The 144179-nt window shown below is 38.1% G+C and overlaps 6 protein-coding genes and 1 long non-coding RNA gene across 8 annotated transcripts; 4 read left to right on the forward strand and 3 right to left on the reverse strand.

Annotated features, from left to right (window-relative positions):
- Positions 1–24856: 24856 nt before the first annotated feature.
- Positions 24857–27851, reverse strand: LOC145786890 (uncharacterized). Its single transcript, XR_014291323.1, has 3 exons — positions 27733–27851; positions 26909–27021; positions 24857–24876 (listed from the first exon to the last, which is right to left on the reverse strand). It is a non-coding gene; the product is annotated as an uncharacterized LOC145786890 (long non-coding RNA).
- Positions 27852–36582: 8731 nt separating this feature from the next.
- Positions 36583–57687, reverse strand: LOC145786525 (uncharacterized). Of its 2 annotated transcripts, XM_082598194.1 has the most exons (16): positions 57536–57687; positions 54325–54554; positions 53879–53905; positions 50141–50340; positions 49836–49974; positions 48315–48468; positions 47587–47692; positions 44576–44655; positions 43822–43885; positions 42731–42837; positions 42001–42150; positions 41172–41288; positions 39641–39751; positions 39150–39290; positions 38381–38504; positions 36583–36907 (listed from the first exon to the last, which is right to left on the reverse strand). In XM_082598194.1, the coding sequence occupies exons 1-16, from the start codon at positions 57640–57642 to the stop codon at positions 36704–36706; spliced, it is 2061 nt and encodes a 686-aa protein (XP_082454320.1). In that variant the 5' UTR covers positions 57643–57687; the 3' UTR covers positions 36583–36703. The 2 variants fall into 2 exon arrangements, with proteins under 2 accessions (XP_082454320.1, XP_082454319.1); XM_082598193.1 differs by lacking the exon at positions 53879–53905 and having other exon boundaries at positions 50141–50368; positions 54332–54558; positions 57540–57687.
- Positions 57688–62928: 5241 nt separating this feature from the next.
- On the forward strand, positions 62929–64761 carry LOC145786891 (uncharacterized). Its single transcript, XM_082598630.1, has 2 exons — positions 62929–63466; positions 63680–64761. Exons 1-2 carry the CDS (start codon positions 62929–62931, stop codon positions 64759–64761), a joined length of 1620 nt encoding a protein of 539 aa, XP_082454756.1.
- Positions 64762–64763: 2 nt separating this feature from the next.
- On the forward strand, positions 64764–65372 carry LOC145786892 (uncharacterized). The gene has a single exon (XM_082598632.1). The coding sequence runs from the start codon at positions 64764–64766 to the stop codon at positions 65370–65372; it is 609 nt and encodes a 202-aa protein (XP_082454758.1).
- Positions 65373–73825: 8453 nt separating this feature from the next.
- Positions 73826–81791, reverse strand: LOC145786391 (guanine nucleotide-binding protein subunit alpha-13-like). Its single transcript, XM_082598037.1, has 7 exons — positions 81650–81791; positions 80042–80242; positions 77624–77674; positions 77169–77300; positions 76555–76659; positions 74348–74538; positions 73826–74036 (listed from the first exon to the last, which is right to left on the reverse strand). Exons 1-7 carry the CDS (start codon positions 81737–81739, stop codon positions 73892–73894), a joined length of 915 nt encoding a protein of 304 aa, XP_082454163.1. The 5' UTR covers positions 81740–81791; the 3' UTR covers positions 73826–73891.
- A 12909-nt stretch (positions 81792–94700) lies between these two features.
- LOC145786347 (guanine nucleotide-binding protein subunit alpha-13-like) lies at positions 94701–108452 on the forward strand. The gene is made up of 8 exons (XM_082597990.1): positions 94701–94829; positions 95263–95409; positions 98925–99125; positions 99650–99700; positions 99848–99979; positions 101204–101308; positions 103208–103398; positions 104170–108452. The coding sequence occupies exons 1-8, from the start codon at positions 94701–94703 to the stop codon at positions 104312–104314; spliced, it is 1101 nt and encodes a 366-aa protein (XP_082454116.1). The 3' UTR covers positions 104315–108452.
- Positions 108453–123143: 14691 nt separating this feature from the next.
- Positions 123144–128333, forward strand: LOC145786587 (ribosomal protein S6 kinase beta-2-like). Its single transcript, XM_082598270.1, has one exon. It carries the CDS (start codon positions 123144–123146, stop codon positions 124692–124694), a length of 1551 nt encoding a protein of 516 aa, XP_082454396.1. The 3' UTR covers positions 124695–128333.
- The last annotated feature ends 15846 nt before the right edge of the window (positions 128334–144179 follow it).

The following is a 144179-nucleotide window of genomic DNA, read 5'->3' on the forward strand; positions in this document are numbered from 1 at the left end:
AGAGAACATTGAATCGACATAAAAACGACAATATATTGCCACTGATGTAAATTAGCACTTTGGATTAACACTTTGTTAAAATAAACGTCGGGAATTACAAACAAGACTTGTAGCTGGTAATCGCAGCTGGAGATATTCCATTATATATAATAACAAATGTTCCCACATAATACAACAGTTGTGATTATGACACGCTGACCTAATTCTGCGTCACTCTTTGATACTACATATTTGGACAGTTAATCTACGATCATTCGAAAAAATAACATAAATAAAACGCGAAATTAAATAATTGGCTAGAAGAAACCAGCAGCCAAACTTGGCCGACTGAGGTAATACTATGGCCATAGCCTCCTGCTGCTTTAAGGCTTGTACTCAATCGTTAGGCTACTGCATTTTTACTGCATTTCTGAGGTGAATTTTTAATTTGAGTAGCTTACAGCCCAATCTTTTATGTCTTTTCAAATGTGAGTAATAAAGTTAGAGTTTTTTTAATTTGCTGGAATTTGAGAATCTCTCTGGGTAAGTTTCCATTCGTCATAAGAGGATGTGACCGTGTTTGCCGAATGACGCATTATATATTTGCTTTTAACAAGTTAGTTTGGCGGCTGCAAAAAGTTACAATATGTATACTTCTTTAAAAAAAATGGTTTCATCATTGTTCAGTTCACTTTCACGCAGCTAAATTAAATCATCACTTTGCCATCGGTTGACTTGGCGCAGAGGGTTAGGGCGGTGGTAGTCATTTCATTGATGTGGGTTTGACTCCCACCTATGCTATAACTCTTTTTTCTGTTTTTCTGTAATTACCAAACAAGCTCAAAGTAATAATCAATTCTCTGGCTGAATGCTGGAATGGTCACAATTGGACACTTGGACAGACAACGTAGCATCTGATTGGTTCGTGGTTGGATTGGATATCTGCATGTTAAAGTGCCTACCCTTCCATGTAGTATCGAACTCAGGATGCAACCTAATTTGTACCATGAACAATTCGTACCCTCAGTTCGTACCTTGAAAAAATCGAGAGAAAAAATTAAAAAAAGCCGAAGTCGCTGATCGCAGTTTCTGCAAACATTTTAAAATTTCCCGCAAACAAACAAAAACTCTTAGGATCATTATATACCAGAAATTTTAAAATGTTTGCGGAAACTCCGATCAACCCTAACCCTATTAAAATGTTTGCGGAGTTTCCTTTTAAAATGTTTGTGGAAACTGCAATCAGCGAAACAGCGACTTCGACAATCTCTTAGGATCATTACCGAAAATTTTAAAATAGATAAAATGTTTGCGTAAACTGCGGAAAAACAGAAACTGCGATCAGCGACTTGGGCTTTGTTCTATTTTTTTCTCTCGATCTTTTCAGTTTGTTTGTTTGCAGAAACATCGCAACCCTTCTAAAATGTTTGCGGAAGCTCTGATCAACCCTAACCCTTTTAAAATGTTTGTGGAAACTGCGATCAGCAACCTTGGCAAACTCTTAGGATCATTACCAGAAATTTTAAAATGTTTGCGGAAACTGCGGAAAAACGGAAACTGCAATTAGCGATGTTCTACTTTTTTCACTCGATCTTTTCAGTTTGTTTGTTTGCGGATACCGATACCTAACCAGTACTCCGATACCCTAACCCTAACTACCGATACTTAACCGATACCCTAACGTTGCGGAAACTTCGATCAGCGACTTCGGCTTTTTTAATTTTTTCTTTTGATCTTTTCAAGGTACGAATTAGGTTGCACCCTTGAACTCACATCCTTGGGAATACCAGCCAGACAAATATCCCACGCGCCACTGATTCAGTTGAAAAAAACTCTTGAATTTAGAATATATATATGCACTTTTTTCATTTGCTCTTCTCTCGCCTTTTGCTTAGAAAGAGAAGGTAAGAGTAAAAAGTTAGGTCATGCCGATCAAATAGTGTTTTAGATTAAAAGACTGGCGCCGGTCAAATTACGTATTCTTTTTTCTTTTTTTCTTTCAAAGCAAAAGACAAGAGAAGAAAAAAAGTGCCTATATAAGTTGTAAATTCAACAATTTTATTCAACTGAGTCCGTGGCGCGTGCGATTTTTCTCGGGCTGGTGTTCGCGAGTGAATGAGTTCGATACTATCCCGAAGCGCTTTTTTTCAGTTTAGTTTAGTTGTTTTTTATTTCTGACCACCATATCAAAAACAATACACATCAACATAGCAAAAATCGAGAAAAAGGTAGAAGCAACAAAACGTGAAACGTTAAAGCGTGCTTGTGACCGAAGTAAGTTACCGTATTGAGTTGAAAAAAAATTGGCACGGTCGGTCGCAACACCTTCAGAAAAATTCAAGATACAGACGAAATCGTTTAATAGTATACCGCTTAAACGTATCAATCGTTTATTTGAATCAAAACCTGAAATCCCAAACCAAATCCAATCTAATGTTAAGTAAAAACATCGGTTAAACGTATACCGCTTAAAAGAATAAGTCGGATAAAAGCATCAGGACTTGCTTCTCGTTTGCATACTTCATTCATTTAATCGTATAACTGTACCGGTAAGCGAAAAGAGAATGTCTCTTTTTAGCTTCGCATAATTGTCTGCAATGTTCAAAGGCGAAATGAAACAAAGTTAGACAGACGCATGCGATCAAAACAAAGACCAAGTGTCTGTAGTCCCAGGCCATAATCTCATGTGCTAGACAGCGCACTACAAACAACCAATTTTCGCACAGCTGGGCTTCATTAAAACAAAAGAGCAGACAAAAGGAATAATCACACTTCCCAAAAAAGAAGTTTAAATGCTTTTGATGTCATCCGTCGGCGACTAGCCTTCCAAGGACGGAATGGCTTGTTTCGGTTAGTCTGATTCGGTGAGTCCGATTCCTTAACGGGGGATTTTTTCAATTTTTCTTTTAAATTATCGGGTACCGTAGCCTAATTATCATTGCTGTTTTAGGGTTAGGGGTTTCGGGTTAGGGGTTAGAAACTCACCAAATCGGACTCACCGAATAGTAGCAGACCCTTCCAAGGAATGGATGCGGACAAATTACTTCAGCTTGAGAGGGAAGTGTTGAAAAGCATGTCCAAAGTTTAAACTAGAAAACTTTGGAGAATTTTTTTTAAATTGCTGAAAAAAAGTAGCCTACTGTTGTGAAACGCAGTGCGTAATTTCATTTGTGCAGTTTCGTTCAGTTGAAGAACATTGCAAATTAATTATTTTACCCGACAGCACAAAAGACATGAAAAAAAATCTTTGCGATTTCGAAACAAACAATGAGTGTGAGACGTGTTTTTCAACCATACCACTAATTTCGTAAGCCACGTTCCATACTCAAAACTACACAGCTGGTACGAGCTAAAAATAGCACACTTCAATCAAAAACTTCAACCGTCAAAGTTCGCGTTGTGACGTCACAGAGATCGGTGAGATTAAAAGAAGTCCGATTGCCGCATTTTGCAGAAAAATGCTTTGATCTTACAATATGCTCTCCCAGTCAGCAAAGCTGGTCTTTTTTACATTGAGTCAACGTCTGCAGACAATAAATTAATGTAAAAAGGACCAGTTTTGCTGGTTGGAACATACTGCATAGTGTTATGTAACACAGAACTAGTAACAGGGTTGATCTCTAAGTGGTCAAAACTGGGTTTTGACTAAGCGGTTTAAACCTGGTTTTAACCAGTCAAAACTAGGTTTAAACCGGTCAAAACCCTGACCTGACTGGTCAAAACCCTGACCTGACTGGTCAAAACCCTGTAATGAGTTGCTTGATCGTGTTCGCCAGAAAATCATTGAAAATGTGAGGGAGATGGTAGAAGGTGAGGGAGAAAGAAAAGATGAAATTGACTGGTGAATGAAGCATTTGAATATACTGGAGAGACTTGTTAATTCCAATTGTTCAATTGAGGTGTTCTACATAAAGTAGATAGGCATAAGGCATCACAACTTGTTCCTTTTCCAATAATCCTTTCTTGGCTTGACGTATACTTTGCTTCAAAGAACAAATCATAAACTATCCTGTCTTTAATTTTTAAAGCATCTTAGAATATGCATTCGCATTGTTTTATTTTAACTGGATAAAATTTGATGGCAAATGTTTTTCATAAAAAAAAATTGTTGGAATAAATTCTTGCAGTTCAGTTGGCTGTGCAAATTGTTCATCGTTCTACCAAGCATTTTTTGGTTCATCAGAAACTTATTTTTAGAATTTGACTTTTCTCAGTAATTAAAATAACCAACTGATTGAAATATCAAAAACAAACAGAGAAGTTGAATATTTTTTGTTCCAAATCCAGCATTTAGGTTATGTTGATCAAAACAAAATATAGTTGAACATCATTACTAATAACATGGAGGGTAATACTTTTAATTCAATTGAAAAGCAACTTGATGCATACACTAAAAGGGTTTTGACCAGCAATAGGTGGTCAAAACTGCCCAGTTTAAACCAGGTTTTAACCGATCAACCCTGACTAGTAAACTCTTGAAAGTTTAACCACAATTGTAAACAGTTGTAGGAAGTAGGGATGGGCAAAATAGAATAATTAGCTATTCTAGAATTATTCTAGAATAATTTTTCTAATTTAGAATATATACCTATTCTAGAATAATTTTGTTTAATTTCAGAAAATGTCAAAAAGCTTTGTTTTTATTCTAGTTTTATTGAGGACACATAATGGAAAAGCGGCAACAAAACGAAAAACAACAGTAACTGCCCAGGAGAGCAAGTCTTTGTTAATTGTTACAGTGAAGAATGTTTAAAGCTTCTAAATGCTCTCCAGCTATCTGAGCCGTAATCGCAGTTTTGATGCTGTTAATCCCGCACTCGCAAAGGATCTTTCTGAGGATGCAGGAGTGGCTAAATACTTCCTCTCAAGATCAAACAACAGCGGGAACTTTTCTTAATTTTTGTTCCACCATTCAATTGCATCTCTGTTTTTCACTTTTGCCTAAAGATACGATCGTATTTCTTCGGCAGCTGAAAGCTGTTCGTTGTCGTCATTACTTGATGCTGAAGTATTTGTCACTTCAACACCGGAGCTCCATAGATCAATCTATATTGGATTGCTGCATTGTTGTGGAACTTCCGACGCTAGGTGTAGCGGTAGCCTCACCCAGAGTTGAATTGCGTTTTATGTTTAGTACGATGAAAATAGATGCAAATCCACAGCACAACGGTCTTCCGACGTCCACAAACCGCACTGGTAATGGGAGCTGGCTAGCCGTTTTCGCTAGAGCGAATAGCTATCGCTGAGCCGAAAGTAATTGATCGGCGAAAAATCGATAAAAAATTTTGGTGAGTTGGAAAAGGGGATAGTTTCATTTCGGTTTGGAAAATTCGATTCGAAATGTGATTTCAATTCGAATAATTAGATATTCGGATTGCAACTATTCGAAATTCTATATTGCCCATCCCTAGTAGGAAGTATCAGTTGTAACGTGCGTTGCAGCCTAGACAGCACAGACACTGAACTGAGGGTACGAACTGTTCAGGGTACGAACTAGGTTGCACCCGTTCGATACTACACGGAAGCTTTTTTTTTTTTAATTTTTAACTAAATTTTGACCCGAAGTGACTCAATCGTTAGGCTTCTGCATTTGAACAGTTCGGACCCTGAACAGTTCGGACCCTCAGTTCGTACCCTGAAAAGATCGAGAGAAAAAATTAAAAAAGCCGAAGTCGCTGATCGCAGTTTAATAGCACAAAGCCGAAGTCGCTGATCGGAGTTTCCGCAAACAAACTCAAGGGTTAGGTTAGCGGAAACTGAGGAAAAATATTTGCAGAAACTGCGATCAGCGAGGGTTAGGGTTAGAGAGCATAGATTACTCGATAGTTAGGGTAAGCCGAAACTGCGGTTAGCGGAAACTGCGGAAAAATGTTTGCGGAAACTGCGATCAACGAGGGTTAGTTAGAGCATAGATTGCTCTATAGTTAGGGCTAGGGTAAAGGTTAACGGAAACTGCTGGAAAATGTTTGCGGAAATTGCAATCAGCGAGGGTTACGGTTAGAGCATAGATTAATCTATGGTTAGAATTAGGGTAAAGGTTAGCGGAAACTACGGGAAAATGTTTGCGGAAACTGCGATCAGCGAGGGTTAGAGCATAGATTAGTCTATGGTTAGGGTTAGCGAAAACTGCGATCAGCGACTTCGGCTTTGTGCTATCTTTCTCTCAATCTTTTGAGGGGGGAAATTTTAAAATGTTTGCGGAAACTGCGATCAGTGACTTCCGCTTTTTTAAATTTTTTTTCTCGATCTTTTTAGGGTACGAACTGAGGGTCCGAACTGTTCAGGGTACGAACTAGGTTGCATCCATCAAACTCATTCCCTCTGGAGCACCAGCCCGATACGTATCCTACGCGCCACAAAATCAGTTGAACATTGATGTTGAATTTAGAACTTAAATAGGCACTCTTCTTGTCTTTTGCTTTGAAAGAAAAAAAGAAAAAAATGCCTATATAGTGACGTCATGACCGGTCAAATAGTGTTTCAGATTCAAAGACCGGCGCCGGTCAAATAGCCACTACCTATTCATAATCACTCTCCAGGGACGACATGGGCATTGACGCTCGACTTGAAATTCAACAGCCCACCGCATACGAAGCTTTTTCTGGCGACATAAATGATTGCGCGTCCCGATGTATGAGAGGACGGCATCGGCAGGGGACGACATCGTCACCACCCATGTGTGCATATGACCTCAGAGGCTAGGCTACCGGTATATGATACAGTATTTACAATATCTTTATTACCGTAACTACGTACGTACCCTATTAGTATTCCAATACTACATACGGTACCGTATTTTTTAAAACAAAGAACACCATTATTATTCTAGAAAGTAGAAACAATCAATATTTTGATTAGTATGATCCCTTGTATGTCATTTGTTATATTCGCGCGTTTTTGTGTGCTGTTGTACTGAAAAAAAAATTACATAATTTTATTGGGAAAAACTGCCCTAGTATAACAAGCCTAACAGTTGAGGTTATAATTTCACTTACCAGACCTGTTTGTGTAAAATAACATACTTTCAAGAGAACATGACAATATCCATAAAACAAAGTCAGTTGAAGATTCATTTTACGTAACACAGCTGCCCTTGAAATGATAACCTTCAACAAACGTCCAAACACATAAACCCAAAACGTGCACATCCCATGCCGAGTGATGCAATATGAGAACAATGCTTCGAGAAAACACCGCTGCTCGAGAGGGCGCACTTTTTACATAACTGAAAGGGCTTGGCCACTGAAAGCGAAAATTTAAAAATGGATCTTCACATGATTGCTTTGAAAAAATTCTAGGCTCAATTAGAAAAATATTTTTAAATTTTAATTTTCACGTTACTTTCTAAAAGTTAAAAGAAAATTGTGCATATATTGGCATAATATATCCACAGTCTCTACGATTTTCTTCTAATAACATTTTAACTAGTCTAGATAGGCTAATGTAGATTTTAACTAATCTAGATAGGCTAATAAAAATAAAGCTTATTTTATTTTTCTTTATTCATCCAAAACTTTCGATACATGTTAGGTTTGTGAATCTTAGGTAAACCATAAATTCTGGGAGTAACGCCTTTAACTTTCGATACAGTTGATCACACTATTTTCATATAAAAACTGCTAACATATGGTTTTTGAGGCCTTCTATCAGCTCTGCTTCTATTACAGTTGCTCAAATGCATTATCGCTAATCGTTAACAGAACACGGTCGTTCGCTTGTCAAGGGAATCTTCAAACTCCAGACAGGTTACGTGCGGGCTGGGCCGACGGGCTGTGTTAACCGCCCCTGCGCCCCCCGGCCGAGAGGGCCCAAGGTTGTTTAAAGTTTAATGATTTTATCCCGTTTAATGTTTTTTGAACGTTTAAAAAAGAAAAATCTAATACAAAAGCTCGATAATCAATAACCTAAATCATTTAAGGCCAGGCTATTTATAGGCCTACTGCTTCCCAAAGCTCCCGGCTGGAGGCCCACCTCGGTATTTAGTCTGTGCAGCGTTTTTTGGCTTGTAATTATAAACATTTAATATGAAATTTTATTTCCATTTTTTTTTTAATTTTTGTATTTCTCGCTTATTGATCACATTTTATTCACCTAACTGGCAATGTTTGGCATGCATAGTTTTAGAAAGTGCATGAAGGAAGTAAAAAGTTGTTTTAACGTAATTACAAAAACTAACAAATGAATTAAAGGTTCCAACTTTGCATCGGGACTGATAAATCACAACATTTAAAAATTGGTTATGGTTTATTTGTGTATTAGCTTATAGCGATTCTCAAACTGTCCTGTCCAACTCAAACAGTCCTGGTGCAGCGTGTGAATTTTCAAAGGGTGTCACACAAAGGATCGGTTTCTTAAAACCAAAATAAACAATTCATACAAAAAGTTAAATCTTTTTGTTAGACTATAAATGTTCAACTTCATTCTTTTGAAACAGCAAGTTGTTCATCAATGCTTAATTTAGAAATGCAAACGCTAGTTAGCAGCCTATTAGCACTCACAGTTTTGTCATGACCATGACTGTGATTAGGGTACCGTACAACTATTATATTGATTACAAATTTTTAAAAATGAAAAGTTTTTTGTAAAGGTTGCAAATGGGTATTAGTTTTAGATAAAATTTATAGAAAAACATCAAATCAGCATAATTATAGTTCACTGATTTTTGATGCTGTATGCCAACATATAACCAAGCAGCTCATAACATAAGTTCATTTATCACCAATCGTAACTAAGTGCATAGTGAGTTCAGCAAATTTTTCTAAGCGTGTCGCTTTGAAACTTTATGAAACATTTGTTTCCGTTAGGAAACTCTATAGAACAAAATTTCAGATAAATTTTTGTGAAGGAGTCCGCGACAAAAAGTTGGGAACCACTGAGCTTTGAGATAAAGTAAAATTAAAAAAAAATTAAAAGATATCTGTTTTACCACACTAGGTGTTTACCACTAGGTGTTTGCAACACTAAGCTATCGATCAGTTTGACAAAAATGCTTCAACTAGTCTCCAATCAGGTAGCGTAAAACACACGAGCTAACTGCACCAGATAACTAGGCCATAACTTCTGAGGCTGATTTTTTTGTCGGCAAATGATGGCTGTGCAAATTGATGATAGGCTACTAAATTTTTAAGAAAGTATTTTATCTATCTTATAGCCTATTTTAAATTTTTGCTTTTGCAATCTTATCCTTTTGTTGCTGCCAAATTGGTTGGTGTGTTTTACAATGTTTATGGGGCATGTGCAAAGTAAATCATAGTAAAAAGAATTTAGGTAGGCTAGTCGCTTGAGCATGGGCGCCGATCGCTCTCAAAAATTGGTGGGGACATTACTAGAAAAGGTGGGGAGGGGCGACGAGCGAAGCGAGCTAGAAAGATCGGGGGTCTGTTCTGACAAACAAACAAATAGGCTACAGTAGGTACAACCGTGCAAGTCTAATGCGATGTGTATTTATTTTAATTGTCAGTGTCAGCATTGGACAGCAGACGTCTCAACACTCAGCAACGAGTCTCCGGCAAATTAAAAACGAAGTCCTTGGAGAGGTCATGGAGGTTGATCTAATTCAAAACTTTGCTTTGCACATGGAAGACCATTGCATGATTTAGCAGTTTCTGTTTCATGGTAGATCGTAACCAAGTTTTGACATGTCGCAAAGTTGAAAATGACTCTTCAGTTGAACACTAGCTGGCTGGTGATGTGAGCAAAAGTCGCACAAAAAGTTCTACTTGCGGAAACATTTACCCAACAGCGGATGGCATCTTCTTGAATATCATTCGAAAATTGTCCACCGACTTTCCATTATACATTGTCGGCAGCAGTGGCCGAGTGGTTAGCGCGTTGGGCTCGCAGTCGAGAGCCTGCATGTTCGAACCCTGCCACCCGCACTTGCTGTTGTTTCTCTGGGCAAGAAACTTTACGATAATTGCCTCTACCCAGTGATCGATTACGAGTAGTGGGTAGCTTAGTACCAAATTTAAGTCATAAGTAGAGTAGACAACCGGAAACAGACATTACAGTCGGCCGCAGCGTGGGTCAGGAGTACGTCGGAAGGCGTACACCCAGAGGTGGGCAGTAACTAGTTAAAAAAGTAACTAGTTACATAACTAGTTACTTTTTGAGTAACTGTAACTGTAACTTCGTTACTTTTTTGAAAAAGTAACGATAAGCGGTAACTAGCTACTATTTTATCGTTTTTCAACAGTTACTAGTTACAGTTACTTGATTTCCCAAACAAAAATTGGTCGTTTGTTTTTCAGTTTATGGCAGTTTTTTTGTAGTGGTCAAATTATTTGTTTGGAAGAGATTATAGGCATTTGGCGACAAGAAGCGAGGTTGTGTACAGAAAGGAGCTGTGTAAACTGCGAGATAGGATTTTGCGGTGTACCAGCGACAGAAAGGAGGCCGCGTAAACTGCGAGGTAGGATTTTACAGTGTTCTATACGGATTGATGTCTGTGACGCCACAATCCGTTGTTTGTTCCCCCACTAAGCTGTCTGTTTTTAGAAATTTCAGCTTCTCCTTTTTTGTAAAGCGATTCTTTTTTTGTAGATTTTGGTTATATAGCTTTGAACACAGGTAGACGCGGTAGTCAGTAGCAGGGTTGTCAGATTGGAATAATTGATTCCAGATCTGGAATCAAAACGAACTGTCTAGTAGGAAAAAAAATGTCTGGAATCTGGAATAATTTTTAGAAGCAAATTGGGATTGTTTAGACAAGTCTAGATTGTTTCGGTAATTGTCTTTTTTTCATTGCATTTAGTAGCTGCAACGCGTGCGCGTAACTTTCTGCCCTAGTTCCGTCTCTTTGATTGAAACTGTGTTGCTAAATTGCACGCTCTCTGGCACGAAAGCCTGTCTGTGAGAAGTGTGACGCAACCTAGTTAGCTGACAGGACTTTCCGCTCACCTAACACTGGGTTGTATTTCCATGTATGTTAAGTTTACTTTTAATCTGTTATGTTTTTAGGTTGTTACAGAATGCAGTACCGTAGTTATTGTTAAGTACCGGTACGATATTTATTGATTTTCATCTTTTGTTGCATCGAAGCAGTTAAATAAGAAGTTCAAAAATCCAAGCGTATGTGAAGTTTATTGTAGGAAGAATATGGCTCTACGCAGTGGCGTATCCTGGTGGGTTGAGCAAGGGATTGAAGGGAAGCAATGAAACTCGTGGGGGTAAGAACGTTCCGAAGGCACGCGTATTCTAGGGGGTCCGAGGGCATGCCCCCTGGAAAAATTTTGCAAAATTACACTCAAATAATAGATTATATGTAGTGCTTTCTGGAAACACTTTTAGGGTAGGCTAATATTTGTATGTACGTATGGTATGAAATTTTTTAGCAGATATACAGCGATTAACTTATTAAAGGTAGCTCTTACACAAACGGGCAAAAACTGGGCAAGGCTTCTCAGCAGGAAGCAACCCTACTTACATTTTTCAAGAATTCTAATGATATAAAGAAAAAACAGTTGCTCTTTCGCTTGCTGTGTTCATTTGTCAGCATACATCGTTTACACTGCCAATCATTTGACAAACTTTTTCAACAAGCACGCAGGCACAGACATAAAATTGGGGTGAACAAAGGCTACAAAACTTGATAAAAAATGTGCTGGCATCATCTTATCTTAGGGATATTTTCATTTCAACATGAAGATTCTCACCACTACTTATTGTAAGTTATATCATATTTACAATATACACTGCGTATTTAATGGTATTTTGTTTTAGACTTGAAATGAAATGTCTAGAATAAATTTAGAATAATTTAGAATCAAACTGGCATGCAATCTGGAAGGGAAGGCTACAACTAATCTGACAACCCTGGTCAGTAGTGGAAAATCAATATGGATTAGTTTTTGTCTAAAGTATCAGAGACTGAAACAAACCCCACTGGTAATGCCACCAATATGCCAATATCTGGACATTCTGCAATCAGAAGAGAAGGCATATATGGGCATGACGAGGAAAAGACTACAAGAACTTCGAAACAGCGACAAGGTGGCTGTCTGCCTGCCATTACAACCCGATTGTTGAAATCTTTGGAAAACAGATTTGGCCATGTTTTTGATGATAGTGACTGCCAGTTAGCTGCTGCTTTTCACCCACAATTCCGACTTTCTTGGCTTTACAAGGGTGAAGAAATTAAGACGCCTCTACATCCCTAAATTGTTAACCTATTGCAGAACCACAGCAATTTCAACATCGACGATGCAGCAAGCAACAGCGACACTGATGTTGACAGGCATGCAACAGATGACTTTTTTGCTCTGTTATTTGAAAACACAAAATAAAAGGAAGTTAGTGCCGCAAAAATTTTAAATGAATTTTTTGAACGTAACCCAACAAAGGCAGTTGCGTCTGATGCATTCCCCAATGAAGCCATGAGGCGTTTGTTCTTGCGTCCGCCCCGTTAGCTCAGTGGTTACGCGTCGGGCTCAAGATCACGCGGCGCTGGTTCGACTCTCGGGGTGTGCGCTTGAGCAACGCATTTCAGGACTGCTCTCCATTCAGCGGCACCTAGTGAATGGAATAATTTCTCCGCAACAACACTTCAACAATCGGAAAACTTCACTCTGCCAATCTCGGTAACCGGCCCTGCGTCAAGAGCCTCTACAAGTATGCGAACAAGTACCAGGAATAACCTATCAAGGCTTTGTCAGTCCGAGGATAAAGATTCAAAAACCATTCAAAAACCAAACCATACAATACCCCTATCCCCTCCAGTGCTGCTGTTGCAAGACTGCTCTCCCTTGGAAAGGATATTTTGGAGCCAAAGCAAGCTGGACTTAGCGATCAACATTAATTTTGAAAAAGATCTTTCTGAAAAGAAATTGATGTTGTGACTCTTCGTTCATTTTAGATACCCGTATAAAAATATTGACACGCTCTATTGCTTATCACGGAGTGTCCTGTGCATGTCGTTTTTTTCAATTTTTTATTGTTTTCAATTCGGTTGACGGACGTTTTGGTTTTGGGGTTAGATTATGGATTCTTAGAAGCATTATAGTATGTGGACAGCTAGCAGAGTGGTCGCTGTTTTGCAGTTAGGCAACAGCTACGAACAAAGTATCATCTTGCCCTTTATCATGTATTTTTTATCTTGTACTTCATAGAAAGAAGAATAGTTCTAGATCAGTACTCATATACATCCATTTTCTTTGAAAAGTAACTGTAACTAGTACCTGTAACCGTAACTAGTTACTTTTTAAAAAACGGTAACTGTAACTGAAACTAGTTACTTTTTGAGCGAAGTAACTGTAACTGTAACTCAGTTACTTTCAAAGTAACTAGTGCCCACCACTGCGTACACCGATGCATAGCGCTCAAGTACGCTTTCCCGCAATGCAGGATAAAGATAATAAAACAAACACAAACAAAACTGCTATCGCAAGAAGCATAGTTCTTGTGCAAGGGACTCTGTGTCAGATCAGAGAACTCCGGATAATCGTTTACCACATGTGATTGTAGCTTTCCACTAAAGAGTGATTCTTGTAGAATTTTGTAGTGCTCAAAATCGGTCGACTTGAAATAACTTAGTAGGCTAAGATTTTGTTGCCGCGCTGTCATGAGTGCAAAATACTCTGACCGATGTTTGGTCTCCGGTATTTGAAGTAGAGGAGGTTGGCGATAGCCATGTCCATGCTGAAGACGATTTGGGATATTTTTTGGACGTGGCAGTTGCAATGACTCAAGGTTGCATTCCTCCATTAGTCTCTCAGCATTTACAAAGACACGATGAAATTCTTCTTCACTGCATAGATGTTGGAGTTTGCAGTGGAGCACTACAAAGTTCAACACCTTCAAGAATACCAGCCACAGTCACCGTGTAACCTTGCAAGGTTTTGTTAAAACGTTCCATACACTAAATGACAGACAATGCCTCTAACAACCCAAGCACACTCGACTCACGAGAAAAAGATTTCAAAAGTCAATTAGCAGTTGTTGGTACATTTAAATCAAATTGACTCACAGCTGCTTCCAAGGCTTCCTATAGGCTGCTGACTTATAACTATCAAGCACTGCTTTTACAGCAGCTGCACTTATGAGCCATCGTTTTGGAAAAATTGGTTTCAGTTTTGATGCAGCGTGAGGCAAAGACTCTTCAGAATAAAGATTCAGGTACAGATGCTTGAATTTCCCAGAAACCTTTAGTTTAACTAAACTAATAGCTTTCCAAGTTTTAAACGTTTGACTAATAAAATTGTGACATTCGGTTAATATTTTCCCTTTTACGTTATAAAAATAATGTAAAAAGATGGCGGGGACATGTAAAAAAGATGGTGGGGACATGTAAAAAGATGGTGGGGACATGTTCCCCCTGTCCTATAGGGATCGGCGCCCATGCGCTTGAGGGCCTATGGTAGGCTACCTAACGTTTCATGCTCGAATGACGAGAAAGAATAGCTACTTCCAAAAGCTATGGTTATTGTAAATCTGCCTTAAAACAGTCATTTGACATAATAAAGCTGTGATAGGATAGGCTTTTGATCTAAAAATAAAGAGACAAAATGTCGATGCTAAACTCATGTTCAGCAAATGTTTTGAAAACGAAGGTTATATGCGCAAGGGCTGTTGAAAGGATAATTTGGGTCTGGTAGGCGGTAGGTAGGTTACCAAAGAGATTCTGGGGTCTTAAATCAAGACACTTTTAAGTGCAACGCAATATATATCTAAACAATACGCGGTAATTTCTTCAAGTTCCATGGCCTCTTCAAAAGGTAGCCTACGAATTAGGCTACGGACCCTCAAATCATGGGTCGGATCCAAAAGTACCTCATGAACCCTTTCCTGTCAACGCTACTAAGCCATAAGGTTATAATTTCAAACTAATGAAATATATAATGAATAATTCCTGAAACATTTTGAAGCCCAAAGTTGACGTAAAAAAACAATCCAACATTAGGAATTATGGCTAGAGCTCTCATGGTTGCCGAGCTGGAGTTAATTTTGCCGGATTTACAAAATTTAAATTCTTGGAAATTGGTTAGAAAAACAATTCATCTTGGATTTAACTTTTTATTTGCATCTGGTTTTATTCGTCTTATTGTGATAAATGTAATTGGGTTAGTATTGAGGTCGTTGGGCAATGTTTCTGTGATTGTGGACCCCATTTGTAATTTAGCTCGGTTAAGTTATCTTTCCTTAAAATTATTTTTTCTACAAATTTTTTTATAAAAAGTACAAAAAAAAAGATAGATTAAAATACGGGAAATCTCTTCGACCAGTGAACTCTTTAACTTCTCTATGAACTTTCTATAGGAGAAAATCAAAATGTAAAAACCAGCGCTTTCAAAGAAAAACGTTAGCTTCGATGAGTTTATGCATGACCCAAAAAGGTGTTGAAAATGTTGTTTTAATTACTAACTCAGCCTTAATTTGCACAAAAAGGACAAAATTTAGCTGTGATGAAAAGATAGAAATTCCTTTTCATTAAGCTACTCGTCACGAATGAAAAACTATCCCTGCAAAGAGACACAAATGGAGTTTAAATAGGCCGATAAAATATATTTCAAAGAAAAAAATTTCTTTGCCTTTCAAAGTTATGTCGTTAGCAGCCATTTCATAATGCAAATTTTTACATTTTTTATTTCCTGATTGTAATGTTCATCAGCAACTGTTATTCAATAAAGTATTTATAGAAAAAGTGGAACATGAAAGCTCGTTTTCTCTGAAAAGTTACAATTTCAAATCTGGTATAGCTTATACCTATCTCAGATGTGGATTCAAATCTTCGATTTTAGCTAAATCCTGATAAATTCCTACGTTGCATTAAACAAAAATCTACATTGGGTATTCTAACTAGCGGACTAAACTACACTTGTAGATAAACTGCCAGCAAAAGATACTATTTTTGCCATAAATAATTTTTGGAAATATTTGGCCTTGCATGCGATGAAATCGCTCTTTTCAAATATAATGGTCAGTAGGTTGTTGCTCAATCAGCAAACAATGAGACATCGGCATCTGTTTCTTTAATATATTTGCTCCTCCCCAACAGTTGCTTTTACCTCTCTAAAATAACCTTCCCTATAAAACTATTGCTGAATCCAATCTGGATACAATAGTGATGCAGTGTAAAGTGTGCCTGGTAACCTGCAACCAATGTCGTTGAGAGGATAATGTGGACCCCCCACCAATGAGATCCTCAGGCTCCAAATCAAGGTAGTTTTTCGAAAAGCGCACCATATCCAAACAATACGATGTGATTTCTTCAAGTTCCCGGCCCCCTTAGAAAGGTTCAGGGCCCCTCAAGTCATCACGAGCCTGGGTTTAAAAGTATCCCTGGCTTCCACTCTCCACCCCTGCGTGTAGCCTACAGTACTGAAGGAAGGCTTGAAAATGAAGACATTTCGGACAGATTTACAAGGTTTCGATGAAAGACTTGCAACAGGCTACTGTAGGCCTAACTGTTGTAAGATATAAGCTAGACTACAGGCTTCACCAAAAAAGTTATTAAAATCTTTATATTGTTAGGAGATAGAAAATGAGTTGAGAGTTAAAATAAAGTGCAACCAGCCTCATGTTTAAAAAGAATATATATTTCGCTACATAGTAATGAGCATTTTCAGTTCTTATTCAAATAGAATAGAAAATGATTTGAAACTTAGACCTCGTCACTGCAACTTCTGTAGAAATTTGTAAAAGTTGTGCAGAAGTGTATAAAGATTGTAAAACGTTCTAAGGGGACAAGCACACCCAGACTCCCTACTTCACTATTTGAATTCCGTACTTTAAATTTTCCATTTTCTATTCTCTCTTCAATTTTTTACTTGATTAAAACTCTAGTGCTTCTACCAAAAATGTTTTTTCTAGGCTGTGATTTAAACAATTCTGAACAAAAATAACTTTTTATTAAAAAGTTTCAACGTTTAAAAAGAACTCGTGCAATTGTTTTAGCTTTTGAAATCAATAAAAAGTTTTTTTGCTTACTAGCCTGCATTGGCGTTTTTACTCTAAGAAAGGTTTTGCGTACCTAAAAGGCCACTCTTGAATTGCACCGTAAATTTATTTTTTTATTGTTTGTAAGTGTTAACCTTACGTCCATACAAATCTTTACCTAACACCTATACATTAGGTATGCACTGTGCGAAAGCTGTTAGTTGCAAGCTTTAAGGGCTTTAAGTAAAATTACCTTGTTAACAAAGGTTTTGAGCTGAAAATTATAAAAATTGGCGTACTTGTAAGTTGTAAGTATCCTATAGACTAAGTTATTAATATGCAAAATTCTTTTAAAAAGGAAAAACAGCAAAACATGTTTTCATGCAACCGATACGAAATACTTTGCCGTCTCGAAGTCGCTTCTCATATTCGCTTTCCTGGAAATCAAAAATTACCTTGTTAACAAAGGTTTTGAGCTGAAAATTATAAAAATTGGCGTACTTGTAAGTTGTAAGTATCCTATAGACTAAGTTATTAATATGCAAACTTCTTTTAAAAAGGAAAAACAGCAAAACATGTTTTCATGCAACCGATACGAAATACTTTGCCGTCGCGAAATCGCTTCTCATATTCGCTTTCCTGGAAATTAAAAGTGTCACGAAAAGGGTTTCTTCAAAAATTCTAATCTTTTGACTGCAAGCAACAACTGAGATGCAATCTCTCCTATTGTTGCACGTTTTGGACTTCCGTTTGTTATGACTCTGCGACTTCCTTATTAGGAGGAACTTTCTTTCGGTAGCGACAGACAGCTTTTAACGTCGCAGAAACACTTCAAGACTTTTTCAATAGCGTTGCAGTATAAAAAGATAATTATGTTCACAAAATTAACAAATAAAAACAAATTTTTATTTAGAAAATGGGAGGGTTTAACGTCGGCAGGCTATAAAAGTTGAAAGGAACGAATGACGGGATGACGATAAAATGTCCTGCTGTCATTTTCAACCATATCAAGTGGATTTGTTTAGACCTACAACAACATTGTTGTTTACAGTAAACGACATGCTACTCAATGCATATTTCTTCTTGCTTTTTATTTTAAAAAAACGTTACACGAACGGAAAGGATATTCGATTAATATGCATTTCTCACAACTTGGTTTTTAGTTCTGATTTCATAAAAGAAAGAAGAGATTCTTTTTTCTACTTTATTCTTTGATATAATCGTGATTGAGTCTTTTCACGTTTAGCTTTTCAAATAGCCATTAATTCACAAACCTCCACTCCCTCTTACCAATCTTACCACAATTTGGCATTAAGACAAAGTGGATGACGGATTGTTGAGCAAACGCTCCTCTTCCTGGTGGATTAATCAATGACGTAGTATATGCTTCTCATATTCCATTATACTTTATTAACGGTTGGCCACCAAGTTTTGTGAAAATATTTCGCCATTGTTGAGTAGCTGCAAATCCTGTCACGCCGAAGACATTGAAACGCGTAACTGTTAAACCTAAGAGATTATTTGAATGACTAAATGGAGGTGATTCATGGTTTTTGGTTAGCAACGAGTCATTTTCTATTTACAGCCATTTTGTAAGAAATAGGCATGGGCCTTGATAAACCGAGTTGCGGCATAAGCCTACAGATCTTCTCAAAACTTCGGTTCTAAAAATAATGCTGGGGAAAAAAAAATTGTTAAGAAAGTTGAGAAAATACAAAATAGTAGGCCTAAATTTTAAAAACACCTGTTGCTTTTTATTTGAAATTTATGGAGTCAGTTATTATTTACATTTTGCAGCAGGGGTTCCCAACCTTTTTTACACCGTGCGGCCCCCTTTAAAAATTTTGAAAAATCAATGGCCCCCTATTTTTTATTAATGTATTATTTTTGAAACAACCGGGAGTTAAAAACCATTTCATGAAGATTTGGGCAAAATGTAGCCTACCAATATTTTTATTAAATTTTAACTTATTTCTTTTGTTATATAGTGTTGTAGTGGACTTGATGATAAATTTAAAAAATGACTAGGCTATTTTTCAAATTTTGCCATGTCCCCCTTGAAAAAGGCTCATAGCCCACTAGTGGGCCATGGCCCAGGCTGGCAACCCTTGACTTACCGTAACATTTTTTCAGTGCAAGCGATTTGAAGCAAAATCATGGTCACTATCCAGTGGCGTAGCCAGGGATTTTGTAGAGGGAGGTTTTGACGGCTGGCTGGCGAAGCCCGACGGCGTATTCGCCTAAGACAGAGGTGACGAACCTCCGGCCCGTCAAAGAATTTTGTGCGGGCCGCAAAACAATTTGACAATTGCTCATGCATAGGGACAAAAGACATCTCAAAGCTGTTTTATGCCTTCACTGGTACACCTTTCCTTTGCTATTTTCTTGCCCTTTCAGGGCACAGCACAACTTTCAAGGTTTAAAGTTTGAAATTAGGAAAGCTATAAGGTAAAGTTGTGAAAACACTATTCACCAACTTCACCTTGTATTTTTGGTCGATTCCAACCTATGACGTCATGGTAGGTTACAATTAAAAAGTTTGTGTGGCCCGATAACTTATGTGTAATTGACAAAGTGGCCCTCGACCGCAAATAGGTTCGTTACCCCTGGCATCAGACGACACCCAGCGGCGGGGGGTCTGGCTGTCGCCTTATTTTTTTTTTCAATTTTGAAAAATTATTTTGAATTTGCTGCATTCTGAGAGCATTTTCAACAAAAATGTGGGTATGAACATTCCTGTAAAATGGTGCTGTCCGGTGGCACAGCAAAAGGATAAGATCATGTTTTCTTCCGTATTTTTCGGAAATAACGCTAAGTATCTATGTTTTCTTGTTGCTAACCCCTGGCTTAGATACTTCAATGTTTAGTATTGGCAAAACTCGCTCTTTTAATGTAGTTTTGTTTAAAATTAGGCAAACTTTGTTTTAGAGACAAAAAGAGACTGAAAGCATCGTTCTCAATCGTGACGTCACATGCGTGCCAAAGGAAGGGTTGGAACACCCAACCCCCCCCCCCCCCCCTGGCTACGCCACTTCCACTATTCATTTACTTAATCCTCTATCCAGTGGCGTTAGCAATGGAGTCAACTTTTGAACACGAGCTTAAGATGATTCTAGATGTTCAGGACTTTCCAAAGGGCCCATGGGCTTAGAAAAAACACCCGGTATGCCTTTAGATGTTTAGAATGTCGTGCGTTGACATCCAATCCATTTTTTTTCCACGAAACCTTCTGCATTTAGCGAGGGAACCACAACTGCCACCAACTATTTTTTCAATGATTTTACTAACATTTTCCGTTTAGATTTCTCTTATTTGAAGAGATGGCTTATGTTTAGCGGTGTCTAGATTTGGGGGCACTAGATTGTATTGTTTCGAGACTGCAAATTTGTATTTTATGCTAAAAAGTACATGATTACCGTTACAAACAAACTTAAAATGTTTTAAGAACTTTAAGATTTTCTGAAAATCGCTAAAAAAATAAAAAGTAGATTAACCATTTTCTCATCCACTCAAAATATTATCAATGTCAAGTGTACTAACTGTAAAATGTAAAAGCTGGTGTACGCTGATTCAAAGTTGTTCTAGCAAATGCTAAAAACATTTTTAATTTAAAGCCAAAATTGACTGTGACTGACACAAATACAGAAATACTTTTCTAAGACACAATTGTCATGACCGTATGTCCGCCTCTGAGCTTTCTTCGCAGTTCAGTCAGGTTTGTAACATATCAATCTGTATGCGTCACAAAAACCACCAGAAGTTAATTTATCGGTGTAACACATGTACAAAGGAGAGTATTTCGTAGGTTTCTTAACATAACTTAGATGTGTATAAAATATTAAATTGCGAACTAACCGATTGCTAAAACATAAGCCGATTCAGTTTAAATGTAAAGCGAAGCGTTTTCAACTTTGATTTGCTCACATTACTGTAGTCTGCTGAACTATAGCCTATTGTAAGTCATTTTGAATTAGTGCATTTTATTTCATATAAAACCATTTTTTATAACTCATATCCTAGTATTGTATGTATTTTGAAGTATTTTTAACCGTTTCGCCGGTTTTCTTGCTTGCTTTTTTTAACTATGAGATTCTAACCGACCTTCGGCTTATACATAAATCAACATAAAGCAGATAAAAATGAATTGGTTTCTTTAATAACACAACTGTTTACATAGCATCAATAACGTTGTCATTCCTAATGACAAAAGTACAGTCTTGGAAATTGTCTGCAAAACATTTTAAATTTGCATTAGTAAAGTTCCTGAACTTTCATATTTACATAAAAGTCAAGAAAACGATTTACGGACGGAAAAGGCGTGCGGCTATCAAGAATACAACCACTGCATTCTTCGGCAAGGTGTATCATTTTGGTTGATGTTTTCACAGCGACATGTTGACATGATGCTGTAGCGTAAACATATCACGCCCAAACTTAACCAACAACGTATGGATTTTGCTTGTTATGGAATCAAACATGTTTATGCAAGAGCGTTAAGTGCAAGAGCGTCTGCAACAACCAAAAACAAACCATTAAGAAAGATTAAAATCCAGGACATTTGAACAAACTAGATGAAAATCACTGAGTTGAACTTTTGATTAACTGAAGAGATGGAGCACAAAGTTGTTTCTTTACTAAACCAGGCAAAAAAGTTTATTTTTAACGAGCCAAACCAAATACAACTTCATTTCACTAATTGGTCGACCTTTGCCTGTCCGCTGTTGATGCTGAAACTAAAAAAGGTGAGCCCTGACTATCTTTGTTTGTTTAATTTAAGATATAAACATTTTAACATAACTTCAACTTTATTTGGCATTAAGATTTTCACTCAATCCACACCTCCGCAAACTATTCACAACTAAATTTATTTATAGTAAACGAGCAAGACTTTTATTTAGCTCATTTGTCCAAACCAGGCTTATGCCTGGTATCTTTAAATATGTCATTACTTCTCTTTCTTCTTGCCACTCATCTAATGATGCTGAGCTGAATTGAAATTGTCCAATAAAGACTTAAAATTCAATTAAAGTTTTGGTGGCACGATAAAATATTTAGCAAGTTTTCACGACTCTTTTTTCGCACTCGCTGTGATGAGATGAAATTTCTATTTCGATGACACATTTCTGTGCAATAATCACAAAATGATGTTTGATATTGTATTCTATAAGTAATAAGCATATCGAATCTCAGCATTGATTACAATTCGCAAGCATTCAGGTGGAAAATTTAACTTTTTTATAATTTGCAAACATAAACACAACAAGTGTACAAGCAAATTAACATAATATAATTCGCTTTGATTAATTTGTTTGCAAATAATACACTACACAGTACACACTACACAGTCTTTCCATTAAATAAATCACTTGAAAGCATCATACAGATAATTCAAAGCTAATGCTTTTCCAAAACAATAATGCAAAAAATCGTAGTTAAGACATCATCATAATGTTTTCAAAGACAATAGTGAAACAAATGGTAGTTAAGACATCATCATTAAATTGTTGCTACTTTTTTGACCAAGCACAGTAGAATTACTTGCAAATTCAGAATTAAAGTTTGGATTGTAACTTGGACTGAACGTTTGCGACAAAGGCGAGTATGACGACTCCACACATGAAGAAGCGTAAGAGACACTTGAAGTCTCGGTGGATGTTGCAGCATTGGCAGAAGAGTTATTGTATTGGAAGATGGAAGACGAGGAATCAGATGGAGATAAAGGGGCGTTTGATAATGGTGGGATAGGATTAGCTTGCAGCAACTCAATCATGGAATGCTCATTGTCACCAATTAGACTTGAAACATGAACTTGCGAGTTTGATTCCAGCTCAGGTTGAAATGGGGAACTGATGTTTGTTGCCGATTGGTTATTGAAAAGTTGATCTGGTTGAATCCTGTACTCTGTTGATTGAAAGTTTGCAATGTTGGGTTGAACGTTCTGAAAATATTTTGGCGCTGACATTGGAAGCAATGGTGCTTCTGCAGGAGTTTTAAAAGTCGGATTAAACTGTTTGTATTGCATCAATTGGTTTGGTTTTCTCTGGTGATGATAATCGACTTGATAAGCTTCACAGGAGTTCGCCATATATCCTCTGTCATTGACCACATTATGATAATGACGCATTGTGGCTGGCAATTCGTTATCTGCATTCGATGTGCTGAAGCTGTTGACATTTGCTGGCCAGTTCAATCGGTTGTTGTCTGTGGGAACTGAGCGGGAACAATGAAAATCTCTCATTCCCACAGAAGCATCAAACGATAAGTTGTTGCCATAGTCACCAATGCCACTCCCTTGGTGTTTATTTGGGTACACATCAATATGCGCAGTTTGTTGATGCGCAGCAGCAGTTTCGAGATGATAAGTGTTGCCATAATCATTGAAAGACGATGTGGGATAAGTGTTTGAGTCAAGTAGCATTTCTGGTTTTGAAATTGAACTTTGTCTGTATGCTGAAAACATGGATAAATCTTGGCTGGTTTGTGTTGTATCCAGTCCAAACCTTGAGAGGTGTCGACCATCAGTGTCAATTGAACCAGTTTCTGTACACAAAAGTATTTTGAGTTTAAAAACGTTAACCATTTAAATTTTCACTTCCACTTGTTTTTTCAACAACGTAAGCGCTGAATATTAATCAGTTGGAAATGGAGAGGCCTAAGCTTGTTCAAACCGTAAAGTTTTTGCAATGTTAACAACTGAACTAAAGGGATGTTTGTCCATGTCAAGTAGCTACGTTTAAAACTCGCTGAAACTTCTGTTGCTTTGGCTAAAACTGCCTCTGGCGTTTCGTTTTTGCGAAGCGTATATTAATTATTATCAAAAAAAAAACGTGGTTATGATACTGTTAATTGAATTATATTCAAACAACTTAGGCTTATATCTCTTTGAACACATCTGAAAACGATCATCATTGGCCTAATCATAAAATCATTTTGCATTACAAACCATTTCGATCATGAAGAAATGATTTTGAGATGTACAAATATAAAACCATTATTGTTAACAGTAATGCTCTTGAAATGGTTTTTAACTAAAGATTAGCCACTGACCAATATTTAATTTTTGATCTGAACTTATATCTTCTTCCAAACTGTTCTTCTCCTGTGATTGGCTCTGAATTTCACTTGTTTTGTTTTTCGGATGCCAAGTCATCTTGTTTTCCTTTTTGAGGCGACGCCGAGCGTTTGCGAACCACGTAGAAACCTGAAGAGAAATGGCGCGATCAAAAATAGCAACAAACAAGCGATAAACTGACGACAATCAAGCTCGGACAAGTTTGAAGCTTTGCACCATTGCATAGCTCAGAGTGCAAACTACATATTTGATGCAATGAATGATAGCAACGCCCTGAATTGACCAGCAGATATGTAACTTTTACAATTATTCACATTTAGTTTTTATGTCAAACGCGAGAGGTAAGCTACTTTTGTATATATAGAGTCTACTGAATGTCAATGTTTTATCCATCAATTTACATGTTAAAGCATATAGGTGTTCAGTGCTTTATTTTTTTCGCTAGAACAAACCACAAAAAAATCTGTTTAAAATTAACAATATAATTTGTGGCCCAAATTTTCCTTGAGAACAATTATGAATACAAGAATTGAAATTTTTTGAAGATGCTAAAGATGTTCTAAACCTGTAAAATTTGTATAGATTGATTGATGGTCGGATATTTAAAAATGATTATTATTCACCTTTCTTTTGTATTTACATATTTATCAAGTGAGATTTGAAAACAAAAGTTTTTACATTGAAACTATAAATACTTCAAACATTTAAATGTTTTTAAAATTAATGATAGATAAAATATTTTGCAGATATTTAGTGGTTCAGCTTAACTTTTTTTGAATACCTGCGTTAATGTCATTTTTGTTTTGATAGCTAGCGATATCTTCTCTCCTTTTGTAGGATAGGGATTTTTCTTGTGATTTTCAATCCATTCCTTCAAAATGCTCGTGGATTCCCTGATGGTTGCCTTGCAATTACGCGGAGTAGGGTCCACTGTCACAGATTGATGAGAGCTACTGAAGATTTAAATAACAATCTATTTTAGCACTTCATTGAGCTGTTTGTTGTGCAACTGTGAAGTATCACAGATAACAGGATTAAAGATGCATTTTAGTCGTTAGCGTTTCCAAACTTGAAAAGAGAATTTGCCTAAAATTTGTAACGTGGCCATGGACATACGTCGTTTAAACAAACTTTTTTTTCTTGGGAATTTGCAAAGAAAGCACTTTACCAAGAAGGGCCGTTAATTAAAAACCGTGTCGAATTAAAATAACCGCTTTTTGTTTAAAAATAAATGGGTTTTTTATAAAATGCACAATCGCTGTAAAAATAACCATGCAACGGAAAACATGATATAGTTAAAATTAAAACCAATTTATGATCTGAAAGAAATATTCAGATATTGCCTACGCTAGATCATGCTACATATAGACGGCGGTGTTTTCAATTATGTTAGCTTGCCAGCTTTTTAGAATAACGTGCAAAATTTGACGCTACGTTTCATCAGTTGAAGCAATGTGAAATGTGGTATCTATTACAAGTCACCATTTGATTCTTGTTGTTAATTTTTGTTTCATTCAACATAATGTAAGAATATTCGTGTAAGTATAGGCACAACAAAGCAAAGGTACTTTTGAAACCATTCCAATGTGTTATTTGTCGATGAACGACGTATGACAGCAATACTAAAGTTGTCTGTGAACTATACAATGAAGAGGGAAAACTAAAAACATAATGGAACATAAACAAAGAATCAAGCTATCAAGAAAAAAGCTTTTATAATATTCTACGTCTTCAGACGTTGAACTAATGCAAAAAAGAAGAACTTCTCTAAGTAGAGCCATGTTATGGTATTTGAGACCGATAAGCTCTGCGTGTTCGACTTGTGAAGTAACTGTATTAATTACTTATTAATATTATAATATTAATTATTGTACATTGAATATTTCGAAATCATTTGTGACTGGAAACAAATTTTGGACGGTAGGCTATATCGTTTTGTGCAGCATTACATTTCGATACATAAGTAGCCTATTCCAAACACGATAAATGGAGTCAAATGCGTGGTCTTACTGACATTCTAATCAGAAAAATTTTCACTTTTTTATTTTATGGTATACGAAGTTGCTTGCATTACTCAGACCACGTGTGACATTTCTCTTAGACCTATTGTTTATAAATATGGCGGCAGTATGAGTCTACTAAGTCGTTTGATGAAGAATTAAAGAAGCTGCTTTAAGTTTGACAATGTTCGTCAGACAGCTAACGAAAAAATGACACACACTTGTGCGGTCAACAACGCGTTTTAATCCTCATGACAATTTTGCTGACACAGGACTAAGTCTAGCAAATGGCGTCTTGAAGACTGCTTAGGCGAAAGCGGCCAACGATCCGTCACCGTTGATGCTATACTGGTGATACTTGACTTTTTTACCATATTGCCCACTTCTGCTGTCAAATTTACTTGGAGGCTACTGTGAGATATCGAGGCAAAATCACAATCAATAAAAATGTGAAAGCAAACGACATGATGACAACACAAACAGTGATTTTTGTTAAAAAGAACTTGAGATTAATTTGGTTATTGCCCTATTCCAGGGCTTCCCAAACTATGGGTCGCAGTCTAAAACGGGGTCGCACCAGTATCCGCGGCCTGCTGGTTGAGAATGCCCAGAAAAGAATCAAAGCATTCCATGAAATCAAAACCTACTAGATGCTTTATCAATGAAATGTTGGCTGTTTTATTCAAATGAGTTTTAGTCGGCTACTTTTTATTATTATAAGGACCCCATGATCCCTTGTCTCTTCGTCGTTTCACAGTAGCCTAAACATCTAACTAAAATGTTTTGAATATGTGTAAAACCGTGGGAAGAAATAATTGAAGTACGGTAAAATACATTTTTTGTAATGAAATAATTTCTTTTTTTAAATTTTTACACGTGAACCGCGTCAGAATTTGTGTAAAACATGCCACAAAACAGATGAAAAAAAAAAAAAATTGAATTTCTCCCCTGTAAAAATATAATAAAGTTATGAATGATTACTCACCGTTGATAGGGAGAGTGTCGACACATGAAGGTTGGGCATCTTGAGCAATAACTAGAGGCGGCATAATCTCTCGGCCAGCTCTTTTCATTATTGACAGTTGCGTATAGATTGTTCTGCGAATAAGAAAGAAGGTTTGTAAAAATATGAATCATCATCCCTGTTATTTTTTACAACTTCAAATATTCATTCGTTCTTCCATGCAACATTTCCTTTGGCAATTTAAAATTTAGTGGTCTGTGATAGAAAAAATATGTTTTTGAAATTGCAAGTTCAATCTATTGAGTAAACAATTTTCTGTACAGGTAGCTACAGTTGAAAGATTTTTTTTATTTGCAAATGAAACAGCTAACCTTTTAATTTAGTGCTGAACAAAACTTTCCGCTACTACATACTTAGATGTGGGCTCGATATCTTATCGCACCCTACTCCTTATATGAATGGCACTTCCGACTTTTGTTTTTATTATTTCCATTAAAATTATATTGTCAACAAAGCATTGACCAATGTAAACCACTCCAACGACAAACAAGCAAACCCTACAATGATTTAATCAGTGTTTAAAAGCAAATGAACTGTCACTAATTCCTCAGTACATTGTTCATTCCCTGCATTACATCTGTTTAAAATTTCGTTTCGACTCGAAATTTGCTTACGCCAGTTCTTTTGTTTTCAAAGGTGGTTTTTTATCAAAGAGCGCTGTTTGATTTCGTCACAAAAATATACTTCTACTATTTGTTAGTTACAAGTAAGACCATGTCAAGAATTATGAGGGAAAAATAACTTAGCAGTTGGACAATAACGACTGAATAAAATTAATTACAAACCGGTAAAAAACGGCTTTGCTGACTGGAGTCTGTGTTTCCTTGACTGCCTGGAAGAAAATCATTAGATGATAAATGACATTGTTGAGCTGAGAAATTTCCAACTGCTTGCGAAATGTTGTGCTGATGTGATGGCCGCATCTGCCGATAGATCGAAGAATCGACTGGCGTTTGTGGGAAATGAAAGCTTTCTGCTGCGGGCGAGGCCATCGTCTTTTTCCGATCGCAAATTTCTGGCTCGCTCACAAAGTGAGTTGTAGCGTCTTCGATGGTCATCACTAGTATCAATTGTACAATGCAATTTTATGCAATAAAAGTTTTTAAAAAAAAAGACCTTTTATGTATGCAAAAATCTACAAAACACAGATTGAGTGATTATTTGAAATTGTAAAATCTGTAACAGAATTTGCTATTGTGCTACGCACGCTGAAGATTAAATTCTGGTTCTGATTCTAGATCAGCAAAAAAATCGTTTTTATCGCAACTTGCTTTGACGCTGTCTGTGAATTGCTTTTTTTGCCACGGCCGTTTTTTCCTCTTTCTGTCTTCCTCAGTTTGACAAGTTATCTCCCGAAATCACAGAAAAGTAGGTTTATTTATGTTCAGTGGCGACTCGTAGCTACTTTTAATGGATAGGCTGCAAAGTTTGTTTTACATTACATTTACATTCACCAATTTCACTAGGGTAGGCTGCAGGCATGCAGCCTATTAGGACGAGCCACCAATATTTATAGTGTACAGTATTTACAAGATCGGATTAATATAGACCTACACATCATTGTGTTTTGTTTAAACGGCTTCTCCTAAAACTACTTGTTGGACCCGTCTCTGTGTCACTGACCGGACCTGCGCCAGTAGTTCAAAGTCTTTGCAAGTACACAAAACTGTGTCAGGCCCAAGATCAGGCAGTCAAGAGGCTTTGGGCTTTTTTAATCCAAAGATACAAAATTGAAAAATTGATCGAAAATTTTTTTTTTTGTGTGAACTTTTTCTAACTAATATTATTCATGCAGCTTTCTTCAGATTGTTAGTATTTGATTTAAATTCAACATTTATCACATTTTTATAACGTTTATTGTCATTAATAATTTTCAGATGTACTTAGTGTTTTATTTCGTTCTGATGAGAACACGCTGCGTCACTGAACAAGCTCAAGTAACTTAGGTTCAGCTCAGATTCGTTACCGGTTGACGAACTATTGCTTTCGGTGGTTCCTTTCATTATGTTTATTGTTCGTGGATTCTGCATGAACTTTAAAAATTAAAACAACAAAAACTGGAATCGAACGAAAACTTAGCTAGCTAAAAAACCAATGCTGTAACTTGCTTTGCATACCCAATCCAAACATATTAATTGAAATAAGTTTTTGATATTAAACTAATTTACAGAAAGTATATTTTCTATTTCTTTGCTTATAAAGCTTCAACTTTTCATGAACAAAGAGTTGCGAGTGCATGCCAAGCAAAAAATATGCAAATTAGTTTTACGCAAAATGTACCACAGATTTACTGCTGACTCCATAAGTAATTCGTGGTAAAGCCGATACCATGAATGTATGTTATTTGCATAAAACAAATCACCTATTGCAGCTTATTGATTCAATTAGGCTAAGATATTCAGCCAAAGCTGCATACGTTACCAAATCAGTTGACTTAAACGTAATAGGCTATTCCTTGTAAATTTTGCAGAGTAAAAGCAATACTGGTACCTACCACAATTCTTAACAAACAAGCTTTTAGTTTTACTATCTTGAACGTTACTAAATTAAACCATGATAAAATAATGCAATAAAGGATTACTTATGGTCCACCCATGGCCACCTGGAGATGCGGCCTGATTTGTCACATTTTGCAGATTTTGATTACAGCTACTGGTAGTGCTTGACTGACATTTTGTGAGATGTTTTTACTTTTTGCAGTGTCCTAATGACATAAAACTTTTTTGTTGCCTTGGGGAAGCAATAGCAAATGAGAAAAAGTAAGTTGAAAAACGCAAAATCAGACTGTTATTGAAAATTAACAGTCTGACTAAAATCTTCGAAATCAAATTTTCTTTGTTTTTCAACATGTGAGGATGTTAAAACCTATTGTGTCATCTGGGGAAAAGAATAAAGAAAGCGTAAATATCTAATTTTTAGAAAAAATTATTTAAACGTTCGCCCAAACTTAGAAAAACCTGGAAATTTCTGCAAAATGTGACAAATCAGGCCATATCTTTAGGTGGCCATGCTCCACCTAATGTGTTAAATTTATTCAAAACTTAAACTGTTTTTTTTTTCTATGGAAACAAACGGTTGGCCAAAATTTGAATTTTTCCCATCGCTTAGTGCAAGTTTTTTAAACCAGAAAAAAAGTTGCCAATTTTTGTCACTGCTTTGTCGGTCAGTTGTGTAATTTGTATAAGGTTACGGTAGAGGAGAAATTTCCCACAACTGCGATTTTCAAAAGGGGTTTTATGATTTTGTTGATCAGGTTTTCAATTTAGCCGAGCAAATCAGCAAAGCTTATATGCTTAGCTGTATGTAGTCAAAAATTTCATGCATTCTTCATCAAACTATAATCCCTCAGTCGCATGCATACCTCAGATCGTTCTACTTTCTCGCGTGACTTTCATACAGCGGAATTTTTGCAAAATATTTAGCAGCTGCCTTCACAAAGAATTACTTAGTGCGGTTGTTTTATCCAGCCCCGTTCTCCACACCAGATTGTCTTATTAAGACCTAGAAAGATCTTGTCGAAACTGAGCAACTAGAAAACTATTTTATAAAATGGAGATAGCATTGTTTTGAAAATACGAGAACGCTTGATCAGGCTAGCACCAGTTATCTCACTTGCGCATGTCGTGAATGTTTACCACTGACATGAGGAATGTTGGAGAATAGGCTACAGGACTCAAAATATTGCAAACCTGATTTGAATCTTAAGTTACGGGAAATATTTTGACTGTTTTCTTGCAAGTCATCTATGGTTTCGATGGAAATCAGCTTGCATCAGAAACCAGTTCTTTTATACATTGATTCAACATTTACAGATGTTTAATCTATGCATTAAAAGACTGGTTTACTCGCTGACTACGATTAATTCTCATACTTCTCAGAGAAGTTTGAAATCCAATCTTCAAAATTGCGTGTTTATCTCTGTTAAAGTGGAAACATTGTTGTAGTCAAATAGAGTGAATTTCCGATATCGAAATTTGCACCTTGAAATTGAAAGCCGTCAATTGAGGCTATGTTAACTGTCGTGCAACGATGGTCGATATGCACAAGACAGTTACGTAAGCAAACATATTGCTAAAACTGTACACACTTAGTGACACAAGCATATTAATATTTCACGTTTTAAGTAGTTAGACTTGTTTGTTTTCTCAACAATTCTAACAAGAGTGAAAATGCACGATATAACTTTCAAAAATGATCAGACGTATTTGCCCCAATCTGTTTGAATCAAGATAAAAACTAAGAAAAGGTATGGAAAAGTATAATATGAAATGATCAAAACAACATTTTTTTAAGTAACCTATTTTTGTTGTTAAACAGTTTGATCGTTTGAACTAAAAAGAAACTGATAAAAAACCGAGGTTGCTGAAGCTCGGCAATGAGCTTTACCTAAAAGCAGTGTTTTACTCTGGCAGGTTCTTGTCGTACTTCTCAAAGTGAGCAAAATCGAACGCCTTGGGGGATTTTAAAATTGATGAGGGCAAAAAGTCGAAAAGGGCGACTGGGGGAGCGAAACTATTAAACCAGTAACTAAGTATATTTGATGCTATATTCGCTGCAAAAGATTTATCTTACTAAGATTACACCAAATCTCTCAAATCTTTTGTAAAGGCCGCCAAACTCATGTATCACAGTGAACCGCAAATTATGCAATCTTCTATTGATTTCGTGGAATGGCCCACATTCTTCTAAAGAGGGCGGAACAATGTTTTCATAATAAGAAGGGTGCTATAGAGCAAAACGTTTTAGAACCGCTAGTATATGTTACCTATGTGTCATATAACAAATGTTTCCTATATTGCGCTCCTTTTTTCCAAAAAATATATATAAAAACGCAAGAAAAAGTAAAGTTCAAATTGTGACGTAATTCCGTTTTTCCACAACATTTATCTCTGCATAAAAACTTCACATCATGAATAAAAAGATCAATATACAGTAAAAAGTTTCATTCTTGCTCAGAATGGAAACGGAGGCCGTTATTGGTTGACGGCAGTCAGAGTTTTTGACTTGCCGGCCATTGACACGGCTTGCTTCCGTTACGTTCTGACAGGGTCTGGCCTAACAGACCGAGAATCAACAAAATAGATGGCCATTTCTTATAGTTGAAGTTATCCGTTGTTCTATTAACCAAAAGCTAATTCTCCTAAACATCAAACCTGCATTAGTTTATTAATTGGTTGCCAATTAGCCTTTTAACAGTAGCGCAAGACGCTTTTCAATCAGTTTGTTTCCGATTATATTTGCACAAGATTATTGCTATCTCTGAAGAGACTTTTGAAGATTGAAACAACTTCCAAAACGCTGTTAAAACATGGCGGAACACTCGGTCAATAAAAAGCCGTCAAAATTGTCGTACAGCCGTGAGGAGAAACACCTGCCAGCGATATCCGCCTGAAGCCAATGCAAACATTAAAACAGCTGTAAGATTGTTTCCAACGTATTGGTCACATTAAAATGTCCAGCCAGCAAACCAGCCATTCTCTACATTGGAACGCTGAATCGATTTAAACCAGCGAAGCACAGATTAGGCCAGCGCTGGCTGATCATTCAGTTTCTCCCATCGGTGTGCACAAAGAAATGGTGATCAACCAGCGCTGGTTTGGGTCTCGGGGCATGCGCTTGACTTGTCCGCCCCGTAAGCTCAGTTGTTTAGCGCGTGACTTCGTGAACGAAGAAGCTTCAAGATCACGCGTCGCAGGTTCGACTCTCGGGGTGTGCGCTTGGGTAACGCATTCCAAGGACTGCTCTCCATTCAGCGGCAACTAATGAATGCAATAATTTAACAGCAACAACACTTCAACAATGGGAAACTTTACTCTGGCAATCTCGGTAACCGGCCTTGCGTCAAAAGCATGTAGCCTACAAGTGTGCGAAACAACCAGGAATAACCTATCAAGGCTTTGTTAGTCCGAGGATAAACATTCAAAACCAACCAACATAAAGGAGACTGCTCTTCATTTAGCGGCACCTCATGGATGAAATAATTCCCAAACAGCAACACTTTAACAACAATTAGAAACATCACTGTCAATTTTGGTGACCAGGCCAGCGTCAGTGGTTCAAAGCCTCTACAAGTATGCGAAACGTCATGATTAAGCTCTCAAAGAAGCTTTCTTAGTTCGAGCATCAAGAGTTTGGTGGTGGGACTATCTTTAGTTCTGTTTACGATTCAGTATCAGCTATTGCATTATATATATAGAAAAAGAACGTAGATCATTACTAAAACAACATAACATCGTAGGCTACTCACGCAAACTAGTATCTATTCCTTCTTCTCACTTGATTACCAATTATCTCGAAATCTTAATTTAAAATTAAAACACTTCTGATCATCGCAAAAAAACAAGTCTTTGCTTGAAGAATTTTTTTCGTTTCGTTTTGATCAATTCAGTCACCTCTGAAACAAGTCCGTTTACTGTTTTTCAAAGCCTCAATAGATGTCAGTCTGCAATTAATCGGAAAGCATTCATTTATGGCTGTAACTCATAGATATATCTGCTGGACCGCAGATGGAAAAGTTTCGATTTTAGTAAATAATGTTTGCAAATTAAAACTAAGCAGATCGCAAACGATGTTTTTCAAGTTTCTTCAAAATTGCGATTGAACAAAAATTTCAAAGCTACAGTAAATGGCGAATGTCTGTCTGTAGCAGTGGCGTAGCCAAGGGGAGGGGGGGGGTTTTGGGGGTTACAACCCCCCCTTTGGCACGAGTATGACGTCACGACATTGAGAATGATGCTTTCAGTCTAAAAAAATTGACTAATTTTAAACAAAATTGCATTAAAAGAGCGAGTTTTGCCAATACCAAACATTCAAACATCTCAGCCAGGAATTAGCAACAAGAAAACACAGAGACTTAGCTATTTTTCCGAAAAATGCAGAAGAAAACATGATCTTATCCTTTTGCTATGCTACCGGACAGCACCATTTTACAGGAATATTCGTACCCACATTTTTGTTGAAAATGCCCTCAAAATGCACCAAATTCAAAGTAATTTTTCAAATTTTTCTGGGGGAGGCCCCCCAGACCCCCCGCCGTTGGGTGGCCAAAACCCCCCCCTTTCAAAATTTCTGGCTATGCTACTGGTCTGTAGATAGATAGACCTTTACGAGACACCGCAGGTGGACAAAACATTTATTTGGAAGGGCATTTGAGATTGAACAACATATCACAAAATTCAAATGCTGCAGCGAATAAAATTGGGCAGTTGGGTTGAAATCTTTCGAAGCTGGCTGTGTAATTAGACTATGGTTAAAACAAACACATATAGCTACGAACCTACGATGTATTGTGTAAGCTTTAGCCTATTATTTAGCTTTAGCCACAGACCACATCATCAATTTTAATTGCACTATTTTCAACCCACAAAACAGAGTGGAGGGTCTACGTGTCCTTGATGACGAAACCAAAGACTGGCTGCTCTCTCTACTGCAGTGACTTTCCAGAGTAGCCCGGAAGCATCGTAAACCTGGGGTGGTAAATAGATAACTTAGATTTTCGACCCCAAGAAGCTTTATCCAAAAAAAAGCTTATTTTGTTTGTTTTAGCTATGTTGCCAATTAGTAAGAGCCCTGGCACGACACTTAAAAGGTGCCGGTTCGACACTGCCCAAAAGCGTGTGGCTGTGTCTTTGGCAGGACACTTAAGTGTATTTGAAGGATTGGTTTTCTCGTGTTCCCGTTCACTTAATCTAAATCTTCAACTACCGGGTTGAAAACTAGATATGAGATAGATTAGCTTTGATCTTGAACACATGCTTTCAGAAAGCCGCAAATGAAAAACCAATCATTGTACGACACCTAGTGGTAATCTAAACGTGCGGCACTCGGCAATTTCCGGGATAGATCGTTTGCCTTGTCACTTATCGTGACGCATTGAAGGTCATTTATAAACAAGAAGTTGGAATGAAAACATTAAATACAACAAACGTGAGCCCGACATGGGTTGGGTTTTGTTTTTATATTAACTTAATACGGCTTGAAACCGGATAAATCCGGTGTCAACTGGTTTAAGTGTACTCTATCTATATTATGGTCTGAAATCGTCAATAAAATTGCGGTTTAGCTTCACTTTTATCGGTTTCGCAAATCAAAGTATCGAAAAGAACTTACAACGTGACCAGGCTCAACTCTATTCATTCACACTTTTTGTACACTTTGAACCCACACCTCTTCTTTGGATAAATTTAGGGTAATGCGTGTTCGCACAAAATAAGACTAATTCTATATTTAAAAGGACATGTTATGATAAAGCATGAAAAATTAAAAACATCAAGCATTTTAATGTAACCATATCAAAAGGTGTAAAACCTTTAACGCACACTCTTTTAAATAGAAACGTGATCACTTTATGCAGAAATTGTAGGATCACCCGCAGCCTACAAACCACAGATATACGCTATAGCCTACCAGACGTTAAACGGTGCTATCACAGTGCCAAACAGACTTTAAGTAGTGGCTCCAAGACGGTAGAAGTCGGAAAACTTTTCCTTTCACCCCAATATAGTAAAAGGCAATTTTTTTTTTCGCTTTATTACATGTGAGGTATATGTCCAATCGTGAGAGGAACCATATATTTTACATAGGCCTAAGTGAAAAATTATTGCCTTTGTTTTCTTGTTAAATTAGCTGTGGCTTTAGTGACATTGATTTTACAAACTGAAAAATAAGAAAAACGCGCCTTCACAAAGTAAAAGCCGTATCTGCCGCTTAATGTGAAAAAGTTTAAAAATTTTACTGAAAAAGGTATTTTAAAGTCTTATTGCGAAATATGCTCTTTCATAAGAGACGATAATGTGAGGTTGGCTGTGCTAGATACAGTAAAGCAAAAACATCATTCTGTTACTTGCCTTGTTCAATTGTGTTAACTGCCTGGTAATTAAAGATATTTTTGATAATTAACTATTGGTTCACAAGAACGTGTTGTGTCTTGCAAAGAGCTTTAGGTTACAAGAAAACTTTGGGACAATTTTCCAGCCAAGGTAGGAAATTGTGAAGAAGCCGTGGAAAAACATTCGATTGCAGCCTATTGCATTTAAGTCTATCGGAAAAAATGGTGCATCTTTTCTCACCACGTCACACGAACTTGAAAAATGTGGCACATTACCAAGAGATGTTAAAAAGCTAACGCCATTCTGTGGTTATTGGGTTAAAATTAGTCCCTGCAAGACGTCTATGATGAATTACTAGTCCGATTCGTAACGGTTTTCTAAGAGCATAGGTGCAATGATGCATCTTAGTCACAAGTGGAATGTGATACAAGAACATACATAACGTTTGTAACGTTTTGATATTGTTAAAAAAATTAGGGCTTATAGTTCTGTTTTAGGCTTATGCTATTCCTTTTTCTTGATCTTCGCAGGCTTGGAAGAGTAGAGTCCCGGCATGTTGAAGTGTACGTTGTCTGAAAAATATTCCATCCACTTAGTGCCGTTAAAATCCAATCAACCGTTCACTGAAGAACTGTCCTAGATTCTCTTTGCTTCTGCATATCCTGATAGTTGAACCATAGTTTTTCAATCTTCCCATTTTTCTGTTTCCCTAAACTGAGCGTTTTTCCAACTGCACCATTGGAACAAACTTTACATCTTGGGAGCTTGCTAGAATACAAAATGTAAATAACCAATATGCATTTTTAATTGTTTATTAAAGCACATTTACACTTGACCTGATCAGAAAAGAACTTGTCTGAACAAACATTTACACAATTGTTGCTTTTAGCAAAGTAAAAATAACGATATCGGCCTACATGACTTTCAGTCATTTATTTGGCATTGTTTTTGGTCGATGCTGGTACTTGAGCATTGTACTAATTTTATCTAATTTTCTTCCTGCGAGCCAGTGTTGCAGTAACTCCGAAGGCGCCTGCAGAACTTTGTCGAGAATCAGTGATATCCCATCAGTCATCCCAACGGTCAATATGATATGAGCTGGGATTGACATCACAAGAAGGCAGAGCTTTTCCTGTGAAGTCAATGGTTGATTAGTCAGGCCGAGTTTTGCTGATGCGGTTACGTGGGACTAAACGCCAATATTAAGTTTTTAGAAGTCCCGGTCAATATCTATGGTGGATATTAGACTCAATAAATGCTCATGATGCTTTTGTGTTAAATTGCGCAACTCCTGAAGCATTTTGAAAGTATGTTTTCTCTACACATTTAGGTCTGTTTAGTATAACACTACAGTGATAAGAAACCTAACATGATATATATAGGCAACCCATCAACCATATATTTCCACACCGGCAATCAATGCGATCTTGTTTTATATAGAGAGTTTCATTGCAACCGCATTGCAACCAAGTTTAAATCATCCATTTGCATTGCAATTGCATTGCAACCAAGTTTAAATCATCCATACGTTGCTTGCAGTGAAAGGTACATATGTCAATTTGATATCAGTTGGCAGTGTTGACAAGCAAGACAGGCTATTAACATATAATTACTTTAAAAAATTAAAAACTGAAATAGTAGGGCCCTTTAGACAACTTGCTTTTCTTAAGCTGTTGTCAACATGAATACAGCAGAAGCTGAGACTACAGTACTGGCACTGTTGATTTCTCAACCACTTTAGTTATTGAAACTCCATCAGTTAGGCTGTGAGTTTTTAGCCTATTGCAAAGTGACCATCTTATTGACAAATTAGTGATTTCCCTTGAAATCGCAGATCAAAAACTAAATCAAATTCTATTGTTAATTAATATTACTGTGTGTGTTACCCTGTCTACCTTGGTTTATCTTAAATTATACTAACTTCTACAAGGCTTACTCCTGTGTGGTAATAAACAGTGCACTCTAGAAGAGATAAGGTTAGAACATCGCCCCTTCTGAGCTATAGGAGTGGTACATCGGTAGTGCTTAGCGAACACTATCCGACCACAAGAACCCCCCCTACGCCAAAAGTGCATTTGCAAAAATTACCGTAGAGCCATTGGTAGCTGGTAGGATACAATAGGCCTTTACTCAGTGGATCATCACTACACGTTGCGCCTATACCATGCACTTCGTACTGCACCAAGGCCAAACTATAAGTAGCAGTTGTCTTATTTTTATTCTTTTTTAATCAAGCAAATTTTGAAAATTAGACTTTATTTCTCTTTCTTCTGCTTGTTTGCTATATTTTAAAATTGTTGTAAAGATATTGCGAAAGTGCCAAATTTTAAAACAGATTATCGCATTGTGATTTTACGTTTGCGTTTTGTTACTTCTACTTTCTTCCAAACCTCTGCTACCCTTGCTTTCGTTGTGATGGTCAGAAACAATCAATCAATCAAACCGAAGATTTTTGATGAGCAATAAGTATAAAATACCTTGTTCTAGGGCACAGCGGACAAAACCGCAGCCTACAAAAAATAAAAGAAATTTTTGTTTTCAACCCAGATTATCAACTTTCTTGTTATTTGGTATGGATCAAATAGTATCAATCTAATTTTTTCACCTTCACTAGTGGTATAGATCGTTCATCTTCATATTGAAACCTGGCCACCTTTTGCAATAGGTTTGTAACCTCTTCGTTTTGTCCTTCTGTCTCATTGTTAGCTTCCGTCCTGAGGTCCACATACCTGAGTAAACAGCTTTCACGTTGGTATGCTCCATCAATATGAACGAGTGAATTTTCTGCTTTACTTAAATATAAATCATCCAGTGCCAATTGAGCTTGTTTTCATGAAATAGGCTACTGCATATTCTACTCAAGGAATAAACGCGTTACCATTGACCAAAACAAGAGATGAAGGCGACGGATATGAAATTGCTGAGATGTTTATTTTTGTAGCTGAAAAAAACTAAACGGAATCAGACATAAGCAAGGTGGTTAAGAACCTATTGCAAGCTGTCTAATTGCAAAGAAGAAATTGAGGTGAGAACATGAAATGAAGAAAAACACGGGGAAAGGATCAACATCCACCAGTTAACATATTGCTGAAGACGACATTGTAATCGATAGAAATCTATGAATTTGACCATTAAGAAGCTAAAACTTGTGACTACTTCGTAAACTCGATTAAACTCCACCGACTTTGCAGTCTTGGCTCTGCTATCAAACTTAGATAACTAACGAAATGAGATGACACTATATAAACTACTTCACGTAACTCTACCTCAGTAAACTAAAGCAATTGTATATTATAGCTATGGCTCTTATGATAGGTCTACACTGAGAATGTAACTTTTAATTAATTAGAACATTAAAACTTTTCGGCAATTACCACTTGAGAGGTTTAGCTGAGCTGTCTTTTCTGTCTCTTGCTTTTAGTTTAGCCTCCATTCTCATTTTTTCTAAAGAAACTCCTTGGATTGGTCCAAGGTTGATCGTTTGAAACTTGTACTTGATCAACTTGTATTGTTCCCTGATGAACGTACAATCAATTTGATTCTCCCTCTTACTTTGTTTAAGTCTATTCAATGAATCAGCAATGCGTGCTTTCGTATAATGCCGCATCGGATCTCTGTCACAGATGGCCCTATGCGTTGCTCAGTACTTTTTACAATAATGCTGCAATGGTTAATTTCGGAATTGCGGGAAAATGTCGTTTACAGATAACTTCTTTATTCATTCTAATATTAACCATAAACGTTTATTCACCTCTCAGAAAACTGCAAAAACTCTTTTTTGACAAATTAAATTACCAAAAACTTTTCAAATTACAGATTACGTATAATTTTACAAAAAACTATGGAATGTGTTGTGAGGTCTTACATTCGTTGTCTGTTGCATTCGTCGCTTGCGTCTTTCGACAACTTCTTTTGAAGCTTTATAAAGTCAGTTCGCATGTCTTCTAGAATATCCTCTGCCGTTCTTTTAGCGGCACTACAAACAATAGAATATTATTACCTCAATTTTCAAAATTTACTTTTAAAAAATAGTAAAATAACAACGCTATTTTACTACTAGGGTTGTTCAAAAAGATCCTATTGGTTAAAATGAAAGGAACATATGCCTCATCAAAGCTGGTCCAAGTGAAACAAAGTATAGGCTAAAGCTATTTCAAAAATAATTCCTAACAAAAACAAGGAAAAAAAATCTGTATCAAAACAAAATGAAATATTTCCAGTTGTTCAATACTTTTAACGTACCAGCCTACAAGAAGGACTGACGAGTCTATATGCAAAAAAAAAAAAAAACTTTAAACTACTTTCATTCAAAATTAGATAAATTTGTAATTTATATTTTAATTGAATGTAACTTATTACATTTTTTCATGTAATTGTAATTAAAGCATTTCTGTTTTGTGTAATTGTTGTGTAATTGAGACAGGCATGACATTACATAATGACGTCATTCCTCCATCACAATTGCTTGGCTAACTAAAGAAGAACGAGATGATATGAGGTATGACGTGATATGACGCAATGATACGACGTATGACGAGATGATATGAGCAAGAGAAAATGTAAATACAAACAAAATTTTGGAATGGCACAAAGGGCTCGAAATCTTTCCAGGAAGCATGTAGTGGAACTAGAAGAAAGCATCGCATACTTTTTTGGAGTCCGCTAACCAAAAAAGCTTGGGTGAGGCTCAATCGCATGCGCGCTGCCGTCACAATGTTCCGTTCTAGCATGCACAAATGGAGGATGGCACCATTAGCGATCTGTGAGTGCGGTAAGGAGGAACAAACCGCAGACTACAAGATCAACTGCACCATCCATCGCATCACAAATAGTGTGCACGATCTGAGTGAAGTGGATGACCAATCAGTATAATTCCCCACATCTGTCACGACGTTCATCCATTCCGTTAGCTCAGTGGTTACGCTTCCGCCTCAAGATCACGCGGCGCTGGTTTGATTTTCGGGGTGTGCGCTTGAGCAACGCATTTCAGGACTGCTCTCCATTCAGCGGCACCGAGTGAATGAAATAATTCCCCGCAACAACACTTCAACAATCGGAAACTTCACTCTGCCAATCTCGGTAACCGGCCCTGCGCCAAGAGCCTCCACAAGTCTGCGAAAGTATCAGAAATAACCTATCAAGGCTTTGTCAGTCCGAGGATAAAGTTTCAAAACCAACCAACCAAAGTCAAACTCGAGTCACCGTAAGGTTAATAATCAAGGCTATGTGGTCAGTCAATGAACAATACGCGATAGTGAAAAGCGCACTTTACACTATCACAAAATGAAAAGTGAAAGGCGCATTTTACACTATATCACAAAATGAATAAATGGCGTAGTTTGCATGAAATCAGTAATCACATCTACTGTACACGTTTTTTGCATTTAAGAACTTACATCCCTTTGATGTTAATTCTTCTTTTTTCGAACAGAATTTTTTCAGCTTGGGGAACAAACATCCACGGAGGTTGCATCCCTTCTGGTACCGTCACTTGAGTTAATGTATCACGTCTCCTGAATAACGACAGCTTTCAAGTGCACATATAAAATAAATTAAAATTATCGCTGAAAAAAAAGCAGGTAACCAGTGAAAGTCTATACAAGAGAAAAGTGTAGCTTTTAAATTGAAGGACTGTGTTGAATTCTCCTTTCGTAAGAAAAAAAATATCGGAAACAGAAGTATGTTATTCGCATATAAACACACAAACCTAAGCAGCAACACGGTATTTATCATGTTACAAAAAAAAAACTCCTATGGTTTTTATGGTCAACTCATTCATATTATGTCGCTTTTATCTAGCCTATACTTGTAAACTGTTTTTTCATGAAGCTAAAATCAAAGATTATCACAATCTAAAAAACAAAAAAATTCGCTTTTATCCTGGGCAACATACAAAAACGAGGCTTAGTTCTGGATGCAAATCATTTGTCAAGGAGAAAAGATACGGCCAATACATTGCTCGAGTCCAACGACGTTCCATCAGCACTTTGAAGTACTTATTGATACACAATCTGTAGTTCTATCTTCAAGCTACCGAATGGAGTGGAGGGTCTGCGTCTTACATGATGAAACCAAAGATCGGCTGCTCTCTAGTAGCTTTACAGGGTAGTCCGAGAGCATTGTGATCTGGGGTGGTAAAAGAAAAGACCTCGGCCGCAGAGGCTTAGACAATGAAAAATCTGTACTTTACATATTACTAAAAATAACTATGTAGTTTTCGTTTACCTTATCTTAATTCTTTGACTGCCCAGCGAATGTCTGTTGTGTCGTTCTCCTGCCGTCAGCAAGTCTTCCCAAGTTTCAATCTTTGGTCCATATGTATCAAAAGTATGCTTTATGTACTTTGAAATTTGAGCGCCGAATTTTGACCTGTGGCTATATTCGAAACAATATAAATCTCTAACTGCTTTCCCATGCATGCAAAGCAATTAATAAAAGCTTACGACGTTGCAAAGAGACGCTCTGTAAACGAGTAGAAGTAGCAAGCTCATTATCAAATATTGTCGCTGCATCACCTTTGTGAACAAAGCAACGGCAAGTGAAATATCAATACAAAAACACTGGGTTCAACTCTCGGCTGTGCGTTAATATGTCGGTAGCAAGGACGTAGCGATGGGCTTGGAGAAGCAATTGTCTTCGTAAAATTTTATCTTGCCTCCCGCCAAAAAGAGTAAACGAGTTTTTAACGCTATTGCAATGTTTTAATGACGTTGTACTACATGTTGAATGACGTTTTGTAAATTTTTGGATGCATTTAGTAGCTACATCGTTAAACAAACTCCTAATTTCAAATAAAAAAATTTAGTTGCGTCACTGGTCGGAAGGATAACTCAATGAAAGGCCAATTTTCTGAAGAAACTCGCTTTTTACAGTTCAACAAATGTGTGTTTATTACTTTAGTTTGTGTAACAAAAGTAGCCCACAACCGGTGACCACGTAGAATCCAAGAGCTTACACTCTGCTGCTGTTAGTAGTCGGTACGAAAGTGCTTGAGTTTCTCTTTCTTGTCGCCGATGCTGATGAAGGACTCGATCCGGCTTTAGAAGCATCTGCGTTACCTTCCTATGCAAGAATAGTTGTTGAGGCAATAACACATAGAAGTTAAATGCCCCCCTCGGGACTGTTTTTTGTAAACACCCAACAAATTTAAACAAAAAATTATTTGGTCGTTTAATAAGTTGTTTGAAGTTGTTACAACGCTATAATTTCCAATACTGAAAACGAGTACACCCTAAAATTGTTTTAAAAGTTTTGTTCATGCATCAATCGTCATAAGAAACAGACTTTGTTAAATTTTCCATTGACTGGGTGGGATATTGGACAATGGACTACCCCAAAATAGTTCGGTTCATTTAAAGTCTCAATGAAGCTTTGAAATTGAGAATCTCTACTACCCCTAACGTCAGTGTGGTGTTAAGAACCAGACAACAGATTATAAAATCTTTATCTGTCCCGTACTTCCTTCACAACTGATCAAACAGCATTTTCTACAATATTCGAATGAGAGAGTGCAGACTCGACGACCTCCTACGCCTTCAGGGCTACGGTCTTTAGCACTCTCTCATTGGATGCACACTGTCAGTTTTTGTTTTATGTATGTTTCGGCGTTTCGCATCCAAACAAAAATAAAATTACCATCCATCTAAAAAAAAAAAATGACCATTCCCATCAGAATAAAGTAGGCTACAAGACAAATAGTTCAAGTATATGTCCTGTACTTCTCCTAATCTCTTACTTCATACAACGATCATATGTTTTTAAGATTACCTTATTTAACTTTTTATAAGCTAGTTATACGCTGGTTTAATTTGCTGGAGCTACCTACAATTTTTGGCGTGATCCACTAGCACTATTAATATAACATCTAAGAGCACTTTTTACAACATAGTAAAGAGTTTAGGGTTAGGCTTATACGTGAATAACATGGCAGTTTTGCAGCATTGTCTATGTACTGTAGTTACAAAAAGATCACAAAAGGTATGTGGATTGAAATTTATAGCTACAAGAGTACAATGTGTTTGTATTTAAAATTAGAATTCATCTCACCAGTTGAACTCCGACTTCAGACTGTATCCCTGTTTCATCACTGGCAGGATGCTGTGGCGGCTTCCTGCATTCGACGTAAACGCAATGACATTGATTACGCAACAATAGGCTATTAAAAGTTTTGAAGCTTATTGAATCCCTTAAGCAAAAATGAAAGGTCTTTTTCTTTCTGGAAGACATCTCCTTTTAAATCACAATAATTTAAGGACTAAGCGAATAAAGAAACAGTTTTAAAGAAAAGTTGTATGAGTTACCGAGCTGATGTTTTTCTTCAACAGCATTTATGTGAACATTTTAAAAATTAACAAAGTTTGGAAAAAGCTGGGGCAGAATTTTTTATTAACAAATTTCGAACCCGCCCCGATAGCTCAATTGGTTAGCACGTGACTTCTGAAACAAGGAAGTTTCAAGATCAAGCGGTGCTGGTTCGACTCTCGGGGCGTGCACTTGAGCAACGCACGTCAAGGACTGCTCTCTGTCTCCATTCAGCGGCAACTAGTGGATGGAATAATTCCCCAGCAACAACACTTCAACAATCGGACACTTTACTATGTCAATCTCGGAGACAGGGCCTACGTCAGTGATTCAAAACCTCTACAAGTATGCGAAACTGCCAGGATCAAGCTCTACATTCTGCAAGAAGCTTTCCCTGTCCGAGAATAAAGATTCAATCAAATCAAAGTCAGGAAAATTGGTATATCTTAAGACAAAACTCGGTTATTTGGAAAGGAAATAACTTCCGAAGTAAGCATACCACGCTGAAGGTTTCCCATATTCATCCATTGTGATGTCACTTCTCAGCAAATCCTTTACTACTTTGTATGAAAGAGGATGCTAAGAGAGTAGGTAAGTGATCATAAACCTTAATTATTGCAGCATGACAACTTAGCAAGAGAATTTAAAATAATGCTACGTAAAGCATTTTTTACAGTTTTTTCACTATTTTAGACCTTAGAGGTTGTAAGTTACAGGCTGACTGTTTAAATCAGAGAGGGAGCATCAAACATTTAATGCAAACATGTAGAAAAGTTGGTAAGGTACTCCTTGGGAAACCGGTTGGATCAATAATAATTATGGTGTTAGAAACAAAGTATTTCATAAAGTAAATTTCGTTTGGTGACGGGGCAAAGTTTCTTTGAAGAGTTGATTGATGATAGGCTACAGAACTTAAAAAGAGCGAATAGAAGGTTGCTCATAGCTCGAAGCTGCAGCTTTTCGTTTGACTCTCTTCGTTAATTTGAATTACTCTGCGCAACCAAAATTTACATCTCGTTTTTTTATTATCCTCCTACTATAAATACTTCAATAAACTTAGGATTATTTTGTTCTGACGACAGCTCATGAAGTAAATCAGACAAAAGCCTGCAGCTTCGAGCCATGAGCAACCTTCTACTAGCTATTTTAAAGTGCCCCTGAGCCCTGACAGGTTGGATCCAAGTATAATAACTTTTTAAAGCATTTCCTAGCGCAGAATTACACTTAGCGAACTTTTTAATCTTAACCTCGAAGCTCGACTGGTTAGGGCGTAATTTAATCAAACGACTACTCCGCAGCGCCACCACAGGCGAAACTCCATATTTCACTGGTCTGGGACGACTTTGGTGGTATTACGTCATCCTAAGTGGACGTCGTTAGCAACGGATAAAACAAACGCTTCCTAGATGTAATTGGTGGATCACAGTTTGGTCGGAGTTGGTACAAGCGATTGCTTTTTTCGAAGATTTATTGTTTTTTGCAGTTTTATAAAACTGCACTGGATACGTTCCTACAAAACCTAAAATATACTTTAAGTGAAAAATGAAGAAATCGTACGAATCATCATTCATATTTAATTCATCATCACTATTCAAAAATAAATAAAAGTTCTCTCTCTCTCTCATAATGTGCCTTCAGTTGGCCATTCAAATCCTGTGTAACGGCCATCTGGATCTGGAAAATAGTTTCGGATTCGCCAAACAATGCATGACGGCATCACAATCCGATCGTTGCTTCTGAGAGCATCACCTTGTAGTATACACTCCAACACATGCCTGTAGGCATTTTTACTTGAGTGGTATTAACAAAATCATCTTCAATGAAGTGAACATATACGACTAGTTTTGTATGGCCCATCCCACTTTCGAACACTTGAAGAAAACTTTGACCATTTTCTTCTCAGTACCTTGTTTTGTGGGAAAAGAAAGCACACGGTCTTTGTCACTGACAATGTCACATAAACAGCAATTTGTAGGCATTGCCTCAACCATAAATTAAAGGTACTGTTTGTGAGATACTGTTGTTACACTGCAAATGGCTATAGCCAGATTAGGACAAATAAAAAAGTATGAAAATTGTAGCCCTATGAAACTGCAATTTCAATTGAATTGAGATGCTGTTTGATAAAAGTAAACTCAACCTATTTGATCGAAACCTGGTAGTAATAATAAGTTCACTTTTTCATTTCGGTAATTCTTAATTTGCACATGCTTTAGACCAGTGGTTCTCAATGGGGGCGGTACCGCCCCCCAGGGGGCGTTTTGATTTTTCAGGGGGGCGGTATGATTACCTCGGCTTAAGGGAGGCGTTTTGATTATTAGGAGGCATTCTGGTTTAAACCATCTACCGCCCAGCATAACGATTTCATCAAAGAGCTCGTATCTTCGCGGTAGCATTTCCTACCTTATACCTGGTGGAAAAGGGATTCATCTGTGTTGTTCTGCTACATACCAAACAGCAAAACCCACTTGACATATCCATAAGAGGTGATCTTCGAATGTTTTTCACTGGCTTACACTGGATGTGAAGAAAATGACACTTTCTCACCAAGCCCAAGGTTCACACTCGTACCAGTAGGCCTATAGCCTACTGTTTTCATGCTCGCAAATAGGCCTATATATTTGCAAATATATCAATTATAATTACTAGTCTCTAAAATCCTTACAGCCTTTTTTACCCTAACAGGGGGATCATCAAAAAGTCCTTACCGTATTCTAATAGAAATAGAATTCTATTTGAACAAGGTCCTTCTGATGATCCCCCTTTTAGGGTAAAACAGGCTGTAGCCTAAGGGTTTTAGAGACTGGTAACTGGTCTAAATTTGATGTTATTCACTCTGCTTGGCTTTTTTCTTGGCATTGAGCACTTTTTGTAGTATTAATAGTATTTTTTTCTCTTTTCTTAATTAATCGTTTTTGTTGGGGGGGGGGCGGTAAAATTTTGCCAGTTCATGAAGGGGGCGTTGGGCCAAAAAAGGTTGAGAAACACTGCTTTAGACCAACAGAGCCCCACACATTCACGTTTTGCAGTAGCCGTACCATACTTTACCAAGTCATCACAGAGAAAGAATGTATCCTTCCCGCTTACTGTGACGTCACAGTGGTGTTGCCGTTTTTATTTTCGCAATTGAATGAGTGCCAGATTCGCCGATATCAACGAAAGTTTCCAAGCGTGTAACTTAGTAGCCTGTTGATATTTTTTACGATTTGCTGGTCAGGGAAGTTTGTTAGTGTCATCTTTTTGGTATCTTAGGTAAATTTAGCGAATTTATTTACCTGTCAGAGGCACTTTAAAGTTTCTTTGCTTTGGTATCTTTCGAATTAATTTCTTTAGTGAAGAATTTTGTTTCCACAAATGCATACATATAGGCTTCGTTTCGAACATCACTATTCATGGGCTCACTTAAGAGTTAAATTTTGATCAACTAAATCTTTTAGAATTAGATAAAACGTTGGGTAAGTTAATGTGTGATGCACATCGAGGCTACTCAAGAACGCATGAAAAACTTACAGTTAGTTTTAGTAGTTTTGTCTTCATGTTGAAGAAAGCACAAAACAAAGAATTGATGGCCTGCAGCTTAGCTTTCAGGTAGCTTAGTCGAAGTTCTTTCCGCCATCTTAACATTGAATCTTTGTTATCAATATTGACCTATTAGCAACTGTTTTATGTTTTGTTAAATGCTGATAGCAACAGCACGACAGATATAGATACAAACGATAGGTAGGCTATAACTGTGCCGTGTAAAAACATCCATTTTGCATATTAGTCTATGAAAATAATAAAACTACAGGTTGTATCTAGAAAGGAGCGTTCTTCCTGGCGGTCAACACAAGGATATTTACTAGAAGAGCGAGCAGTTGCGATTCGCAAACCACAACGATGTAGCTTCCACGCCAGCCATTAAGACTATCTAGTCAACTAAATGTTGACTAAAAGCATCTAAAAGCAAGCACAGCGGTCAGTCCCATTGCGGCCCTATTTACAATTATAATATATATTATTGTTTTTAAGCTTAGTCGACAACAGGTTCGACATATCTTTGGGCAAGTCAATAAAATTGCGCATATTTAGGAATGTTTTTGTTGTGCCTCCCTCCTCTTAAAATGTTTTGGTACCGCACGGCTAAAGACGCACGCCTAATCGTATGCATAAAGGCCTAGGCTACTTTCTTAACTAAAGCCTACATGCTCAGACTAAGCAAATGTAGAAGAAAAGCATTTTAACCAAAAACCACCTACTTCATCAAAAGAATTTCGTTTTCTTCAAGATCGCGGATATCATTTCCAAGCAGAGGCTTTTGAAGTTTAGTGATTATTCCAGCTAACTTAGATCCTTTTTTGTTTTTATGATACAAGCGAGCCAACCCAGTCGGAAAGCCATGCTCATTGATGTCTGGCAAAGATAAGTATAAAGATAAGATAAAAGTAATCCTATATGATTTATGAGAGATTGACAGCTATATCATTGTGCTCATAGATTGGCTTAGGGCCTTTTTTGCACATTTAATGTGTAGTTTGATTGTCGACCTAAGTTTACATTAAAAAAAAACTGTGTGATAAAACTGATCAGAAAACAATGATAAGATTCTTGCGGATTATATTTAGGTAAAGATTTATGAGAAGATTTTGCTGCAAGAAGTCAGAGAAAATGAGATAAATCCAAACGCTATATCCAAATACGTTTGGCGAGCTTTTTGGTTGAATTTCAGGCGCTTAAGAAATATTCCGTGCCTCAACTCATTCTTTAGCCCAATGTAAATCTGCAACATTTAGGTGACAATGTAATGTTTACTTTTCGGACTGAATCAATATCTGTAGCACTTGACACTACCCTACTTAGATAAAAACAAAATTTCCCGGAGGTTGAAGATTTTAAGATTCAGTTGACGGAAGAGCAAGGAAGCCAATCTTAGTATTCATCTTCAGGCATGCCTTAAGGGGCACATGCTCTAACCGGCGCTCTTTTGAATGTCGAACTATAGGCTCTCACCACGATTAACAAACATAAAATGGTTTAGTGACGCTATAGTGTATTTGGTAAGCCACAATCTAACACATAAAGACTACTCAAAATTTTATCAAAAACAAATTAATGAAATCATTGACACCTTTCTGTCGTCATCAAACATGGTTTTTGTTACGCTTGTTTAACTGAGATTTTTCAGCCAAACTTTAACTCCAACAATCACTTTAATTGCAACCATCATGCTGCTAGTGAAAGCGAAACTCAATCTATTGTTTAACTCCAACGTTTATAGTCAATATAGGCCTAGTCAAAAGAAGCATTATTGGGCATTCAATTGCGTTAAAAGCGAATAAAACAGGGTGAAATGTGTCACAACTTTCTGGAGGGTAACCCCTTGCAATTAGCCTACACCCCATAAACACGTTTAGCTTCTTCGGAATTCAACTTGTATGCTACACTGTTGTCCATTTTTTAGTTTGACGTGGTTATCGTTTAACAGTTTTGTTTCATCAGCCCACCCCACACATTTTTTAGACCCGCCACTGCTCTAAACTGCTAACATCTTTATTGAGTTCCATTAAGGATAGGGGATCTCCTGACTGCGAAGCAGCAGGCCAGCGATTCTCCATCAAGTATCAGTTCAGAGTTCAGTGCTTTTTATTAAAAATGGATGGAGAATCATAAATAATAATAATACTAATCATAAATAATTGCCGTAAATAGGGCTCTGCTGATTCTCCATCCATTTTTAATAAAAAATACTGAACTGCTAACATCTTATTGGCATACCCTACCTCCTTGTTTATGACTACCGATAATCTTCCCTATTGACCGAAGGATAGTCCAATTCCTTCCTTGTGGTGCTTGCATCTTCATTGAGGCGGCATCACTTTTCTTCGCTTCTCCAATATCATCGACATCTATTTCACTTTCCTAATCAAGGAACAGACAGAATAGCGTTGACGCTACGCAGTTATTACCAAGTCTTCGTAAAGTATAAACAATTAAGCGAAAAATTGGTTTATTCCAGGAAAATGACAAGTCAACGTTTAAAATTGAACACAAGTTGGAAAAGAATAAACCAGCTAGTCACGCATACCTTTTTAAATAAATATCCTCCCAAAGTTTGCTTCGCAAGCACTCCCTTTTTCATATCGATTACTTCATCAATTCGGCACTTTATCGCTCCATAACCAGCTGTCGCTTCAAGAGGATCAAGTACGCAAATATCAGCAGGATCGCGGGATTGGAGCCTTCTCTGTTGAGACGGGGGCTTTCGAAAGGGTGGTTGTTTGGATTCTGGAACATCTTGCTGTCTTTTTGGGATCTGTTATAGTTGATATTTTGTTTATTTTATGTAGCCTACGGTACCACATTGCCAGTGTCACGGCAACCAGAGCCTGTAGTTTAGGCTAGTCTATTCCTCCGTCACCCCAAGCAGATCTCTTCCGTTTCTGGTAAAAAAGGTAAAGGTGGTCCCATACTTGATTCAAGTGTTTGGTATGAGAAGATAAGGTTCTGATTGTACTAAGCCTTCGGCACTGAGACTAGGGTGGCCAGTTCCTTTCTCTCGGATGCCTTTCCTTGCAGCAATTATGCCCACCCAATACGTAGAGGTGAGCGGTGTTTTCAACAACCAGCTTCGTCGTATGAGCTGTTCTTCCGGACTATATGTATGGGCATGATGTCATCAGCCACTCGACAGAATAAACTAGCTCTCTAAAAAACAACCAGCTGAAACAACCAGATTGCAAAATTGGAAAGCCAACGCCTTATCCGTTGCGCCATCCCTCCGTTTATGGTATTGAGTTTGAAATTGATTGATTTTTACTTTCGTGTTGTAATCAATCAGCTTTCCATACCACATTCCCCCGAATTATTTTCCTGTATTTCAAAAAATTTTAAATTCAGGCCATCTTTTACTTTTAACATTCGAATATAAAATCTAAAAAAAAAATAAAAAAAATGTTGGTTGTTATAGCAACAGCGAAATGTTGCCATTTGGCAACATTGGGAAGAAATGGTATGGATATCTGTAATATTTCACAAAAACACTTTATAATTTCTGAAAGAAATTTCAATGTTTCTGTGTATTGCATGTTGAGAAATTAAACATAAACGCATATAACCGCAGTACCAGTGATGTCTTGCGTCAAAGGGTGTCCCGTTGACCAAAATCACTTGGTGTGAAAGGCCAAAAAGCAGTTGTTTCAAAGCAGAGTCCACGCGGCATTGGCTCCACTGCACCCTGGTGTAGCTTGATGACCACTGGCCAGTATCTGCACCGCATTCTTTTTGCGCCAGAAAGAGGCCAGTGGTGCAAGCCATCACATTGCACATCTGCAACAGGTAGAGCTTTCTTGGTCTTCTTTGATGAAGATGCGCTTTCATCATTCAGAGATGGTCTTCCACGTTTCATCCTACTCTTTCCTGCCAAAGTTAGAGCAGAAGCGATACTGCTGCGGAAATCTTTTCGTGGAAGATGCCTTGAGTGGCTGCTCTGTGCCAAATGTTTTCGATATAGTAACCACGCATGTAGCACTGCTAGATCTAAGCAATAGTACACGATGCGCATGTACCATTTTTTACTCCGGATGTCTGTGCGATATAAATCCAGCATCATGTCGCACAGATCCACTCCTCCCATGTGTTTATTGTAGCCTACTCCTTGACAGTGTAGGCTATGGCCTTTCTACATCAATCTGCTTCTTCTCAGCAACACTCCAGCGCTTGCATTTGTCTGTTGGATCAACGCTGCAGTATGATGTAATCAAATGGACAGCTTTACTGTCGTACCATTTCACAACGACTCCTTCAGTATCTTCACACTTGTAACCCAGGCTTCCACCTTCGCGTTGTTTCAGTTCTTTGTCGCTCTTGAGTGTGCATCCTTTCAGCCTGTTTGACCGGATAGTGCCAACTGACCATATGGTTTGCTGCTTGAGTAAGCATACCAAATCAACCGAACTGAACCAGTTATCAAAATATAATTTGAAGTTCTGGTCTTCTGGGAGTTTGTTTACAAGCCTCATGACAACATTTCCAGAAACGCCTAAGTTTCCAGGCAACTTCATGGCTTTTCCGGTATAAATCACAAAATCGTAAATCATTCCAGACATGTCTGATCTCGCGAAAACCTTGAAGCCCCAACGATGGAGGCTTATTTTTTTATGTATTGTTTGAGCCTAGAGCGCCTTTTGAAAAGGATCATCTGTTCGTCAAAGACATGGCGTTCTTCGGGCTCAAGCTGTGACATGGCATCACAGTCTATTCAGAAGAGGAGACACTTTGAAAAGTGGATCGTAGTCTGCGTGGTCACGGGTCTTCATGTTATCATTATTATTGAAGTGAATATAGGCTACCTGAGAAGATCTTGAAAGCGATTTCTTGACATTACGTCTGCTATCAAAGGAAAGCGTGAAAAATTGGACCAGTAGCCTACATGGTACAAGCTCTGCATGGAAAAATCCTTGTAAAGAGCAATATCCCAAAGAACTGCTCTATTTCCTTTGCTGATGTACCAATGACTTTTCCATTTTTAGGATGAGCATAGCAGTTCGTTTGCTCTGCAATGTACACCATGCAATCATCATTTAGAAATAATTTAAAATAGCTAACTGCAACGGCGTCAGAATTTCGTCTGATGGACTTGAAAATTCACCTTTGAAAGTAACGTCTGGAAACGTATAGTTTACGGTTGTTTCCTCTATTTGGAGTTTTTTCTGCGTGCTGTTGCTTTGTTTCTCCACGCCCGTTTGACTAGGACTACAACTTGCCGATGCTTGATCTTCTTCCTCATCGACAGAGACAGCCACTTCTTCCATTTCAACTTATGATGACCCAGCAGTTATATCTTGATCTGGATTATAATCCGGGACAACAACATCATCATCACAATACATTTCCTCATCTCCTTCATCGCCATCTTCCACATCTGACTCGATCCCATCAGGGAGCAAAATGTAATTAATTGCATTATCAACTCCAAATCTCTTCGCCCTTTCATATAAAGGTAGCACTAGTAACTGAACAGTAATTTTTGACAGATAAGCTGCAAATAAACAAAGCTAACATCAATACTTAAAGTTTCAGCAAAACACTTACACTCACTTGCCTAACCTCCCATTGTTGCCGATCGGCAACATTGAAAAACAAGTAATTCTAGAAAGCGAAGCACACGAAACGTAAGTGTGCTCTTCCGATTACTATACTGTACCATCACTAATCAACTTGTTCTCAAACAAAATTGCCGAATATAGCCTGTCTATCCTTCACATATTATGATATCACTTACAAATTACAATACTGCACTTTCAGTAGCTTCAACCACCACACTGAACAATAAGGGAGAAAAGCATTACAAAAGTTGATGTTGCCGTTCGGCAACCCTGGGAATGAAAGGGTTAATACCAATAGCTTAAATAAGTCAGTGGGCTAAGGAAAATAAAGGTCTGTGCGTTCTACTTTGACACTGTGTTTAACAAATCTACAGGCCGTCTGTAATTAGCCTACAGCCTAAACTTTTGTTTCTTTTTACAGTAACTTATATATACACTAACTTATATGTCTGTAAAATGCAATAGAATCTAAAACATTGACTCATTTTACAAGGAGCCGGTGGGATGGCGCAGCGGATAAGGCGTTGGCTTTCCAATAATGCAAATCATAACAAACCGTCAGGGTGTAATAAAGTGGGTGAGCGTAATTGCTGAAAAGCGGCCGAGAGTAAGGAACTGGCCACCCTACTCTCGTAAGTGCCGAAGGCTTAGTAGCCTACAACGAGAACCTTATCTTCTCTTCCCCGACACTTGGAATCAAGTATAGGACCACCCACCACCTTGCTCCTTGATATACCTTATAGGGACTAAAGAGCCTATATACAAAAACTTAAAGTATTCCCATGTGGCAGCCTAACTAGTAACTACATAGAAAAGACGAACATGGACTTGAATTTAAATCCAACAGGATTGAACTGAAGCTATTTCAGCAACCAGATTTGAATTTAGACCTGCTAATTTTGATATTAGGCCTCGAAAAAACTATTAAAAATGATCGTTCTTTGTTATAATTACAATGGATTGTTTTCAAATTAGGTTCTGTCTGTAAGGTTTATAAGGTCCTGTAAATTTCTTACTTTTAGACTTATAATATTAGTTTATTGTTGGATTTAACCGGATTTGGATTTTACAATTATTATAATCTGGGTTTGGTTTTGGATTTTAGGTTGAAATCTGGAAGTAAATTCGGATTTTAAATTCTATCTAGTAGGCTACTAGAGCCAACCTCCAACCTTTGATTTTAAATCGTCGGTTACGGATTCCAAAACCAAATCACCAGCATCCAAGTACACAGTTCCAACACTTTGATACGGTTTTGTTTTGTCGGCAAAAAATCCGTGTGATAGATTTCCTTGTCTTCTTTCAAACTTAGTTTTCCAGGCCTTTACTGGATCTTCAATGCAGGTGAGAAAGGTTTGATCATTTCGTGCAGCTGTCTTGGTTGCTCGGTAACTTCTCTCTATGAAAATGACAACACAAGTTATTATTTTGGTAGACCCAGAAGCGATAATTGGCAAACATGTAGCATAATTCTAGCCATTAACGGTGACGGGGTGCAATGCGTTGTTGTTTTCAATCTTTTCTGCACCGTTTATTGAAGGTAGACTACACTTTTTTATGTGAAAATGTCTTTGAATACTGAACAGCTTTTCTTGACCGAAGGTAGCCTACTCCTTAGTTTTTGGGTGCTGGAATCGACTGTTAGGTGGTGTTGAGAAGTAGGCTACTACGTTAACAAATACGTGGCAATGTCCCAGCTAACAAATGTACCTTTATAGGCTACATCCATTCAAATTTTGCAGACGTTGAATCACTAGTTTTCTGATAGGGATCGCAGTAGATTACAGCTTATCAGAGGTGTAAGCTACAGAAGTCGGAGTTTTGGAGTATTTAGGAGTCAGAGTCTCGGGCTTCGGACGAAGTCTGAAATTCTTCGCTAATACAAGAGCCGGAGTCTGATTTTTTACCAGTTGACTTTTGGGTTTTGGCATAGCTACAAATAACCACTTGGTGTAGTTGTTATTTTTGTGTATGCTTACTTCTGCCACCATAGGTGATGTGGTTAGCTATTTCATTTAAAAATATGCTTTTCTTTTCATAACAGGGGATAGGGAAACTGCAGAGCCGTAGCAACAAAGAACGTGGCCCCCTCCGAACATAAGTCCGGGGGCTCTTGCAACGCAGAAACTGGAATGCGGTATTTTAGAAACACTGGCTTCGTCTTCAACCTCACTTGAAGCAGTTCTGGATGCGATTTGTCGCTGCTAGCACCATCCGTTTCATGCGTCTGTACTTTGGATTGCAGCGCAAAATACGTTGACGACTTTGGAATTTTCTCAACTTCCTTCTAGGCATTTTTTACTGCCTTTCGTTTACTAGCTGAGAAGAGCCACCGCTCTTATAAGTTCTCTTGGACATTACAAAGCACGCTTCAATGTTGGAAACGATAAAGAATTAAACAACTAAATTACTTGCTAGCTACTGCTCACTGCTCAGTGCTCACAAACTCGTCTGTACAGTGTACCACACCATCTGAAGTGGGAGGGAAGAGCAATGAAAAGTCAATTGTTACGCAATAATTCCAATAATGACAGATTTTGTTTTGATTCTTTTGAGTAAAGCGAAATTACTACTCCCTCTTTCACCGTGTTGTTGTTAGCTCTTATCTCAGCGAGTAAAAAGCAGATCACGATTTCCGTGACGATTGAAAGAGCTTTGTAGCACAAACAGCAGAATTGGCTTGTTTTAGCTTGTTGGTGGTGGTCTTTGAAAAGTTCTGTAATTAGATGAATATTTTCGCACAGTCGCAGCTCAGCGGTTAAGATCATTCGGGGCCGCCCAAACATTTTATGGGCCCTCATTCCTTGCGGGGCCCCCTCAGGTCGGAGGATACGGAGGGCGCTTGCTACGCCTCTGCGGGAAAGTATAAATGGGCCTAAGTTTTATAGTAGGGTAGATGCGGGACCCATGGGACAGATTTCTTCATTTGTTGATAATGACTCCAACATAGATGTAACGTCTTCCATTTTGTCCTAGTTTGTAGATCTACAGACTTATGAGATATTATGGAAAAACTGGATTATTATTTAAAATATTTAGAGCCTACCGTAGAACTGGAGTTTTGAGCCACAGATTTTGGAGTAGGCGAAGAGTCCAGAAAACCTGACTCAGTACACCTCTGCAGCCTATGTAGAAATGTCCATCATGTATCAACTTCCATCAAATGCCCATGAAAATTAAAAACGCCCACTGGAGTAATCAGGTGTTTAACGATAGTTTCGGGATGCCAAACTATTTCTACCTGCTTGCAGAGGTGCTATGACTTAGAACACGTTGAGAAACGATGATTTAGAAAGACAATAAATAAGGTAACCTAAGTCTGTAAACTTCCAGTCTGAAATAATAGGAAGATTTTAAACTTCTGCTCCCGAGGTTCATATGAAAAAGTAGGCTATAGTTCACACTTCACAGTAAAAGATGTTAAGCTTTTGACAATGATAAACGCCATTACGCTATGGAGGTGCAGATCCACCACAGTGATGCCAGCTGGGATGATTTGTCCTCAATAGTACATTTCGGACATTTTAGATCTGTCATGAAAATAAAATTGCCTTTGGAAAAGTTTTAAAGGTTTGAAAAAGGTTTAACGGATACCTCTAAATATCTGTTATCAGGCAATGTCAATGTTGCACGATGTTTTTCACTAAAAATAGTGTTTATTATATTGAAGTCGATTAGAAATAATAGGAAATCAAAAGGAATCAACCATATCAAAACCTGCAACTGCTAACATTTCCCGCTATTGAGATACAAAACTAGCCCAGTTTGGCTGGTAAAACTTGCAAACCTGGCAACTTTTGAAAGTTACCAGGCATTGTCCAGCATTTTCAAGAATTGGCAAACGTTTTAAAAAGTTGTCGGACCATAATCTTAACCCTAACCCTTAATCGCAACCCAAACCGTAATCCGCAAAACTGGACCGATTATAACAGTGACAATGCGTATTTAAAGGTACCGGGTTTAACACCACAGATTTTTCAGCAAAAAAATATTTTTAGGCAGGTAGGCCTGAAGACCTTTATACAATGATTTTTATACCAAAAACCAACGTTTGTTGAGGGTAAGGCTTTGTTTTTTAGACAAAACTGGGTACTGGTGAGATGGGAAATTTATAGAAAACTGGGAAGTGTTTAGACTTAGAGCATTGTTTGATTTTTGGCAACACTATTTAGTTGGACTTGGCAAAATTAGCGTCTCAGCCTTAAGTAACTCTGACAGTACAAAACTTACGCTAAATCTGCTGATGCCTAACGGAACTTATCTTTTTATCATCACAGCATACTATGCTATATGTGCATAACCTATACCAAGAGGCTACCCTGATAAAAATTACCGTACATCGCTATTGGCAAAAACAATTGTCGTCGTCTATCAACTTACGTATAAATTGTCCTTGTTTTCTTATTGTTTCTCTTATGCATTTTAAAACGTCTTCAGTATGGGCCTCGCTTGGTTGCATGAACGTTGTAATTTTAGCTGACATGTTTGCACGTTTCACAGCAGCTTATTCCGTATGTGCAAGATTGATCCTGCTCAGTGCTCAAGCTGATTTCACTTGTTCTATTGATCCTTTTCTGACATGGGTTGCTTAGCAACACAGTGTGACGTTTGTAATTGTGACTTGTGTGGACAGCAGGGCTGTGGACTGGTGGAGTCAGAAGGATTTTGTCATGTCCGGAGTCGGTGTAGTGTAGTTAAAAAAGGCCGACTGCGACTCCGTTTGACACAACCTAGACTACGAGATAGCCACTTAAATATGACAGTTTCCTGTAAGACACCGTCCACCAATCAGAACGTATGTTTAAGTGACTACCCTCCAATTATGACCCATCTATAGCATTCAGCCAGAGAGTTGATTCTTCTTAGTTCTTTGTTTGGTAATTTAAAAAAAAATATTCTGTAATTAGTAATTACAAAATAAAATTTTATTGACAGGGGTAGGAATCGATCCCACGTCATCGAAATGTATTTTCTTAACTTCACCCACTTGACCAAGGGTGTGCAACTTGCGGTCCGCAAGAAAGTTTGAACGGTGTGCGCACTGCGCAGGGATGGGTGTGCGGCTCACAAAACGAGTTTTTCATTTAGTTTGGTGTGGTTCGTGCGCGCATTTTTTAGTTTATTCCCTTGCGTTGCAAAACCGATAGGCCTACCTGAGTTCAATTTATTATCTATGCTTATGACGTAGGCTACAAATGCTCAAACAGCTAGCTTGTGCAAAGCCACCAGGGGGAGGGGAAGAAACTTTTACTTTGTCTGTTGCGGGCAGGGCCTCCGAGAGAAATCATGACTGGTCGGAACAATATCTAAAACGGCCCCCAACAATGTTTTTTCAGCAAAATGAAAGCAACGAATTTGTATTATGCAATCAATCAATTTTTTTTTATGCGTTGCATCATTATGTTTTAAGCTGAACTTGGTCCACTTTCCTCAGCTTGAAATTGAATTCATTTTAAGTTTAGATTTTAAAAGTTTAGATCTTAAATTAATTAAAAATGTCGTCACATTTACTGTCATATATCAACATCTACATATAACTTACTGCTCCATATCCGACACTGATTTTGGTGACTGGGCAATCCTTGACCAGGTGATCGACGTCCTGAATGATGGACTCGCACTGTGGGCATCCAGGACTGCTGAAAGTACCCTTCCTATGTAGTGTTTGGGCAACGCGGGCGTATTTGCTGATGATCCTGTTATCCACTTTTGTCTGTTTGTTCAGTGGAATCTTGGAAGAGCCGTTGTTGGGTCGGTGATGACGTCTCCTCTCCTTGACAAGTATGCGTGCCAGTAGCCTATTCGTTCCAATCATGATGCGAATCAAACTTATCCTAAACTTATTAGCTGGTAATTTTAGTATAAGTGGGGAAAAAATTATAAATAGGCTACAGACAATGAAAATAGCTCAACAGAGCATTCAATCTATTTCGGGCCTTTTGCAATGCAAAGTTGCGGGTCACAGCGTCAAGTGCTAAAGATTTTGCAACACCTGATTTAATGCACATTATGCATAGGCTACGTTGTTCACGTTCAGTCGGTTTTAAGCGTGGCCACGGTTTTGAGTCATGGTGAATCATAAACAATAAACAATTCTTTCCAAATTTCTGTGCCCTAAAATTAGGTTTTGAATTTTTATCCTTGGACTGACAAAGCCTTGAATAGGTTATTCCTTGTAGTTTTAAAACACTTGTGGGGGGTTTTGACTCAGGGCCAATTATCGAAATAGACCGAGTGAAGTTTCCGATTATTGAAGTGTTGTTGCCGGGGAATTATGCCATCTATTAGGTGCCACTGAATTGAGAGCAGTCTTCAGAATGCGTTGCTCAAGCGCACACTCAGAGAGTCGGACTTGCGCTGATTGATCTTGAAGCTTCTTCGTTTACGAAGTCACACACGCTAACCAACTAAGCTATCGAGGCGACATCCATCCATTGAACAGTTCTTTATTGCTGTATGAATAGGTTAGTCGAGTGAATATTGTTTAGAACTGTAATCCACAAAATGCAAAGAAGCATAGATTTGAAAACTGTTCAAGTAGGCTGCTTGAATGAGACAGCTTTCTTTAAAATTTCCTATCTGGCCGGGTTACAATTGAAAATGATACAAGCTTAGCCTAGAGTCGATCAATTAACTTACTCCAAAGGGGCTATGACATCTGGACAACACTGTTTGTTTGTTTGTCGTATCCAGGCTTGCACCTGGTGATTGAAGATTTAGATTAAGTGGATAGGAAGGCAAGAAAGCCAATCTTCGTGTCCACCTTCAGGCGTGCGTTTAAGTGTCCTGCCAGAGACACAGCCGCATGCTCTTGAGCGGTGTCGAACCGACGCCCTTTTGATTGCCGCTCCAGGGCTCACACCACTCGGCTATGCAGCCGACTAGACAACACTCTGAACTCCAAACAAATTTAAGTAATGATATCCATAAGCAGACAATAGGCAAAAAGGATTTGCACGGATCATGCACGTCTTAAACCATTAAAGGGATACTAAAGGAAAAACCTGACTTGGCGATTTTCCACGTTCTCTGTGTTTAACATGCTACCATAAAACTATTTTCAATAAAATTTTGCCCCATTGCGGTCTGACCACCATTGCGCCCGTGATTTTGCCAGAGCTTTCAAAACGAGATTTGGCCTGAGCAGCGAAGCGTGCGACCGTGCACTTACGTCACTAAAGACTATAGCAATCAGCTAATCGCGCAACAATTGTTACTGCGGGGGATTTGACTGTAGGCTATGTATGTATGTACATCAAAACAGCACATTTCAACACCAAAACATCAGACAGTTTGCTCAAAACATCAGATGTGGTAACGTGGCTTTTGTTATTGCTGTCTTTAGTGACGTATTCTCGAGCAGTGTTTGCACTTTTTGGTCATTTTGAAAAAAATGAAACATTGGACTTTGGGCCTTACCAGCGCCATTGAAAACAAATTTTTTTCGGTAATTTTTTTTGAAATGTATTCTTGAATGTTCAGTTTAAAGTTCTGTATAAATTTAAAGACTTTTTCTGGTTGTATTATGAAAATATTTAGCTTAGTACTGCAAAATGTTGTTAATCAACAATTCTTGCCATGCTGATAAGCACCGCAAGTGACAGTTGTCTAATAATCAAAGAAAGACGTTGTTATAATATAGACTCTCACAAAAAGGATGAAAAACCAACTTATTGCTTTTTTAGAGGGAACCACTATTCATGAGTTACGATAAAAGCGTTTTATCGGTAGGCACTTTAACATGCAGATATCCAATCCAGCACGAACCAATCAGATGTTACGTTGTCTGTCCAATTGTGACCATTCCAGCATTCAGCCAGAGACTTGAGTATTACTTTGAACTTTGTTCGCTAATTACAGAAGAAAAAAGAGTTATAGCAGTGGTGGGAATCAAACCCACGTCAATGAAATGACTAGCCTACCACCGCCCTAACCCTCTGCGCCAAGCCAACCGCTGGCAAAGCGATGACTTAATTTAGCTAGAATTTGCGTTTTTCCTTTGTTCCTTCTAAACGCAACCTTGATGACGTCATGAACAGCGTAGCTTCTGATTGGTTCGTGCTGGATTGGATATCTGCATGTTAAAGTGCCTACCCGTTTTATCGGTGATTTCCACAAGCGTTTGTTTTACGGTGCCTGGTTTCTGTCTTCCAGTTATTGAAGCCTATTTTTCGCTGATATGTTTGCAGGTCACTAGTGTTGCCTGTATTGGGATGTGTCAAACATTTCCTTGTTTACTGAAGCTGTTAATTGCAACTTGCAAGATATCTTTTGTGAAGCGAAGTAACAACACCATACTCTTGCTTGGCGATGAACATTCTGATGCAACCGCTCGCCTCGCCATGTGCGTAAAACAAGTGGCCTCGTTTATTAGGTATTGTTAAAGAAGTCAAAAGTGTTGTTAAAGGAGCTTGGCCTGGCAGTAGCGTTGTCCGACTAGTTTTGCTGCTGCGGTATTTTAAGATAAGTATCAAGAAAATGTAACGGGGGATACTGGGTACGAAATGCGTTCTTTTCTAGCATAAGAATCAACCTGCCTAAAACTTTAATAGAGCGGCCGGCCACAGCTCTCCTTAGTGCCAAAGTGGCCCGCTTGAAAAAAAGGTTGGTGATCCCTGCCATAGACAAATAATTGCTAGTAACTTGATGGGATTGAATTGCATAATTCATAAACAATAAGGTACGGTAGGCCTACATAAAATAAAAGATAACTACTGTACAAAATTCAAACGTTTTTGGCAAAACTTTCTGTCCTCATCAGGAAAATAACTTAATCCATCTAAAAACAACAACAAATATTCGTGAAATGTTAATTATAAGGCAAGTCATTTATTATTAACATTTCAGAAATATTTCTCTATTTCACTTGTAACTTTGTGATTGGTTGAAACGCTGTTCTTGTAACTTCTGATTCGTCTAATGATTCAATTGTCTTACCAAAAATTTTTTTTGTTTAAGTGCCTACTGCTTTTGACACAGGGCCGTTTACCGAGGTTGGCAGAGTGAAGTTTCCCGATTGTTGTAGTGTTGTTTCCGGGGAATTATTCCATCCATTACGAAATCGGATTTCCTTTACGAAATCGGAGTGTCTAGGGAGCTGACTTTGTTCAGCTCCCATCTTATGGAGATGCCTCAACGTGGTGTAGAGGTGAACCCAGGCTGAAAACTAGGCTCATTCCTAGCAACTCCTGGGGCTAATAGACACACGTAAAAGTCCCCAACGGCAATCTCTTTTTGGCGGAAGAGGGCAATGTCTGACGGGCAGGCATCTTGTAAGGCGGGCCTCAATGAACAGAGCACCCGGCAGCCCGTTGCAACCGGTTCCCCTGAATCTGCACGTTCCGATCTTATTGGACCGCAGTGGACATGGAGCTGGCCAAGAGTGTGTGCGTAGCCCTCGCGTAGTCACGACCACCTTAAACAACCACACAAGCAAATGGCCTTTGAGTCAATTTTGGACCAGGACCAAACAAAGCCCAATGGCGATGATATTACGGGTAACGGGGGCAGGCTTGGTAGAGCTGGAAGCCTCCAGCCCGGCCTCACACATTGGCGGCGGATCTATGATGATCGTCTCCCAATGAACTGCGATGACATTGGGTTCCGGTAGCAAGACCCGTGTCTGGGCTGGCCTATCTAGGATTTCCTGCAGCCCACCCCACATGGGGAAACCCCTAGAAAAGGTGGGGTAAACATCGGACACCGCAAATCTCATCTGGCCAGCTTGCTGGCGGATTACCCAAATAGCGGTCGACCTACACATATACCTATGAATACTAAGCTACCTTTTACAGTGGGTGCTTGGAACGTCAGTACACTACAAGACAAAAGCAACAATGACCGACCAGAACGCCGCACAGCTTTGGTATGTAAAGAACTTGCACGCTTCAACATCGATGTGGCAGCTCTCAGCGAGACCAGATTTGCTGGAGAGGGTAGTATAAGAGAAAATGGATCTGGCTATACCATCTTTTGGAAAGGAAAGAGCACTGACGAGCCGCGCATTCATGGTGTAGGTTTCGCTATCCGTTCCCAGCTTGTCAACCAACACAATCTTGTCCCAAGTATAATCAATGAACGAATGATGACGATAAGAATTCCATTCACCAAGAAACGCTACCTCACCCTGATCTCAGTCTATGCTCCAACACTCACATCTGAAGGTGAAAACAAGATCTCCTTTTATAACCAGCTCACACATACTATCCAAAAAGTTCCTTATCTAGACAAACTTGTTGTGCTAGGTGACTTCAATGCCAGAGTTGGCAGGGACCATCACATGTGGAAAGGTGTCATAGGCCATCATGGTATTGAGAAATGCAATGCAAACGGAGAACTTCTGCTGGGTCTTTGTGCTGAACAAAATTGAATCGTAACAAACACTCTTTTCCAATTACCTTACCGTCGTAAGACTACATGGAGACACCCTCGCTCCAAGAAATGGCACACCCTTGACTATGTCCTCACAAGAACACAAGACCGAGAAGATGTGAAACTCACACGCTCTATGCCATGAGCAGATGACTGCTGGACAGATCATCGCCTTCTGATATGCCGCCTGAACATTGAAATCCGTAAACCAACTAGACGCATCTCGGCAAACATTCCCCATCGTCGTTTTGACTGTAGCAAGCTTCGTGATCCCAACACCTTGCAATCCTTCCAAGAAGCTATTGATAAAAACCTGCATGGTCTGAACCTTCCAGATAACGCCACAGTTGAAGACAAGTGGACTACACTCCGAGACGCAATGTCCACTGCAGCCAAAGCAACAATTGGTTACAAACACAAGAAAAAGCAGGACTGGTTTGACGAAAACGACGAAGAAATCACCAACCTTATTGAAAGTAAACGATGTGCACGACTCACTTTTGAAAATAATCCTTCTCCAAGCAACAAACTAAAACATCGACAAGCTGCCACAGCATGCCAAAAAGGAATTCGTAAGGCCCAAAATAAGTGGTGGCAACAGAAAGCTGAAGATCTGCAAAAATATGCCAACCAACAAGATATGCGCAGCTTTTACGCTGCGACGAAAGAAATCTTTGGACCGACTAAGTCATCAGTGGGGGGTCTAAAAGACGCAGCTGGCTCAAACATTATCACTGACATCGAAGGCATCATTGATCGTTGGAAGTCGCATTTTGAAACACTGTTAAATAACCACTCATCTCCTCACAGTGACCTTCTCCGCAATACTCCACAATATCCCACCCGCGATTGGATGTCCACACCACCTACACTGAATGAACTCAATAAGGCTATCAAACACATGAAGAAAAACAAAGCTCCGGGACCAGACAACATTCCGCTAGAGTTTCTTCTTTACGGAGGACCCCAGGTAAAGGACCACCTAATGCAGCTGATTCTTATGATATGGGAAACAAAAACACTCCCAAGCGACTTTAGAGATGCAAACATAGTTACAGTGTTTAAGAAAGGAGATAGAGAAGATTGTAACAACTACCGTGGTATCTCACTCCTCAGCATCACTAGCAAGATCTTTGCCCGCATTCTTCTTGATCGTCTTATCACTCTAGCTGAGGACGTACTCCCAGAGTCCCAATGTGGCTTTAGACCTTCTCGCGGCACTGTAGGCTAGATATGATCTTTTGTGCTCGACAACTCCAAGAAAAGTGTCAAGAACAACAACAACCTCTTTCATTTATCTTTTGGGACCTGAAGAAGGCATTTGATAAAGTTCTTCGACCTGCTATGTGGTCTGTTCTTGCTCGATTTGGATGCCCTGACGACTTTATTACCCTGATCCGTGCTCTTCATGATGGCATGCTTGGCAGAGTCTGTTACCAAAACACCCTCTTCGACCCATTCCCCGTTACAGGTGGACTCAAACAAGGATGCGTTCTTGCACCTACATGTTTTTCACTGTATGTGGCTGCAATGCTTAACGAGGTCCCACAAACCTCTCCTGGTATCAACATGCGCTGTCGCATGGACGGAGGGCTCTTCAATCTTGCTCGCTTCCGTGCTAAGTCGAAAACCTCTGCTCATACAATCCATGAGTTACAGTTTGCCGATGACAATGCCACACCTGTCCGGACTCCTGATGACCTCCAAACGATAGCCACCATCTACAACAACTCTTATGAGCATTTTGGAATGGAAGTTAACACTGATAAAACTAGGACACTCAACCAAACGCCACCTGACCACACCTCCTCAGAGATGAATATATCAACGAAAGACCTTTAGGTGAAGTAGACTACTTCTCTTACCTTGGTAGCATACTTTCAACAGCACCAACATGTGCAAAGGATATTGAATAACGTATAAAAGCAGCTGACTGTGCCTATGGAAGACTTAACCATCGTGTTTTCCACAACCATGTTATATCTATCCGCACCAAAATTATGGTCTTCCGGGCAGTCGTTCTATCTACCCTTCTCTATGCTTGTGAAACTTGGACATTATACCGCCGTGACATCAAACGTCTTGAAAATTTCCAGCAGAGAAAACTGAGGCAAATGCTAGGTACTCGTTGGAAAGATTATCTTACCAACGATGCAATCCTTGATCGCGCTAGGCTGCCCAGTTTAGAAGCCACCATATTGCAACACCGCCTTCGCTGGACAGGGCATGTCATACGAATGGACCCAACGAGGCTTCCACGAATAATGCTTTATGGTGAACTAGAGACAGGAAAAAGACCCCCCGGAAGACCAAAAATGAGATACAAAGATCAGCTGAAAGTCTCCCTCAACCATGCCAACATTGATCTGGATGCATGGGAACTACTTGCCAGTGACAGATCACTTTGGAGAAAAAGAATTAGGGAAGGTACGGAAATTTTTGAAAAAACAGGATACAAAAAGCTCAAGAAAAATGAAACACTAGAAAAGAAAAGCTAAAACTACCACGTCCCCCACCCTCCATACAATGTGACTTTTGCCCACGTCTATTCCATCATAGACTGGGCCTCCAAAGCCACATACGACATCACCATCCAAAACCAAATTCAATTTGAAGACGAAACCAATGCTCGGACACGAGCTGGAGCCGACGACGACGATTCCATCCATTAAGTGGCGTTGAATGAAGAACAGTCGTTCCTAGCGAGCTTTGCTCAAGCGCGCACCCCGACAGTCGAACCAGCGACGCTTAATCTTGAAGCTTCTTCGTTCACGGATTCACGCGATAACCAACTGAGCTATCGGGGCGGACGAGAAGTTCTTGCCAGGTTTGGGAAAAGTCGCGGTATTAATTTCGAGTTTGATCGCCACTTAAGCGAAATTAAATTTTTTTTTTAAATGAAAATATACAAAAACTTAAAAATATCTGCCAACCCAAAACTAAAGCTTAAGTTCAGTTATAAATCGGGTAGCAATTTTAACATGAATGAATTATGCCACAGCCATTGAAACCTCGAAATAGTCAGAAGCTACGTTGTCGGTGACGTGAAAGTGGCTACATTCATTGTGAGAGAGGTGATTCTCGCTTTGAACTTTGCTTGGTAATTACAGTAGAAAAAGAAGGTATGACAGGGTAGAAATCGAACCCACGTCATCGAAACGACTACTTCTTCGTTACGCCATGCTGTCGACGGCGAAACCTTTGCTTCATTAACTTTCTATCATCAGCATTTCACGTCACAGAAAACGTAGCTTACGACTGATAGGTAAAAGCCTACAGGTTCAAGGTTTTATTGGTGGTGGCAGATTTTTTTAATGGTCAAGTGGCTACCGACATGCAACGGTTGAGATGGGTTGAAGCAAAGAGTTTGGTAAGGGGTCTGGAAGAGCTAGCCCCCAAGAAATTTAGACATACTTTACCTTGTTTTAGTCGCTTTTTTATATAAGCGTATTTCAAGGCCCAGTAATGTTTATTTGTTTATGACGCACAGAGACAGGAGGCTTCCAACCTTACCAAGCCTGCCCCCTATCACCGCCCGTTGAACTTTGTTTGGGTCTAGGTCCAAGTCGAGATAAAGAAGGCCAGTCGCTTGTATGGTTGTTTAGGATGGTCGTGGCCATGCGAAGGCTACGCACACACTACTGGTCAGCTATATACCTACTGCGGTCCAACAAGACCGAAACGTGCAGCTTCAACGGAACGAGTTGCCGGGTGCTCTATTAATCAAGGCCTTCTTTACAGGATGCATGATTGCCTGCTCGTCAAGCGCTGTTTTTTTCCGCTAAAAAAATGCCGTAGGGGACTTTTACGTTTGCCCATTAGCAGGCTTGGTGATTCTTTGACAACGAACCTGCTAATGGGCAAACGTAAAAGTCCCTACTACTGGAACTACTGCTCTGTGCCGTTGGACAGGGCTAGTGATAAACAAAGAAAATAATTATGACGGAATGGACAATCAGTTTATTAAGTTTTACGCATATCATCTGAGTAAATGTAAAGCAAAATACGTAACATGTAATTATACGTGTTACGATAAACATGACGTAATCACGTAACACATTTTACGTGTTACGTTACTACGTAAAATACATAACATTCGACCAAACTTAAATACGCTGCTGCGACAGAAAATCTGATTGTGATATGTCAAACACACAAATGAAGCGAGTTTGTGATAAACCAAGCTAAAGGCGATAAGACGTTTAAGCAGTAGAAAAACTAATATGAGTAATAAAAGAATAAAATACAAGTGAACTAAAAGAAACTCAAAATGATAAATGGTTGATGGAATTGGAATGCCAGTGCGTAAATTATTGCGTAATAAAATTATGCAATATTGTGCTGGTTGAACATGTCGCATAAACTAGAGTGAAATTAACCAATTAACTAACTATTAATTAACTATTTCAGTTCAACTACATCACAAAATTTTCAATGGTACGAGTGCACGACCATAACAGGGCAGTAACAAATAATCAAATCACAATTACCTTCACATAGAAATCAATTTTAATTTGATATAGTTAATATACAATGTGTGGTGTAAAGCTGATGGACAAAAGGAATATCGAACAACTTATAAACTTGCTTAGGTTGAATGAGAATGTTGATAAGTTGGCGAAAGCGAATGGAGTGAGGTGGTAGGGCAATTGGGCATGTTTTGAGAAGGGATGAAGATGATGTTTTGAGAAGAGCGGTGGAGTTGCGAGTGGAGGGTCGTAAAAAACAAGGAAGACCCAAGAAAACGTAAAAAAAGGCAAGTTGAGGAGGAAAGCAGCAAGGTGGGCTTGACAAGGGAGGGTGCGTTAAACAGATCGCTCTGGAGACAGGGCGTCGCGATTGCGGCACTTTGAGGTGAATCCGGCCACCATCGATAACGGAGACATCACCGCATTAAAACTGGACTACTACTAATCGATACAAAGAAACATAAAAACATAACATAACATGCTTCAATTTTTTTAAACAGAAAAAATAAACGGTGAGTTACTTTGCAAAAGATGTATTTTATGATTTTCTACCCAAGTCTACAATTGCTGAACGTTCCCTAAGATAATGAAGTTACGGTATAGTAAAAAACGTTTGAAGCGTCTGTTAGTAAAGATATAAAATTGTGGACATCTTTTAAAATTCATCTACAATGTGAAATTATGTTGATTGTCAGTCAGTCAAGTACAAGTGATGCAAATAGAAAAAGCAATCTTCCCCGTGTGAAGTTATCACAAAACATGCCCATAACATGTATCCCGCTCAAACATATCACTTTAACGTTGAATAAACGTAAAAAAAAGACATCAATAGCAAGATTTGCTAACAGAAACGTGGCTTCAGCAAACAAAACTTACTGTTTCAAACGAATAACAAAATCAGAGACTTACGCCTTACGTATTTAATCAGTTCTTTTTACATTGCTTCAACGTTTCAGTGTGAGAGTTAATGAGGTCAAAGACGTTCTCAGAGGTGAAAGTTAATGTGAAAAGAAACGATTTCTCGGCGGGGTGTTGAAAACCGCGCAATTAAAACAACAACGTGTATCAATATCAGATGACGTTTCATTTTTTCCTAATTTTCCAGGATTAAAAACCTCAAAAACAAAACTGGTTACCCTGTTTACCTTGATTTAATGTCCGCACAAGTTGAATCAATGTAAAAAGGACAGGTTTGAATTGCTGAGAAAGTGCCCTCTTTCAGCTTATCATAAACAAGTAAGTCTTGCAAAAAACGACGACAATTTCACATGATTGCAACAAGTGGAAACAAGAAGAAATGTTGTTTGAAACCAGATTTTGAAGCATGGAAAATGTACAAGCGTTTGCGCGTTAAATGGCACAAGTAAAAAAGGCGTATGGTACAACAACGTAGTCTGCAAACAATACATGGCACTTCTTAAGGCAAACATAATCTCAAACCAATTTGCCTGTATTATGCTGAGCTTGCTTTGATTGTACGTCTAATAACGTATAAACAAAAGGTTAAAATGTGGCAATAAAAAAACCTCAAAATGCTGCTTTCTTCAATACAATCACAGGTTCATAAAGTAATTCTCGAAATGCTGCAATATTTCATTTTTACGCATAAGAATAAAAAGTTCACTTTGTGAGAAAAAAGAGGCACTCTTGGAACCTCTCACTTTCCTAATGTAACGGAATGAAAGATCAAGTGGAAACCACACGGACTCTCGAAGTATTCTATTGCATCTAAACCAGACAGCCAAGGAATAACTTCTTACATGTATGTAAGTCTGCCATGGCGAAAGTAACTTTTTTTTTGGATTCGTCGAGTCTTTTGTCAGCAAACAGGCCGACGGTGTGCTAAATATAGAGGCATCGTCATAACTAAACAATGGCATCTTTGCAATAGCGCCCGTGCTGTAGCATCGTGCCATGAAAGTGGGGCGTCAAATAAAAATCTCTATTTTTATCGCTTTCGTTATTAATATTTTCGACACAGGGTTGTCAAAGTGTGACTCACAATTCCCCAGTAAGCAAATTAGTCTTTTTGGTCGTCTTCAACATTCACAAACGTTGAGTCAATCAACGCGGTTGACATTGACTCAACGTGAAAAAGCAATGCATTTTTTGGTTGGGTGTTAATAAACTAACAGAAGTGACATCACCTGTTGCAAAAAGGACACAGCCACTCATGCGGAAGTATCTTGCGCAACAGGTAACACACATGCGTCACGTGCTTTGACAGAATTGCAGACGACGTCAGTGAACAAAAAGATGACAACCTTCGATTAGTTTGTATATCATACTTTGAGATGTATATAAGATGTTTGGCCTAAGAAAGTCTAAAGTAGTAACATAGAGGTTGTGCATACGCAAGTTTTTCCTATAGTATTTACTTTTAACAATTTATTTATTTTCATTATCAAGACTTTACTTTTTTAACGGTGGAACGAGGATCTCAAAAACGCGGCTCCGGATAATTGACAAAATTCATATGGCAATCAGTTCAATTTGAGTGACTTCTACTCTGTCATTGCGATTCAGGAAAACAATCTGAACGAAACAAGGTTTCATACTTTCATTAAACAAACGTAAAAACAATTGCCATATTGCGCTAGACATCTCAAAAAAGTGAATTTGTGTTAAAAAAACTACTGTTTTTCTCAAGAATGTTGTTTTGTGAAGCAGCTAAATCAAGCAAGAAACAAGGCACAGCAATACTCGGAATCTCAATAAAAAGTAAACCAAAATTCTTTTGGCAACACACATTGCAAGAACACCAAAAAGAGATTTAGAAAAATCCGAACATATCGGACATGTCCTCTGTACAATTCAAAGTTGTAACTGAACTTTTAAAGCCAGGATTGGACTCAGTAGCCTGATCGTTAGCGTTTTTTTTTTTATTGCGAAGACCATCACCCTTGAAGACAAGGGATACCCATCATCACAATTCAAAGTTATAATTGCCATAAACTTAACCCCATCAGCAGATTACGTTAACATTCATGCTTGAAAGCCGCGCAAAATGCACTGGAGAGAAATTTTAGTCACAAAGACCCCGATCGAACAGTATTAAAAGACGTCATACTCGCGTTTCACCCTTGTTTGGGATCATCAGAGGTGCTCATCCACGTGTCTGGAGCGGGAATCGAACTTCCAACTTGATGGGAATTGTGGACCGACTGAGAATCGAACCTCTGTCCAGATTGTACCACGGCATCCAGTATACCGTTCTTATCCACTCGGCCAAGTCTCAAGACAACAAAACTGTTGTTAACTTCACACTTATTCCGTGCAGTGCGAGGGAGGATAACATTGACACAGACAAATGGATATGCATCACTGATGATCTCAAACCAGAGTGAAACGAGTAAGGGATCTTCCATTTTTGTTCGATAGGGGCCTTAATGACTTTACAAATCTTCACCTTATCTTAATTATCAGAAAAAATCAAGCATATTTTTAGTCTAGAGGTGTATGAACGTCTGTTATACACGATCAGACACATACAGTTATGCATGTGAATCATTCTATTTCTATCACTTAACAAAACGAAGATATTAGATAAACAGTAAATGTGGAAGTAACAGTTGACCCACAACCACTGATACATTGATGTTTAGTAGTTCTGAATTATGCAAAAGGCTAACTGTTTTTTTCGCACAAACTCCCTGCCGAGGGTAAACCTTTTACGAAAAGGTTGAATAGTAACGACCCATAATAGAATAGATGAAGCTGATACTTAGCATTTCTCTGACTGATGATGTCAATAAAACGATCATCTATCAGCTGCAACACAGCAACGATTATTCTGGAAGAAAATGAACAATACAGTATCATGACAAACATCACATGCACAGCTAAAACATTTTGATAAATGATTGAAGATATTTACAACTTTTGAAAGACAATGGCAAGAAAGGCTATTGTAAGATAGTCATGCAAAATGAACATACGAACAAACGTCACAACATACAACTTACTACAGTACGATGTTTTGAGGACAGTTGACGGAATTGATTGAATGAGACCTGTCCCAATGTTTAATGCCAGAAGAGCTTTATATATTTAACACTTTTTGTAAATTTTGACCTTTTTTAACATTTTTAGCTCCATGTTTCGTGTTTAACCGTACTACGGTACTGCTACCGGTTTCTCGTAGCCTACCTGGTATGTTGTAAACGGTCAAAGATGCTGCATTGATTACTGGCACTGGCAGTATCCAACGATAAGCATATGCAAACTTTTATAAAGTTGCACGGTAGTGAAATGAGCAAACTATTTAACCCATTAAACTTAAAGCCCTTGATGCAAAAGGTGATTTGTCATTTTTCGAGATGTCAAATTGAGAAGTCAGATTACTCCATTTTTGAGAGCTCCAACCAGGTCACCAGTTGTATGCGTGAAGGAGGCACGCCACCTATGACAATACAAAATGGTAGGAGAACTCAAAGGAGATCTTTCACAATTTTTTGCAAGTACGGTATATATTTGAAAGACTTACACAAAAAAAAACTTTTTGACGCAACCACCTTTTTACGTCGAGCTTTTACTTGTTAAAATAACGTTTGAAAGAAATGTTTCGTTTCTTGAAGAATCTCTGTTTGGGAGGTGAGGTTGCGGCTGATTCAACGCCAGATCAGACAGTGGCCACCGCATATGGGTATTTTAAACGTCACGAGATTTTGCTACATTTTGCTGGGGTTTTTTAACCAGAAAATCAACGACGGATAATGATACGAATAGCCGAGTGATTATGGATGGGTACAAATAACCGACTGATTGTCACTTGGTAAAAATGCAGCAATTGCAGCATTCTTTACAAACCCAGAAATTCTTCGCAAACTGCTAATAACCATGGTAACAATATGGTGATAACCATATAATTAGTAAAATTCTGCTACAAACAGCTCTCTATAATTGTTGAAGACATCGATACAACGAGTCTGACATCTACAGTCGACGTCGATAACAAGCACCAAAAAATGAAGAGGCAATGTGGCAAGCTAACTGAACGTTATCGACATCATACATTACAAAAAACAAAACAAGCAACACTTTAAAAGGGAGTACATTATGCATCTCAAAGCAACAGACATTATTGTTTTTTAAGCTTATTTTCAAGACTTACTTATGTACTTCAAATTTTGGAATAAATTAACCGAAATATACACTTGTGGCTTGCCGGGATAAATGAGCGAAGTTCATCAAGCAAATAATGAAGCCATCAAGTTAAGTTATTACACGCTGAATACTGATTAGCTGTCGTCATTATATTAAGTTTCCTGACCAAAGTAGCCAACCGTTTTTCTTGAAATCAGGTAGACAAATAAAAAGTGTCGGGATTGTTTCAGGTCATACACAAAGCTGTTAAATTTTTGAAAAACTTTAAAACCGAAATTCAAAATACATCTTTCTCACCCTGATGAGCCAGAAAATTACTCAGCTTTCAAAATTGCTTGTGATGGTAAATTTCAATTAAAAGTGATTGTTAAAATTATGCAGGGAAGTAAAAGACATTACATCAGTTCTCTTAAAACACAACAGCAATAATAATTAAATTGAAATACAAAAGTTTTTGCAACTCACTATTTTTCACTACTATAATATAATTCAAAGCGTTCAAAACCAATGCCAGCTGACACGAGGCAAGAACATTTGCAGAATTGCGCCAAGACACTTGGGCGTTTGAAACGTCACATAATCTTCACGGTAGCTGACAACCAGGCACAACAACGTCAGAAACAATGGCATTGCAAAAAAATGGCCAAAAAACATTGCTGAAAGATGCAGCCGATGAAAATGGCTAACATTTCCAAGGCGTTATACTTCAGGAGCTGACGGCTCTTCGGGTGATGCATTACAGAATGCTGCCCTAGCTTCATGTTGGTGTTGGAATTTAGAAACGGTTTACTTTAGTTTAATCTGGTCAAGGTTACTGTACAAAATAGTGTTTCTGACGTCTTCAAACACAAGCCTGATGTTGTTTGTATCGATTGCCGTTGTAAAATGGGGGAAAAACGGCTTGGTCCTGTCTTTTCTCAATGAATCAAACCTGTAACAGAAAGTTATAAATTTAAGTGACAACATCGTATCTCACAACCCTGCAGTTCAGAATACGAAATCAATTCAAATCCTAAACTATTAGAAGACATTACAACCAATATTAGATTCATAGCAAGTCACCATGATTAGAACCACAATGTACAACAATAAACAGATTATGGTCGCCTTGCAAGTGTCTACAAGCGCACACACGCCTAATCACTATCAAAGCTACAGCTTTCGGATTTCTCAGCAAAATTTTGCTATTACTTGTTGTTTGGAAATTGTGCTGTAATTCGTTATAGTTTCAATGAAGCATACCTGAATACAAGATAATCTTTCACATGCTCCAGTGACCTTGGGTTGCCTTTAAAATCAGAAAAATAGTCGGAGATCAAAACACCTTCATTCACTTTCGCGTCAAGAAGATCGAATTTGTTCAGAAAGAGAATGACAGAGATCTTCGCTAAGTAGCTGTTGTTGACAATTACGTCAAAGATATCCAACGATTCCTGAAGATGAAAAGCGTTAAAATGGCTGCGTTGCGCTGATACTACATTGATTAGAATACGTTCAATACATTCAACCACGTGCTGAATTCAAGCTGAGGCAATAAATCCAAAACTTGCTTTATAAATCCAATTTATAATTAATGGTAAAAAGTTAATGCAAACTCAATTGATTCAAAATCTACAATATGATTAAACTCTCAATAAGCCAAGTTCCCTCAAACAGAGTTAAAAGTTAGTATATATCAGTGACGTTCGGTGGCTTAAACCATTGGGAAAGCAACTTGGAAATATGCTGCAGCAAGGTAGTAGGCACGAAGGACGTAACCGTCGGGCGAAGCTCGAAGGCGTGTTGCCGAAGGCAACACTTCCAGCGGGGGGTCTGGGGGGGCTCCCCCAGAAAATTTTGAAAAACTCTTCCAATTTGGTGCGCTCTGAGAGCATTTCCAAAACAAAATCTTCGGACTTTCCCAGTCCGAGGATAAAGATTTAATCAGTCAATCAAACTGGGACTAGTCTAGAATGTTGGCTGCGTTTTTAGACTGAGCACAAAAACTTATTGTCAATGTCATCTGTAAGCATTTAAGACATGCATTGGACTGGTGCACTAGTAAAGAGCAAATAATTAGCCTATAAATTAAGCTAGTCCATTCTTGAAGAACACAAGTAAATTTGCTCTGAACTTGTGATGTCAGTCTATTGACCCAAAAAAATTTAAAAAACACTTGTGCTGTTTCAGTAGCGAGTAGCCTACTGGTTGGTTAATGTACCCTTTGGAATTGCATGTTTTATTGTAGAATCTATGCTTTTTTTGGTAAGAGAACCAGCTTTATTTTCAGCGTACTCAGACCTCAGTAGCCTATAGTTACAAGCGCGCAAATCACTCATGCGTAGAGGTTGTATTCCTTTCGTCTGAAACCAAAAGTAGCCGCTATGAGATACGCATGACGTCACTGGGAAAGCACAACTAACCATACCATAACCATAACACATCTGATTGGCTAAGCAGCTGGTGACGTTTTGCAAAACGATTGAAGATTGGATAAAACGAAGGCGTTTTTTCACATTTTTGAACCTGGGAAAGCAACTTTGAAAGTTGATTTCCCTGGAGCTTCAGTGATGGTTTCTGACAAAAGCGTTTGCGTTAATTGGCATTTACAGGCAAGACATGCGGTTTGGTGAGGACTTAGACTGCTCACAAGCGTTACGAGTAATTCTAGTCACGAACACAGTAATTTTCAAGTTAAAATAGACTTGATAAAAATAATAAGAAGTTAAACCTAGAATTCAGTCATTATATTTTGCATAGTTTTCGCTCAGGTAAGCACTGCTTTCCTTGCTTTCCCTCACCGATCGTCACTGGTATATATATATATATACAGTTGAAACAATGAAAACTATTAATACTACAAAAAGTGCTCAATGCCAAGCAAAAAGGGCAAAGCAGAGCGAATTAAATCAAATATAGTTATATTACTATCTGAAGCCTTTACAAATTGTTTCACCTAACGGATCATCAGAAGGTCTTATGAATAAGACCTTCTGATGATCCGTTAGGTGAAACCATTTGTAAAGGCTTCAGATAGTAATAACTATATTTGATTTTATATATACAGTTGAGTTTATATCAGTCTCTTGCGCATCATGAACAATTCCCCACATAACTACGCAGCATTAACGTTTTTAAAGCACGCCATTTTTTGTTCCTTCCATACAAGGAAAGGAAATCATGCAGTTCAGATCAGACAATAATAAAATTGTTGCGTCATTGTTTTTGCATTGTGTGAGTAATAAGTATTGTACAATACAAAGAATTAAAATTTAAAAAAAATTAAATTGTATAATTTTTTATCTGAATAAAAGTACTGATGAAGTCGCATTTAGGGCTCGATAAAAACCTCTACAAAAATTTTATTTAATTGCCAAACCTGATTGTTTTTATTTGCTAAGTATTGGGATAATAGCTTTCGCAAATTCAGTGGCATTGTCAACTCGTACAGTAGTAGGCTAAATCAGTACCTGTAAACGATTGGTCTTTCTGTCTTCCATCAGAACTTGGTCAAATTCCGAGGAGGAAGCAAGGAAGACAATTGAAGTGACGTTTTCGAAACATTGAAGCCATTTCTGAACACATAACCTTTTGGTCAATTTCGTGCAATCTTCGATCTATTTTTAGGCGTTTTACTAGAGGCATTCAGTCAGAGAGTTTTGAAAAAAGTTATTTTCTGCCGTTAAACCACACTGTTAGGATGGGTCGTTTTCGGTGTGCCATGTTTCGGGACAAAATCTGTGAATGGGGCTGAAATGGAAAGCTTGGGTTAACAATTGGGAATGGTAAAAAACTAAAAATTACAATAATACCATTGGAAAAGTCTCTCAGGCCCTATGAATGACAATAGGAAATAAAACATATTCAGCAAGTTGCTTTTGATGGCAAGCGTAATAGAAAGTGAAACATGAGTCATCACACTTAAACTTTCTGGTTCCGTTATGTCAATGGAAAAACAATATCAACAGTGAAGAACCAGCTGGGAAGCTGCAGTAATAAGTTTTGTATTAATGTCGCAGACTATATTTTTGCACTAATAACTAATTTTACAAAAAAGTGACGTTTCACTGCAACGTAAACCTACCGAACGTTGACTTCGCTGTCCACCGACGTCAAAAAAACGAAATGGAATTCCACGAATTTGAAAAATATATTCCTGGATCGCTTTGGTAGCTTTGCGGGAGAGTAGAGCGTCTTGTACTGAAGGTTCATAATCCTGAAAGAAGATTCACTATACAATGATAACGAACATAATTTATACGGCTTCATCATCATGAGGAATTACGACAGTGCGGCCCACTTATGTAATTTGCATCGCAGAAATTTTTGAATCTTCGTTTTTTTTTAAATAATTTGATGCTTTCACCATAGATTCCGTTTACTGAAATTACCCTGTGATCATACAACATGTAAAATATGGACACTGAAATCGTCGTTAGTATTGTGTATATACTTCTTCAAGTGTCATATTCCAAGCCTTACAACAACAAGCACACGTATCAAGATTAAGTATGCAGAAGAATTCTGTTCCGCACTTACCTCAACGCCAATTCTATCGAGGTTGTCCAAAAAATGGCGGACTGATTCCCCCTGAAAAAAAAGCAACTCTCAAGATACGTTTGTTTTGTACAACCCAAGTTCGCAAGTCTAATGCCCTAGTTTCCATTAGAACACTCGCGATGTTGGTGGAGAATGCTGCACCTCGGTATTTCACAAGTTTGCAAATTTCAGTCATTAATGTAGATTGTTTATTCGTTAAAGTTGTTGGAGATTATCCTTTCTTTGCATCTAACGTCAAGCCCACTATCAAACAGTGGGACCGTAACTGTGATTAAATAAATGAGTTGCGAAGAATTCTGGCAACTGACAAGCCAACCAAAGTTGCAAACTGTTTTTTTTTTACATCGACCTGCAAGCAAGGTCAGCAAACGTTGAATCTATGTAAAAAGGCTAATTCTGCGCTCTAGGAAGCAGACAGGCAGGACCGCATATTTTATCATCACACGCATTTCGTGCCCTGCAAAACGTTCAAAAGTGGCCCTTTTAAACATAGCACTGAACCGTGCGGCAACTCTCAAATTCGGGTTGTTTGAGACCTACATATTTCGAAATCAGAGTAAGTTTTTGTAAGCTCAAAATTATTTATCATCGAAATCTAAACAATTCCATATCAAGAAGAAAATAAAGCGCACAAAAGTGATAAAACGCAAAAACTATCATAAAATTTGACTTTTTTTCGCCATAATCTTCGATTGCAATTCCTAAGCAACTCAAAGATATTTTAACGCTCCAAGTAAATGTATCCCATTGCATCAACTATGCATTCTATAAAATTCAGCTTTTTGCAATGAAAATATTTTTGAATGATGTTACCGTCAGGAGCCAATGAGTTACCACAAACTCATTTGAAACGGCAACATCACAAGTTATTGTTTTCGTTGTAAAGGAAGTTCGATACGTGCTGCTGTCGTAATCTCATTACTATTACTAAATAAGACTTGAGGTTTGAAAGCATGCTTTGAAGTTATAATTAATACATAATATACTGGAACAAACAATGCCAATCATGAAAGAATACCTTAAAAATTGTTTTCTTAGTAACAAAATGAAAAAGATTAGAGACTGCTGAGATGTGGTTTCTCAGAAGAATGTGGAAGATCTCTTGGATTGAAAAGAAAAGTAGTCACAAAGTTCTGGAATTGGAAAAAACAGAAAGGAGATTAACAACAGTTAGAAAGCGCCAGATGAAATTTGTAGGACATATTCACAGACATGAAGATTTGGAAACATGCACTATTGGGCATGATACAAGAAAAAGAAGCAGAAGTCGGCAAAGATTAACTTATTCAAATAGCTTGAACCAATAGGCCACAAACACAACAATCAAAACGACCGATTTTACACAAATGTCAAATGAGAGAGAATTTGGAAGACCATGATCACCAACGTCTGCATCAGATCAGGCACATAATCATCATAATTGACACGCAGTTAGATGATTTAGCTCTTAAGTTAATTGACACAAAAAACAACCCATACACCATACAAACATAATCAACACATTTGAACAAGAACGTGTTGTGATTTTTCCTGTTTCACAGTTGCTGTGTTATGAATTGTATATACTGTATCATACAACATAAGAATTCAATTTCAATCGGCTGGCAAACGGAGCAGTTAAGAGCTCTGCGGAATAAATTAGTGGTATGATAGCCTACTGATGGGGTCTGCTACTATTCGGTGAGTCCGATTCGGTGAGTTCCTAACTCCTAACCCTGGCCTTTTAACTAATAACCCCTAACCCTAAAACGGCAATGATAATTAGGCTACTGTACCCGATAATTTAAAAAAAAAAAATCAAAAAATCACTGAATTAGGGAATCGGACTCACCGAATCGGACTCACCAAATCGGACTCATCAAATTGGACTCACCGAAACGGGCCATTCCGTACTGATGAGCCTAGCCTCATGGGAGAAACGTATCTATAACTGTCAAATCTTGTTATACTCGATTGCTTTTGAAGAAACATTTGTTTTTGGAAAAGTATTGATGACTAGAGTAAAAGCTACACTGGTAGTGGTATGGTTAGCAAAATGCATGGCTTGCTGTTCTACAGTGAGTAGTGAGTACTCAGTACTCACCCTTGTGCTGATGCCAGGTAGATCGCTTATTTTACACAATGAAAAATTCCAGCAATATTCAACATTTTTGTTGTACAAAAATTGCATAAAAAAGCCATAAATCTATTAGACTTGGAATACTGTAGTGTAAACTTGCACATTGCAAGTAAGAAGTATATAGAATATGGTCAACGAAATTACAAACTTGAATGGCAGGTTGAATTCATGTCTGAACAAGAACAAAAATAAAATGCTTTTAAACTATGCTTATGAAAATTTTGTATAAACGGAAGATTGAAATAGACTCCTTTATTCTGTAGTTGCACAATACCTACCAATTGAAATTCTCTTCTTCTGTCATAAGCTGTGCGTATTCCTTTATCTTTCCATAGTTCTCTAATGTGCGGAACATACTGCATGAAGGTGGTGACATCCATTAAAAAAGAACGACCAAATGACATGATACAATCCGCCTGGCTTTGTCTGCTTGGTTCTTCCCAAGGTATTCCAAGTTTATCTCTGGCATCAACCAATACCTGAACAGATCAAATCAATTTTCGAGTGGGTGAGTTTAACTGAAAGAGTTTACTGTTGGATTGCCAGTATGGAATCTTTTATCTGGATCAATTTTATTTTTATTTTCATATTTCACATAACTATGAGTAGGCTAGGCTACCATAGTAAAGTTGTGATGTTTGGATTCATCTTGTATATATAATAAATAGCAAAAAACGTACAGGTGAATAAGTAAACATATTAACATATCACAATTTCAATGGAATAAGACATTTTACTAATTTTGTCTTCCCTGGATGGAATTGTATCACCCTATGTCTTCCATGCAGTCCATATGTCCTTATGCTATTCGGTTGCAGAATATGCTTGCCCAGTGTGGGAACGCTCAGCACATGCCAAGAAAATTGACCCCATATTGAACCAAAGCTGCCGTCTGATTACAGGTTGTCTCAAACCAACCAACATCACGTCGCTGTACATTCTGTCTGGAATTGCTCCCCCCAACATCAGAAGAAGCGTGACCAGCAGAAAGGAAAGATCTTGTCAGGACATAGATTTGAGACACCCACTGTATGGCCAAACTCCAGCACACAGGCGTCTGAAGTCAAGAAAAAGTTTCCTTGCTTCAGTTGTCCCATTAGGTCATGACGATGTCGCCGCCAATGTGCGGGTTCAACTATGGCAGGAGAGACTGGCAGCCGGACCGACATTGGTCAATATGGAGCTCACACCCATGGAGAGCCTTCCTCCCGGAAAACGTGAACCGTGGAAGTATTGGCGATGCCTCAACCGCTTAAGAACTGGTATTGGCAGGTGTAAAACCTTGATGAGACACTGGGGGTATTCCATGGGGAGCACAAGTTGCAAATGCGGACAGGAGCAAACGATGCAACATCTACTCGAATGCCCTGACCTAAAAGCAAGGTGCTCTGCACAGGATTTGGCCGAGTTCAACGATAGAGCAAGAGCCTGCGTGATGCTCTGGGCTACGGCCGTGTGACACACGATGAAGAAGAAGATGCAGTCCATAACTGATATTTTAAACTGCTAGCAATTATGAGCAGTAAGAGACATTGCCTCTTTATTTATTAAAAAAAAATTCATTAATGCTCATTGCTCATGCTATATGCTAAGCTGCAAGTAAGCATACCTGCGTCCTGCACTGCATAGACATAAAGTAAGCTACCAATTAAAAAAAGGAATGAAAATATTAAAAAAAAAATTGCTTACAACAAACGTATATATATACCGGCACTTTTTATAACATCACCACACATTCCAGTGAAATAGAACCTTTCATTATAAAACTACTTTTTATTGACCACCACAAAAATACTTCCACATTGTTGCATTTAAGGCACATACTTTCTCTTCAACACAAGCTACAATACCAACATTATAAATATAGTTTATACTGTAAGCTTTACCTTCATTCCTTTAACAATGTTGCCATAAATTGTAGGACGAAATTCTAGTAAAGCATCTCTGTCATAGCCATCTCCATGAAGAATTCGCATCTGTTTAAGGAATGTGGTTTTTCCGCTTTCTCCTGCCCCCAGAAGTAAGATTTTTACCTTAAAAAGCAGGACAGGTAATGATAATAATAAAGCTTCATTTTTCACCAATTGCAACAAAACACATGATTAATTGATTATAGATGTAACATAACGACAAACTGGAAGCACCATCGAAAAAAATGTAGTTTGTGAGTCAGCAATTACCATTAATTTACATTAAGTATTGCCATTTTTATAAAAAGGTGTTTTTGCATTATTAGAAAAAAATGACACTCCAGTACTCTAAATTATAATTGACAATGAAATTATACAAAAAGTATCATAAAATCTTTTTCCTATCTTGGACATTTAATAACTGAATATGTGAGGTGTAACCATAAAATTCTAAGACGGATAAAAGTTGCAAGAACTACGGTATCTTTCGAAAAATCAAAAATGTTTTAATCAATCAAATTTATCAATTTGTCAAAGGATGTTAAAATGCTACATCTGGTCAACCCTTTTATACAACTCTGAAGCTTGGACAGTGTCACAAAAAATGGAAAGACGAATTGATGCCTTCGAGCTCTGGACATACAGGCAAATGTTAAAAATGTCATGAAAACAAAAGATCACTAACGATGAATTATTATCTAAATTTAATTCAAGCAAATTCTTTTACAAATATATACCGGTAGTCAAAAGAATAAAATTAAAGTATTTTGGACACACAACAACAAGCCTTAAAGCAGTCGGCGGCCATCGCCACCAAGTAGTGCTTGAATGACCGTCGGTGCTACCTCCTCAGTCGGCCAAGTTTGGCCGCCGGTTTCTTCTAGCTAATTATTTAATTTCGCAATAGAATGATCGTGGAATTAGACGCAGTGACGCAGAATTAGGTCATCGCGTCATAATCGCCACTGTTGTATTATGCGGGAACATTTCCTATTATATATGGAATATATCCAGATGCGATCACCAGCGCTGTAGTAAGTCCTGTTTGTAATTCCTGACGTTTATTTTAACAAAGTGTTAATCTGAAGTGCTAATTTACATCGGCTGGCAATATTGTCGTTTTTATGTCGATTCAATGTTGTCGGACATTGAATTGTTGATTCAATGTTGTCAGACATTGAATCGTTGTTAAAAAGGAGAACCGGAACTAAGTTAGTCGACATCCGAGGGGAAAACACATGTATTCATAGTTGAGAAATGTTCCCGCTGTGGTGACTTCACACCCTCAATGGTGACATCATAACGGTATAAATGGTCAGGTTTTATGAATGGCGTTACGAAGTTGAAACAATTTACTGAGCAGTGAGCAGTTGAAACAGTTTAGTGTTGTTAGATGGTCCCGCAATACCGGATTAGAATCCCGATAAAGCAGTTATTGCATGGTACAACGATTCTATTGCAGGACGTCAACCAGACTTTAACAACGCTAAGTGATCATTTTAGCATTGTAGCGAGTTTAATTCTATTTATATACTTGTCACAATCGTTATTTGTATTTTGCCCTCCAAGCACGCAGATTTGGCCAACGAGAAGGAGCTCTCGGTAGGCCACGATGGCTGCCGGAAAAAAAACACAAGTTTTAAGGCTTGCAACAAGGCACAACTCGCTACAGAGATCATTTATAGAGGGAAGTAGTGTTGGGCAATATTGAAAAAAACAAAACGATACGATATTTGAAAAAATACTCGATATTTCGATACTTTTCGATATTTTTGTTCTAATTAAGAAAAGAGTTTCTCAGTCTTCGAAATTAGTGCCGGCAATTGCCGAGGTGATTGCCGACGCAGATGCATGAATGGCGCATTAGCGTCGGCAATAAAAATGCCGGGGCCAAACGAGCGCTTGTAAGGTTAAGGTTAGACATTCCTCTTAGTCGTTATGCCACAGCCATAGATTTGCTCCTTAGTCAACACCCTGATGGAGCTCTGCGAAAGAGGCGTGTGGATGGGTATCAAAGCACGAAAGCCGCAAAACGTAGACGCTTCATTGCGAACGGCGAAGACAGTATAGATTTACAGCCAAGCGATGAGCATCTTGATGTGTCCGATTCCAGTGATGACATGACAACCTCATCCTCCGATACAGCATCTGATGATTCCGATTCTGACAGCTAGTTCTTCATCAAACAGACTTCAAACGCTAGATGTCAGACATCAAACGCTAGATGTCGAATTAATGTAAAACAAACGTAAATTTCTTATTGGGCATTGTTGTTGTGCAATATAACCCGCCGGAAAAATTAAATCGATTTGTGCTGACTCGAACGTTGAATCAACCCAAAATTAACTTACTTTTCCTCTCCGTGAGTTATTCAACGTGAATTACCGTGACAGCGTGCGTATCGCGTTGTTCGCTTTATCGCTACTTTTGGCATTATTACATCACAACAAATCAAACAGTGCGGTCGGGATAGACCACTCAAGTATATTTTTCGCTTCTCGTTTTACATGTTTTGGTACAATTTTTTTCGTAATAAACGTTCACAGCAATTGCCGAGGCAATTTCAACTTTTGCCGTTTGGCCTTGGCAACGTTTTTGTAGGGGTTTGCAGTTACGAGTTAGGGCTGTAATAGGTAAAATATCGAATGATATTGAAATAAATATCGATATTGAAAAGATATCGTATCGTATCGAAAATTCGATATATCGCTCAACACTAGAGGGAAGATAAGCGATAAAAGAAACAAAGGCAAACCAAGAATGATTTGGACAACAAATATCACTAAATCAACAAAATTAAGCTGCAATGAAAATGCAGTAGGCCTACAAACACTTGAACAGGTGGTGGAGAACAATGGCGCATTGTATCCAACCCTCAATACGAGGAAGTAACTTAATGAAGAGAAAAAAATCATTTATTATTTCTATAATTCCAACATTACAACACTTTTTCAATCTTTTTACCCAGATAGCTCAGTTGATTAAGCGCTCACAAAACCACAAGATCAAACAGTATTAGTTTGGCTCTCGGAGTGTGCGCTTGAGCAACACATTTTAAAGATAGCTCTCTACTAGGGTGGCTCTTAAAATTGAGTTTTTGAATTTTGCTTGGGACACCCTTTCAAATGGTGAGGTTGTCAGAAAAAATAACTCTTGCAAATTTTTTTTTAATTTGAAGTTGATTTAGGGGTGGCCCTCCCCCCCTAAAGTTCTGTGCCCTCCCTCGAAATACCAAATCTGCGTATCTCGAAAACCACTTGAGCTAGAGATACGGTTTTTGTGTTAAAAGATGCAGAAAACATGGTTTTCTGTCTGCTTTCTGAACATTGAATGCATCTATCTTGAGTAGAAAAGCAGTTATTTAGAAAAAAACGCATTTGACAAAATCTTGATTTTACAACCTTTTTTGTGACCACAAAACCGTCTATAAAATTTCGTTTTTTTTCTTAATTTTTGCACCTTAGAGGGAACACTGGTAACGATGTTCATTTCAAAATGTAATTCTGGTCAGTACTGCAAGAAGCGATATTATCGACAATATTTTACATATTGCCTTGCGTATTGTGACAGGATGTCTGCGACCTACACCATCGGACAATTTCCCTGTCCTTGCAGGCAACCAACCAGCTGAGTTTTGTCGCGAAGAAGCCATCCTGTCTCTTTCTCTGCACTACGAACCCCAACCACTTGCTCCACTCAAGTCTCTACAAGTCTGTGAGCGAGCAATCGAGCATCCTCGGCAACTGAAATCGAGACACCCATTTGTATGTGACGCACAACTCCTGATGAAAACCGCTGAAAACCAATCCATCAGCGCGGCTACCTGGGAGGACAACAAATGGAGCTCAGAGTAGAAGAAGAACTCCTCAAGGCTCTAAAGTTTTATCTCTGACACCAGCCCCCATCCAACCAGAATGCATAGTTTGCCAAGGAAGGCCTGGGTGTGGCACAACCGCCTGCGTACTAGGCTACTGGAGTGAGACTATTCCGTTCAAACATGCACAAATGGGGGATGGCTCCATCCACAATCTGTGAGTGCGGCATAGAGGAACAAACCACAGACCACACCATCTGTAACTGCGCCAAATGGTGTGCGTGGTCTGCTTGAACTGGATGACGAATCAATGCAATTGCTGCTCGACACCTGCTCAAGCATCTAAACCGCATCGGCACTGCCCAAGGGTGGTAAAAGACAGAGCCCCTTGACCCCTGGAGTAACAAAGAAGGTTTAAACGAAGAAGAATCGACAATATTGTTCTTGTTGGAATTTGGATTCAACAGTTTCCTGTGCTCAGTAACAACTTGCAAAAGAAACTGAAGTTGGTACTCATCATCAGTTGGGAGTTTGTTAAAATCCGGGATTAGACTTAGAGCAACTCCTCTCTCTGCTCTGTCATTGACTACTGAAAGTCCCTTCGCCATGTGTAAAGCTTGAATAAATGCACCATCTTCAGTCCAATGAGCAGGATCCTTTGAAAGTATAATTATTGCTTCATCTTCAGTTCTTCACCCAACAGCTGAAGCCATTTTGAATTAGAGGTGCAATACTGTTCTAGACCCTTGTTGCTAAGAAACGCATCTACAGTACTTTGATGCTTCGTCTCCATGGTGGACGTTCTGCTGTTTCATTTAACATGGTTGCCACCATTAGCTTTTTACTTTCCACAGACAATCGAGAGTCAAACAAGGCTAGTTCAACCATTTCTTCGGACAGATACCATAAATGCAGACCAAGCTTTTTGCATAAATCGCCTTCGCCATGCAACAAGTGCGATGCATAGCACCTGAAGCTTGAAAGCGGATTCTACGCTCAAGAGTTTCTCCAAGGAATATGACAAAAAACGGGCATTTTAGCTATGCATGAATGCATAAAAGTTTAGAAATACTTATTTCGTTTATTGCTTTACCAGTTTTACAGGTTAGTTTATGAACTTTGTTTATTGAATAGCTTGGGCCACAATACTTGTTTAGCACTGTTTTGTGCTAGAATACCGAAAACAGGTTTTTTCTAATAACTGCTTTTCTACTCAAGATAGACGCAATCACTGTTCAGAAAGCAGATAGGAAATCATGCTTTCTGCATCTTTTGACACAAAAACCGTATCTCTAGCTCAAGCAGTTTTTGAGATATGCAGATTTGGTATTTGGGAGGAGGGCGCAAAACTTTAGGGGGGGAGGGCCACCTCTAAATCAATTTCAAATTCAAAAATTTTTTGCAAGAGTTATTTTTTCTGACAACCTCACCTTTTCAAAGGGTGTCCCACACAAAATTCAAATTTTTTTCATTTTTTGCCAAATAAGAGCCACCCTACTCTCTACTCTACTTAACCATACAATAATGTACAGATTACAACACTTTCAACAAGCAGAATCTTCACTCTGACAATCTGAATGATAGGGCTGAGGTTGAAACCCTCTACCAGTATGCAAAACTGCCAGGATTAGGCTCTAAGAAGCTTCCCAATCTGGGAATAAAGATTCCCACAACCAACCAATTAAATATTAAACAAGCTTAGAAACAGTACCGCTAACTAAAATTCAATTTCAAACAGCACTCTGCTTAAAGAATTAAAAACTTTTTTTTTTCACATTTAGACATTCAGATTGTAAGTAATTAAAATTTACAGTGATTATGATTATAAGTGAATTTCAAGCTGTACATGAATAAAAAACCAAGAACTTTAATTTTAGTTTGCAGGTACAGTAGTACGGTAGGCTACCGTAACTGCATATAACCAATAATTCTACAGCAAAAAATCCCATTTGATCAACTTTGTTACCTGTCGTTTAAAGCGTTGCTTTTCTTTTGCCAAATCTCTATCTATCTTATTACTTTTTATCTGGTCGGCATCTTTCTGCAGACAGGTAAATCCAAATCTTACCAACATGTTTGTGATTACTTGCCCCATTTGCTTTCCATTACAATTTTTGTCTCAGTTTGTGAAAAATAAGCAAAGTTGCCAAACATCTAGAAACAAAATTCACAACAGATTCACAACTTTTCACTGAATAATAATCAGTTAGTCTTTTTTTAGTCAGTCAAAAAAAAAAAAAAACAAAGAAAAATAACATAAGCAAAACAAAAATTATGACAAATACACAAAGAAATAGTTATGGTCAAAGGGCAAGAGGTCATAACAACAGCTGCTGGCCAAAGTAAAAATAAATTTTGCAAGCATTATTGTGGAGCTTAGAATAAAAAGTGGAACATCAAAATATTAAAATTATAATCAAAGGATTTATTTTTTTGTGCAATAAGTATATGATTCAACAGTATTCAAAGATAGAAATGTTTGTTTTTTGACAAAATATTGAAAAAAAAGTTTGCATTTCCAAGAAGCAGCTTCTAAATGCCACTTGAACGTAAAAGTAAATCAAAATTTTATAAAAGCATTTCATTGGCATTTAAATCACAGCAAAAGATAAAAATGCCGTAATTAAACAATCCAAAAATGTTTGACACAAGTTCAAAAATGTCAATCCATATGAAAATTGATAAGTCATTTAGCAACTTTCAATTGGAGAAAAAAAAAACTATGGCAGCCTAACTTTTAAAGTGACGTCATTACCAAATTAAAATTCTGAAGCGCAATAACAACATCACTGTATGGATTTTCTAAATGTTTGAAGTTTTATGCTGTCAATTTAACCAAATGATAAGTTGACTACTATAAGCTATTGGTTATAAACATATTTTTAAAGATCCTTGTGATTAAATCAATCAATCATTTTATTTTTCGTCATTAACGCGTCCGGGACGAAAAAGATACCGTACTAACTACTAAAATCGATATAAACCTACCAGCACGTTAACGAACGGGAAAAGGTGGCAAAACCTCGAAAGGTTTAAAACGTGCCTGAATGAAAAATTATGTAGTAGGCTATATACGTATCAGTAGTTAGCACGGCCACAAAACCCAAAAAAACAAATACAGCAAAAAATAAAACAAAAACACAGAGAATCACACATGTAGTAATGAATGACAGCCTAATGAAAAGTGTTGTGGATTGAATTTGCCAGTTCCAATATTGATGTGGATGAGCAGTAATAATAATATTAATAGGATGGAGAAAGAAAACCGGACATAAAAGAAACCCATCCTCAGGCAAAAGCCCGTTTCAATGTGGCCCAGGAGAGCCGGTGTTGAGCTCTTTCTATAGTTAGACTGCACATCACACAGTAGCCTTCGACGATTGAGGTTTGATATCCAGTTTAAGTTATTGTTTCTTGTCCTGGTGGGTGATGGAATGGATGAGCTGGTAGATGATGATGTCCTGATGGTGTTGATGAAGCTCTCATCCCCTTTTGCGATGTGTTGTGTTGATTACCGGTATCGAGTATTGCGTTTGCTGTTAATATCTACAAACATAAAAATACAGCACAAGCAATCGATATTATTGTTAGGTAAGCCTAATTTTTTGTAAATAATTTCGGATTTCCACTAAAACCTTCACAAGAATGCAAGAAAGCCTTTCTACATTGTCTTTCTATTGCGTGTCCGTTTTGCTTAAATGTTGTTTTAGTTTGTGAATAAAAAGTGACTTTGTATCAGTCTTTCTAATTGAAGAAGGAAATTCGTTCCATGTTTTCGCACCTGTGAATTCTATTGAATGTTGAGTAAGCGTTTTTGAGAAGTAGGCTATGGAATGTTTAGAGAATCATTATCATGGTTTCTTGTAGACAGGCTGTGAACCTCTTTGACATATTTAAAAAGGTTGGTGAAGCAATCTGGTAGTAAATTGTTGTGAAATTTAAACACGAAAACACCAATTTCCAGTTTGAACAATAGCTCAATTGATATAGGGATCTTGCTACAACTATCATTGTTGGGACGGAAAATACGATGAAATTTGTCACAGATTTTTTTGAAGTTTTTGTATAAGTCCTTCGTTGCCATATTTCCAAGTCGTAATGCAATACCTCAGGTTACTTTCAATTAAAGAATGGTATAAGCAGATCAAATTTGACAAATTAAGACAGGGTCTAATCTTGGTAATTATGCCAAAATTTCTTCGAAGCTTTTGCAGCAAATGTTGCATGTGTGGTTTCCATGAAAGATTTTCATTTAGAGTCAGGCCAAGGAAACTGATATTTGGTAATCTCTCAATTGGTTGATCATTTATACTTAAGATTTGCTTACACTTATTCGCACGTAAACTGTTAGTATCAAATACCATGTGTTTTGTTTTGTTTACATTGAGTGATAATTTATTTGCTACAAGCCATTTGACAACTTCTTGCATTTCTGTATTGGCCGCTTCATGCAATTTATCCACACTCTTACCTGACATCAGAAGATTTGTGTCATCCGCAAAAATGATAGAATCAGTACAATTTAAACAATTTGGGAAGTCGTTAATATGTAAATTATGAATAATAGGGGGCCTAAAATAGAACCTTGAGGCACACCACACTTTGTCTCTAATGGAGTTGAAATACTACCAGAAATTTCTACTGTCTGAAAACGATTATTTAAGTAGCTTTGAAACCACTGGAGGGGTGTTCCTCTGATACCATAGTGATAAAGTTTTGTCAGAAGTATTTCATGATTTATATACTGTGTCAAAAGCCTTTGATAAATCTAGAAAGATGCCAAGGGTTGAGCACTTCTTTATTTTCCATTGCTTTGTAGATCTTGTTGGTTAGCAGTGTAGTAGCCTGGTTCGTGGAGTGGTTATGTCTAAAACCAAACTGCTGGGTGTAAAAGAAATTACGCTGATCAAGGAAATAGTATAATCTTGAGTACATAACTTTTTCTAAGATTTTTGAGAAGCAAGACAAAAGACTAACTGGTCTATAGTTACTGCAATTGCTTGGGTCTCCTTTTTAAAGATTGGTACTAGGCTACTTTACCGATTTTAAATGCTTTTATGAAGTCACCATGTACCAAAGATAAGTTAAAAATATGTTAGTACTTTTATTATGTTATCGGGGGTATGCAGGGCTGGGGAGCCGGAGCCTGGAGCGTTGGAGCCAAGCATTTTCTCTGGAGCCTGAGCTGGAGCCTTTTTAAACATTTCATGTGAAGCCGGAGCTGGAGCTACAAAATATTTATCAGCTCCAGCTCCAGTATTGAATACAGACGAAATCGGTTTATTTGAATCAAAACTTACATTGAATTTATTTGAATCAAAACCTGAAATCCCAAACCAAATCCAATCTGATGTACAGTGCCGGCAAAAAAAATCTTTACATGGAGTCGGCAAAAAAAACTTTACATGTAAAATCTGCAGAAGTTCTTAGCTTACTGTTCCCGCCAAAAGCATTGCGTCATAAAAACGCTTATAGTTACATCATTACCCACTCTCTGGCAACACTTCGCCGTAAAGCCATTGCTCTGCATGCGTAGTGTTGCTTTCCAGCTTCGTGAATAGTAAGGGGGCTGAAATCGCACAAAATTTTTTGTTTTCTCAAAGTTTCGAGGTCTTGCAAAAAAATATTCAAAAACTAAAATGGGTTGAAAGAAGAAGCAAATGGAAGAAAAACCTCGTGCCTTGACTTTGTGAGAGAAGGGAGATTCTGTAATTGCTGTAGCCAGAGATATTGAGGTCTCCAGAGAGGCAATGTATCACCAAAATCTTTGCAATGAGTGAATATTTCACCTTTTTAATTGATAAATTGCCTCTCTTGAGACCCCAATATCTCTGGCTACAGCAATCAAAGAATCTCTCTTCTCTCACAAAGTCAAGGCACGAGGTTTTTCTTCCATTTGCTTCTTCTTTCGACCCATTTTAGATTTTGAAATTTTTTTTGCAAGACCTCAAAACTTTGAGAAAATGAAACATATTGTGCGATTTCACCTCCCTTACTATTCACGAAGCTGGAAAGCAACACTACGCACGCAGAGCAATGGCTTTACGGCGAAATGTTGCCAGAGAGTAGGTAATGATGTAACTATAAGCGTTTTTGTGACGCAATGTTTTTGGCGGGAACAGTAAGCTAAGAATTTCTACAGATTTTACATGTAAAGTTTTTTTTTGCCGACTGAATGTAAAGATTTTTTTTGCCGGCACTGTAAAGTAAAAACATCGGTTAAGCGCATAGCATACCGCTTAAAAGAATAAGTCGGATAAAGTATGGAGCCGGAGCCGCTGTTTAAAAATTTATAGCTCCGGAGCTGGAGCTAGTGGATGAATGCTTGATAGCTCCGGAGCTGGAGCCTATGCTTTTTTGCAGTGGCTCCCCAGCCCTGGGGGTATGCCTTAAAATTTTGCCTGGAATGCCATCAGTACCACAGCTTAACTTTGGTTTTAAAGATTTAATAAATCCGTAAATTTTTTCAAAACTTGCAGGTTTTAGAAATATTGATTTGGGTGATGAATTTGGAAGATACTTGGAAAAATGATCAGCAGAATGGGGAATTTTTTCAAGTAATTTTTCTGCCACAGAAGTAAAATATTCATTAAAGTGATTGCATTTTTGTGTAGTATCATTTACTACCTGACCATTAATGCTAATAGGGTAGTCACTTTTAGGTTTTTTCCTTCCAAGCAAACTATTTATGACACTCCAGGTCTTTTTAAGATCATTTTTGTGCTTATGCAGTTAGGGTTTTGAAATATTTTTTTTTCTTAAATTTCAAAAATCTTTCATAAGTATTTCTTTGTTTATTATATGCTGCTTTATTTGTTGGAGTTGGTTTTCTAAGAAATTTTTTATATGCCAATTGTTTGAATGGATGCATTTCTTTCAACTCATTATCATACCATATGTTATGTTCAGGGTTGTTGGTATTTTACCCGACCCAAAAAAACCCGGGTGGGTTTTTTTAATAAAACCCACTTAAAAAAACCCATAAAAAAACCCAGAGCATCATATTTGTCCAGTTTTTATTGGAAAATTAAAAAAATTTACAAAAACACTACAAGGCACTTACAACAAACTTTAAATTAGGACTTAAGGATGTGATTGTGAAGTAATTTCCAAGAATAAACTGAAAACGCAGTGGATATTGCACAGTACACAAAAATCAAGTAATGTCACTTTGTGTATACTACATTAAAACTCATTTATGCAAGAAGGCCTTATAGTTAAATTGGTGAAAGTACTACTCTACTGTAGTCTGTATATATGATGTGAAATGCAATTTAGGAGGCTATTTACCAATTACAGATTCTGGATTCTAACGCATGGCTGTTTCAGAGCATTTGCCTAATTGGCCACGCAATCGCTCAATTGCTCATCCATTACTATATATAATATATATATAAATGATAAAAAATATTTAAACATGATGGCATAAATGCTCCTTGCCTTCAAATCTAAACAAATGATGCAATAATGTGATTTCTACCACAGTAGCATCAACTTGGTATAGAAATCAGTGGATGATGCAACATCCAACTTGATCTTGAAACTAATGGATGATGCAACATTCAAGCAACAACAGCCCTAGTGCATTATTTTATTGAGTTATGCAAGCGTGTACTGTGAGTGAAAGGCACTTCACTCGTAAAAAGTAGTTTTGAGGTGAAATAAGCATGAATCTACCTTTTTTTGCATCTTTTTTAAAAAAACCCAATAAAACCCAAAAAAACCCGGGTTTTTTTAAAAAACCCGGGCGGGTTGGGCTTTTTTAAAAAAACCCGGGTTTTTCTCAACCCTGGTTATGTTTCTTGTTATTGTCATTACATACTGGAAAACAAGTTTTGAAAAGAGTATTATACTTGTCAATAAATAAATCGTATGCTTGGTTTGCATCAGTTTCATAATATATGTCAGAGATATCTAATTGTTGTAACTTTTCTGTAAACATAGCAATGTTTTTATCACATAAATTTCTATGTTCTTTTTGAAAATTACTCTGTTTGACTAATAAGCATTGTAATACTGGAAGATGGTCTGCAATACAGTCAGTGAGCACTGCTGTTTTTATTTGAGCATTGTAGACATTTGTCCAAATGTGGTCAATTATTGTGGCTGCTGAATTGCATATTCTGGTTGGTTTATTAATGATAGGATAGTAGCTGTAATCAAACATGGTTTCAACAAATCCGTTGGTTGGTATGTTTGTTGTTTAGATCAAGAAGGTTATAGTTAAGATCACCCAAAATATAACAATCATTTTTAGTTGATTGTAGAACTTGAGTTAAATGTTGAATAAAAGAGTAGTGAGATTTGCAGTCATTTTTAGGTGATCGGTATATATAATAGTCCCAACAGTATACTTTTTATTACTAACAGAAACTTCAATGAATAAAGATTCAAAAATTTTCGAATTATCTTTTGGCTTTACTCCCACTTCAATCAAATTATGAATTAGTCAAATATTTTTTTCTGATTATTATCATTGTTCTAACAACTAAAAAAGTCAGTCAGGTTCAGAAACATGCATAAGTTATTAATAAAGCTTTTGCCACCATAAGAGTGCTTCTTCAGCATCTTTTTCAAATAGAAACGTGTTTGTGATACTTTGTACAGTATCTGTATGTATATCTTGTTTCATCAATTCTCATGGGTTTCCATTGCTGTTGTTTTAAGTCAATTGAATTTACTGCTACTAACTTCTGGAAAGCAATCAAGTGAGCAAAGATTTATCTCTACGGTACGATTTAGTGCTGTGGTTCTCAACTGAGATGCCATTTACAATACTCTGGGTTGCTGCAAGCCATTTCTCAGATACCGTTGCATTTGTTGATTGAATGATGGAATCTTTATCCTCAGACTGGGAAAGCTTCTTTGAAGGCTTAATTTTGGCAGTTTTGTATACTTGTGGAGACTTTGACCCACTGACGCAGGCCTGGTCACTGAGATTGTCATAATATTATTTTATCTGTCTTCAGATGTTTAGCAAGGATCATTTTACTACTGAAATTTTTATGCGCAATTGTTTTTGTAACGTCAGTAAGGGCAAGTTTTTGATGTTTCATGATGACAGGTTTTTATTGTGGCACTCTTCTATTTGTTGTGGACTTTTACCAATTACCGGTACCTTTTGTTTGTTTGGTACCCTATACATATTTGTCATGTTTTTTGCAGAATTTAGTGTGTCAATTGTTAACTAGATTATTGTTCAATGGGCATCTGATGGGGCAAAGTGATCCTAATATCCCACTAGTCTGTGGATTTTCATGCTTCTTTAAAGATGTTAATAAACAAAGAAGCAAGAAGATTGATAAAGATCTCGCAAAAGAGAAGTTGTATTACAGACGTCAGGTAAAGTAGTGTTAACTATCAATGAAGCCTACTTGAATAGGTATAGCCTATACGATCCTAGAACTTCTAAAGATTTTTATCTTCATTTTACAATGATGGCTGCATATTAACAATGATCATAATAACACTAGGCCTAACACGAATTATTAGCCTTTGTAGACTTAATATTTTTGTTTATTGAGGTCTTAATTAAGCATCTGGTAGACTTTCTTCAGTTGTTATTGAATTTCTATTATCAATGGGTTATTTCCTGTTCATTTAAAGTCTATCTCAAGGCTTATGTGCAGTAAGGTTTTAAGTAGCCCATGCTTCATGACAAAATTAAATCAAGCATGTAGTTTTAACTTTTTGTTTTACTTTTTTTATGCATGTTGTAATTGCAATTTTAAAGAGAGCAGTCTTGTGTATTTCTAAAACATTATTGCTTTTGAAGGTTAAGCTTCTTCTGCTTGGAGCGGGTGAAAGTGGCAAGAGTACGTTTCTGAAACAGATGCGAATTCTTCATGGCGATGGCTATGACAGAAATGCTTTACTTGAGTTTCGACCCATCATTTATACCAACATAGTCAAAGGAATGAAGGTATTCTTTTTAATAGAAGTTAACTTTTCTGTTAAATAGAAGTTCAAGAAAATCAATTGCAATGAAGTGTACTTTGCATTATCAATGAAGGATTTTCGGCATATCTTTTTTGTATGTTCGTCTTATGTATCATTCTATCTATCTTTTTTTTTTTTTTTTTGTGTATGTATACTATATCATACTGATTGCTATGCATTTGCAAACGTTGAGGAGATGGTCTCAAAATGTGCATTGAACGAAGCACGTCATTAAGACATGGGCATATGCCAGATTGATGTTTTTACTGTGTTGTCAAGTGATGTAGAATTTGGTCATTTCACCATATGACTATTTCAGCGTCTTGCCATGCTTCATCATAATTGAAATGTTGTGTCCATAACCCTCAGTCAAGACTCTAATTGAAATAGGCTGCCGGAAGTAAAAACATTTGGTGCACCACCGTTATAGTTCATTTGTGGGAGGCCTATTTCCTGCATATTTGAACTCCATGGAAGTTCCTAAGATTTTGCACTCCAGAGCTAATTGTGTAGTACTTTGGTATGCATAGACAGTAGGGTGTACCATTTTTCAAAAAGTTTTTAGAAATTAGTGCGGCTATGTATTACGGGTTTCCACTTTTTTTAAAACGTATTTTGGTGAAGTTTCAGAATTTTCCCGCCAAAACTGTGGTTCTGCCGCCATTTTTTCAAAATGGCGGCCGGATGAGATATCATCAAAATTTACAGCCTAAAACTGGCGCAATGTGATCATATAATATGTCGATTACGGGGTTTTTGGGGTCACAGAACACGAATCTGAAGTCAAAAACGCTCTACGACAACAATTTTGCAAAGTGAAATTTTACCCTTTGAAATTTATGGTGAAATTTTACAGACATGGACACAACCTGACCAAGAATACCTCACGCCAGAATGAATAATCCTGAACTTTTGTCAAACTTTTGAAATAACAACACGATTCATTTACAAACAAATTGAGTTAATCACTCTTAGCCATGATCTATCCCTGTTTCTTCTGCATGCTATTCCTTATGGTTCAGTCCCGACTGATTTCAATTCGCAGTATTTTATCAATACATTACCAGAGTGCCGTTACACAATACCAGAGTGCCGTTACTCTGTGCCGTTACACAACAACCAAGAGAGCTTGCCGGTGGCTCTCGTCAGAACACCTGCCAATAAAATCAGTGAATAGCTTAATCCCGCGTTCCACAATATCGTTGACCACCCTTACGTTCAAAGCGAATCTGTTTAGTTTCTCATAAATTTTCGAAATTTTTCCATTCTGATACTGGCATTTGTAGTCACTCTTGATCAGTATGTTCCAAATTGCTTTCCCAATTGTTGCCTCCAGCAATGTACAAGCACCTTGCCACCTCCCTGAATTGGCAGCAGGCGGATCAAACAACATACCACCAATGACAACTTTCATTCTCTAGTTTTCCACCAATCTTATTACGACCTGTTCCTGAGATGATCCGGTGCCGTCTGGTATCTCAGGCACTCCCAGCAGCTGCATCATTTCTGCATTACCTTCATCATCAAAACTAACGTCAGACACATATACACAGTTAACCGTTCTGATGAAATATATCCTCCTATTTTCAGAATCTTTTCATCCCAGTAAATTATTTCCAAATCAGGGGCCTGGAGCTCATCTCTGATATTTTGGGAGTGAGAGGACTTAGTCTTATTAGCCAGTCTATGAGCTGTTGTGGCTGAGATATTAGTATCTTCGACTTGTATGCCGAACGCTTGAGCCACAGCAGCCACGAACATTGTTCTTTGCCGATAGCTCAATTAAAGTCGATCAGATGTTAAAGCTGTAGGCGACATAATCTTCATTTTCTTTCTCTTCCTTTCAGGATTTTTCCAGTTGTCACTGTCACTTTCTGTTTCTTCATCTGTACTCCAACTTCACTGTTTTAAGATTGTCAGCAACATCGTCTTTATATTTCTTTTCACCAGCTGTACTGTGTCGTTTTTTCTCTAGTGAAGTCCCGTCTCTTCTGCAGAGTATCTGTGCACAATGCGCAACCTAATTGATCTCGCTGGAGCGGATTTTTCAGATGTTCCAGATCTGTCTCCCAGTCAATGATACCAGAATGCATGCGAATTGACAGCGAGGTAGTCTTACATATATTCAGAGCATCCTTGAGCTTTTCTTCCATATCACGCAAACGTGTTTTAAATGAATCACTATTATTCCTCTCACGCCTGGAATCAAGTTCTCGTTGATACCGAGTTTCACACAAATTCCTCAGATGCCGGTCTATATCCGCATTTTTAACAATAAGCTTACACGATTCCTTGTCTGTTCCAGATTGCTTCTCGTTCTTCTTACCAAATACCAAACCCACGCCAAAATGATGTTTCCATACCTGGCAAATTTCCTCCCTTGCTATCACGATGGATTGGTTGATCGTTCTGTGACTTTCGTCTCTGAGGAACAACAGCCTAGCTGGAACGTCAGAGCTTTTAGGGAGCTTAGAAACACCTAGTCTTTGCTAGTGTTTCCAATGAGGAAGTACTTTCTTTTTGGTCTTTGTGCCAATAACCGCTATGCTTCACCGGCCGTCTCATTCAGTGACATAACTGAATCTTGTAGCTTGGGTAGAATCACTAGCTCCTCTTCGAGTCATTGTAGCTTATGATGATCTTCGTCGTGTAGAAGTAAGGCATTTACCCAGTTGGGAGAGTTTACTTCTGCTTTTCGAACCTTTTGGTCTGCCGTGGGGTACTCTGCTGTTGCTGCCCATTAGTTAGTAAGTAGGTATAGGTTAGCAACTAAATATACAGGTTACTGTAGACTAGTTAGTAGATTTTTATTGGATCTGAAGTAGCCTACACGAGAAAGTACATGTTCATTTTTCCCTCGTACTGATTGATATAATCACACCGACTAGAAAAGATTTTGCATACAATACATGCATTTCAAGGTTAAAATGACTAAAGATGCTCTTTTCATGTAAATATGCAGTCCAAAACAGTGTGATCACATCTTATGTCAAAATTCACTTTACAAAATTGTTGCCGTAGAGCGTTTTTGACTTCATATTCGTGTTCTGTGACCCCAAAAACCCCGTAATCGACATATTATATGATCACATTGCGCCAGTTTAAGGCTGTAGATTTTCATAATATCTCATCCGGCCGCCATTTTGAAAAAATGGCGGCAGAACCACAGTTTTGGCGGGAAAATTCTGAAACTCCACCAAAATACTTTTTAACAATAGTGGAAACCCGTAATACATAGCCGCACTAATTTCTAAAAACTTTTTGAAAAATGGTACACCCTAATAGACAGTACAGTAGTACACGCTCGGCACTTTGATTGTAATTTGTAATCGAATGTGTATGCATTTATTTTTAATTTCCGATCAATGGAAATTGTTCCAATTTTTAAATTTGAATAAAACATCAGATAGCCTAACTGCCTAACCTACTTTAGTGTAACTGTTTCTTGTTTTATCTGGTTTGAGGAAACCCCAATGTTGTATGTTTTGATCTGACCAGGTATTGGTTGATGCCAGAGATAAACTCGGAATACCTTGGGAAGAACCAAGCAGACAAAGCCAAGCTGATTATATCATGACATTCGATCGTTCTTTTTCTATGGATGTCAGTACATTCATGCAATATGTCCCACACATTAGAGAACTTTGGAATGACGAAGGAATACGCACAGCTTATGACAGAAGAAGAGAATTTCAATTGGTAAGTGATAAATTTGATGCAGAAAAATGCAAAACTACTGCAAGTCTGAGTTTAACATTATGTTCATTTTATAGATAAAGCCTAGCCTGCTGTTTTTCTAAACTTTGCAGTGTTTCAAGTTTACAACAAAGCGAAAACTTTACACCAACACTCTGTCGTAGTAAATGAATAGAAAACAATGCTGGTTTATGTCGTGAAATTATGCTATGTACAATATGGTCATAAACCTCTTTTCATTTTTCAAAGTATATATAAAATATAGATACCGTACTAAAACATTAAGCTTGAAGATGTAATACATATCACATTTTTGAAGCAATGAGCTCTGTTTGTTATATGTGCTCAAACTTCCCACTAAACGTTATCTTTATTAATATTTGTACTGATTTTCATAGTCAATGTGTGAGTTTACCATCATTACTTATGAGTTATGATGCTGTTGCTTCTGCTGTAATACCAGCAATGTGGCTCATTTTTGTGACCAGGTTTAGCTTATTATTTAATAGGCCTATCTTTATGTCCAGGGAGAATCAGTGCGACACTTTTTGGACAACTTGGAAAGAATTGGAATGCCAGTAAGTTATTCTTCATTAGTGCACTCTCAAAATTTTGTATACACGTAGCAATGTAAAGAAAAAAGTTCCTCTTAATTCAGTAGGATTGATTGAGGTATATTACAAGTTAATTCATCGAAAAAGTACACTTCATTATACTTGTTTCAGGATTACGAACCTTCAGTACAAGACGCTCTACTCTCTCGCAAAGCTACCAAAGCGATTCAGGAATATATTTTTCAAATTCGTGGAATTCCATTTCGTTTTTTTGACGTCGGTGGACAGCGAAACCAACGCCCGGTATAATTTTTGGTTGTTTTAAAAAAAAAGTGGAAAGTTTTTCAGGTTAACCTCCTGAACATTTTTCAAAAACATGTTTTTTTATTTTTGTAGCGTCATGAAGGCAATGATTGTAAAACTGACCTCATAACCTAATTTTAGACAGAGGTTATTTTATACTTAGTTTCAGTTTCATTTGTTCGGTTTGCTAGTGACTTTTTCTACGCTATTCTTGAAAAACAGGCTGTTCATATTAGATACACAGAGAACTTTGTTCTATAATGTACTAGCCTGGCGGAATTATACTTCCACCTCTATCAGTTTTATCATCATCTATTTTGCTTCAACGAAGCCTGGTGTTCATCTCGAAACATCAAGGTCGGCCAATTGTCTGCAGCGATTCCTCCATCTTTTTCTATTATTGGCATCTTCAATTTTCAGATTTCTTTTTGTCATATCATTTTTCACGGTGTCATTCTACGTTTTCTTTGGTCTCCCTTTTCTCATTTTTCCTGTCACAACCTTATTCTGAACTCGCTTTCCCAAATTGTTCTCATCCACTCCTTCAATATGTCCAACCCATCTCAGACGATGTCCACGCAAGCACTCTAATATCCTCAACAACAGTCCTCTTTCAAGAAATCATTTTTAATTTTGTCAAGAAGTGTGTTGGCACACATCACACAAGCCATCCTCTTTTCTGAAGTTTGCATTTGCCTGACATTTCTTCTCTTCATCGCCCAACATTCACTTCCATAACACAGCACGCTTCTTAAACAGTATGTCTTGTATAACTTACCTTTTAACCTGCGATAAAGCACTCCGCCACAAAGTGTGCCACTGTGCCTGACAATTCTTTAAACTCTGTTAGTCTGTCAACTCATTCTGTAGTCTTTGCAACGATCTCTGTGCTTTGTATGTAACCAGATCTGTCACAGCAACTACCACTTTGACGATGAACTTAGCCCCAAAGTTTTCTTTTTCAGAAGCTGACCATATTGTGTTTATGATATCCGTATAAAACATATCTGAAGGCTTAACTCTGTAAAATCATTGCTGAGCATTTTATAACCTGGGAGTCGCCAGTACAAGCTTAACATTCCCACGATGCAAGTTTGCAGTGCCAACAGCAACACACCAAAAAGGCAATATTTGTTTTTGTCCTTTCATTCTGGTTGAAACCAAAGTACGTGTATTTTGTCACATTATGACCATGTTAAATAAATACAGTGTTGTTGTTTTCAGAAATGGCTTCAGTGTTTTGAGGACGTCACTTCTATATTATTTGTCGCATCCTCCTCTGAGTTCGACCAAGTTCTAGCAGAGGATAGAAGAAGCAATCGGATGCAGGTACCGTGGCTTTCGTGTGGGGTGTGTTTTTCCAGCCTTCTTCAGACTTTGTAATGCTTGAGAATCATACGCGCCGACTTCCGGGGGGCTGGGGGCGGCGCCCCCCATAAAATTTTGGTTGAGGGGCAACAAAAATGGTTATTACAAGTGGTGTTTCAAAGATAAAACACTTCGCGAAAGACATTTAGATCATTTAAACGGACTTTAAGAATGCCGAAAGCGAAAAAACAGCCTACGTTGCTCTTGCCCGCAAAACAACAGCTGATCGCATGGCTTTCTCACACCGTATGGAAATTACAAAGTAGATGGTAGAGTAACTTACGCTGCTGGAATAGTCACGTAACTAGTATTCACTGCAATATTAAGTAAACCAGCTAAACTAGACGCGCTATTTTCAATGAGGTCTTCCCGCTGTGAGATCAATTATGATTCAACAGAATGCATTGTTTAGTTCGCAATGTGTGAGAATTAAATTGAAAACCAATAAAAGAAAAAGTGTTTAAATGGTCTTGGTCGCAGATATTGCCTGCATTAACGACGTCTCTTACCGCTATTGTCACCCAGCTAACCTGACACGTGGACGTCGCACAATAGCATGTTATAGCGACGTCCACGTCCAGATGCTACTATAGCGACGTTCTCGCCTGACATCACTGTTTTATGCGGCCGCTTAGGTTTGACATCGACTTCAACGATCATGGAATGTTACGTAATAAGAACGATTATATGCTACACGCAAAAATAAAAAAATCGATCTCTTAAAACAGCTCTTTCCGCTGTTTTGTCTGGTGAGCTTAGCATATTGCTCAACAAGTGCATAAAGTTTAGAATTGACAAGAAATCATTAAATTTGAAATCACTGCAAATAAACGTATTCAAAACTTTTACTTAGGACGACGCCATTTCAAACTCTGTAATCTACGTCGGCAATGATTTTGCCGCAGCAAAAATGCGTTCATTTTGAAAACTGCCGAGCTGGAGACAACAGCTTGTCCCGTGTATAAGTTGAACCTGTCTTTTTGAGGTGAAAATCACTTGCGAACATCTCGACCTATGCTCGAGTATATAAAAAACTGTGAAGACTTTCGATAAAAAATAGAAGAGAAAACACTTCGCCGTTGTTAGCGCTTTGAAGGTAAGTAATTAGCAAAACGAGCGAAACGAGGTTAATAAAACTGATAGCGGGTTTCCACTCTGCTTTAGATCATGATTTTTTGCGTTTATTTCGATAACTTCACTGTCTTGATCGTTGTTATTCACTCGCATGAAAAGGAAATGAATCGGCGTGTTTTCTAACTGTTTCAATTATGAGCTAACAATATCAAAATTTTTACGACTATAGGCGTACTACATGCGTAAAACTAATTAATCGTTTCAAGCAGCGGTTCTAATAATTTCGGTTGGCGACCTAGGTGTCAATAAACAAGACAGTAAGCTTAATCAAAGACTATTTTAATTGAGTAAAATAGCATTATGTTTATGACGTCATCACCTTTCTCGCCCCCCAAGGTCTTTTGAAAAGTCGGCGCCTATGTTGAGAATCTTTTACTTATAAAACAATTTTAAATTAGAATTACTGAATATGGCTAAAATAGTTTATATAAACTTCTTTTCTGTTGATAGCCTACTGCTTATTGTTTCATTTTTGCGATTAATATTAACAATAATTTTATATAAATGCTGGTTAAATATGCTATTGCTGAAGTAAAAATGATGTTCGCTTGCTGTGAAATGCCAGCATGTTGAACCGAAGTGATGAATACAGCTCAGCAATACAACTACCCAGCTAGCAAACCAATGCTTTTTTGCATTTAAAAAAAGCGCTGGTTTACTGATGAGTATGTGCTGCCTTACTGCTTGGGATTGAGAAGATTCCATGACATGTATTTTTATTTCCAGGAGTCACTGGATATATTTGAATCGATTGTGAACAATAACTATTTCGTGAACGTCTCTATTATTCTATTTTTGAACAAAATCGACCTGCTTGAGGAGAAAGTCTCTCGGGGTGTTTTGATCTCAGACTATTTTCCCGACTTTGAAGGCGACCCATCAGCTATGCCGGAGGTGCAGAACTACCTTGTATACAGGTACACTGTGTTTTCTTAAACATACAGAGAAAAATCGTTTCATGTTAGTGTCCGATGTTTCAAAAAATACAACATACCGTACTGTTGATTTGATCCCAGAATCGGAAGTATTTCCAATATTCACTGACTGTACTCTACCACCAGAAGGGGTAGATCAGCTTTAGTTCCAAACTAGTCTGCCTCTTGGTTAAAAACGAGGCAAACAATGGAGTATCAGTGTCAGTGTGTCTTTATAGTTTTCTCCTAAGTTCTTTATTTTATGTGTTATTTGGTATGGTTGTATGAAATGACCTTTTTTCGATGCGAAATTAATCCCATGAAAGTTGGCTTGAAATGAAAGTGAACGAAATTCTTTACGAAGTACGCAATTCAAAATTAAGTTTCGTGTTGAAAAAAATTTAGAAGTACTTTTTCAACACAAAGACAAAGGCACGATGTCTGAATTACTGGTACTGTGTACTGTATAATTCTGCAGAGAATCACTCCATGTGATTCTTTCTTAACTTGCCGAACTAGGAACGACGGCCCTCATAAAGAGTACCGTACGTAGAATCGCAGATGTGTCTTTTCAGTCAGCAAATCAGTTCTTTTTTTTACACTGGACCGAGTTAATAAGACACTTCGCAAGATCGATACGAAGATTGGCTTTATTTGTAATCGTAGTTCACAAACGTGCTGCATTTCTAAATACTGTGTTAAAAATTATGTGTTGTTTCCCTGTTACAAAACTTGTCACATATCCCGCCTAGTGAAATTTAAGTTTCCATGCAGGTTCGAATCCCAGCGGAGGGACACCAGTAAACCTTTTTTCCACCATTTTACCATGGCCATCGACACTAACAACATAAGATTCGTCTTTAATGCGGTCAAGGACACAATCTTGCATGACAATCTTCACCATCTTATGCTCGAGTAACTTTTCACCCAATCTTCACCATCACTGTTTAAAACGACCCACCAGCACGTGCAACTCCTTCCAAGATGCCTACAAGCATTGGACTGGTGGATTCTGATGAGTGGTTTCAGTCAGAAATGCAAGACAATTCTTTGAGACTTAGTTTCGGCCGGTTTAACATCTGTTTAGAGTTCTATACTAGGCTAGGATAAGACGACTAACTTGTTTCTATTCACAGCCCAACAGAACTATTTTGTCGATTGCATTTGACTTTTCAATATTTGACATTGAAAATTATTTCAAAAGACGAAGACGCAAAGACAGGGTTACCGCCCTTATTTTGAGATCATCAGCACTGTTTATCACAAGCTTGTTGAATTACTGACCTTGATATGTCCACTTTTAACTCCCTGGTTTAAGTATCGCTAGTGTGTTGAAGGCTTGCATTTCCTCTGAATTGTAATGCTTGGTGCTCCGTAATTGTCAAGGCATGTAAGGTGAAGAAGATTCAGCGCTGAAAAGCTTGCAAAGTGAGCAGATAACAGTCCAACGTTTAAAAGAAATGTAGATTAGATTATTTTCATTAACTGGCTTTTGGTCAATTTGTGTAAGTCATATCCAACTCAAAATACTAAGGCGACATCGATAAACGACGCTTTGGGCGACATGTTTCTCGTAAAGTAAATGTCAATACCTTCCATATAACACCGTTTCGAACTTCTTGCCAGTGAAACAAAGTGCCGTTATTAGATTTAGACTTTTTGTGTAAAAGTGCTACCTAAACCGAACATGAATTTCAGAATACAGTAGCAATACATGTACTGCTTATAGCTACTTAGCAGCATTACACCTTTTTACTTGGCTCTTGAAGGAGCAGCTTCTTTAGTACAGCACCGTGTTTGCTAAAGCCAACTATACTTTGGACGCGTCCCAGATCACAACGTCTGCAGACGTAGTAGCAATGTAAAAATGGCGTATTTTGCTTTGGGAGGGCCCCTTGCATGCTTCTGTATACGTCTAGCATAGACACGTTTGTCATTGAGACATGCTCCATTTCTCGTGTAACACTATTCGAATGTTTGGGTTATAGTACAACAGCGCCAAGCCATTGTATTTCTAGCTTTTTTCGCCTTGTCATCTGCAACACATTTGAGTGCTAGTTGAAATTGCAGTATGAGTGATTTTCTGATATTATAGTTCTTTATCATTATCGCATTGTGTTGTTGTTTGTACTGCCCACTTTGTATTGAATTAACAGTTAAGATTTTATGTGAAATAATCTGTGCCCAAACATAAATTTTGCTATGACTGCTACGATAATATTTAAAGAATGTTGTGTGTAAATATCCTTACCTGTCAACTTTGTAGGTTCCAGTGGCCATCACACAGGCCTCTGAGCTTCAGCTTCCCACACTTCTGTATAATCACTCTCATATAAGTAATTTTCTATTTTATAACAGAAATCTACTTTTTGGGTGCAATTTTAAAGATGTTTTTTTACAAGAAGATTTGAGTACTTGGAATGCATTCTTGTATTCGCCATTCAGGGTCCATATAAGTGCTTTTCTAGGGATTGTAGACCATGGGAGTGCGAAACTACATCCGCTTTTGGCTTATCCGCAACACTAGAAGAGTTTGCCTACGTTTTTTTTCTGGTTTACCAAATAGTGTACTTTTTATGGGTTATAGGGGAGGAGTGAAGTTAATTTTAAAGTAATTTAAAGTTTTTAGTTGAAAGCAAGCCAGCAGTAAACCATAAAAAAATGTCAAATTGGCAATTGACCCTTCTAATGTTGCTGGAACAGCGGAGTTGCGCGCCTCGTAATGTACCGAACTTTTACGTAGTTTCGCTGTAAGCATGTATGTTTGTTTTTTAGTTAATATCTTGCGATTCACAAGATTCCAAATTAAATCTTCTTTTTGTCTAAACTCTGTAAACAATGAGACGATAACTGAAAGTGTTGGAAATTCAATTGAGGAAATGTAGAAACAAAGCAGTCCATGGTTTTGCCACATCCTGTCGCATTCGCCTACGCTTCTGGGAATAGATCTTGTTTTAACCTGGTAAACAATCTTATTCGATTGTTTAAACTTGATGAGAATTACACTTTATGCGATTTCTTATCCGAGCAACATTATGCGCTGGCGTATTGTCCTGGTTGATGAATGTTTCTAGTATAAGGCTTCTGAATATGATCATCATCCAGATTCGGTTTTATCTCCACGAGTAGGGTTTATTGAATAATGCAACAAAATCTATAGTTACATGTTAAAACTGTCACAATGCAACAACATAGCGATCACAACTATATTGAATGTTTACAATGATCCGCCTACAAATGCTAATAAACGCCAGATTGATGATTTATTCAGCAGCATGATGTCCACTCTGCTGTTTTATTCTTTCAGAGCCTAACTTTAAGTATCTTTATCAGCGTCTTGAAATTTATTCTTGTTTTTAAATATATATCGTGAAAATAGTGTCGAAAGCAAAAGAAAGTTATTAAATGTCTAGTTTGTTGTTGCCTGTCAAATTTTGTATCAGAGTTAAGCTTATTCGCCTATTCCTTGCATAGTCCCGCTGTATTATGTCGCGAGAATACCTGATACGTGACGAGCCATTTCATATTCTTTGATTCTGCGTATGTTTTTTGCATGAACTGAGCCTTAATCCTTGTCTACTGTATCCCCGCTTCGTTGGTGCAAAATTTGCAATATGTCAGATCACATCCTCACAAACAACCCAGGCAGCAAATCAGTCGATTTTTACATTGATTCAACGTCTTCAGACTTTGAATCAATGTAAAAATGATTGATTTTTCTGTTTAGATCACAAAACTGCCTAAGAGCTATTTAGATCTCAACGTAAAAGGTGTGTGGATACAAGTAGCTTCCAGATTTTCCTCCCGAAGGTATAACTTTTTGCAACGCTGGCGAGTCAGTTGTCTACGATTGACGCATTTCAAAGAGCCTTACTTGCAATTGGCCAAAGAATGTAATACACTGCGTCTGTGCAAACGTACCAATTTCATAAGATGCATTTATAATGTTTATTTTACCAAATCCTGTCAGTATTCCGCGTGCACTCTTGAATGAGAAAGTGAATGCCTGCCTGTTGGAACATATGCAGTTTTTCTTTGCCAGTGTTTTCGGTTTTATAAACCCAGACAGCAAAATCCGTCATTTTTACACTGATTCGACGTCTGCAGACGTCTAGTCAGCGTAAAAAATCGGTTGATTTACTGTCTGGAAAGTGCCTTCTGACAACATTTGTTTGCAGATTTTAAACAGATTTTTATGTTATTTGTAACGTTTTTATTTTTGAAAGTTTTCAATCATTGTGTTGCACGCAGCAAAACCATCAGTAGATTGGTGACTTTTTAAATGTCGAACACCTTTTTCGTATGGAATTAACGCAGCAAAGTGCTTTTTAAATATGGATAAGACGTCTTTCAATTACATACTAAGCATAGAAACTAACTCGTATTTCAGCAAACGTTTCGAAAACTAACTATTTCCAATGCTGAAGTTCAGTAGTCTAATCGAAAACCGTTTAGTTTTCTAAACATTTGATGTACCTTGAGTTTAGTCGTCTGAATTTTGAGTTTTTTCGTTCTGGTCAGGTTGACCCGAAGCTCTTGTCAGTTTTCTTCTAGGTTTTTTATTGTTGCCTAAACGTAGGATATCTTATGCAATTGATCACTTATTGTCGATTACACTAAGATAGACTTGCCACATGTGTCTCAGCTTTCTATTCTATTGCAATGAATTTATTATTTCTGCTGATCACAAACAGTCTTTCTGGATTACTCTTCTAGTAATAATTGAGAATATCTTTCATACACTGCTGTATACATGGCTTTGCAAATATACTTGTGTAAAGCAGAAACGTATAGCATTGTTTAATTTCAATCGTCCCTTGTTGGTTTCTTTTTCATGAATGTACTTCTGCAGACTCGTCACTTTTTGCGCTTACTTTTGTTGTGCGTACCCTGCATGGTGTCGTTTTTGTATATAGAAATGTCACGTTTAACTCTAAACTTATTAAAATTATTAACTTTTTATGTTCAATTAACGCACGATTGTCTGACTTTCTTAAATTTGATTTACGTTTGGATCAATGACTTATCAGAGCAATAAATCTCTTGTTACAGTTGTGGCCAAGCTTTCTTGTTTGTAGTGCACATGCCAGCATTAATTTGATGAATGCAAAATAGCAGTAAGCTTATCATCTTTGTTTGCAGTTTATCTTCGACGAAGATGAAGCCGATTTGCTTTATCTCATGTTTTAAAGTTCTATTTGCCTAAGTCCATAGTATGCCGTTTACAGGTGGCATGCAGCACAGAGTGGACCCAATGTCAACTTGTGATTAACTGGCGCATTTTGTTGACACTCAGACAGTCACGCTTCAGAATTGAGATAATTTGACCTTTTTCACGGTAGCTTACTATTGAGTTTAGTTTTTTGTACGAGTTAGGATAGCCGATTCTTTTCCAACAGCGATTGTTTTCGCCCTTTTTCTTTGTCCATCCCATCATTCTCATGGAAATCAGGAAAACTGAAAATTTACCAATCAAACGTTAATCCAGCTTTGTTTGCGTATTCACATATCGCCTCACCGGCCAACGATCTAGTCTAGACATTTCCTTTACTTGAAGTCACTTCATCTTGCGTTATTGCAGCTTTTTTGCTGCGTCGACAAAGCTTCTGTTTCCAAGCCGCTTATTAGAAGATTTTTGCATTGTGCTTGACTTGCTTCATGTGTGAAAGTTTTTGGTTCAACCATGGCCACCTTGAAATGTGGCCTGATTTGTCACATTTTGCAGATTTTGATTACAGCTACTGCTCGTGCTTGACTGACATTTTTTGAGATGTTTTTGCGGTTTCCTAATGACAAAAAATTTTTTTGTTGCCTTGGTGAAGCAATAGCAAATGAGAAAAAGTAAGTTGAAAAACGCAAAATCAGACTGTTATTGAAAATTAACAGTCTGAATAAAATCTACAAAATCAAATTTTCTTTGTTTTTCAACATGTGAAGATGTTAAAACCTATTGTGTCATCTGGGGAAAAGAATAAAGAAAGCGTAAAAATATAATTTTTAGAAAAATTTATTTAAACCCTCGCCCTAAGTTAGAAAAACCTGAAAATTTCAGAAAAATGTGACAAATCAGGCCGTATCTTTAGGCGGCCATGGTTCAACCGTGAATTATTAATCGATAAAGTTATTCTGCTGATTAACCAATTTGTTTTGCGGACTGGTTTATTTTTATGCGCCATCCTTAATCCGCTGAATAAAAACGCCGATTACTGACCCACCGGTCAACTTTGTTCAAACTTATTGCCAAGTATTATCTAATCATACGGTTAGCTTGATCAGCCGCTTGAAAGACCCGGTGTTGGTACATCCCACCCTAAATCTTTCATACGGCCAGGTTTTCAAGACAAATAAAGTAAAATATCTCCGCGAATTGGTGCATAAAACACACCCATTCGCTTGACACAGCAGGCAAGCAATCTCAGCATGAAGCAATTGTCAATATCACGCTATAAACGGCAGCCCTGCTACATATTTTGTGGTCATTTAGACCAAGCTTACGTCCAGTGATTAAAGATTAAATGGACGGGAAGGCAAGGAAGCTGCTCTCTTCGTGTCTACCTTCAGACATGTCTTAAAGCGTCTTGCCAAGGAATAGCATACAGCCTTATGCTCTTGATCCGTCTCGAGTCGAACTAGCGCCCATTCGAGTACCTTGGCTCTCACCACTCGGCTGTACAGTGACTCTACGATTAACAACACCTACTGGTTAACGAAGAATGTGCTTTGAACTTTAGACTCGATTTAGTTTCAATTCTTGCCAAAAGCCGTTCTTCGTTCCACCATACAGCACTGGAAGTAACCTTTATAAAAATTCTACATCCAGTCTTGTGCCACCAAAAGGAATTTGTTTAATGCCCTAAAGCTTTTTCGTTAATTTAAATTCTTCTGATTAGCCAAATTTTGATTTTGTTTTTCTTCTAAGTTGCAAATAGGCTGCCAGTACTTCAAACATTTAGAAACCAGCTCAGTGGCCGAGTGCTTTCACCTTCGGTGCTGTAGATCCGAGATCGATTCCAGGTCGGGTCAAACTAAAGACTTTAGAAGAGGTACCGATTGTGTTGTTTTTTGCATAACGCAGTGAGAATAAGTTGGGTAATAATGTGATGACATCGTAAACCTGCTTTAAAATAAGCCTTGTCGCTAAACAAAACTTAGCTGCAGTTGTTGAGCGACAATAAATAAAAACATGATACTGTATTATGATTAGCCTACCACATTTAGGTTTATTTTTTATTCTGACGATAGCTCCTGAAGAAAGTCAAACGAAAACCTGCAGCTTCGAGCTGTGTGCAACCTTCCACTCACAATAAACATCTTGATTAATTTGGATGTGGCGTTCACATATAGTTTTCATCAGTGGCGTACGCAGGATGTTTTTAAGGGGAAGAAAGGCATTCAAATTTTTTTTCGAAACGAAAACTAATTGAAAAAACGCCCATAAGATCAGCCTGCCATACTCAGCTTAAATTGACGATAGTTTTTCAGTTTGCAGCAACTAGTTTACTCATTTGGATAGATTTTGCACTAAAAACAAAAAAAATGTGATACAACACTCGACGTCACATATAGGCTACTCTTCCTATACTCAATCCAACAAACCACACGTATTCAGGGTAGCCTACGTTCAGTGACGTGCACAGGATTTTCTCACTGGGGGGAGAGCGTTCGATAGGCTATAACTTGACACATTTTTTTTATCAAGAGTAGCCCAATGCAACTTTATAATGTTCGGTACCAACCAAAGTTTAAGAGCCGAGATTATTTGTTGGTGAAATATTAACTCTCACAGTCTTTGCGCATGTCACTGTGATTTTGGATTGAATTATTAGATATGTGAACATGAAAAGCATGATGATAGGCATAAACAGATAAGTAGGCCTAAAGCTGTAGCTTAATAGTTCGATTAACAGGCAATGTCTTCAAATTAAAGCATAGCTAGCCCATATCAAATCTCTTTGTAAAAGTTTAAATATCGAATGTAATTGATTAGTCTATAGTAGGGTTAGAAGGGTTATAAGGGTTAGCAGGGTTAGAAAAATTTGAATGCCCCTCTTCCCCTTAAAAACATCCTGCGTACGCCACTGATGAAAAATATATGTGAACGCCACATCCAAATTAACGAAGATGTTTATTGTGAGTGGAAATTGGAATGATTTTCTATTTCGTCTGTGAACAACTCTTACCAAAAATTTTAGTATGTTGCGGCTGGGGGAATTATCTGACTCTTGTGAGACTCCAGCGACGGCCCCAACCTAATTTTAACAAAAAAATTCCCACTCTCAATATAGGCCAATAGGCTATAACGAAAAAAAGGCGTAGGCTACCCCACAGAGCCGTGTGAGCATCATCTCGCTCCCTTGCCTCCAGAACTTACTGGTGGATCTCTACTATTTAATAAAGGTGCCTAAAATGTTTTTCAAAACATAGGTTGTGAACTCGGATCGAAAACATTAAACTGACTCCACGATCTGTTTGGATTCCATCATTGACTAGCCTACTGTAGCCTACATAACAATGCAAAGGGCTATGGATTTTAACTAAAAATTTTCATCATCATCATTTTCAGTCTGTGGTAGCCCACTGCTAAGCAAAGGTCTTCCGCTTTTTGCCAATTTAGTCGATCGTGTGTTTCTCACACCACTTTGTATTTCAACATTCCACAAAAACTAAACAAAATTAGAAAAACGAATGACGTATTGAAAAATAAAAAATAAGACGCTGGATTAGCCTAAATGCAAAACAGCCTACTTCGTCAAGGTAGTCACAAAAAATTTAGCGACGTGGAGTTTCCTTCTGTATGCAACTATGCATGTCCCTTCTCCCTTCCCAAAAAGTTTTTTTAATTAAAAAAATCATCTCGAATGCAAAAGTGTAGCCTATGCTGGGTAATCGCTGTCTGTCAACGCTTCTGGGTGCCATTATTGAAGATCTTCGTCGTTTCACGAGCATTTAATTTTGAGCAAGTCTCACGCTATCATTGTTTATGTAAAATTGCCGAAAAACGCTGCACTGACTAAATATGAATATGGGTGAGCCCTTAAAGAGAGATGAGGGCCCACTAAGTGGTGTTTTGAAAGCGTTAAATAGAGCCTTCGTAATTTAAGCTATTGAATATCGAGCTTCTGAAGCAATAGGCTTATTTAGGCTACATTTTTTCATTTGAAATAGCCAAAAAAAAACATTAACAATTACCTAGCTGAAACGAGTGGGTTAGAGTTTCATTAAGGTCACTTTCGATAATTTTCTATTTCTTCTGAGAACAACTCTTGCCAAAAATTTTAGTAGGCTATGTCGCGGATGGGAGAATTATTTGACTATTGTGAGACTCCAGCGACGGCCCCAACCCCTACTCTTTAGGCCGAGAGATACGGCGACGTCTTTGGTAAAGGGCTTCCTTATTGGCAGGAAACAAACAGGATAAACTACTTTTCTCAGCTAATGATAAACGCAAGAGATTTCTGTAGCCTACTTGAAAAGAACTTGTTGAAATGATGATAAAATACAGATACACTATACAGATTACTGATGTTTGATCCTGTGTGTCAACATATAGCCTAGCTCATAACATAAGTCCATCTCATCAGTCCATCTCATCAATCGTCAAAAGCGTTGCGAATTTAGCAAATTCTTCTAAGTAGGCTATGTTTTTTGTTTATTTGTCATATCTTAATCCTGCATTGCGGGAAAGCGGACTTGAGCGCTATGCATCGGTGTACGCCTTCCGACGTACACCTGACCCACGTTGCAGCCGACGGCAATGTCTGTTTCCGGTTGTCTACTCTATTTATGACTTAAATTTGGTACTACCCATTACTTGAAATCGATCACTGGGTAGAGGCAATTATCGTAAAGTTTCTTGCCCAGAGAAACAACAGCAAGTGCGGGTGGCTGGAGTCGAACATGCAGGCTCTCGACTGCGATCCCAACGCGCTAACCACTCAGCCACTGCTTATGTAGTGACATAATATTAATATAAGGAGACGCAATATACCAAAATTTCAAGTAGAATTTTTAGGGGTCCGCGATCGCTTCGAAGGCACCAAAAGGGGTCCACCAAGACAAAAAGGTTGAGAACCACTGGTCTATTCAGTAGCTCGCTTCCAACTGAACTGAATAATCTTGACATTAGGCTACAGAACAAACGTGGACCCAACAGTAGCCTACACTATCAGCTGAATAATTATAGCTACGGTAATAAAAATATAGGCTACTATCAGAGATAGCTACTATGAGGCAATTTCTTTTCGATGAAAAGTTACTTCAATTTCTACTTTTGACATGACAACAGTGCAAATGTTGATCTGATAAGGAACGCTCGTAAAGTCAATTAAACTAGTTGATCACGCGCTACCAGGGTGGTCAGTTGAATAATAAAAAATGGTAAGCTAATTCGAAACATTAGTAACACATAGGCTAAATGTATAAAAAAAAACATCAAATGCAGTTAGCCTACTGGTTCCTAAAACCTTTACAGCCCGTTTCACCCTTTGGGTGAAACAGGATGTAGAAGTTTTAGAAACTACTAAACTAGTAGCCTAACTATATTTGATGTAATTTGTTCTGTTTGTCTTTTTGCTTGGGATTGAGCACTTTTTGTAGTATTAATAGTATTTATTGTTTAAATGTATAGATAATACGTCGGAATAATACAAGTACATAACTCATCAGACTAAAGGTTCTAAATTCTGTGGCTTTTGGCTAGGGACGGTACATTACGGGACGCGCAACTCCGTTGTTCCTTCAACATTAGAAGGGTCAATTGCCAATTTGACATTTTTTTTACGCTTTACTGCAGGCTTGCTTTCTACTAAAAACCTTAAATTACTTTAAAACCAACTTAACGCTTCTTATATAACCCATAAAAAGTAAAATATTTTGTAAATTAGAAAAAAACGTAACCCTTCTAGTGTTGCGGATAAACCAAAAGCGGATAAAGTTTCGCATCCCTATGATCTACAATCCCTACTTTTGGCTTCTTCGGCAGTCTAAAAGTATAAAAAAAAACATACAGTACCATTTACATAACAAGTAAAACAACCGAGATTGGTTTTGGATGATGAGGATGAGCCTTGACGTCTGTTGTCACCTTGGATGACCCATCTTGCGGTGGAATAAACATGGCAAAGGTCACATTATATTTAAGTTGGGAGACGTGTTTATTCTGTTAGTCTTCCATTTTTCCTGAGCTTTTTCTTTTCCTATTTTAAACAATTTCTTTATGTTGAAAGCTGTAGCTTGTGTGTGTCCTTTTGTGAAACAGGGCACGCCAAAATCAATACGCCATGTTATGATCACAACTTTATAAAAATTCCTTTTAAAGCTTTGTGACGTAACCACAAATATTGCGTAAGAGCGTGGTAGTAATTGTCAAGAACTTTGAAGTATCGTACCTCGTTGAAATGAAAAGCGATTTTTCGTCAGTGGTTACCACTGTCAATGTGCTTACTTGTCTTTATGAATGCAATGGCAGTAAACTTCAAAGAATTTGATTTTAATAGTTAAAAAGTACACTGTCAGAAGCGATGTTTAACTCATTTTTTGCCTTCTGTGTGTTAGTTACAGGTTTCCCTAAGTGTTTAAAGTAAAATGCTTGATTTTGTAAATAAGTGAAAAACAAAGTCTAAATTAATTCAGACACAACTTGCATATTTTGTCTGAAGAATTTATATGTTCAGGGGAGATTTCAGGATGCAACAGACAATCACTTTTTTCCTGTTTTTTGTTAACATCGTTGTTTGTCTCGACATCACTGTGAGCTTGTTTAGAAAATGGCTGTATCTCTGGAGCTGTACCGTCAACCGGGGTTACCATGATAAGATTCAGGACATTTCTTTGCCTCCTCTCTCACATGTTGCTCAAAAAGAGTCTGTTTCTTGAATGAGTAACACTTTGGTCCTAAGCTTCTCAATAAACTAGAAAAAAATCATTTTTATGTTTTCACAATTTTTTTTATTCAACTTTAAAAAATTATCGTAGTAGCCCCTGGGTTGGGGCTACTATGATAATACGTTGTAAATACCTAAAATGTTCATTGTAGCCCTCCCTTAGGGCTTTTCTGATAGTTTTTTGCATTAAACAAAACATCACAGCAATAAAAAACATACAGTAAGTGTCAAAAAAACATTGTTAAGCACAGCTGCAATAATCGGAGGCACTCAATCCACCATTGTCTCTGAGGCAAATTTTGTGATACCACAAATCACAATTGTCACATCCCTCCCAATCCACATCTCTGCTTCTACCTCGTGGAGGGTCCAAGAGGTTGCAGATGGCGCAAACTTGCCCTTCATCTTCACTGGAATCATTGGGTTCTGCAGCAGCACGTTTGCGTTTTCTTGCATCAGATCGAGATGAATTTAAATCAGCAATATCACATGATGAAATTGCTGCTCCTGGAGTTATCTTGGGACCACATTTTCTTGATGCTGTTTGTCTTGGTAAATATATTCCTCAAGCATTGTGGCGACTGCATTACCAAGCACTTCTTGAACTATCTGAGAATTGGCAGGTGGCAGTCGCTTCAGCACTTGCTCTCGGTCTTTTGGGAAAATTCCACAAGCTTTAAACCCTGAGACCAAATTTTGAGACCAAATAGCTACAAAACACAAAAATGTATAAGTATGGTTCTATTGCATGTTTTAATTGGAAATACAGAAATGGACTAAACTGTGAACTATGCAAAAATTGCAGATAAACTTCCGAAAAATGTGCATGAAGCTACTATGATAGCATTATCATAGAAGCCCCCAAAATCAAAGTAGCCCCGGTTGACGGTACATGGCTAACTCATTCCATGTAACAATTTTATATCTATTGCACTTTATTTGCATATACGAATAGTCATTTAGACGATTCTACTGAGGACGCCCATGGTCTTTCACTTTCAAGTTTAAACCTGAAAAAAATTTGTAACAGTGCCAGGTAGAAAATTCTATATATACCATATGAGGAAGCTTTAAAGCTGTTAAGATAATAAATTTTGTTTAGGATGTTTACAAGGCTTGTAAAGAAAGCAAACACACTTAGCCAGAAAATTAAAAAGTATTGACATTTGATGTGCTTATGAAACAACAAAGTGAACTTACGTTCCAATCGCTATAAGTTATTTTATACACAGTAGCTATTCTTACCATATTTTATGAATATCACCTCTGAGGCTATGTGCACACATCCACTCGAGCATGACGTAGGCTATTTTTTTCTTTCACTTTCTGTTTTTAAATATAGAATGAGAAAAGAACAACGATAAAACATCAAGTGTATATATAGATTCTAAATTTAGGGTTTTTTTTAAGGCAGTGGCTATTTGACCGGCTCCGGTCTTTGAATCTGAAACACTATTTGACCGGCTCGGGTCTTTGAATCTGAAACACTATTTGACCGGTCATGACGTCACTACAAAAGCACTTTTTTCTTTCAAAGCAAAAGACGATAAGCGCCTTAAGTTTTAAATTCAACACGGTTTCTACAACTGAGTCCGTGGCGCATACGTAACGTCTCGGGCTACCGTTCTACAGGGAATAAGTTCGATACTATCCGGAAGTGTTCTTTTTTTTTAAATTTTTTTAACTACAAAAGGATGCAAACTGATATGAATGAATCAACAAGTGAATAAAAAAGTTTCAAAACGAATTAAAAAAGTTTTTTCTAGTCTTTATTTTTAACAAATTCCTTTCATTTCTTAGCACAAATTCTCTGAAAAAATCACACCTTCTAATAGGCTGATAGATTACGTTTCGCTGAAGTCCGAAGTTAAAAATTAAATCCAGTCTCATTGTCGCACAACAATCAGTCAAGTTTCAAATCATCATCTCAACCAACCCTTCAAGAAAACTTTCCACTTTCACTTTACTACGCTACGCTGAAGAGGTCGGGAGATCGAAACACTGGCCTTTGTCCGTACTTGCTTTTCATAATGTCTTTTTAGACATTCTTTTTGGGTCAATAATGTCTTTTTAGATATTACTTTTAAAGAAATAAAAAGGAGTCAAAAGGCATGTAAATTTCACTCTGTGTGGAGCTACATGTACTTGAGAGGTTAACTGTTATTCTTTTATTCACAAATTAAAAAAACTTAACTTTATTACTCACATTTGGAAAGATTTAAAAAAATGGGCTGTAGGCTACTCAAATTAAAAATTGACCACAAAAATGCACTTTGGGTCAAAATTTAGTTAAAAAAAAAAAAAAACGCTTCCGGATAGTATCGAACTCATTCCCTATAGAATGGCACCCCGAGACGTTACGTATGCGCCACGGACTCAGTTGAAGAAAACGTGTTGAATTTAAAACTTAAGGCGCTTATCGTCTTTTGCTTACAAAGAGAAAAAGAAAAAAGTGCTTATGTAGTGACGTCATGACCGGTCAAATAGTGTTTCAGATTCAAAGACCGGAGCCGGTCAAATAGCCACTGCCTTTTTTTAACTGAGTTGGTGGCTCATTTAGTGTTGAGGGGCAACACTAAAAGGCGGAAACGCGGAAATAAGCCGGGCGTGAAATGGCGTATTGTTCGCAGAAGTAGCGCTTTAACGCCGATGTAGAAAACACGGAAATACGATCTTGGATTCCTAAATAAGAAAAAGGCAGAAATGCAATTTTTAACAACAACTCAATACCGAACATTTTCTTATGTTGAAATATCATTGAAAGATATTGTTTAGAAGCAATTGTGAGGTCATTGAATACTTTGACTGTTTAAATTCCACAGTTATTAGAGTAAATTACGAAATTTAATGGAATTTATTGAAATAGAAAAAAGGCGGAAATGCGATTTTTAGCCACAACTCAATACCAAACATTTTCTTATGTTAAAATATCATTGAGTTATCGCTATGTTAAACAATATGGACGCCAAGATCGTATTTCCGCGTTTTCTACATCGGCATTAAATCGCTACTTCTGCGGACAATACGCCATTTCACGCCCGGCTTATTTCCGCCTTTTAGTGTTGCCCAAGGTTGAGTGAAAAATAAAAAAAATTGAATTTCAAAAAGTGGTGTTGATATAATTATGGCCCCAAATATCAAATGAAATACTTCCGTCATGATTTTGGGTTGTTGCACCCTCTAGTGCAGGGGTTCTTAACCGGGGGTAAATTTACCCCCTGGGGGTAAATTTCACCTACCGAGGGGGTAAATTTACTGAATCGTAAAGTAAATTTCATATTTTCAATTATTAAAAAACTGGTAGTATTGCACTCGATTTTGATTCAAATTTATGCTTAGGCCTAATGTAAGTTTTCGTCTTTTTCTTTTATCTCCACGCAAGTAGACAACCAGTTTCATTTCAGCAGCGCATGTGTGCTACATTTTTGGAAAAAATGGATAAATTAATTTCTTTCAACAAAATAATTATATCCTGGAATCATACAGGTTTACTTTGCACAGACGGTGTCCCTTCTATACTCGGTGCTAAGTCTGGCTTTACAACTCCGGTGAAAAAACGCGCACCGAACATCATTTCTACTCATCGTGCCCTTCATCGACATGCACTGGCAAGTAAAAACCTTCCAGAATATTTGAAAGCAGTATTGAAGCATGTGGTTGAATGTGTGAATTTTATCAGGACACGTGCTCTTAATCTTAAGTCTTTTCAAAGTGGTTTGTGATCAGATGGGATCAAAACACTCTGTTCTCTATCACACCGAAGTTCGGTGGCTCTCTATAGGAGTCTTGTTTTGTCTCGAGTTTTCGAACTATAATGGTGAAATTGAGACTTTTCTTCGATAACGCAAATCCCCGTTGAGCTTTTTGCAACAACAAATTTATTGGTGCATTGGCTTACTTGACAGACATTTTTTCAAGTTTGAACCAGCTCAATATGCAAATGCAAGGAAAAAGTGTTAGCATTAGACAAAATTAGATCTGAGGAGTTCAAAAAGGAATTTACGCAAATTTTGCAACATTTGATGATTGGAAAGTCAGTAGAAGTCGCAACGAGATTTCTGACCTCAAAGTCAAAATATGCCAGCACCTTGCCGCCTTAAAAAAGAACTTTGACAGTTACTTCGAAGATGAAAGTTTTAACAGTACTGCTCTTTGGATAACTCATCCCTTCGAAGCCAAGTTAGAAAGTATTGCTGACGATGATCTTTGCAAAAATGAATTGATTGATCTTCAATGTTCAACAACGCTTTATTCCAAACTCTTATCGTGCAATGATAACTTTTCCAAGTTTTGGTTTGGATTAGTCGAAGAGTTTCCTACGCTGACTATGCGTGTATTTGAAGTTATTATACTTTTTTCAACTACTTATCTGTGTGAAGCAGGGTGCTCTTCATTGTTGACTATTAAAACAAAACATCGATCTCGCTTAGTTCCCAAAGACGACATGCGAGTAGCTCTTTCAACGACTGTTCCAAGAATCTCCAAAATTGTTCGTGGAAAGCAAGCACAAAAGTCATTTGAGTAGACATTATTTTTCACAGGATCCCGTCAAGAACAATCGTATCTTCGGCAAATAAACAGCTTGTTTCTGATATTTGCCAAGGTAAATCCAGACAAAAAAGGATGTTTTGCATTTCTTCGCATGGTTGACTGCACTCGATGACATCACAAGGGGCCATCAAAACGGTGGGGGTAAATTTTACTTTTTTCATTTGGCAAGGGGTAAACGAGACAAAAAAGGTTAAGAACCCTTGCTCTAGTGGCTGTGCAATTTCATCAATTTTTTAAGACTTTATTTTCCTTGCTTTTGCATGGAGCAGACAGTTTATTCTTTTCGCTAACCGGTGAACGTTTGTCACGTGACTGTGACTCTAGAGCTCGACCGATATCACTTTTTCAGGCTGATACCGATATATATCAGCTACCGGTACGAAAAGTTTGTTACCAACAAAGTTATTAAGCAACAAACCAGTCCAAGAAAGTTTATGCATTAGTTGCTGTAATGGAAAAATCATTCTTAACACTAATCACAAAAAAACACCAAACAAAAAAGAAACAACCCAGGCCTTGAAATTCGTTTTTGCTGACAGCGGACAAACGTGTCCGGTCGGAATTCTTCACCATTTAAGAGCTATGGCTACGGTTTGTAAGGCTTTTTAAAATTAAATGTAGTACATTTAATGTAATACAGTAAATGTAATGCAACTCAAATTAAAAATTGACTACAAAAATGCACTTCGGGTTAAAATTTAGTTAAAAAAAGTGAACGCTTCCGGGTAGTATCGAACTCATTCCCTCTAGAATAGGAGCCGGCGAAGTATCGCACGCGCCACGGATCAAGTTGAATAAAATTGTTGAATTTAGAACTTATATACGTGCTTTTCGTCTTTTGCTTTGAAAGAGAAAAAGAAAAAAAGTGCCTGTATAGTGACGTCATGACCGGTCAAATAGTGTTTCAGATTCAAAGACCGGCGCCGGTCAAATAACTACTGCCTTTTTTCTTTGCGTTTATTTTTGCATGTCATATTCTGAGCGAAAATTATTTTTCCCTGGGCCTTTTCTTTCTTACTGTAAATCAAAACTTGACAAATTTTGCTGCATCTTGCTGTGATAGCCTACTCGTATGATCTAATTTTGTAACGAATCTTGCCTTATCAATATCACTCGGAGACCAAAGCCAGACATTGTGACGTAAGACTTGAAATAAGTTGATCGTGGTTAGTGTAGAAGTGCACCGGTACTCCCATCAATTCTTAGCAAAAAGTTCACCTTTGTTACGCTGATGCAATGTCACCAATCGTTGAAGCAATGTAAAAATCAAACGATTTCCTGCTTGAATGGAAGCTAAGGGATACAGCATTAACATTTTCTAGATGCGCGCACTAGAATGGGCAGGAAATCATATTCTCGCAACAATTATTCGTGCTATGCAAGCATGTTTGAGCAACTTGTGTTTCTTCTAAAGGCATGTATGGCTGGTTTTGAGTTTGCTTTTGTTGGCCAATGTTTATCGGCAAAAAAATAGCCGATACAATATATCGGTTACACCTGATATCGGCTGACCGATATATCGGTCAAGCTCTGCTTATTTCCTTTTCTTAGAAACATCTTGTGAAAGATAATTATTGGAAGTGGCTATTTTTCCACACTTAATGCCATGGTTACAATCAGGTGTTGCCAGAATTAGGATTAAAGTTAGGAAGGGTTAAGGTAAGGGTTAGAGTTGGGAATAAGATTAGGGTTTTGATCTTTGCCCAGGACTAAAAAAAATTCCAAAACACAAGTTTTTATTTTCAACAGCTTTAAACTTTTCTCAAATTAGGGCAGAATTCCTTATCTGGCAACACTATTAAGGCTATTATTACACTATATAGTGTAAATATTGCCACAGCTAAGATAATTATACAATTAATGTTGGGCGATATATCGAATTTTCGATACGATATCTTTTCAATATCGATATTTATTTATTTCAATTTTGTTCGATTTTTTAACTATTACAGCCCTAACTCGTAACTGCAAGCCCCTACAAAAACGTTGCCAAAGCCAAACGGCAAAAGTTGAAAATGCTTCGGCAATTGCTTTGAACGTTTAGTACGAAAAAAGTTGTACCAAAATATGTAAAACGAAAAGCGAAAAATATACTAGAGTAGTCTATCACTACCGCACTGTTTGATTTGTTGTGATATAATAATACCAAAAGTAGCGATAAAGCAAGCAACGCAATACGCACGCTGTTACAGTAATTCACGTTAAATAACTCACGGGGAGGAAAAGTAAGTTAATTTTGGGTTGATTCAACTTTCGAGTGAGCACAAATCAATTTCATTTTTCCGGCGGGTTATATTGCATAACAATGCCCAATAAGAAATTTACTTTTGTTTTACATTAATTCGACATCTAGCGACATGGAATTATCATAAAATAACCGTAATTGCTCAACCAGATTGCTCGATTTATGTATGCAGTATGCACTAACATAATTTCGGCACAATTGGGACACTGCGAGCAACACAAAGTCTGATTGATAAAGAACTAGTCAGAATCAGAATCATCAGATGCTGTATCGGAGGATGAGGTTGTCACGTCATCATTGGAATCGGACACATCAAGACTCAAGAGGCTCATTGCTTAGCTGTAAATCTACACCGTCTTTGCCGTTCGCAATGAAGCGTCCACGTTTTGTGGCTTTTGTGCTTTGATACCCATCCACACTTCCTTTTGCAGAGTTCCATCAGGCTGTTGACTAAGGAATAAAAATATGGCTGTGGCATAATGACTGGGAGGAATGTATAACTCTAACCATACAAGCGCTCGTGTAGCCTCGGCATTTTTATTGCCCACGCTAATGCGTCATTCATGCATCTGCGTGGGCAATCACCTCGGCAATTGCCAACACTAATTTTGAAGACGGAGAAACTCTTTTCTTAATTAGAACAAAAAGTATCGAAATATTGAGTATTTTTTCAAGTATTGTTTTGTTTTTTTCAATATCGCCCAACACTATAGTGACTATATACAATTACATGAATAAAGTATGCACTTGACAACTGACAAGCATATTCTGATGCATTTATCCAATATGCTTAAGTGAGATATAACTTAATATTAGGTGGGATTTGGTTTGGGATTTCGAATTTTAATGCGGTAAAATGATGGATATGTTGAACCATTATACGACTTCGTCTGTAATATCAAGAGGTCAAATAACTACTGCCTTTTTTCTTTGCGTTTATTTTTGCATGTCATATGAGCGAAAGTTAATTTTCCCTGGGCCTTTTCTTTCTTACTGTAAATCAAAACTTGACAAATTTTGCTGCATCTTGCTTATAATTTTTTTTTCAGATATTCCAACTATTGTTAATTATGGCTGGAGTATTTGATATCGATTTAGACACTGAAGTTTTGTCTGATAATGATGTTGATGAAAATTATGTTTACCATGAGGGTAGCATGGATGATGAGACAATGAATGAGGATGAGTGTGAAACCATTGATCTTAGTGAAAGTATAGTCAATAAAGGATCAGAGAAAATTGGACCACATTGCTTTCAGCTTCTAAAAGTCCTTGGTAAAGGAGGATATGGCAAAGTATTTCAAGTGCGCAAAACAACAGAACCAGATGGCGGACGGATTTTTGCAATGAAAGTATTAAAAAAAGCTTCAATTGTTCGAAATCAGAAAGACACTGCTCATACAAAAGCTGAAAGAAATATATTGGAAGATGTCAAGCATCCCTTTATTGTTGATCTAATATATGCTTTTCAAACTGGTGGTAAGCTTTATCTTATTCTGGAGTATTTGAGTGGAGGAGAATTATTTATGCATTTAGAACGGGAAGGTATATTCATGGAAGACATGGCATGCTTTTATCTTGCAGAAATTAGCATGGCATTAGGCCACCTTCACAGTAAAGGAATAATTTACAGAGACTTGAAACCTGAAAACATTCTTCTTGATATGGAAGGACACATCAAACTCACTGACTTTGGTTTATGCAAGGAGTCTATTCATGAAGGGTCAGTAACTCATACATTCTGTGGCACGATTGAATACATGGCACCTGAAGTACTCACAAGAACAGGGCACAATAAAGCAGTTGATTGGTGGAGTCTTGGAGCATTAATGTTTGACATGCTGAATGGCGCTCCTCCTTTCACAGCTGAAAACAGAAAAAAGACAATTGAGAAGGTTTTAAGAGGAAAACTTACTTTACCACCATATTTAACAGCAGATGCCAAAGATCTTCTCAAAAAACTTTTAAAACGTCATTCCCAATCACGGCTTGGTGCTGGGCCTGATGATGACAAAGCTGTTCGAAGACATTCGTTTTTTAGGCAGATCAACTGGAATGATCTCTTGGCAAGAAAAATTGAACCTCCTTTCAAACCTCCTCTGAAAAATGAGGAAGATGTTAGTTTATTTGACTCAAAATTTACTAAACAAGTGCCAATTGATAGCCCAGATAACTGTCCACTTTCAGAAAGTGCTAATAAAGTTTTTCAAGGTTTTACCTACGTTGCTCCATCAGTGTTGGAAAGTATCAGTGAACAATTCGAAAAACCAAAGGTAAGATCACCCAGGAAGCATTTCAATCCCATAAGTCCAATGAAATTAGACAACAATCCTTGGCAATCACAGACAATTGTACATGACATGAGTATGCAAGAGATGGACTGCACTCCTGTTATTGTTACGACTTCTCAATCCACAATGCCTGACAGTAAAATTGCATTTGCCCCATTTCATACAGGCTTTTCAAATCAGGTACCAGCTGTTGTGACACAAAATAAAAACAGTGTGGATCTTGTTGGAGAAACGGTCACACCTGGCCCCTCCTTGACTGGCTTCTCTTCCAATCAGTTAGAGCAAAAACCATTACCAAAAGACAAAAAGAAGTTTTTGAAGTTTAAGTGAAGTTTTCTTTGAGTCATTACCTGATCACTGATCACTTTCTTGGCTTCAATCGTTTATACTTACCCTGCTACTTTTGCCAGTGTTTGTCACATTGGTTACAACTCAATGATCAATTAGTGTAGAAGTTTCAGAGATATTGCAGTTATGCAATATTCCTATCTTTCAGTGAACTTGATTTTTGTTATAAATGAGGTTTTATATTTATGCTGTTATTATTTATAACAATTTAGGCAAATTGCTTTTCTGCTAATTTTTTTGTACAAACCCAATGTTACTCATAGTAGGAATCGTGAATGTTTGTGTTGAATTGAGACATTTGTGTCACTCTTCCTACCAAATTTGCCCGCACTACAACCAACCCTGTTGATATGTTACTGTCATATTGTTTGTGTGACCAAGTGGTGACAACAGATGATGTGCAGAAGACAGAAGGTTTCTGTTTCTCATTGGATGGTCTAAATGGCTAGCGTGAAAGCTACACTGTTATGGTTAGCGAATCGCAACTGCTCGCTGTACTAGTGAGTGCTTTGCTTTGTGCTGATAGCCGTGAAGAACACTTCTTTCTTCACAGAAGTTTTTTCTTGATGAAGTGACAAGCCAGCTGTGTAGTGTGTACTGTATTGCATTTAAAATGGGTCTGTTGCATTTTAATTTGTTTAAAAAAAATTGAAAAGCGGCTATCATTGACTTGTACTATTGTGACAATGTGTGATATTAGAACAACATTCATAGAAAGTGCTGCTATGAACTACAACATTAACTGACATCTTTTTGAGAGAACAATTTTCATTTAAGTGTAGAAGATGTTCATTTTTTCATTATTTTTCATGCAAGATTTTGAAGCTAGAAGGTTAATTTTTTTAATGATGCCAGTGTTAAATTTATTAATTTGTATTGCATTTTGACATTAGGAAGTTTGTTCTAGTTGTTTCATCTCTACCAATTTGTTGGCTTGTGAGACTGAAGTGACTCTTTGCATATTTTGAATGAAACAGATCAACTGAACGCTGACACAAAGATATTAAAGTCTGACAAAAATGTGTGACAAATATAGGGTGTAGTGCTGGAGTGAGAGAGTGGCATCTCATACTTTTTGACATAGAAGTCTACATTCATCCAAATGCAATGTCAAATTGCCTATACTATAAGTGACATGGTATTATCCATCAGTACCTTTTGACATAGAACAGCCAAAAATTTTCAAATCTTCTGAAATACGGTGAAAAAAGTGAATATTTCTCTTCAATCTGTAATCACAAGTTTTTGCAATGATTGGCAAAAAGTTAAAAACTATTTTTTTACATTGTTGTTGTAAATCTGGCAATTTGTAAGTTTGGGTTGGGTTACCAAACAAAGACTATTGTAATGGGAGTGAGGTCTGGTGTAGCATCAATGTGATGAAGCTAAAGCATAACTTGCAGTCCAATGCTGTTTTCAGTGTCATGTTAATCTGTAAAAACAGTGTTGATGCTGATATTGTTCAAAATTAATATTTGCTCAGTTTGGTTTAAATATCTTTTTAAATCTGGCAACTCTGTTTGTCTGTACTATGAGTAATTTGACTGACCTCCTCCTCTTTGTTTGCTACGGCCTGATTTGAAGATTTTATCTTCCAATTTCTTTGCTGTTTCTAGCTTCTTGTTTACTCAACACAAATGATCACAATATTGATCACCACCCAGTATCACCCCAACTACTGATGTGAAAATGCTTTTCTGATTCTGACTGATTTTTTTTTGTACTTACATTCGCTATCATTGGAAAACAATTGCGTTCCCTGATTTACTTTTAGAATTACACCCCTGTCGACTGTCGAGTCTTCGAAATTAGCATCGGCAATTGCCGAGGTGATTGCCGACGCAGATGCGTGAATGACGCATTAGCGTCGGCAATAAAACTGCCGAAGCCACACGAGCACTTGCAAGAACCACAAGATTACAAAAAAAAGTAATTTTCTTAGACTACACCAGACTAGGATGTTGATTCAACCTTACTATTTTTGGATGTTTTATTTGGGTTACTTCCTACTTCGCCGGCGCTTAGACACGTGATTGAATCTTTTATAGAAATATTACCCTATTTGCATTGATTTAACGCCAGTAGACATCAAATTATTGTAATCATCTACTCCTTATTGGGCCTCGCTTTCCGTTATCTCGTCCAGCTGATACAGCATTTGATGATACCGATTCTGACTAGCTCTTTATCAAACAGACTTTGTGTTGCTCGCAGTGTCCCAATTATGCCGAAATTATGCTAGCTTATACGTAAATGAATCTTCTCGCAGGGAGATATTAATTTGTTACCGGTACTTGGTTGAGCAATTAACGTTATTTTATGATAATTCAACGTCGCTAAATGTCGAATTAATGTAAAACAAACGTAAATTTCGTTTTGGGCATTGTTACGCTGTATAACCCGCCGGGAAAATTAAATCGATTTGTGCTGACTCGAACCTTGAATCAACCCAAAATTAACTTACTTCTCCCCGTTAGTTATTTAACGTGAATTACCGTAACAGCGTGCGTATCGCTACTTTTGGTATTATTACGTCACAACAAATTAAAAAATGAGGTTGTGATAGACTACTTTTGTATATATTTCGCTTCTTGTTTTGGCACAATCTTTTCGTCATAAATGTTCACTGCAATTGTCGAGGAAATTTCAACTTTTGCCGTTTGGCCTCGGCAACGTTTTTGCCGAAGTAAAAGTATGCTAATTTCGAAGACTGCTGTCTTGGTCAGCATAAGGTGAAATCTTGGCCTAAATGTTACCATGGTTAAGGCCATCTTGTTGGTGCAGCTAGGACTTATGCATGGAGTTGTGATCAGTCCCTGTTGGAAGTGGATACTTTTGAAGTTGTGTTTGTGAAACATATGTTTGTTGTTACATGTAAGAACATCGCTGCTTGGGCATCTGCATAGCGTTTGCTTTCCAGCATTTTTGTCAAGAAACAAGTTTTGACGAAAGTCGTACTGTAATGGACCTCCTTTTTGCATAATATGAAATTTAGTACTTTTCATAAAATAAAACCAATTTTTCAAATTGCTAATATTTTACTCATGCAAGTCGAAACAGCAGCCAGGTTCGGTTTTGGTCTGCTCGCAATATCATCATCATCATAATCCATCGTCGGTTTGTTCCCCACTAGTGGGGGTGGCCGATTGTTTCCGCGCAGCAATTGTTTTAATCCCTTTTCTCCATTTCACCCTGTCCCTTGCATCTTCCTCCTTCAGTCCGACTTTTTTAAATTCATCCTTCACTTGTTGTTTCCACGTTCTTCTTGGACGACCGCGTTTCCTCTTCCCATCCACCTTTAGATCTAGTGCCTTTCTAAGAAAACTTCCTTCCTCCCTCCTTATTCCATTTGCCCTTGCCAGTGGCAATTGCTGGTCAAATCTTAATAATGTCGATAAGAATACCTTCCGATTTACATGATATAGCTTTTTATTTATTTCATTATTATGCACCACCGAGAACTATCCCCAGCGGCAAGGAACCGTGGCAGCAACTTTTAAATGAAAGCATCAAACAAAATTGTGTCACTGCGGTGTTATCTCTTATTTTTGGGCAACGTTCAGATTGACCTTTGTCTTTCAATCGTGTATTTTTAAATTCAATAAACTATTTGATAATCCACGTTACCGTGTGAGCGTTTTGAAAGATGTTTTTGTTAAAGAATCAGCTTTTGTACCGCTGCATTAGGACAAAAGCAATGACGGCGGACAATGCTACCCATGGCCGTTAAGAGGATAATTTGGACCTGGTTCCAATGAGATCTTTCAGCCCCAAATCAAGCAACTTCTAATAAAAAGCACAATATTCAAAGAGTACGAAGGGGTTTCTTCAAGTTACAAGCCATTTGGAAAGGTTACCGGCCCTTAAAATTATGCCGGGTCCAAAAATACCCCACGGAGCCCCCTGTCAAAGCTACTGTTACTACCCGCGAGACGACGTGAGTGTATGATACTCAAACAATATGTACAACCTGTTTTTCTTTATACAAACCACCAGAGGTGGGCATCTGCTACTTTTGTCTTAAACGACACAGAAAGTACCTTATTGTGACGTCAAAATGACCTTGAAAGCGAATGTTATTCGTTTACACTGCTATTTCAACGTCGTCATAGAAAACACCTTCTAGGTGAATTTTATTGTGACGCAAATTTCAAAAACACGGGCATTAGAAATGCGAGTCACTGAGTTCTTCCGCTTGGGCTTCAGCACGTCTTTTCCAACAGAGAAAGGTCTTCCCATCGCAGCACTGAAAGGAATGGAGAGTTACATTCAACGAAAAGACGTTTGAAATGGTCACTGGGAAAGCTCAAAGGCTTGCTTATGTATGAAAAATAGGCCTACATAATTAACTTGTCTTTTCGTACCGATGAATACACCAAAAATTCATCCTTGAAGTCTTGACTACTGACTAGGGATTGGCAATTTAAAATAATCTGTTCGATTCAAATCCTCAACGGAATATTTTAAATCCATAAAAAGAATTCGGTTTGTAGCTTATCTAATTTTTCTCGTCACATTTACGTTATTTCTCACTGATGGACTGAACTAGCTCAGTAGTCGAGTGGTTTCGGCTTTTGTTGGCCTACCGGTAGAGCTGAAATCGATTCCAGTTCGGGTCAAACCGAAGAGTTTATAAACCGTAGTTTTTCAATTCGAATTGGAAAGTAGCTGGAGTGCGACTGAAAGAAGTGTAGCGCCGCTGCTGCAGCCGTTTGATGTTTGGTTTTGAACCTTTATCCTCGGACTGACAAAACCTTGATAGGTTATTCCTGGTAATTTCGGATAGGCTAGAGTCCAGGGACGTGCAACTGTTTATCGCAATGGGCCACAACGTACAATTATAATGACGCTGAGGGCCAGTTTATCAAATAACACATGAATTTATATGAACAATAATTTATACACCACTCATTGTTGAACTTCCGTCTTTCATAATCAACCTTCCTTTTCTTACTTGTAGACATTTTTACTATGCTAAGCTTTTTGTAGAATAAATATTAATATATTCACCACACTGCACCCATAAGTAAGATTTATGTTACTAAATCATTGCCAGAAGAACAAGGCGGTTTTCTACAACGCTTACTAGGCTAATGACGCAACAATAATGCTAATGATGTAATAATGCTAAAAGTCAATAATGCTAATGATGACGCTACAAATAACAACATCCTCCGATCTAACAGTGAAAAGTATTTAAAAATAATGGGCTACTTGTTGAAGAATGTGCGGTCCACGTAAATGGGTACCGCGGGCCGTGCTCTGGCCCGCGGGCCGTATGTTGCACGCCTCTGGGCTAGACTGTAGAGGCTTTTGACCCCGGGCTGGTTACCGAGATTGACAGAGTGAAGTTTTTAATTGTTGAAATGTAGTGGCGCTACCACTATTTCTACTAAAAAAGTAGAGGCGCTAGTAGCGGGGTTACAAAAGTAATGAACTACACCATGGTAGGCTAGAAGAGGAATGACGCACATCCGTGGCGGCTGGTGGTGTTTGTGAGCAGTGGGGCTGCAAAAGATTTCGCGGGGGGGGGGTCTGGGCAAAAATTTGAAAAATCGCATTAAATTTGGTGCGTAGACCTACTAAGCATGTTTTCACCCCAAATTTTGAAAAAATGCATTCAAACTTAGTTGAAAAGTTGATATATTCCTAAGCTGCATTTAAAAAAACTAACAGTAGGCCTATTGCTTTGGAGACAAACTTCACTAGTAGGCCTATTGATTGAGCTTAGTCTTGACTATAGCCTAGCCGTTGCAAACAAGGCTCAAGTGACTTTGAGATGGCCTAGCATTTCCTATAACCTGTTAATGTTAAATACTCTAACTCTACAGCGGTGGTTCCCAACCTGGGGGTAAATTACCCCTGAGGGGTAATTTGAATATTTTTGAGGGATAACAAGAATCGATTTGGAAATAGTGAAGGTTGTGAACTTAATAAAAGCGAATGAATTGAACAGCCGTCTTTTCAAGGAGATGGGAGAAAGATACAAAGCATTGTACCACACAGAAGTACGATGGCTGTCTCGTGGCAAAGTGATAACCCGCCTGGTCGAACTTCGTGAGACTGTCTATGTTTTTCTGATAGAAAAGAAGTCCGTCTTGGCTGAATACTTCTCTAACCAACTGTGGATTTCCCAGCTGTGCTACCTGGCTGATATCTTTGATGAATTGAACATAGGCAATATTTAAATTCAAGACAAGAATGTGATCGACACCAAAGCAGCCGTAGCAGCATTTATCACCAAGGTTAAATTGTGGAGCAAACGAGCTGGAAGAGACACACTAGCGCAGTTTCAGACGCTCGACATGTACCTCGAAAGCAAAGAACTTGAGTTGACAGCGGCATTGAAGGAAGACATAGCTGGCCACTTAGGCCAGCTAGCCAAGAAGATGGAGAACTACTTTCCGAGTTTGGACATGGCTATAGTCTCTAATGGTGCACTAAGCCGTTCGCATGTGATGACAGCCAGGTGGATGATGACGACTTTCCGGCCAAAGAAGAATTTATCACTCTCCGAATGAACTTGATTTCAAGGGGAAAGGCTTGGAACACTTTTAGATTGGCAGACGTGAACAAGGATTTTCAACTGTCTTGGAAATGAAGACAAAGAAGCGCAATCGCCTGGATGTCGAAAGTAACGCAAGAATCGCCCTCAGTAGCCTACCACAAAGCCCATCACAAAGCTGGTGGCTGAAGTCCAGGACCAATCTTCACATTGAATGTTTACCGCCCATTGTTATCTTGTAACTTATTCAGTTTTATATTGCATTTTGATTGTCATAGTTAGCCCTTTGAAATACATAGCAATAAACACCTTTGTTTTTGAAAATTGATCGTGGGGTTAGCTCACTTCAGGGTGGAGATTAGGGTAATTACAGCCAAAAAAAAGGTTGGGAGCCACTGCTCTACAGCTAACACTTCTACATTGATGGCTCATTGCTACTCTGCGGAATAAAAATTAACTTTAAAAAGTCTGTGAAGTTATTCGGTTAGGTAGGGCTGTTTTCTATGCAGCTCCAACAAATTCAAAAATTGCTGTAAAATACCAAAAGAGGTGGAGCTTCAAGGATAATTTTTAGCCAATCAGAGCGCTTGAAATCCAGAATCTCGGGGTGCAAAGAAGTTTGGTAGCAACTAGAACATCGCACAACTAAGGCGAAAAAGCCACGCAGCCTGAGTCCTGTCTTTGTCATGAGTTACCAAGGGGGGTGGGGGGAGGACTTGTATACCTGGGACTGGTATAGAAAATTTTGAAAAATTACATTGAATTTGGTGCATTCTGAGAGCATTTTCAACAAAAATGTGGGTATGAATATTTTTGTAAAATGGTGCTGTCCGTGGCGTAGCAAAAGGATAAGATCATGTTTTCTTCGGCATTTTTCGGAAATAAAGCAAAGTCTCTATGTTTTCTTGTTGCCAATTCCTGGCTGAGATGTTTGAATGTTTGGTGTTGGCAAAACTCGCTCTTTTAATGCAGATTTGTTTAAAATTAGGCAATTTTTTTTAGACTAAAAGCATCATTCTCAATATCGTGACGTCACACGCGTGCCAAAGGGGGGGTTGTAACCCCCAACCCCCCCTTGGCTACGCCACTGTACGTTACTATAATAAAATTCAGTAGAGTAATTTGTCTGGTTGGCGATCTAATTTAGGCTATTGATGTAGGCTAAGTTATCAAACAACAATGATTGTAAACTTTACTGATTTTAGCTCGCCAAAACAAATATTTTTCCAATTATATTTTTTTGCTAGTTCTTCATCAACTTTTTGGGTGGTGAGAGCAGAGAGGCCTGGTAGGCCTACAGCACTCGAAAGAGCGTCGATTTGACACCGCTTAAAAGAGTGGGGCTGCGTCTTTGGCAGGACCCTCAAAGGCATGCTTGAAGATGGACACTAAGATTGGTTTCCTTGCCTTCCCATTCACTTAAGCTAAATCTTCAACTACCGGATGTAAGCCTGGATACAACAAAAATAAACCATTTGATAATCTTGGTATAGCCTAAAAATGACCACAAAGTTGAAACAACCACAATCTCGGTGACCGAACCTGCGTCAGTGGTTCAAAGCTCCTACAAGCAGGCCCAGCAGGTATGGAAGAACCATTTGAAAAGTAGGTGGGCCCAGAGCCGCAGCAGTCAAAGTCAATCCAACTTATTGGGGGGCTTTGCGCTTCAAACCCCAATAACGTTATTGCATTCCTAATACCTGTACTTCAATTCGTTTATACATTGTGTTTTCATGTTTGTCATACGTGCCAACAAGCACAAATTTTCAATTTTTGGGCCCGCTTATTTTTACCAAAGAATTTACAAAATTGTTTAATTGCTGCTCTATATAAGCGCTTTACAAAATATGGCGATGTACACAAAAATAAAAAGGCAACAATACACACACACTTATACTTTTTAGAATGAGGTTCCTTTGAGTTTTCTTCGAAACTGGACTTGTTTAAAGACCGTTTGGCGAAAAACGATGTACGCTAATTTTCTTTATTTCAGTTCAAGACATCAAGACATTAATCAATGTTTTATTTGTCAGTAACAGGAACATAGGTACGGTAGCCTACATGTTTGAAGTATGCAAGCAATAATGTACATACCGTACATAATGCAAAAGCTACACAAGTTCCCATACCGACAGGGATACAACGAGACGACCATACGGTCTGCTAATCAATTGCCACCCTACTCAGTTGGCAGATAGCAGATAAACAATAATCTACAGTACCATAAAGTAGGTCTACTGCTCTCATCATCATCATCGGCCATACCTGAATAAGGCCTCGGCTACCCTAAGTTCCACAACGATCGCTTGTCTATATAGTTCTCAATAAGTTTACGAAATCTTCTGCTCCACTGTAGGCTATTAATTTCAGTGTGACTAAAGATCACTTCATTGATCTAAGCAATGATATCATTTTTTCAACCATAGACAATAATTACATTGATTGATAGATTGCTCCACCAATCACACGCAACCACACCCACACGTGCTTCTGTGGCACGAAACAGCTTAATCCGCTTTCGGGATTTTGCTCTATTGCGGTAAGCTTACAGTACCACAAACCTAAGTTGTTTCTGGTAGAACACAATTAAGGGTCGACTTGCCTTCGCTGAGAACCCCAACACCAAGAGCTCCCAAAAAAAAAAAAAAAACACTCTCGCATGTAATGTAACATCGACCAACAGGTGAGAGGACTAGTCAGTAGTCACCTTCCCCCGCACTGGTGACCCCCGACGTTCAAAACAAGGCAGGGCACTCTACCATTGCGTGTCTTGGGCAATCCCAGCCCTCAGACACTTGTGGGGTGTTATGTGGCACGAAACAGCTTGTTAATTTTATAATCGCCTTGAGTATTATGTCAAGCACCAGCCGAACAAGCAAGTCTTGTTGTTTCAAGAAAACCTCTGAAACGTCAATCGTGTTTTCGTGTTGATAGAATTATTACGTTACTTTTACAGGCATAAAGCTTGTGTTTACTTAAATCTATATATCTCTTTCCACGGCGTTGGTGATCTATTGAATTGTACAAAAACAATTTACATTTATAGCAATTCCTTATTCTTCCCGAAACACAAGTTTAAATAATTGCTGTCAAGAGACTGGGCTTGCAAGGGATTGACTCATGAAACGGCACCACAGTATCTGTAGTGTGTTGTTTTAAAACGCTATTTTTAACTCTACTGCTCTAAAAAACAATTTTATGTCATCTTGTGGGCTGAAAATTAATCGTTGTTTTTCATCATCCATTTAAACGTTGGCATAGCACGGCCAACGGTAATTCAACGTCTAAATGTCGTTTGTCTGTATGTGAATGTAAATACTTGGTGTAGCACAATATTTCTTCGAAGCTTTTGCAGCATCGTGAAAGATGTTGTATGAACGTTAGCGAATGATTGTTATCCGCTTGCTTGCTTCAACCAAGGCATATTATTGAAGGTATTTTTTCTTATCGTTGTCTTTATATAACGCACATCCTCTGTTTTTTGCTGCAATCAGCATAAAAGCTTAGCAAAGCGAAGTCTGTTTACTTTGAAGGCATAGACGAGCAATTATCGTTGAGTTTTGTATTAGCTGCATTTGGTAAAACGAGATGTTTAAATCTTAACTCTTAAAGTGCCCCTGACAGGTGGGATCCAAGTATAGTAACTTTTTAAAGCATTTCCTAGCGCAGAATTACACTTAGCGAACTTTTTAATCTTAACCTCGTAGCTCGACTGGTTAGGGCGTAATTTAATCAAACGACTGCTCCGAAGCGCCACCACAGGCGAAACTCCATATTTCACTCCTCTGGGACGACTTTGGTGGTATTACGTCATCCTAAGTGGACGTCGTTAGCAACAGATGAAACAAACGCTTCCTAGATGTAATTGGTGGATCACAGTTTGGTCGGAGTTGGTACAAGCGGTTGCTTTTTTCGAAGATTTATTGTTTTTTGCAGTTTAATAAAACTGTATGTTCCAGACAATTGTTAACCTAATCAAACGTCATATAAAAACCGTTCAGGTCTACTGAATCTTACGTCATGGAAATTCCTAAAACATGAGCCAAAATTGCACCATCGTTCGTAAGACTTGTGTCAAACCTGTTTAAACCTGTTTCAGTTGGAAACCTGTTTAAACATGAAATATTGCGTCACACGAACTGCTGACGTGCCTTTGAGTTATCACAAATTTTTCTGATTCATTCTTGAAGTTGTTTGTTGGAAGTCGGTCGCACATTTAACTGGTTTATTTGGTGCTTGCTAGCTGGACAAATTCTCCGTCTTTTATCAAAGTAATCTGTTCTGTAGTGACAAGTTTTAGTGGTGTACGGCGTTGCATCTAATTTTCGATAGCCGCGGGCTAATTTTACAGGAATACACTTTTTGAATAGACGTTTCGAGGAGTGTTTCTTTTTCGGTCACTACATGCAGACAAACGGATCCGGGAACTTTATGTTACAATTTTCCCACGAAGAGATTATGGTTTACCGCTGTGACCATAAAAAATAAAAGACGATTTTTGTTAGCTGGTAGGCCAAGAAGCACTTGAAAGCATAAAAAAAATAAACGACGTGTTTGTTGTCAGCTAGTGCAGAAGAACTACTTAGAAGTACAAGAAATAATAAAAGAAGATTTGTTGGTTGGTAGTCTACACTCTTACAGAAGCAAAGAAAAGTAAAGACATTTCTTCTCAGTTTGGTACTGAAGAAAAATAACTTTGACATTCATTGGCAAGAAAGAAGATTAAAGACAATCCATCTGTGCTTGTAGATTCAAGTGGAAGAATCCAAGCAAGTTTTGTGGACTTTAGGACTTCATACTCGTACAGCTACGGTATCGTGCATTTAAATTCTTTTTTGTATTTTTTACGGTCTTTGCAGTTAAGTTTTTTATAACTACTGTAGCCTAATAATTTTGTGTGTTTGTGTAACTTAATTTTTTTTAATTGTTAAATTTAGCCCCAACATTTAATATGTCTACACTCGGTGGCGACAAGGACTCGACCGCCGTAGACTCGACTGAGTTTAAGCCTGATGATGTTCTTTGCGGTCGGGCAGGCCATTCTGGGGAGGGACCCTGTAACGATGAGGCTAAGTCAGTTCGAGAGGCCCGGTATCTTAGAAGGGATATTTTGACTGAAATTGGGGAACTTTCTGTAGCCCTAGGTTCTTTGAGTGATAAGCAGGAACTGTTAATTTTTAGATCTAAGTTATCTACTTTAGAAGAGGAATTACGGCATTTCCATGCTCTTTTGACTAAAATCTTTAACTCTGCAATCTTGGCAGAACTTCGTGATAGGGTAGATCCCGAATTTAACTCGTTAAAAAATAACTTTGAACAAAAAGAAAGTGAGTTCTCAGATATGTTGGATGCTGACATACATCCTGAGGATAGCGCCTCAAATGTAAGCACTAGGATGTCTAGGACTTCGTCTCGGATAGTGGCACAAATTAACCTACAGCTAAGACGAGAGGAGCTCCAGATACAAGTTGAGGCCGACGCGAGAGCTGCTGAGGCTGCCGCGAGAGCTGAGGCCATTCGAGCTGAGGCTGCCGCGAGAGCTGAGGCCGAAGCGAGAGCTGCTGAGGCCGCCGCGAGAGCCGAAGCGAGAGCTGCTGAGTTCGCACTCAAAGACGCTCAGTTGAGGGCTGAACAACGTAAAGAGGTAGTTTTAGCTGAATATCGATCAGAGGTGGGCTCTCGGCGTAGCTCTAAGAAGGGCTCTTCTAGGCATTCCAGAAATGAACATCAATCGCAGTTTAATTTACATAACCTTTTCCAAACGCCCGTTCAACCTGTGAGTGGACCAGGGCAATCCACACATTTTCCAGCTGTTTCAGGAGGTCTCGGGGCCGCGGCTAAGGGTCTTCCGAATGCTGTAGAGCCAAGGTCTGCGAATTACAACCGAACTCCTCCCCCAGAGCGTACAGGTCACGGGGCCGCCATTAGTAGTAATGCTTTGCCCCCTTCACAGTTTTCTGCGCCGCTAGGTTTTGATCGCCCAGCTACACGTAATTTGGGTGGTTGTGAGAGGCGTATCGCGTCTCCTGATTTTAACGTGTGTGAGGATCGTGATCGGGCTGTGCATGTGACTGAGCCCACTCAGCCCCTTAAGGGATATAGCTTGTCTTCTCCCGCTAAATCGAGTTCTCAACAGCAGGATTGCTTTTTTGAATACCAAAATAGTAGGACGTTTTTCGATAAGGCGGCCTTGATTGGTTACGATGGTAATAATATGCCATTTATCTTCTTTAAAAATCGTGTTACGGCCTTAATGGCAGCTTCGCCCTTTAAGGGGACTTGTTTGACTTTGTTACAAGCAGCTTGTGTTAGAACAGCAGCGCAAACGATTGCTAATTTGGTTTCTGACACCCCTGGCTTGTCAGAGGAAGACAGGATAGAAATGTCGTTAGCTCGCTTGTCCCAGCGTTTTGGGGTTCGTGGAGGTCTTTTCGCAGAACCAGAAATTAGAAAGTATCGCTATGGTAACAAATTGACTTCGACCTCTTCCAGTGATCTGAAAGAGTTTAAAGATGAATTATCGCAGTGTTTGCTTTACGCGCAAGCTTATGGTCAGCGTGACAAATTGGAAGGACGTTTTGTTTTGGATTTGGCTAAGCGACTCCCGTTTGACGCTAAGCAGCGTTATCTTGACTTTTTATGTGACCAGTATGGTGGCACTGATGAGCCTACTTTTCAGAGTTTGTTCGATTTTGTTGTACGAGAGGAAACGCGTAAGTCGACTGAATTTAGCATTATGCTAATGGGCGATTCTGGTGAGTCGCAGCATTTTAAAAAGTTTGGCAAAGGAAAATTGCCTTCATGTCCGGTTAGGCAGACGTCGGTAAAACCCCATGATGATGTGATGTCAGGGAGTTCGCAGTACTCGAGCTGTTGGCGCACCGCGCGGTGGTGAGGCTAGACGTAAAGACCTGCCGGCATGCATTTGTTGTTCGTCACGTGGTCAAGTTGAATATCACTTTTTGTCTAATTGTAAAGAATTTTTGCGCTTGACACCTAAAGATCGGAGAGATGTCATTGTGAAAGCTGGCAAATGCTTGAATTGTTTGCGCCAGCATATGGTTAGGGATTGCGTTCATGCAAATAACTGTCGTAAGTGTGGGCCTAACAACGATAGGAAACACTATTTTCTTCTGCATGATTTTTATGTGACGTCACGTGATTCTCTGGATTCGGTTGGGAAAGATGATGCTCGTGCCAGAGTTCCTGTGCGTAATGTTAAGATTGGAAATGTTAAAGCAGCTTTTAACCGCGTTACTGCTGCTCGTGTTTTGAATCCAATGACTGGCAAATCGAAGTTGGTGTATTGTCAGCATGATCCTGGTTCGCAGTTGACGTTTGTTTCGAGTGATTTGGTGTGTGAACTTGATCTTAAACCATACGATAAAGCGTCGTTTAAAATAGATACCCTGGCTGGTCAGAAACCTACTTGTGCTAACCTTGTCAAACTCAACATCCAATCGTTAGAGACAGATGAACTGTTTTGTGATATAACCTCGGTGGTTAACCCAGCTTGGGCTGACGATGTTAAAACTTTACCGCATAAACAAGATTTAAATGGTTTCCGTCATTTTCATGATGTGAATATGTTTCATTTGAATTATTGTAGTACTGTAGATGTACTGATTGGCAACGACAATGCTTATTTGATGTGGGCCAAAGAGGAGCGTGTAGGTGAAAATCGTAGTGAACCGCAAGCTTTACTCACTCCTCTCGGCTGGTTGGCTTGTGGTGGTAAGTCACCCTTAGATGAAAGCGTTGCTAACGTGTGCAGAGTGCAGACGTCTTCAGAGTCGGATGTCATCTCTGGCTTTCAGCGTAAAATTGAGTCTCGCGATATGGAAATAGCAGACCTGAATAAAGTCATTCAGGATTTGACCTTGCAAAATGAAACCTGTGAATTGTCTCGCAATGACATTTTGGCTAGAGAACTTGTTGAACCGAATATTGAGTTGAAAGATGGTCGATTTGAGATACCTGTTCCGTTGAAGGAAGATATTGATCTACCTAACAATTTTGTGTTGGCGTCAGATAGAGTTGCTGCTTTAAGGAAGAAGGCTTTAAAACAACCTGAACTTCGTGATTTCCTTACTGACACCATGAAAGATCTTAAATCAAATGGCTATATTGAGCGTACTGGTGAAGCAGGAAATGTCAAGGGATTTGAATGGTATTTACCATACTTTGTTACGTCACAATTAAAAAAGCGCATTGTTTACGATGGCAAGTCTGAATTTCGAGAAACTTGTGTTAATGATGTAATGTTTTCGGGTCCTGACTTGTTAAACCCTCTGGTAGATGTCTTGGCTAGATTTCGGCTTGGTAGATTTGGTCTCATGGCTGATGTGACTAAATGCTTCTTTCAAATAAAGTTACCTGAGTCGCAAAGGGATTTGTTTCGTATATTGTGGTTTGAAGATGATGGCCTTGAAAATGGTAGGATGGTACCATTTCGTTTTTGTGTACACCCTTTGGGAATAAAAAGTAGCCCGTATATCGCTTGCTTGGCTATAAAGAAAATGATCGAGCAGAATCCCAGCAGTGCTGGTGAATTGACTCTCTGCAATATTGCAAATAATATGTACATGGATGATTTTATATTTTCGGCTGATAGCTTAGAGGAAGCTCAGCAAATCACTCATGAATCAATTGCTTTGTTTGATAGCCGTGGGTTTAAACTTGGTAAGTGGAGTGCTAACAAGGAGGCTATGAATGTCTTGTCAAATTTGGATAATGAGATGCTTTCACCTTTGATTCGTGACATTGACTTTCAGACTGAAAATATGACTTTGCCATCAGCGAAGACATTGGGTTGTGTGTGGCAAACCGAGTCTGACGAGATGCGTATTGCATGTTCCATAAAGCCCTTAGCTAAACACACGCGCCGAAGTATGCTCAGTCAGCTTGGACAAAATTTTGATCCGCTAGGCTTTGGAGCGCCATTTTTTCTAAAAGCACGCCTTATACTTCAGCAATTGGCGATAGACAAGTTTGATTGGGACACCGAGGTCCCTGATAGCTTTGTTAAAGAGTGGGAGTCGTGGCTTCGCTCTTTGGACCTGCTTAAGGATTTTTCGTTACCGAGATGGTATTTTGCAAACTCTGGTGTGTGCAGTCCGGATGATATTGTTTCATATCAATTGCATGGGTTTAGTGATGCTTCGAATCAAGCTTTCTCTTCTGTTGTTTACTTACGTAGACTGGTTAACGGAGTTCCGAGTGTGTCTTTCGTTCTGGGTAAATCTACCATTGTTGTAAAAAATCAGTTTTCTTGGCCGATAGCTAGGAAAGAGCTTGTTGCCGCTTTGAATACAGCAAGACTCGTGAAGCAGGCCTACGAGGCATTGAAGATGCCCGACTGCCTTAAAGGGGTATTAAAGGAAAAACCTGACTTGGCGATTTTCCACGTTCTTTGTGTTTAACATGCTACCATAAAACGATTTTCAATAAAATTTTGCCCCATTGCGGTCTGACCACCATTGTGGGCGTGCTTTTGTCAGAGCTTTCAAAACGAGATTGGCCTGAGCAACGAAGCGTGCGACTGTAAAGAACGTCATAAAGTCTACGTCATAAAGTCTAGCAATCAACCAATCACGCAATAATTGTTACTGCGGGCGATTTGACTGTAGGCTATGTATGTATTTACATCAAAACAGCACATTTTAACATCAAAACATCAGACAGTTTGCTCAAAACATCAGATTGGTAACGTGGCTTTTGTTATTGCTGGACTTTATGACGTATTCTTGAGCTGTGTTTGCACGTTTTGGTCATTTTGAAAAAAATGAAAATAAATGAAACACTGGACTTTGGGCCTTGCCAGCGCCATTGAAAACAAATTTTTTTGGGTAATTGTTTTTGAAATGTATTCTTGAATGTTCAGTTTACTCATTTTAATGCTTAATTCCGGTTTGAAATTTTCCTTTAGTATGCCTTTAAGTGTTTTTGGTGTGATTCTCGTACTGTGTTGCAGTGGGTTAAAAACCCTGATTTACGTTTGAATAAGTTTATTACGCGTCGAGTTGAGCATATTTTATTGTTGTCTGGAGCCCAGGATTGGCGTTTTTGCCCTACCGATATGAACCCAGCTGATGTTGGCACAAGGCCAAATCTTATTACAAAGAAAGAATTTCGAGAGTTGTGGTTAAATGGTTCTAGTCTTCTCTACCAGTGTGAGGAAATTCCATCTGTAGAAAATGCCACTCCAGTAGGCCTACCTGTCCATAGCCTATATCTTCGTGACGAAGAGGAGTCGCTTGACGTTGGACAGGGTGGTCTTCACAGATTGATCGAGGCCGCACCTTCTTTGTATGTTATGAAAAAGAGAATCGCTTATTTGGTTGCTTTTGTTGAATTTTTGTGCTGTAAAACGAGAAAGCGTAGCTTTGTGAAGCCAAAACTGGATGCATCTTATCTTAACAGTGCTTCAGAGTTGGCTGTGAAGTTTGTTCAGAAGAGCGTGTATGGCGATGTGGTACATTTAATGACCAAACGATCGCCGGATGCCCTTGAGGAAGTGATAAAGCGAGATAGTGTTGGCGCTTCGCAACGTGAGAAGGAACGCTTGAAAGAATTACGTTCACTTAAAAAGTACAGACCTTGTGTAGATGACGCTGGTGTAATCCGCATTGAAGGGCGCTTAAGTAATTCTCCCGAGATCTCTCTTGAAGCAAAGCATCCGATTGTTTTGCCTTCGAAGCACCCCTTCACAAGGCTTGTTGTACTGTCGCATCATAATGGAAATGCGCACTGTGGAGTACAGCACACTTTGTTGTCTACGCGACAGAAGTTTTGGATCGCTAATGGTAATGCCTCCGTGAAGAGGTATCTTAATGATTGTGGTGTATGTGCGATTGAAAAAGCACGGCCTATAAGGCAGCTCATGTCTGATTTACCTTTGTCTCGCACAACTGCGCATAGGAAACCCTTTTTTGATTGCGGCTTAGACTATCTTGGACCTTTAACCTTTGTTGAAGGTAGAAGTCACAAAAAAGCTTGGGGACTCTTGTTCACATGTATGGCATCTCGCGCTATTCATGTTGAGCTGGTTACGTCATTGTCGCTGAGTGATTTTTTACTTGCCTTTACAAGGTTTACAGATTTACGTGGGCAGGTTAATGCTATCTATTCCGACAATGGAAGTACCTTTCAGGCAGCATCTAAGAAGTTACCCGAGTTGATAGAATCAGCTGAATTTCACAACGCCCTGAGACAGAGAGAGATAAACTGGGAATTTATACCTCCGTATGCTCCGGCGCAAGGTGGCGCCTGGGAGGCAATGGTAAAACAATTTAAAATTGCATTTTTTCACATTTTGGACTCTTCAATTCGTAAGCCCAAATTTATTGAACTGCTTACGTACACAGGCAGTGCTGTTTGGATCATGAACGAACGCCCTTTGGTACCTTTGAGTGACGACCCTAGGGATTTTACTGTCATCACCCCTGCCTCACTTTTGACCCCATGCTTAGACCCATACTGTGCTGTTGGGCAACCACATAATCGTGACCAATTAAGAAGGGATTATCGGTTCAATTTGTCACTTTCTCAGCAGTTTTGGAGTAAATGGATCGATTTTTACTTGCCAGGTCTTCAGGGCCGGAAAAAATGGCTAAAAATGGCCGAGAATTTGGAGCCTGGTCAACTTGTAGTGGTAGGTTCTCTCCAGGACATTGGTAAACGTGGGAAGTATCAACTTGGGAGGGTGCATGAGGTAGTTCCACAAATTAGGAAAGGGAAGCCTGTGGTTCGTAGAGCTAAAGTTGCCGTCTGCAACTATGATGAGAGTACGGGGAAAGTGAAAGTAGACTATGTGTTGAGGGATATTTCGTGCCTCGCCCCCGTAAAGAACACCTAAGTGTTAGGGTTTGAGCCTGGTTTTGTCTGCGGTGGCCGATACTTGTCTGAGCCCAGAACAGTCGGTCATTATCGCAACCATTGTATATAGCGTCATTTTTTGCGTGTACCTACTACCTATGGTACCAATTTCATGTATCGTCGTGTTTATTCTTATTGCTGTTCATTCATTGCATGTCCTTTGTATTTGCGTATTAACTTAAACGTGAGTGATTCAAACAATTTGTGTATCATGTGTTTTATTCATTGGCTCACAATTGTCGTCAATTCTTTTTTAGTTATGCCATGTCAGACTGCCATAACTAGGGGCCGCTATGTTCCAGACAATTGTTAACCTAATCAAACGTCATATAAACACCGTTCAGGTCTACTGAATCTTACGTCATGGAAATTCCTAAAACATGAGCCAAAATTGCACCATCGTTCGTAAGACTTGTGTCAAACCTGTTTAAACCTGTTTCAGTTGGAAACCTGTTTAAACATGAAATATTGCGTCACACGAACTGCTGACGTGCCTTTGAGTTATCACAAATTTTTCTGATTCATTCTTGAAGTTGTTTGTTGGAAGTCGGTCGCACCATTAACTGGTTTATTTGGTGCTTGCTAGCTGGACAAATTCTCCGTCTTTTATCCAAGTAATCTGTTCTGTAGTGACAAGTTTTAGTGGTGTACGGCGTTGCATCTAATTTTCGATAGCCGCGGGCTAATTTTACAGGAATACACTTTTTGAATAGACGTTTCGAGGAGTGTTTCTTTTTCGGTCACTACATGCAGACAAACGGATCCGGGAACTTTATGTTACAATTTTCCCACGAAGAGATTATGGTTTACCGCTGTGACCACTGTACTGGATACGTTCCTACAAAACCTAAAATATACTTTAAGTGAAAAATGAAAAAATCGTACGAATCATCATTCATATTTAATTCATCATCACTATTCAAAAATAAATAAAAGTTCTCTCTCTCTCTCATAATGTGCCTTCAGTTGGCCATTGAAATCCTGTGTAACGGCCATCTGGATCTGGAAAATTGTTTCGGATTCGCCAAATAGTGCATGACGGCATCACAATCCGATTGTTGCTTCCGAGAGCATCACCTTGTAGT

This window comes from Aplidium turbinatum, chromosome 17 (assembly GCF_918807975.1).
Source record: "Aplidium turbinatum chromosome 17, kaAplTurb1.1, whole genome shotgun sequence".
Classification (NCBI taxonomy): domain Eukaryota; kingdom Metazoa; phylum Chordata; class Ascidiacea; order Aplousobranchia; family Polyclinidae; genus Aplidium; species Aplidium turbinatum.

Excerpts from the sequence above, each read along its gene's own strand:
- LOC145786525 (XM_082598194.1), bottom strand. The coding sequence starts at position 57,642 with ATGTCAGCTAAAATTACAACGTTCATGCAACCAAGCGAGGCCCATACT. Across the intron at positions 49,975-50,140 it reads GAGGATATTTATTTAAAAAG|GAAAGTGAAATAGATGTCGA; the intron begins GTATGCGTGACT and ends TTCCTTGATTAG. Across the intron at positions 44,656-47,586 it reads CAAAACTACTAAAACTAACT|CATCCTCTTTCATACAAAGT; the intron begins GTAAGTTTTTCA and ends CTACTCTCTTAG.
- LOC145786891 (XM_082598630.1), top strand. The coding sequence starts at position 62,929 with ATGAATACTAAGCTACCTTTTACAGTGGGTGCTTGGAACGTCAGTACA. Across the intron at positions 63,467-63,679 it reads AGGTGTCATAGGCCATCATG|ATGACTGCTGGACAGATCAT; the intron begins GTATTGAGAAAT and ends TGCCATGAGCAG.
- LOC145786892 (XM_082598632.1), top strand. The coding sequence starts at position 64,764 with ATGATCTTTTGTGCTCGACAACTCCAAGAAAAGTGTCAAGAACAACAA.
- LOC145786391 (XM_082598037.1), bottom strand. The coding sequence starts at position 81,739 with ATGCGAATTCTTCATGGAGATGGCTATGACAGAGATGCTTTACTAGAA. Across the intron at positions 80,243-81,649 it reads ACATTGTTAAAGGAATGAAG|GTATTGGTTGATGCCAGAGA; the intron begins GTAAAGCTTACA and ends TGATCTGTTCAG. Across the intron at positions 74,539-76,554 it reads GAAAGACCAATCGTTTACAG|GAATCGTTGGATATCTTTGA; the intron begins GTACTGATTTAG and ends TTTCATCTTCAG.
- LOC145786347 (XM_082597990.1), top strand. The coding sequence starts at position 94,701 with ATGGGGCAAAGTGATCCTAATATCCCACTAGTCTGTGGATTTTCATGC. Across the intron at positions 95,410-98,924 it reads ACATAGTCAAAGGAATGAAG|GTATTGGTTGATGCCAGAGA; the intron begins GTATTCTTTTTA and ends TGATCTGACCAG. Across the intron at positions 99,701-99,847 it reads TGGAAAGAATTGGAATGCCA|GATTACGAACCTTCAGTACA; the intron begins GTAAGTTATTCT and ends TACTTGTTTCAG.
- LOC145786587 (XM_082598270.1), top strand. The coding sequence starts at position 123,144 with ATGGCTGGAGTATTTGATATCGATTTAGACACTGAAGTTTTGTCTGAT.